Raw genomic sequence first — 144,179 nt, 5'->3', positions numbered from 1 at the left:
TTGGTAAGGTCACATTCAAACACAGGAAGGGTATACTCAGTCTTTATTTATTGCCAAAATAACTAAGTAAATAAACAAACCAGCTTAGGTAGTGCCCTATGGCTGCTTGAGTGGTGCCCTATGGCACCAGGCTTAAGCACTGATATGTCAGGTTACTTGTGGATTCTGAAGTGCCTCTGCTCATTGCACAGGCTCCGAGGTTGATGGGTAGATGGAAGCAAGAAGGGGAGGGTAATGTCCTTGAGAAACAGGAGGGGAATTGATGCAGTGTAGCAGGGAGCACCTCCTCTGAGCTACTTCCATCCCCCCATGTCATCCCTCAAAGCCTCCCCCTCCCTGACTCCTGCTGACTTTCCCTTCCTTTGCTAAAGGAGGAACTTTCAGCATCAGTTTCTAAAAAGAGAAAAATTAAGCTGCTATTAGTCTTCATTGATGTCCCCCACCCCAACTTTGAGCTTTTAGAGAAAAGAAATAAAATGGTCACACCTGAGCTTTAAGTCTTTTTATGCAATCAGGCTGCTTTATAAAATAAAGATAAAAAGGGAAGCCATTAATTTTACGTTTGTCATGTTTGTATTGCCGTGATAAAGTGAACCATCTAACTCAAAGAGGCTGGAGAATGAGCCCAGTGGAGCTGTCAAAGAGGCTTGGGGAAAAGGAGAAAAAATAGTTTTCCCATGCTGTTCCTTCTGTCTGGAACATTCTTCCCTCACCTCTTAAGATTTCAATTATCACTTCTTCAGGGAAGCGTTCCCAGTGGTGCGCTCCCTATTCCCTTCAAGGTCACAGTTCCCTATCACCTGTTTTCAGAGTCCATATCATTCTCCTTGGTGTCACCTGTCACTTCTTACTGGTGAGATTTTTTTGGATTAAAGTCTAGCTCCCACATTAGACTGGAAGTTTCACAAGGGCAGGGAATTCCCTACACACACACACACACACACACAGGATCCCCAGTGTTTGGTGTAACTCTTGGCACACACTAGGTGCTCAGTAATGATTTGAGTAAACAAATCAATAAACAAATGACTCATCAAACAACAACCTACTTAAGAGAATATTTTACACTGTTTCTTCTTTCAAGAGAATCAGCATAGCATATGAGTGCAGCCCTGGAGTAAGATTATTTGGGTTCAAATTTCAACTTTGCCATTTACTAGTTGTTTTAACTTTGGTAAAATCACTTAGGGGTTCTGTCTCAGTTTCCTTACCTGTAAAATGGGGAGAATAATTGTAATTTTGTCATAGTGTTGTTGTGAGGACTCGATGAGTTAATATATGTAAACTATGTGTTTGGTGTACTTACCACATTCAATCAAATGTGAGCTATTATTTTATTAAAGACCTTGCTTCAGACCACACTGAGCAATTGCCTATAGCTGCTCTTTACACAAATTATGCCTTCTGACATGAATGACGCTACATTTTGATTCATACTCAGAGGATTCATTCCTCACTCCCCCCACATCATCTTTTTCATTCCATTACTTGATTTGATGTCACTGAGGCAGGCAGTGAAGCGGTCCTTTGCTTTTCAAGGAGGAATAAACATGAGAGCAAAACATAAATCCAGCAAGCTGCCTAGGCTGCCGAGGTTGCAAAAGTGTAAAATGAAATAAGTACCTAGTGCGTTTCACTTTGAAGTGACGGGAAAATAAGTGGTCGGTCAACCACTAATTACTCAGCAGATCACCAATGATGGACTCTAGCTTCCACAACATTGCCTCGGAGCCAGCTAGGTGCTTGCAGTTCAGTACATCAGCCATTATATTAGTCAATGAAGAGGAATGCAGTGAAGCAAGGGATTTCCATTGATTTGGTACAGAGATTATGCATGAGGTTACAAGGCTTTGAAACAAACAAGTGATGATTAGGAGGAAGTTGTGCCCTCTAATCCGGCCACCCATGAGCAACCATGGTGGGTATCCTGCCCATGAACCTTGAAAAATCCTTATCTCCTTGATCCTTTTTGCACTATTGATGAAAAAGGCTGTCATTTGTTTTCTTGTGCTCAGGTGGGATCTAGAGATTTGGGGATCTAGAGATTTTCTGCTTTCCCTACATGTAGTGGCTTCGACTTTTGTTTTGAGGGGAGTCCTATGGCTCTCAGGTCAGGTTCTAGAATGAGACAACCCCTGGGTTTGATTTCTAATGTCCTTACTCAGATGCTCTGGAACTTTGGTTATATCACCTAACCTTTCTGTTCCATTTTTCTCTTTAGAAAAATGATCCCAATCTGAAAGGCTGTGAAAATTAAACAAATAATTACATGTAAAGCATCAGTACACTGTATCACAGAGAGCAAATGATCAACAAATTTCCTCTATTATTAGTGGTAATATTTACTTCCTCCTTTTGATATTTTTTTGGATAACTTATTAACTCCATGGTCATCACTGTGTTAAAAGCTTTACATGAATTATCTTATTTAGTCCTCTCAGTCATGCCTGCAAGATAGGTATTTTTCTCTCTTGTACAGGTGAGAAAAGGATAAGTTACTTGTCCAGGGTCATGAAACCTATGAGTAGAGGCTCAGCTTTTCACTTCTGCATGAGAAAGAAGAGAAGAGACTCTAGAGAATATGGCTAGTACGTCTGCTGCCTCTGTCTTCACGACAGAAGAAAGGAGGCTGTAGAGAAAAAAGAAAGCCAGCAAGTCTCTGAGGAAGATGTTGCCTATATCCTTCCTCTCGGCAGACTGATAAAGAAGACCAAAACGGAGATCTGACCAATCAAGTGTCTCTCTGGGACATTTCCCTTATCCAGGGCTCAGGGGTAGGAAAGAGAGAGAGAGAGTGTGTGTGTGTGTGTGTGTGTGTGTGTTTGCACATGTGTGCACACCCATGTCAGATCCACAAACATGAAGACCCTAATCGGTCAGTCCACTCAGTTAAGCAAGGAATATAGCATACTGGGCTTTGGCTAGGTGAGAAAGGGAGGGTGGAGAATTTGACTGAGGCATGTGGATGCAAATTAGCATTGATAATTGACCAGTCAGCATCATCCTGCCACATTCCCTCTGAGCCACAACATTTCAAGCAAATAAATCATTGAAATCTAAGCAATCAGGCAGCTTTATGGAGGTATTTCCCTTCTTCAGGGCTCAGGGGTTTGGGGAGAGGGTTTGTGTGTATCTGTGTGTTTGTGCTCCTATTAGACATACCAACACAAGACCCTAGGCAGTCAGTGCCCCAATTAAGCTAAAAATGCAGCATACTGGGTTTTGGCTAGGTGAGAAAAGGAGTACTGAGAATTTGATTGGTCCATGTCAATGAAAATTACACATTTATGGGATTCTGGATAAAGATCATGGACCAGAAAGATCATTGAGCTGAGCTCTCCTAGAATGACTGGGTAAAAAGAGAGAACCCAGCATTACCTGGCTAGGGGACCTTACCCAGAGTCATAGCTCAGGGAGCACAGTGAGGAGGTGGTCAGCTGCATACAGTGTATGATCTGGAGCGATGGAAAGCTGATGAATTAGGCAAGTTATTGCAATGACTGGGATTGGCTGCCACCACATAGGGGTCAGGGATGTGTGGAAGCCCTTCTGGAGTTTTCAGTAGTTAGGGGAAGCTGTGTGTTGAGTAGAAAGCTTGGAAGAGTGGGTGGACTTGAACAGTATACAGGAACCAGATTCAAATGGTAGTTAGAATGGATTTGCCATAGGTTTGGTGACTGGGGAGGCAGCCATACTGTGAAGGTCTCAAAGGCCAGAGGCCTGCCCTTGTGGGAAGGTCATGAGGGAGCACAGGGAGCACCTCCCATGAGAAGGTCTTAGCAGGGGCCTAAAGCATGGCTGTCTTAATTCCACCTGTTAGGATCAGAACCACTCTTGCAACAGGCTGAGAGACTACCACACCCCACAGCAACTGGAGTCAGGGTGCACTGTGAGACCTGTACCTGAAGGATTCTTGTGAGCTTTAAAATCCCAACCCAGCAGGGTCTGAATGTTGAGGAAACAATCAGGGGATCATAGAGGTTGCTGGCTGTGCTGTCTCCTAAAAAAAACCCACAGCGCCACCTGGTGTCCTAGTGAAATATAGCAATATACTGGCATTAACAGCAAAAACTTCTGTTTGAAACAAAGGAGGCCATAAGAACCAAAAAGGAAGACAAGGTGAACAAGAAGAAAGAACACGTGAGGAGGAAGCAACAAAAAAATCCAGGCAATGTGAAGAACCAAAACAAAGGAACTCCCCCAAAAGACCATAAGGGAGCAACTGCAAAAGACTCTACCTATAAAGAATTTATAGCACTGCAAGCCTTCCTCAAGAAAACGGAAAGGGAGAAAGTTAATAACTTAATGGGACATCTCAAGCAACTGGAGAAGGAAGAACATTCCAACCCCAAACCGAGCAGAAGAAAAGAAATAACCAAAATCAGAGCAGAATTAAATGAAATTGAAAACAAAAGAATTATACAACAGATCAATAAATCCAAAAGTTGGTTTTTTGAAAAGGTCATTAAAATAGATAAACCTTTGTCCAACCTAACCAGGAAAAAAAGAGTAAAATCTCTAATTTCATCAATCAGAAATAGTAAAGATGAAATAACAACAGACCCCTCAGAAATTCAAAAAATCCTTAACGAATATTACAAGAAACTTTACTCTCAGAAATATGAAAATCTAAAAGAAATTGACCAATACTTGGAAGTACACCACCTACCAAGACTTAGCCAGAATCAAGTGGAAATATTGAACAGGCCTAAATCAAGTTCTGAAATAGCATCAACTATACAAAATCTCCCTAAAAAGAAAAGCCCAGGACCAGATGGCTTTACATCAGAATTCTACCAAACCTTTAAAGAAGAACTAGCACCTCTATTACTAAACCTCTTCCAGAATATAGAAAAAGAACGAATACTACCCAACACATTCTACAAAGCAAACATCACGTTGATCCCTAAACCAGGGAAAGACCCAACAAGAAAAGAAAATTATAGACCAATATCACTAATGAATATTGATGCAAAAATACTCAATAAGATCCTAACAAACAGAATCCAACAACACATCAAAAAAATTATACACCATGACCAAGTGGGATTTATCACAGTCTCTCAAGGCTGGTTCAATATATGTAAATCTATAAATGTAATTCAGCACATAAACAAACTAAAAAATAAAGACCATATGATTCTCTCAATTGATGCAGAAAAAGCTTTTGATAATATCTAGCATCCCTTCATGATCAGAACACTTAAGAAAATTGGTATAGAAGGGACAATTCTTAAACTAATAGAGGCCATCTACAGCAAGCCCACAGCCAATATCGTATTGAATATAGTTAAATTGAAATCATTTCCACTCAGATCAGGAACCAGGCAAGGTTGCCCATTGTCTCCATTGCTCTTTAACATTGTAATGGAAGTTTGAGCCATTGCAATTAGGGAAGAAAAGGCGATCAAGGGTATCCAGATAGGGTCAGAAGAGATTAAACTTTCACTCTTTACAGATGACATGATCATATATCTGGAAAAGACTAGGGATTCTACTACAAAACTTTTAGAAGTGATCAAGGAATACAGCAATGTTTCAGGCTACAAAATCAACACCCATAAATCTGTAGTCTTTATATACCAACAATAGCCAAGCCGAAAAAACAGTCAAGGACTCTATTCATTTCACAGTAGTGCCAAAGAAGATGAAATTTTGGGGAGTTTATCTAACAAAGGATGTGAAAGATCTCTATAAAGAGAACTATGAAACTTTGAGAAAAGAAATAGCTGAAGATGTTAACAAATGGAAAAACATACCATGCTCATGGCTGGGAAGAATCAACATCGTTAAAATGTCTATACTACCCAAAGCAATATATAATTTTAATGCAATTCCTATAAAAGCTCCATTGCCATATTTTAAAGATTTTGAAAAAATAATACTTCGTTTTATAACGAAGGAAAAATCCTCAAATAGCCAAAACATTACTCAGAAATAAAAACAAAGCAGGAGGAATCATGCTGCCAGACCTGAGACTGTACTATAAATCGATAGTGATCAAAACAGCATGGTACTGGCACAAAAACAGAGAAGTAGATGTCTGGAACAAAATAGAGAACCAAGAGATGAATCCAGCTACTTACCGTTATTTGATCTTTGACAAGCCAATTAAAAACATTCAGTGGGGAAAAGATTCACTAGTTAACAAATGGTGCTGGGTAAACTGGCTGGCAACCTGTAGAAGATTGAAACTGGACCCACACCTTTCACCATTAACTAAGACAGACTCTCACTGGATAAAAGATTTAAACTTAAGACCTGAAACTATAAAAATATTTGAAGAAAGTGCAGGGAAAACTCTTGAAGGAATCGGCCTGGGTGAATATTTTATGAGGAGGACTCCCCAGGCAATTGAAGCAGTATCAAGAATACATTACTGGGACCTGATCAAACTAAAAAGCTTCTGCACAGCCAAGAACATAGTAAGTAAAGCAAGCAGACAGCCCTCAGAATGGGAGAAAATATTTGAAGGTTATACCTCTGATAAAGGTTTAATAACCAGAATCCACAGAGAACTCAAACATATTAGCAAGAAAAGAACAAGTGATCCCATCTCAGGGTGGGCAAGGGACTTGAAGAGAAACTTCTCTAAAGAAGACAGATGCACGATCTACAGACACATGAAAAAAAGCTTATCATCCTTAATCATCAGAGGAATGCAAATCAAAACTACTTTGAGACATCAACCTAACCCCAATAAGAGTAGCCCACATAACAAAATCCCAAAACCAGAGATGTTGGCGTGGATGTGGAGAAAAGGGCACACTTCTGCACTGCTGGTGGGAATGCACACTAATACGTTCCTTCTGGAAAGATGTTTGGAGAATATTTAGAGGTCTAAAAATAGACCTGCCATTCGATCCTATAATTCCTTTACTAGGTATATACCCAGAAGACCAAAAATCACAATATAACAAAGACATCTGTACCAGAATATTTATTGCAGCCCAATTCATAATTGCTAAGTCATGGAAGAAGCCCAACTGCCCATCGACCCATGAATGGACTAGCAAACTGTGGTACATGTCTACCATGGAATATTATGCAGCCTTAAAGAAAGATGGAGACTTTACCTCTTTCATGTTTACATGGATGGAGCTGGAGCATATTCTTCTTAGCAAAGTATCTCAAGAATGCAAGAAAAAGTATTCAATGTACTCAACTGTACTATGAAGCTAGTTTACAGCTTTCATATGAAGGCTATAACCCAACTATAGCACAAGAATATGGGGAAAGGGCCAAGGGAGGGGAAGGGAGGGGGGAAGTCAAGGTGGAGGGAGGGTAATGGGTGGGGCCACACCTATGGTGCATCTTAGAATGGGTGCAGGCGAAACCTACTAAATGCAGAATACAAATGTCTACATACAATAACTAAGAAAATGCCATGAAGGCTACGTTGAACAGTTTGATGAGAATATTCCAGATTGTATATGAAACCAGCACATTGTACCCCTTGATTGCACAAATGAACACAGCTATGATTTAATAATAAAAAAATAAATTAACTAATTTTAGAAAAAGAATTAATGGACCTGACAGAAAGGGGATTTAAAATATGGATGTTAAAGACAATAAAAGCATTGAACATGAAAATGGAAAGACAGAACCAAAAGTTGGATGAGAGATGTGTAGAATATAGAAATGATATAGTGGAGCTTAAGGAAATGAAGGAGACAATCAGGGAATGTAAATAGAAAGTAGAAAGTATCAAAAATAGGTTATACTATGGAAAAGAAAGAACCTCAGAGCAGAGGGTAAAGTTTTTGAGTTAACCCAGGTAGTTAAAGAGGCAGAAAAGAAGAGAGAGAAAGCAGAATAGGCACTTAGAGAACTACAAACTCCATGAAGCATTCAAATATATAAATAATAGGGATTCCTGAAGGGGAATAAGATTGTCCTAAAGGAATGGAAGCCCTACTGGAGACTATCATAAATGAAAACTTCTCAAGTTTTACTGAAGGCCCCGACATACTCCTTTCAGATGGATATCACACACTAGGTCATCTCAATTTAAACAGAGCCTCTCCAAGACACGTTGTTATGAACCTGTCCAAAGTCAAGATGAAAGAAAAAAATTCAGCAAGCAGCTAGGAATAAGCTACAACTGACATACAGAGGCAGAGCCATTAGGATGATGGCAGACTTTTCAACTGAAACCTTCCAAGCCAGAAGAGCATGGTCATCCAGCTTCAACATTCTTGAGCAAAGCAATTTCCAGCCCAGAATTCTGTATCCTGCTAAACTAAGCTTCCAAACAAGAAATCAAATCTTTTGTGGATATACAAGCCCTGAGGAAATTCACTACAACCAGGCCAGCTCTACAGGAAATATGTAGGCCTATTCTCAGCACTGACTATGACAGTGGACCACCAGCAAAGTAAACACCTAGAAACCAGAAACTAGAAACTAAGTGTCAAAACTTAGCTTCCACAATGGTGCAATGATAAACTACACAATGGACTTTCACAAAATAAGATGACTAGAACTCCACCACACTTATCAATTCTCTCAATAAATGTCAGTGGACTGAATTCACCACTAAAGAGGCACTGCCTGGCTGATTGGATAAAAAAAAAAAAAAAGCACAAGCCATTCATCCTATCTCCAGGAGACACACCTAGCTTTGAAGGGCAAATCAAGACTCAGGGTTAAGGGATGGAAAACATTATTTCAAGCAAATGGAAATCAGAAGAAAGGAAGGGTTACAATCTTATTTTCAGATACAAGCGGATTTAAAGCAACTGAATTTAAGAAAGACAAAGATGGACACTTTATACTGGTCAAAGAAACAATACAAACAAGAAGACATTTCAATTTTAAATATCTTTGTAACCAGCTTAAATGCTCCCAGATTTACAAAACGAACTTTGATGAGTCTGAGCAATATGGTATTCCATAACATCACAATAGTCAGGAACTTTAACACCCCTCTGACAGAACTGGACAGATCCTCTAAACAGAAACTGAACAAAGATGCAAAGGACTTAAATGTGACCCTAGAACAAATGGGATTAATAGTCATATACAGAACACACCATCCCAAAGCTAAGGAATATACATTTTTCTCATCGGCCCATGGTACGTACTCAAAAATCAACCACATCCTACGATACAAATCAAACCTCAGCATAATTAAAAGAATAGAAATTATACCTTGTATCTTCTTAGACCACAAGGCAATAAAGGTGGAATTCAACTCCAACAAAAACGTTCATTCCCACACAAAGACTTGGAAATTAAACAACCTTATGCTGAATGATAGTTGGGTTCGGGAAGAGATAAAAGAGGAAATCATTAAATTCCTCAAACATAACAAGAATGAAGATGCAAGATACCAAAACCAGTGGAATATAGCAAAAGCAGTCTTAAGAGGGAAATTTATCCCATTAGATGCCTACATTCAAAAAACAGAGATTGTACATCAACAAACTCATGAACCATCTTATGGAATTGGGAAAAGAAGAACAATCTAATCCTAAAACCAGCAGAAGGAAAGATATAACCAAAGTTTAATCACAGATTAATAAAATTGAAAACAAAAGAATCATCCAGAAAATTAATGATACAAAAAGTTGGTTTTTCAAAATAATAAAAACAAATCAATGAACCTTTGGCCAGATTAACTAGAAACAGAAAAGTAAAATCTCTAATAACTTCAATCTGAAACAATAAAGGAGAAATAACAACAGATGCCACAGAGATATAAGAAATCTGTATCTCTGAGTTGTACAAGAAACTCTATGCCCAGAAATTTAACAATGTAGAGGATATGGATCAATACCTGGAATCACACCCTCTCCCTAGACTCATCAAGAAGAAATAGATCTCTTTAACAGACCAATTTCAAGAATGAAATTAAAGAAACAATAAAAAATCTCCCAACCAAAAAAAAAAGCCCTGGTTCAGATGGCTTCACACCTATCAAACCTTCAAAGAAGAGTTTCTACCCGTACTGCAGTCATTATTCCAAAAAATTGAGAAGGAAGGAGTCTTCCCCAACATACTCTATGAAGCAAACATCACCTTGATCCCCAAACCAGGAAAAGACCCAGCTAAAAAAGAGAATTTCAGACAAATCTCATTAATGAATATAAATGCAAAAGTTCTCAACAAAATCCTAGCCAATAGATTACAGTTACACACTAGAAAATATCATTCATCACAATCAAGTAAGTTTAATCCCAGGGATGCAAACCTGGTTTAACATACACAAGTCCATAAATGTAATTCACCAAATCAACAGAAGCAAAAACAAAGACCATATGATCCTTTCAATAGATACAGAAAAAGCATTTGATGAAATCCAGCATCATTTTCTAATTAGAACATTTAAGAATATAGGCATAGGTGACACATTTCTTAATCTTATCAAAGCATTCTATGACAAACCCACAGCAAATACTTTACTGAATGGAGTAAAACTAAAAGCTTTTTCACTTAGAACTAGAACCAGACAAGGTTGTCTTCTATTGCCACTACTATTCAACATAGTGCTAGAAGTTCTAGCCAATATAATCAAGCAAGGGAAGGAAATAAAGGGCATGCAAATGGGTGCAGAGGATGTCAAACTCTCTCTTTGCTGAGGATATGATCTTATACTTAGAGAACCCAAAAGACTCAACCACAAGACTCCTGGAAGAAGTGACTAAAAAAAAAATACAGCAAAGTCTCTGGATATAAAATCAATGTCCACAAATCAGTAGTCTTTATATATGTCAATAACAGCCAAGATGAGAAGCTAATTAAGGGAGGGCAGAGACCAGAGGGTGGACTGAAGCCAGCTTTCCACAGAGGCTCCTGTCCAGAAGGAGAGTGAAAGGACAGAAATTTAACAAGTAACCTGGTGGATTAGAGCTTCACCAAGAGAGAAGTTTGAAGAATGCACATCAACCCCACTGAGGCGAGTGTGACCCCAAGGATACAAACAAAAGGTACAAAATCCATCAACAAGCGGATGGGAGTCCCCTCCCCCATGACAACGGCTCAGAGTGCCCCACAAACAAACGAGCAGAGTTCAAAGGTTCTCCCACTACACTCCATGGGGGAGACCCTCTAAAAAACTGGACCTACCTCCCCTACTAGGGTGCCATGGCGTTCTCCTGACAGGCATAAAACTGTATAAAACTGTATATATTCTCTACCTACAATATAGGCATAGGTGACACATTTCTTAATCTTAAAGACTCCTTCCTTCTCAATTTTTTGGAATAATGTCTGCAGTATGGGTAGAAACTCTTCTTTGAAGGTTTAATAAAATTGAAAACAAAAGAATCATCCAGAAAATTAATAATACAAAAAGTTGGTTTTTCAAAAAAAATAAAAACAAATCAATGAACCTTTGGCCAGATTAACTAGAAACAGAAAAGTAAAATCTCTAATAACTTCAATCTGAAACAATAAAGGAAAAATAACAACAGATGCCACAGAGATATAAGAAACTCTTATATGAATATAAATGCAAATATTCAAAATTCTGAGCTCCCAGCACTCCCCTCCACTCTCACTCTGAGGTCTGGAGGCCTGTCCCCCAGGAGTTCAGATTCTTGGGTGATTTCTTGAGGGGTGTGGACAGGGCCTGGACTGCAGCTGGTCTAGTGCTGATTCTGTGGCATGGGAGTGAGAAGAGGACAGTCAGCTGAGACAGAACCACGTCAGAGCAGCGGTGCCCCAAGGCACAGAGCAGCAGATGTTTTTCGCAACAATAGGGCTCACCCCCAGATATTCCGAAGTCACATCCCCTGTCTCTCTGGGCAACCAGAGGAGTCCGGGCATCTTCTCAGGTGGCAACCACCTCGGAACAGATCTGGAATGGAAACGCAGGCTCAGGGAATTTAGCGGGGACAGAAACAAATTCCGCAAAGTTGTTCTATTTGGTCAGTAACATCAATCAGGGGCGGGGCTGGAACTGAGTGAACACCCCCCCAGCCTCCATCAAGTGCCCAAGGTTGTCAGGCCTCACCTCCCCTTGCTGGATAGAGGCAGAGAGAATCGGCCTGGCTGAGCAAATATAGATATCCTTGTGATTCAGGCAGATGCAAACCCCTGCAGTATCTGCTCGTTGGAGGCAACTGGGTCACAGCCCTGCAGGGCTATCAGTGACTGGGTGTGACAGAGGTGCAAGGTGGGGAAGGAGGCATCAACCTTCCCAGACTAATCTACTTGCTGGGTGGGTCCTCCTGACTTCACGAAACACCGCAGCAAGTCATACTTGAGTTGTCAGCATACCCCTGCGATCTAGTTGCCAGAGACCTTTTAAACTCTCCCACCTGAGACAGGTGCTGACTGAGAAAATTGATTTGGACCTTTTGAACTGAGCCAATCGCCCGAGGACTATCCAAGTGGTGCCCTGGGTGTGTGGTTGTAGGAAGGTTTGATTTTTCTTTTCCAATTGTTGCCTGTGGGGGGCAGGGTGACTTAATTGCTGGTATTTCTCCACAGCTGAGACTTCAACCCAGAGTAACTGTTTCACTAGGGTCAGACAGAGACCAGCTAAAAACAAGAGAGAACCACTTAGCCCCACCACACCAAACAGGTCCCCAGTTTCTCAGGCCATACCACTGAACTAGTTCACAAAAAAGCTACAGGGGAAAACTCAAACGGTGTAATATAATCATGGGGCAGAATCAGTGGAAAAACTCTGGTAACATGAATAACCAGAATAGAACAACCTCCCCAAGGAAAGATATGGCAGATGTAACTGAAGATCCCATTCATAAACAGCTGGCCGAGATGTCGGAAATCAAATTTAGAATTTGGATTGCAAACAAGATTAATAGGATGGAGGAAAATTTGGAATTAGAAATTCAAGGAGAAATTCAAAAGTTGTCTCAAGAATTTAACGAATTTAAAGACAAAACCACCAAAGATTTTGACACACTGAAGCAAGAATTTGCAGACCTCAAAGATTTGAAAAATACAGTAGAATCACTCAGTAACAGAGTGGAGCAAGCAGAAGAAAGGATTTCTGACATTAAAGATAAAGCCTCTTAGAAGTGATCAAGGAATACAGCAGCATCTCAGGTTACAAAATCAACATTCATAAATCAGTAGCCTTTATATATACCAACAATAGTCAAGCTGAAAAAACAGTTAAGAACTCTATTCCATTCACAGTAGTACCAAAGAAGATGAAATATTTAGGAGTTTATCTAACAAAGGACGTGAAAGATCTCTATAAAGAGAACTATGGGGGCGGCGCCTGTGGCTCAGTGAGTAGGGCACCGGCCCCATATGCCGAGGGTGGCGGATTCAAACCCAGCCCCGGCCAAACTGCAACAACAACAACAACAAAAAAAAAATAGCCGGGCGTTGTGGCGGGCGCCTGTAGTCCCAGCTGCTCGGGAGGCTGAGGCAAGAGAATCGCGTAAGCCCAAGAGTTAGAGGTTGCTGTGAGCTGTGTGACGCCACGGCACTCTACCGAGGGCGGTACAGTGAGACTCTGTCTCTACAAAAAAAAAAAAAAAGAGAGAACTATGAAAATCTAAGAAAAGAAATAGCTGAAAATGTTAACAAATGGAAAAACATACCGTGCTCATGGCTGGGAAGAATCAAAATTGTTAAAATGTCTATACTACCCCAAGCAATATCACTTTTAATGCCCTATTAAAGCTCTACTGTCATACTTTAAAGATCTTGAAAAAATAATACTTCATTTTATACGGAACCAGAAAAAACCTTGAATAGCCAAGACATTACTCAGAAATAAAAACGAAGCAGGAGGAATCACGCTACCAGACCTCAGACTATACTATAAATCGATAGTGATCAAAACAGCATGGTACTGGCACAAAAACAGAGGTAGATGTCTGGAACAGAATAGAGAACCAAGAGATGAACCCAGCTACTGACCGTTATTTGATCTTTGACAAGCCAATTAAAAACATTCAGTGGGGAAAAGATTCCCTATTTAACAAACGGTGCTGGTGAACTGGCTGGCAACCTGTAGAAGACAGAAACCGGACCACACCTTTCACCATTAACTAAGATAGACTCTCACTGGATTAAAGATTTAAACTTAAGACCTGAAACTATAAAAATACTAGAAGAGAGTGCAAGGAAAACCCTTGAAGAAATCGGTCTGGACGAGTATTTTATGAGGAGGACCCCCCGGGGCAATTGAAGCTGCTTCAAAAATACACTACTGGGACCTGATCAAACTAAAAAGCTTCTGCACAGCCAAGAACACAGTAAGTAAAGCAAGCAGACATCCCTCAGAATGGGAGAAGATATTTTCAGGTTATGTCTCCGACAAAGTTTTAATAACCATAATCCACAGAGAACTCAAATGTATAAGCAAGAAAAGAACAAGTGATCCCATCGCAGGCTGGGCAAGGGACTTGAAGAGAAACTTCTCTGAAGAAGACAGGTGCACAGCCTACAGACACATGAAAAAATGCTCATCATCCTTAATCATCAGAGAAATGCAAATCAAAACTACTTTGAGATATCATCTAACTCCAGTAAGATTAGCCTATATCACAAAATCCCAAGACCAGAGATGTTGGCGTGGATGTGGAGAAAAAGGAACAGTTCTACACTGCTGGTAGGAATGCAAAGTAATACATTCCTTTCGGAAAGATGTTTGGAGAACACTTAGAGATCTAAAAATAGATTTTCCATTCAATCCTATAATTCCTCTACTAGATATATACCCAGAAGATCAAAAATCACATTATAACAAAGATATTTGTACCAGAATGTTTATTCCAGCCCTATTCATAATTGCTAAGTCATGGAAAAAGGCCAAGTGCCCATCGAGACACAAATGGATTAATAAATTGTGGTATATGTACACCATGGAATATTATGCAGCCTTAAAGAAAGATGGAGACTTTACCTCTTTCATGTTTACATGGATGGAGCTGGAACATATTCTTCTTAGTAAAGTATCTCAAGAATGGAAGAAAAAGTATCCAATGTACTCAGCCCTACTATGAAACTAATTTATGGCTTTCATATGAAAGCTATAATCCAGTTATAACCTAAGAATATGGGGAAGGGGGAGAGGGAGGGGAGGGAGAGGGGACGATGGGCAGAGGGAGGGTGATTCGTGGGATTACAAGGGTACATGGGTGCATCTTAAAAGGGTAAATGTGAAACTTAGTAAATGTAGAATATAAATGTCTTAACACAATACCTAAGAAAATGCCAGGAAGGCTATGTTAACCAGTGTGATGAAAATGTGTCAAATGGTCTATAATACCAGTGTATGGTGCCCCATGATTGCATTAATGTACACAGCTATGATTTAATAACAAAAAAGTAAATAAATAAATAAAGTTAAAAAAAAAAGAAAGCTATAACCCAGTTATAACCTAAGAATCTGGGTAAGGGGGAGAGGGAGGGGAGGGTGGGGGAAGATAGGCAGAGAGAGGGTGATTGGTGGGATTACACCTGTGGTGCATCTTAGAAGGGTACATGTGAAACTTAGTAAGTGTAGAATATAAGTGTCTTAACACAATAACTAAGAAAATGCCAGGAAGGCTATGTTAACCAGTGTGATGAAAAATGTGTCATATGGTCTATAAAACCAGTGTATGGTGCCCCATGATCGCATTAATGTACACAGCTATGATTTAATTAAAAAAAAAAAAAGAAGCTAATAAAGAACACAATTCCCTTCACAGTAGCTTCAAAAAATTTGAAATACCTAGGAATATACATAACAAAAGAGGTGAATGACCTCTACAAAGAAAGTTACAAAACCCTAAGAAAAGAAATAGCAGAAGATATTAACAAATGTAATAACACCATGCTCATGGCTGGGAAGAACCAACACTGTGAAAATGTCTCTGCTACCCAAAGCAATCTACAGATTCAATGCAGTCCCCATTAAAATACCATCAGCACACTTTCAAGAAATGGAAAAAACAATTCTTTGTTTTGTACGGAACCAGAAGAAACCCCATATAGCCAAGGCAATTCTTAGTACTAAAAACAAAACCAGGGGTATCACCCTACCAGACTTTCTGCTATGCTACAAGGCTACAGTGATCAAAACAGCATGGTATTGGCAAAGAAATAAAGATATTGACTTTTGGAATTGAATAGAAAACCATGAGATGAAACTAACATCTTACAGCCACCTGATCTTTGATAAACCAAACAAGAACATACACTGGGGGAAAGAATCCCTATTCAATAAATGGTGTTGGAAGAACTGGATAACTGCATATAAAAGACTGGAACTGGACCTGCACCTCTCACCACTTACAAAAATTGATTCAAGATAGATAAAATATTTAAATCTAAGGCATGAAACAATAAAAATCCTCAAAGAAAATGTGGGGAAAATGTTTGAAGATATCAGCCTGGAGTAGTATTGTATGAAGAAGACTTCAGCAGCAATTGCAACAGCAGCAAAAATAAATAAATGGGACTTAATTAAACTGAAAAACTTCCATACAGCTAAGGAAACCACAACCAAAGCAAACAGACAACCTTCAGAATGGGAAAAGATATTTGCATATTCATAATCAGACAAAAATTTGATAACTAGGATCTATAGAGAACTCAAACTAATGAATAAAAAGAGACCCAACAATCCCATATATCTCTGGGCAAGAGAGATGAGTAGAACCTTCTCTAAAGAAGACAGATGTATGCCTAACATATGAAAAAATGCTCATAGTCACTAATCATCAGAGAAATGCAAATCAAAATCACCCTGAGATATTACTGAACCCCAGTGAGAATGGCCCACATCACAAAGTCTCAAAGCTGCAGATGCTGGCATGGATGTGGAGAGAAGGGAACACTTTTACACTGCTGGTGGGACTGCAAACTAATACAACCTTTTTGGAAGGAAGTATGGAAAATCCTCAAAGGACTCAAATTAGACCTCCCATTTGATCCCGCAATCCCATTACTAAGCATCTACCTGGAAGAAAAAAAATCCTTTTATCATAAGGTCATTTGTACTAGACTGTTTATTGCAGCTCAATTTACAATCGCCAAAATGTGGAAACAGCCTAAATGCCCACCAAACCAGGAGTCAATTAACAAGTTGTGGTATATGTATACCATGGAATACTATTTAGCCACTAAAAAAGATGGAGACTTTTCATCTTTTGTATTAACCTGGATTGAGGCAAAATATATTCTTCTTAGTAAAGCATCACAAGAATAGAGAAGCAAGAATCCAATGTACTCTATTCTAATATGAAGGCAGCAGATGGGCTAATACAAGGAGGAGTAGGGAATGAACAAATGGGGAGAGGGGTGGAGGGTGGGATATGAGGGGTCAGCGTGTATGGCACACCCCTTAGGAGCAGGACACAATTATAAGAGGGAATTTATGTAACAAATGCAATCAATGTAACCTAATTCTTTGTACCCTCATTGAATCCCAAACGATAAAAAAATTATTAAAAAATTAGGCATTTACAATTGACCAATCAGCAGCATCCTGCCACATTCCCTCCCAGCCACCCCCTTTCATGCAAAGAAGGCACTGAAATCTGACCAATCACTTGGCCTTCTGGGGGCTTTTCTCTTCCCCAGGGCTCAGGGGGTTAGTGAGAGGGTTTGTGTGTGTATGTCTTTGTGCCCTTGTTAGGTTCACCAACACAAAGACCCTAGACCAGGCGTCCTCAAACTTTTTAAACAGGGGGCCAATTCACTGTCCCCCAGATGGTTGGAGGGCCGGACTATAGTTAAAAAAAAAAGACTATGAACAAATTCCTATGCACATTGCACATATCTTATTTTGAAGTAAAAATGGGAACAAATACAATTCACACCGCTTCCTGTGGCCCACAGGCCGCAATTTGAGGACGCCTGCCCTAGACAGTCAATATCTCCAGTTAATGAAAGAAAGCAGCATCCAGGATTTTTGGTGGGCAAAAAAAAGGAGAATGAGAATTTGATTAGCCCATGTCAATGGAAATTAGGCATTGAAAATTGACCAATGAGCATCACCCTGCACATTCCCTTGAGCCACCCCCTCTCATGCAAAGGAGGCATTGAAATCTGACCAATCAGGCAGATTTCAGGGGCATTTGGCTTTTCCAGGGCTCAGTGGTTTGGGGAGAGGGTGTGTGTGTGTGTTCGTGTTAGGCCCACCAACACAAATACCCTACCAGGGTCCTCAAACTACGGCCTGTGGGCCACATGCAGTGGCATGATTGTATTTGTTCCCGTTTTGTTTTTTTACTTCAAAATAAGACATGTGCAGTGTGCATAGGAATTTGTTCATAGTTTTGTTTTTTTTTTAAACTATAGTCTGGCCCTCCAATGGTCTGAGGGACAGTGAACTGGCCCCCTGTTTAAAAAGTTTGAGGACCCCTGCTAGGCAGTTAGTCCCCCCAGTTAAGCAAAGGATGCAGCATGCCAGGGTTTTGGCTGCACTGGAAAGGGAGTACTGAGAATTTGATTTCCCCATGTCAATGCAAATTAAGCTTTGAAAATTGACCCATGAGCATCATCTTGTTACACTCCCTCTGAGCCACCCCCTTTCATGCAAAGGAGGTATTGAAGTCTGACCAATCAGGTGTCTTTTCCTGGGCATCTCCTTTCTGCAGGGCTCAGGGAGTTGGGAGAGGATGTGTGTGCATGCATGTGCGTGCGCGCTCCCATGTTAGGCCCACCAACACAAAGACCCTAAGCAGTCAGTCCCCCTGTTAAGCAAAGAATGCAGCATGCCACTAGGCTTCTCTAACACTTAACCATGTTGCCACTATGATAATTAGTCCCTACAGTACACAGCTACCCCTTTCCTCCTTGACTCTGTAGTAAATCAAATAAATTTTTTGGATAGACAGTATAGCCCCATTATTATAGCAGGGCCTCTGGATTCAGACTGCTGTGGTTCAAATCTGATCGCCTTTTGAGTGATCTTGAAAACATTCAACTCTCTCAGCCAGTAGTTTCCCAAGTGTGGTCTGATGATCCAAAGAGGTCCATGAGGTCCAATCAATTTTCACAATAACAGTAAGACATTATTTGCCTGTTTTACTTCCATTTTCTGATGGTTGTACACCCACATCTTCCAGAGGCTCCATGATGAGTGATGTTGTCATCATTCCAATGGCTAATGGAATGGTGCTTGTGTGTTCCTGGATTTTAAAAACTTCCCAAGGCAGAGCTTGAGCTTGCTATCCCTGGTTTGCAGGGCCAGAGCTCTACACTGAGATACAGTGCCCAGCTTTCAGTTTTATTTCTAATATGCTAAATATTGAGATATCTACATCTACATGTATTTTTTTATATATGTGATTGCACATATATAAAAACTTCTAGGGATCCTCCAAGATTTTGACAATTGTAAAGTGGTCTAGGGATCAAGAAGTTTGAGAATCACTTCTCTAGACTTTAGTTTGTTGTACGGATTAGGACTAATAGCATTAATCTTATAAAATTATTGGGAAGATAATGCACATATAGCTTCTTTCCTGGGGCCTGGCTTTTAGCAGGTGCTCAGTAAATGGTAATAATTTTCCATGCCATTATTGATCTACCTTTTTCTGCCTTTGCTGAGAATCTATAGCTAACCTCCTTGTTAACTATAAATTGGAGTGCATCTGTTGTTTATTTCCTAAGAAAAGCACATACATTATCAGTCATTTGTGTGGCCATCACAGAGCTGTGTGCAGTGGCAAAAACGCGTAACAGCTTTCAATCTGTTTGGAGAAACAGGACTCATATGTGAAACAACATCAAAGCATGTAAGATGGAATGTAGCTATTAAATCGAGTAGCGTATATGTCCAAACTACATGGAGCGAGACACTTCTTTCTGCACTTACATTCTGTAGGAGTTTGGAGAATAGGGAGCTGGAAGCCAGAGATCCAAGGTGGTTTGGCTGGATGCCACGTGTCCCAGAGATGTCCTGACCATACCCAGTAAAAGTGTGTGCCTTCTTGGGGAGTACATAAGGTATGTGCCAAGCCCTTAATACTACTTTGGAAATGGGATGTTGCTTGGTATCGAGGTGTGCTTTGGTGTACTTTAACAAAACAGAAACCAAATTCCTAGATCTTAAGTCCTGTTATCAGAAAATGCAGAGATTTGGAGTCAGCTGACCTGATTTCAAATCCTGATTGTGTACTTCAGTAGTTGTGGGAGCTGGGGCATGTTCAAACACCATATGGAGTCTCATGATCCTGATGTGGAAAATAGGGTTGGTACTAATACCTGCCCTGCCTAGAGTTGTAGGCAATGGCACTTTGCACACTCTAAAGCACTAAATGTATGTGCAATGGTGTCACCAAATGGTCTTTTGCCTCTTTTGCCTATTACATCTCTACCTCCGTGGTGTTCTGAGACTGGTGGCATCTGCTCCAGAGAGGAAGCAGGCCTGGAATAGCCTGGGTATTTACGGAGGGGATTGGCAGAATACGAGTTGTGAAACTCAGTGGTCTGCTCCAGATCATCCTGTTGAGTTCCTCACTCTCATGAACACTAAATTTACTTTCCCCATTTTTTAAAAATAGCTTTGTAAATTTGCTCTATTATGTTTCTCTTCACTTTATGTTGGGGGGAGGAATTTTTAAGAATAATTCCATACAAAGAGCTATTCTTTAACTCAGAACGATCCTGCCGGGCTTATAGCTCACCTCTCACTTGTCAGGCACAGGGCAGGAGAATAACTTGCTCAGAATTAACAATCTTCTCTAAACCCATTAAAGAAACTAAAGAATAGCACTGCTGTTCACAGGCATGAGGATTATTTTATGTGGATTGGGTGCTTCCAATAAGCTAGTGACTAGTGGAAGAGTAGCACTCACAATGAGCTCAGGTGTGACCTAAGGACAATGAAACCGGTAAGTTTAACACTTGGTTACCTGTATGGTTTGGAGCCTCCTCCCCTTACTGTGTTACCTTAGGCAGCTTACTCCACCTCTCTGAGATTCTGTTTCTGCATCTGTTACAGAGGGATTGTGAGTACCTATTGATCCTACTGGGTTGATGCCAGAATTGAAGGAGGTAATGTGTGTAGGATTACCTCCTAGCCTGACATAGACTCAGCATTCAGCAAGTGTTACTTAGCTATTATGACTTTGAATATGCTAGAAGCTGTTCATGGTGTAAAGCAAGCCCTGACCTCTGAGCGCTTGTACTCAAAATGAGAAAAAAGATACACAGATAAACAATCTGAGCGTGGGCAGAAGGGCCAGAGAGGTTGCATTCAGTCCGACACCTATTACTCACTCACGTGGTTTCACTGACTCCACCTTCCTTTCCACTCCCTCCCACCCAAATCGTTGACCTTACTGCAGAACAAGGCGTTCCTTTAACTGCTTAGAAACCACTTTCTCTTTGGTTTTCTTCCCCTAAGTGGGGTGAGGGGGAAGGAAAAGAGAGAGGGAATAAACACCAGCTGGGATGAGAATATGAAGAAAAGACAGGTTCTTTTTTTTCCCCATTAAAAAAAAAAAAAGAGCGGGGTAGTGAGGACAGGGAGAAAAATGTGTTCTTAATGCGGAAGGGATGTCGCGAAGCGCGCGCGGGCGGTTTCACCCAAGCGCAGCTTCTTCCAATCATCTCGGAGCAGGCAACGCTCTGGCCCCAGCCAATCATTTATTTACACCACCAGGAGGTGCAGACGCCAGCGGCAAGTGTCAAAACAATTAATAACAACTCCCGGAAATGAAGAGTCGCTCCCTAATTCTGCCAGCCTTTTAAGACCCTGCTCCTCATAAAGCCCCTAGCCAGAGCAGTAGGGTGGGTGCCCCCTGAACACATCCTATATTGATCTGCAGCCACACTCGAAAGCCCGGGTGAAGGTTTGTTTGCCTTTTCAGGGGACTCATCTTCAACCTCCCTTGGAGTTATCTGGCACTCCAGCAAAACTGTATCTTTGCTTTTAAGTCTTTGAGCTTTTCTGTTCAGAGAATTGCAGAGACAGACTTGGGGGACTTCAAAGTGGTGGGAACTGCTGCTGTTCGTTGAAGATAAATTCGAAATACAGATGAATTCTAGAATTGAAAAAATGTTACATTTATATGAATTGAAATGTTAAGAATTCATTTATTCTTCGTAAACCCCTATGAAGTATATACTACCGTTACCCCCATTTTTAGATAAAGATAGAGAGGCACAAAGAAGTTAGGTGATTTGCTCAAGTAAGTGGCAGATTAGAATTTGAACCCAGGCAGGCCGGTTCTGGCCACATGCTCTCAACCATTACACACTCTGCTTAGCTCCCTCCTGTTCAGTTCAAGAGAAACGACTTTTCTTCTCTTGACCCTACAGCAAAATTTGTTGTTATAGCATATAAATATCCTTTCTACAACTACCATGTTTCCCCGAAAATAAGACAGTGTCTTATTTTAAGGTGTGCTCCCAAAGATGCGCTGGGTCTTATTTTCAGGGGACGTCTTATCTTTCCTGTAAGTAGGTCGTATTTTCCGAGGATGTCTTATTTTGGGGAAAACGGGGTATGTGTGTTGCTATTTATTTCCCATTTAGGTCAAGAATCTCTTGATGCTTTGAACACCTTCCCACCTGACTTGGAGCAACTGTGCATGTACTCTCAAATACTTAAAATATTTTTCTTTTTGATTTTGGTAAGTTGAAATTGTTTTCTTTAGAGCTTGGATGTCTTATAAGTGCAGTATAACCTGAATTACAACTGAAATCAGAGGCGATGCACTCAGTTTTAAGGGTATGCCATTCTAGCTTTGGAGAAAAGGGAAGGTATTGCCTAAAAATTCTGCATCTGAGCTCTCTGGACCACATATAGAAACATAAGAGATTAGGTAAGCACCTGAATCTTGGAATTTTCAACCTCCTGGCAAACACTTCTTTCTTCTTCATTCTCTCCCTCAATCCTGCCCAGAGAAGGCTGGGCTTTGGGGTGTAGGAACTTGAGCTGGTTATCAGGTTGGCACTCAGTCAGAGCCTGCTAGTGGATTTATTGCTACAATCTGCTACAGAAGAACTTTTGAAACCCCCAGCGCAAAATCGATCATGCTCCAGATTCTGGGGAAAGACCCAATCTCCTCATAAGGTTTAGATAGAAGGTCAGAGTTCTTGACAAAACCGACATTGGACAGTGTTCAGGAAGTTCTTATCACCTCTGGGATGGAAGAATCATGGTCCCCAGGGAAGATAGTACATACTTATTTCGTGTTTTGACTTTCATTACGGACAGAAGCAACAGCAACAGCAGAGGACCTGTGACAACCTCAGACCAATTGTGCATTTAATTGAACTTCACCTGATGGAGTGACACTTTGTTTCCCAGGCAAATTTAGTTGCTATTAACAGGGAGGTAGTTATGGTTAAATAGACTCTCATTCCAACAGGGCACTAGGGGAGCTTTTTAATATTTATGTGACAATAATTGATCTCTTACTACTGTCAAGTACTGCTGAAGACTTATCAGCTTGCTGTTTCAGCACCATATGTTATAGCCAAGATGCGCTCCATGTGTCCTTCCTGTGCCTTGGGGAGAGAACATTTGCAGTAGATCAGAATAGAAAATGGTATGGGCTTCAGAAAAGCTCCTTGCTCTTACATTTCTCCTCAATGACCAGCTATGTAAGTTCTGACTAGAAAGTAGTGAGACTGCCTCCCCAAACCATTCCTGACATGAAATCTCTCTCGGTCCTTAATCGGTCTCTTTCCCAGGTTTGGACCAAGAACTCAGCAACCTGATTAAAGCGGATTCCTTGTCAATTCACCCTCTATTTCATGCAACTTATTTTAAATAGGCCATTCTGTGAAATCTGAAAACCCGCCCACAATTAAAATGCTAGCATCTATACCATTTGGTTTTTCTTAATGAGCCATGTGCAGGTTTTGCTTGTCTTGCTTCAGCAATAACAAAGTTTAGCACATACATACCATAAATCTCCCAGGAACCTAAGGAGTGGGCTTTTGAATTTTTACTTCAGCCAGATTTTCATTAGGACTATTGTGCAAAAGCGAATGAGCTACTTGGGAGTTGCGCTGTTTGAAACTGTGAGGGTCCCTTTAAGTAAACTGTATCTGGGAATCATAAGGTAGGTCAAGGAGCCAGAAACATTAATGTAAGCATCCCACAGCCAGATGCACAGGGAGACTGGCTCAACAGCTCTTGTTGCCACTGAGCTGGGGTTGCCATAATCCTTAGGTTCTCTGGAGAGTCACAGTTCCAGAAGATGAGGTTAAATAAGGCAAATATGCTACGTGCCTATGGTAAATTTATATTTTAGAAGTATCTTGACATGGTGGGCTTTAAAGGAATGGACAATCACAAGTCTTTCTTTCCATAGACACATTCTATCTTTGAAATCAAGCAAATAATGAGCTAATATTATAAAATCTAAACACAAGAGAAATGTTGAAAAACTCGGTATGCCAATCATACTAGAATGCTATTTTCCTGACATCAGAGGGCCATGTTTTCTGGATGGAGAATCTCCCTTTCTGTTCGTTTATTTGCTTGCATTTTGGGGGAGTGGAGGAGGATGTTTTCAAAGCTAATTGAGAGAGATTTGAAGGATACCGACATTTAATCCTTTCTAAGAGCTACTGATAAGTGCCTGAGAGAAATTTTCTTATTAAAATCCTCTGGAAATTCCAGAAACAGGTTGAATGTTGTGGTCATCAAGGGCCCTGGGTCAATGATGCCTCAGACAACTTTTCAAATATTTAAAAAATTCAATCCACAGCACCTAATACATCCATAATCCAAATGGATTAGTTTCTAGGGCTCTTCTGAATAGTCTCTATTTTCTCTCTGCTTCCTTTTATTTCTTGATTTGTTAAGCTTTTTTAATTAAAGGAAATGAACCTTTAAACAGATAGTATTTATTAACATATTTTACCCTTTTTCTAGGCAGTTTCCCATTCATAACCTAACTGGATCCTCATAACATTCCTGGGATTGCAATTGATCATTCCCTTTGCCCTGAGGAGGAAATTTCATGACACTTATGCTGATGCTCAGGCTTTGAGGTCTTTCTGTTTTCAAAGAGCAGATATTAATAACTTGAATTTGGTATGATTTTATTTTAATATCCCATCCCAGTTGCTGTTCACTTTTGATGCACTCCTGAATACATCCTATCTTCTATCTATGCAGTTAGAGTTGCTATTGGCATGGAGAAATTTGTGAAGAAATTACTCTTAAACACTTTCCTTAGAAAAAGTTCAAACCTATTAAAAAAATTGCTGACAGGTCTGTTAAGTCACAGAGTAATCCCAAGGAAGGCCATGACTCAAGTTCAGAATCTCTCACTTAGTGATGTACCTGTTTTTTTTGTTTTTTGGGGGGGTGTTATTTTATTTTTATTATTTTTTTTATTGTTAAGGATTCATTGAACCCCCATCGAACCTGGTACAAAGAACCAGATTACACTGCTTGCATTTTTTAGGTAAAGTTCCTCTTATAATTATGTCCCACCCCCAAGAGGTGTCACACACTGTGACCCCCCAACCTCCTCTCTCCTTCCCTCTTTCCGCTCTCCCATTCCCCCACCTACTGCTATGTACTAGCATCAATTGTCCTTATATCAGAATTAAGTCCATTGGATTCTTGCTTCTCCATTCTTGTGACACTTTACTAGGAAGAATATGTTTCAACTCCATCCAGGTTAATACAAAAGATAGTTATGTACCTGTTCCTATCAAGATTATAGGAACTGTGAAACTGGATCTTTTTGAAAGAAGATGACCTCGACCAAGGGTCAGCAAATTTTTGTCTACCAAACAAGTATTTTAGAATTTGCAGACCATATGGTCTCTGTTGCTATTATTCTGCTCTGCCATAGTAGCCTGAAAGCAACCTCACATCTAACATGTAAATGAGTGGACATGGCTATGTTCCAATAAAACTTTATTTATAGACACTGAAATTTGAATTTCATATATTTTATGTGCTATGAATTATTATTCTTTTGATATTTTTCCAACCAATTAAAAATATAAAAATCATTCTTAACATTGTGGTTTGTACAAAAACAGGTGGCTAGCTAGATTTGGTTCAAGGGTTATCTTCTGCCAACTTCCACCGTAGACCAGTAGTTCTCAGCTCCGGCTGCCTATCAGGGTCACCGGGGGAGCCTTGAAGAAATATTGATGTTGGACTCTGTTTGCTGTGATTCTGACTCAGTTGGCCTAGGGTTGTAGTTGAGCATTAGCACGTTTTAAAGCTCCTCAGGTGATTCTAATGTGCAGCCATGGCTGAGAAGAGATGCTGCTAGTGCAGTGTTCTTTAGCTCCAGGTTCAGCCCAGATCTTTTGTAAATCATGGAGCCTCAAACTCTTAAGGGTCTCAACATACTCCATGGGAGAAAGCTGATATCCCAAATAGGTTTCTGGATCATTGTGGGTCTTGTTTGTTTGTTTGTTTGTTTGTTTGTTTGTTTGTTTTGAGACAGAGTCTCACTTTCTCACCCTTAGTAGAGTGCCATGGGGTCATAGCTCACAGCAACCTCAAAGTCTTGGGTTTAAGTGATCCTCTTGCCTCAGCTTCCCCAGGAGCTGGGACTATAGGTGCTTGCCACAATGCCCAACTATTTTTAGATATGGGGTCTCTTGCTCTTGCTCAGGCTGGTTTCAAGCTCCTAAAGTCAGGAAATCCACCCACCTTGGCTTCCCAGTGGATCATTTTTAATAGCGTTTAACTTAGACTTCTTCAAGAGGCAGTGTGGGGAAAAAATACAAAAATATTTATTTCCTGTGAGTAGGTGTCTATGTCTATAAGTGCATAAAATGAGTTTTGGAAGCCTCCACATCAAATGTAACCAAGGTTACCTCTAGGGAGGAGACTAGGTCTGGAGGGTTGGGGGTGAGGTCAAGAGGGACCTGATTTTGGCCCACCTTGAATCATGACTCAGACACTTACTACCCTGTTTCCCTGAAAATAAGACCTACTTACAGGAAAGATAAGACATCCCCTGAAAATAAGACCTAGCGCATCTTTGGGAGCACACCTTAAAATAAGACACTGTCTTATTTTTGGGGAAACAGGGTACCTTTATGACCTTACTTTTCAGTGCCTCCGTTTCCTCATCAGTAAAATGAGGAAAATAGTAAGACCTACCTCATCGGGTGTAGCTGAGATTTAAGTGAGCTATATGCATATGAAAAATTAGAATTGTATATTAAAATGAGTCAATGCTCATTAAAAAGTGGTTTGGAAAATATAAAGTATTATATTGGTAATGATCAACCTTTTTTTCTGCTTCTATACTATTTAAGTGGGTAACTAGACTCTTTGAAGACCATGATTATCACACAGCAGGAGAACTCATCTATAGTTTGAAAATAACCCTCCAGAAATCTGATACGCATTCCAAGTAGGGATGACCCTCAGTTTAGATGAATGCAATTATGTTTTCATTCATTGTCAAATAGAAATCAACCTTCTTTCAGAGTTATTCAGTGTTCAGTTCCCAGGAAACAGAAACAAAATGATGTAATTATGAGACTTTCTTTATACTGTAAAAAAAATCCCCACAACTAACATTATCTTACTTCTTTTTTTTTTTTTTTTTTTTGTAGAGACAGAGTCTCACTGTACCACCCTCAGGTAGAGTGCCGTGGCGTCACACGGTTCACAGCAACCTCTAACTCTTAGCCTTATGCAATTCTCTTGCCTCAGCCTCTGGAGCAGCTGGGACCACAGGCGCCCACCACAACGCCCTGCTATTTTTCTGTTGCAGTTTGGCCAGGGCTGGGTCCGAACCCGCCACCCTCGGCATATGGGGCCGGCGCCCTACTCACTGAGCCACAGGCACCGCCCACATTATCTTACTTCTTTAATATACAAATACAGCTTCAGAGAAAGATTAACCAAAAGGAACCAAAAGGAATATTGAACCACAGTATCACCTCTTATAACCAGCAGGCAGTCTGTAAAATACAAGGAATCCCTATTTTGAAGCACTATGAATTATGTGGTATCTGTCAGGGATCATCCACAGAATGAAAAAATGAACAATCTGAGTATCTTTGACTTTCTTTTGATAGGCAGCATATTTACCTTCTAAATTATTACCTACTGAAATGAATATTAAAATGAGTTTTTCATTTTGATGGTGGGAGAAACTAGGAATACATTTGGTACGATGAGAACCTTGTCTAAAAGGAAAACATTGGTCAAGCATATAATTAAAAATTATCTATATATGAATGTGGGGGAGTGAGAGAGGATATAGATATGTGGGTCTGACCAACAAAGTAATAGCTTTACCAGAGAATTCAGAAGACAAAATAAGAGGGCTGTGTTTTAGTAAAAGAACATTTGCTTGAATATCAGAAGACCTAGCCTCTGGTCCCACCTATGGCTGACTTTGGATTCATCAGTTAACCTCTCTGGGCCTCATTTTTTTTATTTTTTTTTTTTTTGAGACCGTTTTACTCTGTGCCATGGGTAGAGTGCCATGGTGTCACAGCCCACAGGAACTTCAAACTCTTGGGCTCAAGCAATCCTCTTGCCTCAGATTTTTCGTTTTCAGTAGAGACAGGGTCTCATTCTTGCTCAAGCTGGTCTTGAACTCCTGAGCTCAAGCAATCTAATATCCCTCCACCCTCTACCCCCCCCTTCAACCCCCACTCCACACCACCCCTGGCCTTGGCCTCCCAGAGCTCTGGGTGATAGGCTTACAGGCATGTGCCACGCTCCTGCCCTCTGGGCCTCATTTTCCTTTCCATGATTTGATAAGGCTGGATTCAGTGAGTTCAAAGGTCTCCTTGGCCTGAATATTCTATTAATTGTTAATAGCAGAGTTTTGCCTGGGGCCTTCCTCTGAGACGATCATCTATGCTATGTACATCTATGCTATGTACGGTTGAAACAAAGCTCTCTGATGAACCCTCACCCATTTGTGGAGCTAAATTAAATTTTGAGATGTCAGTTTCCATTGAAGACTCTAGATTGCCTGCTAAACAAAGGCCTTTTGATGCACTGTCTGCATTAGTTGGTGACAGTAAGCCTTGGTAATGTTTTCTAATATAACAGTACATTGAACTTTTTTCTTTGGAATTAACAGAGCAGCACTATCAACTGTCATGGAAGATACACATGAAGGTGACTGAAACTCTTGCACAAATCTGTACGTTTGTGAAGGAATGTCCAGGGGAACCATACCCTTGCATTCTTCTTAACTTCCTTTGAACTTCCTGCTGTTGCTGTTATTATTTTTATAAAATCTGGTTCAGTTCTGGCTGCTGCATGCTGGACTGTGATGGCTGAGACAAGTCAGGGGACCTCTGGCTGGGCATGGTTTCCTTCTACACACCTCTATTGTCAGTCTACTCTGGGGCCTAAAGTTCCTCAGTGGTGGTGGTGACTCTCTTTAACTACAATGGAGAGAGGTGGTGACAGCTGATATTTGGTAACATTCTCCACTAATGGCTCTGTTCTTTTTTTCTTTGAGACAGAGTCTCAAGATGTTGCCCTAGGTCGAGTGCGGTGGCATCACAGCTCACAGCAACCTCAAACTCTCGGGCTTAAGTGATTCTCTTGCCTCAGCCTCCCAAGTAACTGGGACTACAGGCGCCCGCCACAATACCTGGCTAATAATGGCTCTGTGTTTCTCTTATTAGGGATTAAATCTTCACCAGCTTGAACCAGGGATTTGCTTTGCTTTACTTTAAGCTTTTATTAAAACAAACAACTAATTCCATGAATTTGCAAAAGAAAGGCTAATGAGTAAGTGAGCAAAAATAGTGACCACTAATTTAGTGCAGAGCAAAAGTAACAAGTATCACTTTACTTTATGTAGCATATCTATGTCATCATTTTATTCCACACTTTGCACCAATCGTGTGAACAAGCAATAGTGCCTCCATCTTATTAGAACACTAATAAGTTCAGTGACTTGCCCAAGGGCAGTTAGTTAATGACTGAACTGACACTCTAATCCTAGTCTTTGAGTTCCAAGCCTGGTGCTTGATTAGAATGGCTGCAGTAATACTTCCTACTCTGGTAGGAAGCCACAGGGACATCCTACTGTTGGAAAGAGGATGGCGGGCATGGTCTGCCCAGGTTCAGGCAATAAGGAAGTATACTGCAGAGTATTAAAAAACAATAATAAAACCAAGTCTAAGTTAGCCTGATTTTTATTGTCATGATGCCTCAACAATTCTAAACAATACCAGTAATAAAATAATTCTCCATGCTCGGACAAACCGCTCCCCTCTTCCTCCTGGGAGGCAAGGCTCATCAGGTGGTCCCTCTAGTGCCTATTTCTGGCCTCCTCTTCACCCCACCCTCAAATGGAGCCAGAGATGCCTCATAAACCAGAAGGGAAGACAGGAAACCAGTCAGCAGGCTGTGGACTGAAAAAGCCCCTCCTCGGTAGGGTACTGAATCAATTAGCAAGTGTTTATTGAACACTAATTCCATACTCAGCACTGGGCTAAGAGCTTAAAGGAAAGAGCAGTCAAGCATGGTCCCTGCTTCAAGGAGCTTATAGCTACCTTGATGAGATAAGACTGAGGAGGAAGCAACTATAGCTCAAAGCTGCCATAGCAAATAATTAAGCACGCAATAGAGCAGATTATACATTTTGCAAGAGCTCACTCATTCACTCAAGAGTGGATCTTGATTTGGGTTCAAATCCTTTCTCCATCATTCTGGAGCTCTGTGATGTTGGGCAAGTGATTTAGTTTCTTACCCTGTATTTCAGTTTCCTCATATGTAAAAACTGAGGTGATAACAGAATTATAATACTAGCATTAGTATTCCTTGAGAATTAAATGAGACAGGGAGTGCTTAGTAGATTTTAGCTATTATTCTAGGCATTAACCAAATATTCAGTTTGAATCTACTGTTTACCACAGCACTGTGCTAGCTGGAGATAGGGCCAGTCCACAAAGAGTTTCTGTGACTTATTCACTCTCACCTACAGTTGCAAGGCAGTTTAGTATAATGGCTTAGAGCACAGGCTCTAAAAAATAAAATAAAATAAGAGCACAGGCTCTGATACCAGATCACCTAGGCTTCAATCCAATCTCTGTCATTTTCTGTTTATGTGATTGTAGGCAAGTTACTTAAATCTCTGTGCACTTCATTTCTTTCATCTGTAAAACAAGGATGATAATAGTACATATCTTATTGAATCATTGTGAAGATTAAATGAATGAATAGACACTAAGTACTTAGAATAGTATCTGAAACATAGTAAGCATAAATTTTAGCAATTATTACTACAGTTTGCTCTCTCACCGGAACTAATGGAAATAACATTAATTTGGAGATTGGTAAGAGGTCCCTGAATCAATTACTGAAATAGTTGAAACTTGAAATGATGTTAACCTTTTGGTTGCACTCTGCGTACAGTAAAACCTTGTTTATCCAGAATGGGGCAGTCTGCTGAGCTTAATCTTCTAGTTAATTAACCAAGGGTTGACTAGGACACCCTATTGATTTCAATCCTTTTGGCTGGAAATCTTTCTTAAATGTCCATAGCTATTTTCCCACTTAAGTAAATAGATTTTAGTGGCTGACCCCCAAACCTGTGATAGAGGCAAAGGATCTCAAAGGCCCAGGTGATAGGTTTAATGTTAGCTAGTCTATCTGTGACTGCGGAGATCCTGGTGGCTCCTGATGCCAGCAGAATTCTTGGGATTTCTAGTTTTCTCTTTGAGCTTTGCAAGGACTAGATTTCATGGTTTTTGTAATCTGCAGTGCAGGACCAAGTTAATGGCTTTATAATTTTTCATGATCCTAAAGGAGGAACTCAGTTTAAGTTTTCTCTGCCTCTAAAGGCAAGGGCCAGGCATCTGCGTGTTGCTTGTGTGGGGCATAAAATGACTTTTTGGCAAAGGCTGAGTCTCTTTAGGCGGCAGCAGCAGCAGCAATAAGAACCCTCTGTACAAGCAAAAGGTATCTCTCTCACAAAGAGTTCAGAATGGTCCTTTTGCTCCCTACATATCTCCTACCTGCCTTACCAGCCTGCCACAAGGCCTATAAGTCCCACCTCTAGCAGAGCAATGCTGTCCAACAAAATTTCTGCAATGACAGAAATGTTCTATATCTATACTGTCCAATATAGTAGCCACTAGGCACATGTGGCTATTGAACACTTGAAAAACTGAATTTTTAACTGTATTTATTTCATTTTTTATTAAATCATAAACTAAATTAAATTAATCACAGGTAGCATTGAGTTGCTACCATATCAGATGGCATAGTTCTAAATGCTTTAAGTAAATGTTTAATCACTTTTCTCCCTAAAGTTATCAAAAGACCCTATTAAATTCCAGGTATGACCCTTGGAGGAAGAGTATTAATTTATTTTCCTCTGTTCATAACTGATTGTTGTAAGCATTGGTTTATTTGTTTTTTCATGTAGGACAGCGGTTCTCAACCTGTGGGTCACGACCCACAGGAACTGTATTAATAAAGGGCCGCGGCATTAGGAAGGTTAAGAACCGCTGATGTAGGAGGACCCAAGAAGAGATCAGTATGGAGCATTGAGAAGTGACGACAATGAGCATTTTTTTTTTGACCGGGGCCGGGTTTGAACCCACCACCAACAGTATATGGGGCCGGCGCCCTATTCCTTTGAGCCACAGGTGCCACCCGGCAATGAGCATTTTAAGGAAGAAGAGAATCCAGGCTTGGAGAACTCACAAAGAGGACAGGCAAGAGGGTGCCACTGAAAGGCACCCTCATGTTACAACCCTCAAGTTGTAACCTCATGTTAGGTACTAAAAGAGCGGTGGCAAGAGTAGAAGCAAATTTGTCTTAATTTATGCTGTTTAGGGCTGGTGCAGATTTAAGGGCGGTAGAATGGGAGCAGAGATGGGAGCTTGGGAGGTGAGCTGGTAGTCATGACTACCTCACTCATGAAATAACTTCCCGCCCTCACTCTGGCCTGTATATAGGGGAGTTGTTCAAAGGAGGCTGGTCCTGAAGTAGAAAGCCCAAGACTGCATCCCACAAGGGAAACTTCAGTGAGTCACCGACCAAGGGGCAGAAGGCATGAGGACAAGGAACAGTTTTATAAAAGCCTCAACCTTGAGAGACTTTTACTGACCCACCCGTGGAGGTAAAATCCAGCATCTTCTCTTCAGTGGCTGTCCTTAGTACTTAGATGAAATGCCAATCAGGAAACTACTGCTCCTCTCTGGGATCCCTGAGGCTTCCGCTGGCCAGGCTGCTCACAGACAAGTCAGCCTTTTCAGCACAGAAACAGATGAGTGATTTTCTTATTATTCGGAAGCGTGGTGCATCGAACATACGGTAGCTGCTCATGGTGAAACAATTGCCTTTTCAACTGTACTTGAAGCCGAATAAGCCGCTGCAGACAGCATTAGCAGTGCCCAGACTTTTGGATGGGGTCTTGTTTTACCAGAGACCATCAGTTTTTAGTGATTTAAATTTTCTCTGATCAAGTTTAAGTGGTTGGCATTATGGGACTTTCATGCTTTCAAGATTTTTCCTGGAAAATCCCTGGTTGTTGCTTTCAACAACCCCACAGTGAAAGTTAATAGTCAGCGTTGAGTGCTAATCACATTCCCCAAAGGGGGTGAGCACCAGGGTGTTGGGATCTGGAGCTAGTGAGTGGCAGTGTCTTCCTTGTCGGAACCAAGTGTTGAATGTTGAATGAAGGGCAGGGAAGTGCTTGGACTGTGTGTGAAAGAAAGAAGGGAGTTCTGTGGGTTAAGACACTCATCGTAACACAGGGAGCTGCTAGGAGCCTTCTTACTGGGAGGGGGCTTAGAATTCATCCTCAAAGTACACTTGCCCAGGGACAGTCACAGAATAAAGGTACTAGGAAGATAACCTACTTAGAGAACTAGCTGTGGACATAAGGGTTTTACTGAGTCTTAAACTGGAACATATGGATACACACATATCTAATATAGGATATAGATGGTTGGAAATTAGGCCTGTTCTGAAAATTCTCACCATCGTAGTGGATTTCTCTGTAATTACTCTTTCCTACCAAAAACAGAATTTCACTTAGGGAGCCCCCTGCTCTGTTTCGTTGTGAAGGTTAGGGCTTGGGGCTACTGCTCTCTGCCTTTCCATGTAATTCATAAGAACAAAGTAGCATCCACGTGCAGGCTTCTTTCTAAGATCGGCTATGATTTGCAGGGCACTGAGAAGAGTGACAAATGGAGGCATCTGGCCTGCTCACCCGATGCCACCTCAGCTCCCACCCGGGCCTCTCTTTCAACACCGCAGAGGCCTTCTGGACATGAACGTAGCCTGAAGCCTGCATGTCTAAGCTCCATCTAGCACTCTGCATCCCAAACAGCTGGCCTTTGACTACCCAGCAGGCTAGGGGATGCACACTTGTGGCACTGTCTGTCCCTGGAAGGATAGCCCTGAGGAAGAGGCCTGCAACACCCCCTCCACACATATACCCCCAGCAGGCTTCGTGTTGTTTGGGCAGAAATTTCTGAAGTTCATTTTTCTGGACTTTGGTCTAGAAGCTGAGGGTCTGTCCCCTCAGCTAAGGCATGTCCCCTTCACCCCGTGGCCCACTTTGTGGGGACAGGTGTAGACAGAGGAGAGCCTGAGTGAGGTCCTCCAAAGTATGGACTTTAGGGCAGGGGTTCTTGCTTGGGTTAACCTGATACCAGTAGGCACAATGAAAAACTGTGGCTGACCACTGATTTACCGATTTGGGTTAGAACCTCTATCAATGATGAAGTGTTGTGAAAATAACTTTGAGGAGCTGCAAAAGGAATAGATGCCACGGACCAGCTGAGGTGATGACCACCTACTCCTGCTGCTTAGAGTGCAGCCATTCCTGTGCAGCTGGGTACTGTGGGAGTCATCAGGACAAGACTGGAGATGATAGCTGCCCCCTCACTGGCAGTTCTGCTGGGAGTAGGCAGTTTAAATGCAGTGAGGCAGGAATAGTTTTTGACAGCCTAAGGGGGCTGATGCCTGAGAAAGTACTGGAATCACAGTATAAAAGCTGAGCCTGACTATGGAGCTTGGTTCATGGAGCTCACCTGGGCACAGAGCAATTACTGGCATTACTAGTGGAAAGAGGTATCTCAAGAGTTGAGATTTTGGGCTGCGCCTGTGGCTCAAGGAGTAGGGTGCCGGCCCCATGTGCCCAGGGTGGTGGGTTCTAACCCAGTCCTGGCCAAAAAACTGCCAAAAAAAAAAAAAAAAGAGTTGAGATTTTGCTCTTATCTTCTGGAAGCACTGGGAGCCTAAGGTCTGTATCTGTGCACAGCCTGCAGGCCCTTTCTGGCTGTTCTGGTCATTTACTCTGGTGAAGAGTAAAGCTCGAGAATACTTACTTCTGGTCAGATGGTGGCCAGAGCATCTGTGCTTCCATCAATTCCTGTGCCCCGCTTCTATGTTACGCCTACATCAAGGCAGCCAGACAGCTCACCTGACCTAGCTTTCAAGCTCCCAAGGAAAACCTGTGGGCATTTCATTAGATAAAATGAGTGATAAGAGTGGGCTCCCATAGACTGTTCTAAGTAATTTACATGCACATCATTGCTGAATTCTCACAGCAGCCCTACAAAAGTTTTGTTATCATCCCCATTTCATGAATGAGCAAACTGAGGTAAGAAGAAGTTAAGTAATGTGCCCCAATTCACAAGCAGGAAGTGGCAGGGCCAGTATACAAACTAAAGTTTCCTTTATTCCAAAGTCCAGATCCCTAAATGCAACCAACTCTAACCCACTTGCTGATCTTGCCTTCATGTGAGCCCAGACTCTCTGCATAGAATGAACAATGAACTCTTCCCCACTTTTTACTTAGCAGCCAGGCTAGACATGAGCATTTAGTAAATTTTTACTGAATGCACAGTACTCTCTGCTGCTGGGGGATTATAGAGAGTAAGAGGGGTATGGGAGGACGTGCGCAGCAGACAATAGCCAGAGCTTAGTGAGCTAAATTAGTTATGTCCAGCCTTAATTCTCTTCCCTCTCCTTAACAGGGAGATGAATTAAGCTAACCTTACCCTCTGTGCTTAGCAAAATTCTTTTTCTGTCTCTTGTACCATTCGTGCCTTGCAAAGGGCTAGAGAACACAAAGCTGGGCCCACCCGAATGCAAGAGAAGAACACTGTTCAGAGGGCAGTGTAGGGAGAGGCTGGGTTTCAATCTCAGCTCTGTTACTTGCTAGCTCTGTGACCTTGAGAAATACACTTAATCTCTTTATGCTTCAGTTTCCACATGTCAAGTGGAGATCATAATGGTATCCATCTCAAGGGGTTGTTGTGAGGATCAAATGAAATATGCATGTAGCACTGACCAGGACATATAGTAAGCACTCAAGAATTGTTGGCTATTACTAAAATTAGCTCTGTTTAGAAACTTGATGACATCCATGCAACCTTCAAAAATCCTTATCTCAAAGCATTTTCCAAAAGCAAGAATGCATTGAAGATAAATAAAACCCAGTTAATCCGCATTGGAAGATACGTGCACACACACACATACACATGCATTGTTTGACTTAATTTTAATCAAAGGCCATGCAATTTGAAAGTTCTGAGTTTTGCTGTACCATGCAAAGTTACAAGAGGGAAAGGACATATATGAATTAAAAATGAATACCAGGTGGTTGCATGATAAATGCTGTTTGTTACCTTAAATATAAAGGGTACACTCTTTTTTAACAAACAAAATAACATTTTTTGAAAATCGTAAGAGTATTTGTTCAAACTGCAATTTAGTTTAAAAATGGTTCTCCTCAGATACCAATGATCAAGGTTTGAGGATAGATTCCGGATCCTAGATTCCATTTAAGTAAAGAATAGACTGTGTAGATCTACTGTGTAAGTGGTGAGGAGTAATGAGCCTACTCATTCATTAGAGACTTGAACATATTCCTGTGGTGAGTACTGATTACTCATCTGGCCTAAGCTCTCCTTCTTTCACTACAGTCATTAATGCTGTCAGAGAGCAATAGCCATTAAAAAACAACAACAACGGGCGGCGCCTGTGGCTCAGTGAGTAGGGCGCCGGCCCCATATGCCGAGGGTGGCGGGTTCAAACCCAGCCCCGGCCAAACTGCAACAAAAAAATAGGGCGTTGTGGCGGGCGCCTGTAGTCCCAGCTGCTTGGGAGGCTGAGGCAAGAGAATCGCGTAAGCCCAAGAGTTAGAGGTTGCTGTGAGCCGTGTGATGCCACGGCTCTCTACCGGAGGGCGGTACAGTGAGACTCTGTCTCTACAAAAAAAAAATAATAATAATAAAAATAAAAAATAAAAAAAAAAAAGATGTTACTTGTGTTTCCTAAAAAAAAAAAAAAAAAAAAAAAACAACAAAAAAAAAAAACTGACACAGTACTGGCTACACTTAGCACATTTAACTTTTATAACAAATCCATTTAATTTTCCAGAAGGAGAAACTGAGGAAATAAGAGATAAAATAACTTGCTCAACATCACACAGCTAATAATGAGCTGGCATTGAAACTCAGGCGACCTGGCTCCAGAGTTCATGCTCTTAAAATACTACACCATGTTGCCTCACTAAAGTGTAGGCTAAAGAGGATTGAGGGGAATACCTTATTAATCAGACTTACTTGCAATCCCTGAGTTGACTGTAGCTTGGACTCTCAGGAAATGTGGACTGGATATCTTCAGGTTTTCTCTGCCCCCGAGCCTCACATATGGATTCAAAAGAGAGAGCCCTATAATTTGGCTGTTATTTTCAGAGTGCAGGAGCCCAAGCAGTTTAGGAGTTGAGATTTTGAGGGGGAGAATAAATAGCACCCTCTCCCTATCCAAGTTCTGAAGCAATTGAGTTGTGAAGCAGGCAAAGAGTAAGAACATTAAAGATAAAGAGTAAAAGCAGTAAAGAGTACAAAACATTGTCTTTATTCCCAAGAAAGTCTGGCTTCATGAAGATAGTTTAATGTGAGATAGTTCTTAGTTTATAGTAACTATTAGAACTCATGCTTGTTCCTGCCTCCACTTCCTGGAAGCCCTACTTCTTTGCCAGCTGAAAGCCTACACCTTGTCAAAAGTGAATTCAGATAACCAAAGCAGGTGGCCCTCTGCCTTTCTCTTCCCTTCTAATGTGTATTGGCCTTTTCTTTCTCTGATCTCTTAAACTTATATCTGGACCAGATAATTTCATATGACTTCTTAATAATTAGCATGTATCATTCTATGGTTGTTTTGTGCTTGTCTTCCCAACTAGAATATAGATGGGCTTTCTAGGGACAGGAAGCCCCTCTTGCATTTCATTAAAATAAGATGAGGTGTCTGAATGCACATAGCACAGTGTCTGGTGCATAGCAGAAGCTCAAAATTAATTTTCTTCCTTCAATGCTTCCTCTCTGATCTCTTTTTCTTTCCCTCTCTTTCTCTTTCTGCTTTTCCTCCTTCATTTCCACTTAAAGCCTCTAGTGTAAAACTGAAGGCCCAGGAAGTACTAAATAAATATCTGTGGATTTAAATTTGGTGTGTTTTATGTGATTTGAGTACTAGCCAAGACTCTTTTTTTCTCTCAAACCTGGTGGTCCCTGTTTGTAAAATCCCTGCTGTTCAGTCCATCCAATGTGATTCCTTACTTCCCTTGTTGACTCTGGGGAAAGAACTAAGCAGCAATCAAGTTAGAGCCACGTGTTAGGTTAAATTGGACCCTAATAATGTCTGGTCCTAGTTAGGTTTCCTCTAAACCCCTTTGAGTTACTGCTGGACTGTAAATTATCCAAAGATGGATGCTGTGTTGTGTTTAATGCTGTGTCCCCAGTACCTGGCATGGGTCTCTTATCCACAGTAATTGTTCAGTATACCTTTTATAATCACCAATTAAATAAGAAGCTTTGCCCTATCAGAATCCCACTTGGCTTCCTTGTAGAAATTGACATGCAGATCTTAAAATTTATATGGAACTGCAAGGCACCCAGAATAGCTAAAAACAATCTTGAAAAATAAGAACAAAGTAGAGGACTCACACTTCCAAATTTCAAAACTCACTATAAACCTACAATAATCAAAGCTGTGTTATAAGCATACAAGCATAAGGATAGACATATAAATCAGTGAAATAGAACTGAGATTCCAGAAATAAACCTTCCATTTATGATCCATTCTTTTTTGACGAGATTGCCAAGACCATTCAATGAGGAGAAAGTATAGTTTCTTCAATAAGTGGTGCTGAGACAACTGGATATCTACATGCAAAAGAAAAGTCGGAGCTCTACTTCACATCATATACAAAAATTAACTCAAAACGAATCAAAGATAGAAATGTAAGAGGGAAAACTACAAAATCTTTAGAAGAAACCAGAGAGTTTTATTTTATGGCCTTGAATTTGGGAGTGGATTAATTCTTTGATTTGACACTGAAGATACAAGCAACAATAGAAAAAAATATATAAATTGGACTTCATTAAAATTAAATACTTTTGTGAATCAAGGGTCAAAGAATTCAAGGAAGTGAAGACAACTTACAAAATGTGAGAAAATGTTTGCAAATCATGTATCTGATAAGGGACTTGTATCTTGAATACACAAAGAACATTATAATTCAATAATAAAAGACAAATAACCCAATTAAAAATGGTCAAAGGATTTGAAAAACATGATTCCAAAGAAAATAAACAAATAGTCAATAAGTGCATAAAAGGATGCTTAACATCATTAGTCATAAAAGAAATGCTAGTTAAACCCCAAATGAGATAACAGTTCATAACTTGGGTGGCTATGATGAGACTAATAATAACAAGTGCTGCCAAGGACGTGGAGAAAATGCAGCCTCTTTAGAAAGAAGTATGGAGAATCCTCAAAGAATTCAAATTAGATTTCCCATTTGATTCTGCAATCCCACTACTAGGCATCTACCCAGAAGAAAAAAAAAATCATTCTATCATAAGGACATTACATTAGATTGTTTATCACAGCTCAATTTACAATCACCAAGATGAGGAAACAACCTAAGTGCCTATCAACTTAGGAATGGATTAACAAATTTGTATATGTATACTAAGGAATACTATTCAGCCATAGGAAATATGGTGACTTCATATCTTTTGTATTAACCCAGATGGAGTTGAAACGCATTCCTCTCAGTAAAGTATCACAAAAATGGAAAGGCAAATATCCAATGTATTCAACACTAATACGAAGCCAGTAGATGATCTAATTCACACCCACATAGGAGAAAAACTCATTTCAATTCAATTTGGGGGAATGGGGAATGAGGGAGGGAAAAGGCAGGAGATTCGTGTGCTCCCACTAAATGGGCACAATGTAGGGGTGTATTGGCATGCCTTTGGGGTATGGGACACAACTACAAATTCAAATATTGTGACTTGGTTGTTTGTACCCTCACATTAACCTGAAATTAAAAAAAGAAGAAAAAAAAAAGAATGTGGAGAAAATGAAATTCTTATTATACTAACAGGAATGTAAACTGGTGCAACCAATTTGGAAAGGAGTCTGGAAGTTCTTCAGAAGTTAATCATAGAGTTACCAGCTGGGCATGGTGGCTCATGCCTGTAATCCTAGCATGCTGGGAGGCCAAGGTGGGAGGATCCTCTGAGCTCTAGAGTTCTAGACCATTCTGAGCAAGAGACCCTGTCTCTACTAAAAGTAGGCATGGTAGTGAGCACCTGTAATCCCAGCTACTAGGGAAGCTGAGGCAGGAGGATAAGTTGAACCCCAGAGTTTGAGGTTGCTGTGAGCTAGGCTAACCTCACAGCACTCTAATCTGGGCAACTGAGTGAAACTCAATTTCAAAAAGACAGAACAAAAGGAAAAACATAGAGTTACCATTTGAACCAGTAATGCCACTCCTAGTAATATATCCAGGAAAGTTGAAAGAACAACATGTCCAAAATTTGTATACACATGTTCCCATTAGCATTATTCATAATAGCCAATAGGTGGAAATAATACAAATTATAAATGTTCATCAACTGATAAAAAGTGGTGCATATCCATACAGTGGGCTTTTATTTGGCCATAAAAATGAAATACTGATTTATGTTTACAGTGTAGATGAACCTTGAAACATTATAGTGAAAGAAGTTAGGTATGAAATACCACATATTATATGATTCTATTTATGTGAAATGTCTAGAATAGGCTAATCTATATAGACAGAAAGTAGATTAATGTTTTTTTTTTTTTCCTAGGGAAAGGGTAGGGATTGGGATTTGGAGAAGGATGTGATAGATAAAGTGTGCGGGAATTTCTTTGTTTTATTTTATTGGCATTGTTTTATTTAATTCTCACAAAAACCAAATGAATAAATGTCTTTATTATTCACAAAGTCCAGTTAAGGAACAGAAACAAGGAAGGTTCAGTAACTTGCCCAAGGGTTGCACAGAAAGTGTGAGCCAGGGCTGGGATTGTTTCAGGCCAGGATTTCTTTTGGAGATGATGAAAATACTCTAAGTGTAATGATTGTAGATGGAGACTTTACCTCTTTCATGTTTACATGGATGGAGCTGGAACATATTCTTCTTAGCAAAGTATCTCAAGAATGGAAGAAAAAGTATCCAGTATACTCAGCCCTACTATGAAACCAATTTATAAGCACCCACACTTTCATATGAAAGCTATAACCCAGCTATAGCCCAGGACGAATGGGGAATGAGGAAAGAGAGGGGAGGGGAAAGGATGGGTGGAGAGAGGGTAATTGGTGGGACCACACCTATGGGTACAAGTTAAATCTATTAAGTATAGAATATAAATGTCTTAACACAATAACTAAGAAAATGCGGTGAAGGCTATGTTAACCAGTTTGATGAAAGTATTTCAAATTGTATATAAAACCAGCACATTGTACCCCATAATTGCATTAATGTACACAACTATTATTTAATAAAAAAATAAAACTCTGAATACACTAAAAGTTATTGAATCATACACTTTCAATGAGTGAATTGTATGTTATGTGAATTTTATGTCAATAAATGTGTTAGCAAACAAACCCCAAAGTATATGCTTAATAAATAATTAGTGTTATTCTTCCAATGACAAAAATCAGAAACCCTGGGGATAGGTTCCTAGCTTCAGTAATTGTTAAAAGCTCCCCAAGGGATTCTAATATGCAGTCATGGCTGGGAAGCTCGTTGCTAAGTGAATGAATGACTATATTCTGTGTAAACACTGATTGATTGAATGAATCAGTGAATGGAGGGATGATGGTAGTTGACATTGCTACTTCTGCCTGGCTGGGAACCATGGGCAATCAAGTGTTCGGAGCAGAGGAGGAGGTGACAATTTTATCTGGAAGACTAATTGTTGCTCAGGTTCCATAAGGATGGGGAGGGTGGGAACCTGCCAGCCCTTTCACAACCTACCTACCTGCACCCTGACTTGCAAGTAATTCAGCAAGTGGGCTGCATTGAAGAGCCAGAGCATACATCAAGGGATTAAAGCTCTTTTCAAGGAAGAAGCTCTGTCAACACAAAGCACAATATTATTGCATTTTTCTAAAGCTGTATGAATTTCCACATACCATCTGCCTGTTATTTTTACAAGTTCCTGCCTAAAGTAGGTTTGCATTTATGCTGTCAGAATTTGAAGGTCTAATTATGATATTGCTCCTCAGAATTATTATTGTATTGTCTTCCTAGTGGTTATTTTTTTTTATTTCATGTTTTATTTTTCTCCCAGGAAAGCCTTCAGGAGTGAATGAAACGCATGTAAGAGAGGGCACTCAATTGCCATCCATAGAGAGCTTAAGGTAGTTAGACTCTCAAAGTTAATGAGCTAATATATTGCTAATCGACCCAGCTTACAATATAATTTAATAGAGATAATTGAAAATATTGAGCAGAATCAAGCATGTTGCATTTGGGACCATTTCTGTCCTGCATTCACTTTCATTAAATAGAAGTGTGCTTGCTTCCTTACTCTTTTACGTGTATTAGCTATACTTAATAATGGTAAACATCTTGGAACAGGTGTATAGAACTTTTCATCCAGAGATCTCCAAGCACACATCACCTCTGTTGAGTGGTTACAGTTCTTAGTTTGCAGCACATCGTTACAAAAAAAAAAACATTGTTAATTTTACAGTGCCAGGTGTGGTGATGCCTTCCTGTATTCCCAGCTACTCAGGAGGATCCCTTGAAGCCAGAAGTTCAAGACTAGCCTGGACAACATAGTGAGATTTGTTCTCTTTTTAAAAATCATAGAACAGTTGAACCTTGCACAATCAGAGCAAAGAAACCAGGCAGATTTCCTGATCCTTGATTCAGTGTGACCCTTTTGGGAGGAACTGAAAGGCATGGGCAACATTCTGTACCCTGGCAGAGGCCCTATAGATAGTACTGCTCACCTCCAATGCCAGGCAGGAACCTTACTGCCTCATGTGGTGCCTGGCATGACCTGAGTTCCTCCTTTCTACAGGTAGCTCCTTGTTATTTTTGGTCTGTGGTTTATTAGCTGAAATCCTTTGACATCATCTGTCATTGGGTTCCTCACTTTGCTGTTAGGCCTTGAGTTCTAACACCTATCTACGATCTCATGGCTCCTGTTGTGTCAATGCATTTTCTTGTAATGTTCATGGTATATTTTGCATCACTTAGGTTAAAGCTGAGACCTGCAGAGTGCAGTGATCTTACCTATTTTACCAAAATTCATTCTCTCTCTTTCTCCCTCTCTCACATGCACAAGTTTTCCTTTCTTTTCTAAATTTTTTACCCTTTAGAGAGGTACACTACGTTCTTAATGGCAACATAAAAAAAAACTATTTCTAGCTTATTAAAATCTACACAATCATACTTGAAGTTCTTGGTTAACATTAACTAGAAGTTAGTGTTCAATGCTATATACATAGGCAATGTGACTGCCAAATTCAAAGAAGAACCTTAAGGACAGTGGTGGGAAACAGAATGAATGCATAGTAGGTATTCAACAAATGCTTGACTAATGGATTAATTCATTTCACACAAAGCTCCAATTTGGTAATTATAGCCTTGGAGATGTAAAGCAAAATGAAGCAAAAGCAACAGGGTTCCTCTCAATGGCATGTTTTACATGTAATTTGAGGTTCAGAGAAAAAAGCAAATTGGAATTATCCTGAAGGATGATAGAACACTTTTTGCAGCAATCGCAAAGATTTACTTTGGACAGTTCTTTTTAGTGTGCATCAGAATCACATAGATATTAAAACACAGATTGCTGGGCTCTGTTCCTGGAGTTTCTGATTCACTAGGTTCAGAATGGTGCCCACCACTTTCTAACAATTTCCAAGTTGATACTGATGCTGCTGGTTTATGGGTGGATCAACCAGGCTAGCTTGCATGGGCCTTAGGGAATTACCCAGATGTGGGACTTTTAGTGCTAAAACCAGATTACTGGTCACACTGCTGGCTCAAGACCAGACTTTGAATACTATTATTAATCTTGGACGTTGTATGGTAACAAGTAGGGCAGCCTATATATTCAGACAATACCAATATCCCATGCTATCCAAGCTCTAGAAAGACACCATGTAACGGTTAATTTTACATATGAACTTGACTAGGCCAAGATGTGCTTAGATTAAACATTATTTTTGATTGTCTGTGAGGGTGTTTCCAGATGAGATTAGCATTTAAACCCATGGACTTACTAGATTACCCTCCCCAATTTAGGTGAGCATTATCCACTCAGTTGAGGGCTTAAATATGGGGTCTGACAATTAAGTTCATGAATTCATCCTAGAAGAAAGTGCTTCATTGCTCAATATCACTATGATCACCTTTGAAGTAGTCCCTTTGGGAAGCTATACACCAATGCCAGTGCCTAGTCCAACCTTCAGAGCAATTTTGGAACTTTTTGTCCAGAATGGCCGTCTGAGCATTCTTTGTGTGAGGTATGAAAATTAAGTTCAAGAACTTACCACCTTGCACTTACACTGGCAGCACTGTACAAACAATTTAATAAGGTTTCATAACGTTAGTATTACCAGTGTCTTATAGCTGTGTTAGTGTTGACGTGTGGCAGTATCTTGCTCAGTGGCATTTGTTATTGTTGTTGTGTGTTTTGTGTGCCTTATGACAACAGCTCTGATGGCCAGTCCATGTAGAACAAAAGGTGGAGGAATGTGCCCTTTTTTGCTTCCTGTATGCCTGCTAGAATTAGGACATGCATCTTTTCCTGCCCTTGGATTGGAATTTATGCCATTGGCTCCCCTAGTTCTTTAGCTTTCAGACTCAGGCTAGAATTATACCAGTGGCTTTCCTGCATCTCTAGCTTGGAGACCGTAGATCATGGGACTTCTCTGTCTTTATAATCACATGAACTAATTTCTCATAGTAAATATCTTTTTTTTTTTTTTTTATTGTTGGGGATTCATTGAGGGTACAATAAGCCAGGTTACACTGATTGCAATTGTTAGGTAAAGTCTTCTTGCAATCATGTCTTGCCCCCATAAAGTGTGACACACACCAAGGCCCCACCCACCTCCCTCCTTCCCTCTTTCTGTTCCCCCCCCATAACCTTAATTGTCATTAATTGTCCTCATATCAAAATTGAGTACATAGGATTCATCCTTCTAAATTCTTGTGATGCTTTACTAAGAATAATGTCTTCCACGTCCATCCAGGTTAATACGAAGGATGTAAAGTCTCCATTTTTTTTAATGGCTGAATAGTATTCCATGGTATACATATACCACAGCTTGTTAATCCATTCCTGGGTTGGTGGGCATTTAGGCTGTTTCCACATTTTGGCGATTGTAAATTGAGCTGCAATAAACAGTCTAGTACAAGTGTCCTTATGATAAAAGGATTTCTTTCCTTCTGGGTAGATGCCCAGTAATGGGATTGCAGGATCAAATGGGAGGTCTAGCTTGAGTGCTTTGAGGTTTCTCCATACTTCCTTCCAGAAAGGTTGTACTAGTTTGCAGTCCCACCAGCAGTGTAAAAGTGTTCCCTTCTCTCCACATCCACGCCAGCATCTGCAGTTTTGAGATTTTATGATGTGGGCCATTCTCACTGGGGTTAGATGATATCTCAGGGTTGTTTTGATTTGCATTTCTCTAATATATAGAGATGATGAACATTTTTTCATGTGTTTGTTAGCCATTCGTCTGTCATCTTTAGAGAAAGTTCTATTCATGTCTCTTGCCCATTGATATATGGGATTGTTGGCTTTTTTCATGTGGATTAATTTGAGTTCTCTATAGATCCTAGTTATCAAGCTTTTGTCTGATTGAAAATATGCAAATATCCTTTCCCATTGTGTAGGTTGTCTCTTTGCTTTGGTTATTGTCTCCTTAGCCGTACAGAAGCTTTTCAGTTTAATGAAGTCCCATTTGTTTATTTTTGTTGTTGTTGCAATTGCCATGGCAGTCTTCTTCATGAAGTCTTTCCCCAGGCCAATATCTTCCAGTGTTTTTCCTATGCTTTCTTGGAGGATTTTTATTGTTTCATGCCTTAAATTTAAGTCCTTTATCCATCTTGAATCAATTTTTGTGAGTGGGGAAAGGTGTGGGTCCAGTTTCAGTCTTTCACATGTAGAGATCCAGTTCTCCCAACACCATTTATTGAATAGGGAGTCTTTCCCCCAAGGTATGTTCTTGTTTGGTTTATCGAACATTAGGTGGTTGTAAGATGTTAGTTTCATTTCTTGGTTTTCAATTCGATTCCAAGTGTCTATGTCTCTGTTTTTGTGCCAGTACCATGCTGTCTTGAGCACTATGGCTTTGTAGTACAGACTAAAATCTGGTATGCTGATGCCCCCAGCTTTATTTTTGTTACAGAGAACTGCCCTTAGCTATACGGGTTTTTTTCCGGTTCCATACAAAACGCAGAATCATTTTTTCCAAATCTTGAAAGTACGATGTTGGTATTTTGATAGGAATGGCATTGAATAGGTAGATTGCTTTGGGAAGTATAGACATTTTAACAATGTTGATTCTTCCCATCCATGAGCATGGTATGTTCTTCCATTTGTTAATATCCTCTGCTATTTCCTTTCTGAGGATTTCATAGTTTTCTTTATAGAGGTCCTTCACCTCCTTCGTTAGGTATATTCCTAGGTATTTCATTTTCTTTGAAACTATGGTGAAGGGAGTTGTGTCCTTAATTAGCTTCTCATCTTGACTGTTATTGGTGTACACAAAGGCTACTGACTTGTGGACATTGATTTTATATCCTGAAACATTACTGTATTTTTTGATGACTTCTAGGAGTCTTGTGGTTGAGTCTTTGGGGTTCTCTAAGTATAAGATCATGTCATCAGCAAAGAGGGAGAGTTTGACCTCCTCTGCTCCCATTTGGATTCCATTTATTTCCTTGTTTTGCCTCATTGTATTGGCTAGAACTTCCAGCACTACGTTGAATAGTAAAGGTGACAGAGGACAACCTTGTCTGGTTCCAGTTCTAAGAGGAAAAGCTTTCAGTTTTACTCCATTCAGTAAAATATTGGCTGTAGGTTTGTCATAGATAGCTTCAATCAGTTTTAGAAATGTGCCACCTATGCCTATACTCTTCAGTGTTCTAATTAGAAAAGGATGCTGGATTTTATCAAATGCTTTTTCTGCATCTATTGAGAGGATCATGTGATCTTTATTTTTGCCTCTGTTAATATGGTGGATAACGTTTATAGACTTGCGTATGTTAAACCAGCCTTGCATCCCTGGGATGAAGCCTACTTGATCATGATGAATGACTTTTTTGATGATAAGCTGTAATCTATTGGCTAGGATTTTGTTGAGAATTTTTCCATCTATATTCATGAGTGAGATTGGTCTGAAATTCTCCTTTTTGTTTGGGTCTTTTCCTGGGTTTGGTATCAGGGTGATGTTTGCTTCATAGAATGTGTTGGGAAAGATTCCTTCTTCCTCAATTTTTTGGAATAATTTCTGCAGTACAGGAATAAGCTCTTCCTTGAAGGTTTGATAGAATTCTGGAGTGAAGCCATCTGGACCAGGGGATTTTTTGGTTGGAAGATTTTTTATTGTTTCTTTGATCTCAGTGCTTGAAATTGGTCTGTTCAGGAGCTCTATTTCTTCCTGGCTGAGTCTAGGGAGAGGGTGTAATTCCAAATATTGATCCATTTCCTTCAAATTGTCAAATTTCTGGGCGTAGAGTTTCTGGTAGTATTGAGAGATGCTCTCTTGTATCTCTGTGGGATCAGTTGTTATTTCCCCTTTATCATTTCTGATTGAGGTTACTAGAGATTTTACTTTTCTATTCCTCGTTAGTCTGGCCAATGGTTTATCTATTTTATTTATTTTTTCAAAAAACCAACTCCTTGTTTCATTAATTTTCTGAATGATTCTTTTGTTTTCAATTTCATTGATCTCTGATTTGATTTTGGATATTTCTTTTCTTCTACTGAGTTTAGGCTTAGATTGTTCTTCTTTTTCCAATTCCATAAGATGGCTTGTGAGATTATTGATGCGCTCTCTTTCTGTTTTTCGAGTGTAGGCATCTAAAGCGATGAATTTTCCTCTCAAAACTGCTTTTGCAGTATCCCACAGGTTTTGGTAGCTTGTGTCTTCATTGTTGTTATGCTCAAGGATGTTAATGATTTCCTGTTTTATTTCTTCCTTCACCCATCTGTTATTCAACAGAAGATTGTTTAGTTTCCATGCCTTTGGGTGGGGTCGAGCATTTTTGTTAGAGTTGAGTTCCACCTTTAGTGCCTTATGGTCTGAGAAGATACAAGGTAAAATTTCAATTCTTTTGATTCTGTTGATATTTGTTTTATGTCCCAGGATATGATCAATTTTGGAGAATGTTCCATGGGGTGATGAGAAGAATGTATATTCTTTATCTTTGGGATGGAGTGTTCTATATGCGTCTATCAAGAACAGTTGTTCTAGGGTCTCATTTAAGTCTCTTGTATCCTTGTTTAATTTCTGTTTAGAGGATCTGTCCAGCTCTGTAAGAGGAGTGTTAAGCTCCCCTATTATTATGGTATTATCAGATATCATATTGCTCAGACTGAGTAAGGTCTGTTTCAAGAATCTGGGAGCATTTAAATTGGGTGCATAAATATTTAGAATTGAAACATCTTCTTGTTGTATTTTTCCCTTGACCAATATAAAGTGACCATCTTTGTCTTTTTTGACTTTAGTTGCTTTAAATCCACATGTATCTGAAAATAAGATTGCAACTCCTCTTTTCTTCTGAATTCCATTTGCCTGAAAAATTGTCTTCCAACCCTTGACTCGGAGCTTTAATTTGTCTTTTAGAAGCCAGGTGTGTTTCTTGCAGACAGCAAATGGATGGCTTGTGTTTTTTAATCCAGTCAACCAATCTATGTCTCTTCAGTGGGGAATTCAAGCCATTAACATTTATTGAGATAATTGATAAGTGTGGTAGTATTCTATTCGTCTTATTTTGTGAGAGTCCATTGCTTAGTTTTATTTTATGCATCAGTGTGGAGGTTTGGTTCTGTCCTTTAATTTCTGAGTTCTTACTTTGCTGCTGATCCATTGTGGTGGTCGGTGTGCAGAACAGGTTGAAGTATTTCCTGTAGATCTGGTCTTGTTGTGGCGAATTTCCTCAATGTTTGTATATCCGTAAATGATTTGATTTCTCCGTCAATTTTGAAGCTTAGCTTAGCAGGGTACAGAATTCTGGGCTGGAAATTGTTCTGTTTAAGTAGATTAAAGGTAGATGACCATTGTCTTCTTGCTTGAAAAGTTTCATTAGAGAAGTCTGCGGCCCATCTGATGGATTTGCCCCTGTAGGTCAACTGGCGCTTACTCCTGGCAGCTTGCAGAATCTTTTCTTTTGTCTTGACTTTGGACAGGTTCATCACAATGTGTCTTGGAGAAGCTCGGTTAGAGTTGAGGCAACCGGGGGTCCGATAGCCCTCTGAAAGCAGTGTGTCAGAATCTTTGGTGATATTTGGGAAATTTTCTTTTATAATATTCTCTAGTATGCCTTCCATTCCTCTGGGGCATTCTTCTTCCCCTCCTGGAATTCCTATAACTCGTATGTTGGAACGCTTCATAAAGTCCCATAATTCTGACAGTGATCATTCTGCTTTATCTCTCTTCTTTTCTGCCTCTTTTACTATCTGAGTTATCTCAAAAACTTTGTCTTCTACCTCTGAAATTCTTTCTTCTGCATGGTCTAACCTGTTGCTGATACTTTCCATTGCATCTTTAAGTTCCCTGATTGACTGTTTCATTTCCTTCATCTGCTATATCCTTTTTATATTCTTCATATCGTTCATCTCTGATTTGATTCTGTTTTTGGATTTCCTTTTGGTTATTTTCCACTTTATTAGCAGTTTCCTTCATTGTTTCCATCATTTCTTTCATTGTTTTCAACATGTGTATTCTAAATTCCCTTTCTGTCATTCCTAACATTTCTGTATAGGTGGAATCCTCTGCAGTAGCTACCTCGTGGTCCCTTGGCGGGGTTGTTCTGGACTGGTTCTTCATGTTGCCTGGAGTTTTCTGCTGATTCTTCCTCATGAGTGATTTCTTTTATCTGTTTCCTTGCCCTAATTTTCCTTTCACTTCCTCTTGCTCTTTAAGTTCTCGTGCCTGTGGAAGTTGCAGGCAGGTTTAGATGGATTGAACACATGCGACCACTTGCCGGTTTTCCACTGTTTTAGTCCTCCTCTTGGGGTCCAGAAGTCTCTCGCTGACTCCCTGTATCCTCTCAGGGGTGATTATAGGCAGATCCCACCAGCCAGAGGTGCCTGGAGTCCTATATCCCCAGACTCACGGTGCCCAGATGCAAGCCTGTCCACAGATTTTTAACAACATATTTAAAACTTCTACTAGTTTCAAAGGTCAATCATTGGCTTTATTGTAACTTTTATAAAATATATTCCTTCCTACCATAAGATTTCGCTAGTGATTATTATGTGTTTGATACTGTTGCAACTACTTCCCCCTCTTCCTGTCTCTCATCAAATAGCTTGGAACCCACTTCCAGACTTTCACAGGCCACAGGCCTCTCTCTAGACGGTCTGTTCTCCCAAAGGCAGACTGCATCATTGCTGTGCATACTCTAGGCCAAAAGTGGCTATTGTGGAGTGTGTAGATGGATCTTTCACACTCAGAAGAGGGCAGCAGTCCATATACATATAAGAAAGGATGATGCAGTATGGATCCAGGAGTGAGAAGATAAGGGGTGTGGGCTGGAAAAATTTCATAAAGAGCTCTGAGTCCAGGCATTCTCCCAATCTGGACTTCCAGGTCATTAAGAAGGTGTATGCTATAGTTTGGATGTTTGACCCTCCAAACCTCATGTCCAAATTTGATCCCCAATATTGGAGGTGGGACCAAGTGGGAACTGTTGAGTCATGGGCGGGGTATAGAATGCCTCATGAATGCCTTGGTATAGTTCTTTCAGTAATGAATAAATTCTCATAATGAGTGAGTTCTTGCTCTATTAATTCCCAGGAGAGCTGTTTGCCAAGAAGGAGCCTGGCATCTTCCTTCTCTTTCTTGCTTTCTCTTTTGCCATGTGATCTGCACACACTGACTTCCCTTCACCTTCTGCTGTGAGTGGAAGCATCCTGAAGCCCTCACCAGAAGCAGATGCTGGTGCCATGCTTCTTGTACAGGCTGTAGAATTGTGGGCCTAATAAATCTCTTTTCTTTATAAATTACCCAGCCTCAGATGGTCATTTATGGCAACACAAATGGACTAAGGCAGTGTATTTATCAAAGTAGAAGGATAGAACACATTTCATTCAACAATTTATTAGACTTCTTTGGGCATATGGTATGTGGGCCTCCATTTGTACTCTTCTTCCCAGTTGTCCACAAATGTTAGGGGCAGGCTTATTTAAGGCTATGGGTACATAGGTATAGCCAAAAGGTTTGAATAGGCTACCAGTGAGGTGTGGTGGTAGTGGTTGGTAGAGGTAAAGGAAGAAGAAAAAGGAGGACACATACCTGGCTGGGACTAAATCATCACTGCTTCTCAAAGACATGTCTAGGAAATTCCAGTAAAATGAATCGTTTAATACATAAGCTCTTGAACCAGACACTCTGGGTTTTAATCTTGGTTCTGCAACATAGTAGCTGCATAACCGCAGGTAAGTCACTTAACTCCTAGGTTTTTCAGTTTTCTCATCTGTAAAATGTAGACTATATTAATCTATCTTCTATGCTACTAAGATGCTTAAAACAGTGCCTGGAAAATTGTATGTACCATGTAAGTTTTAGCTTTTTTATTATTTTCAAGTGAGTCTAACTAAAGGACATGCAAATATCTTGAGGAAAATTCCAGCAAGGGCATCTTTATTCATTTGGACTTTATTTCAGTTCCCACGATGATATGAGCACCCCAAAAGATGATCAGAATGAAGAGAGGTATTCCTAAAGTGGACTGAGAGGAAGTGTTGGATTAAGGCATGCCTGACATTTGTTTTTGGCCTCCTAGAGTAGAAGGCAGGCCTAGGTGATGTTTTCTTTTGGACGAGTGTTTGTGATGAGATTCCCCCAGGGAGTTGGTGAGCATCATCTTGGAAGGCTGGGTAGTCACCAGCAATTGTCTTCAAATCCTGACATCACTTCCTACTATCCTAGGAATCTTCAGAATCTGCTTGGCAGAGGCTGTGACAGTAGCCACATTCAAATAATGTGTATTGAAATACACATTAAGCCACTATGTCACTTAAGCCACATAGTAATTTCTATGGTCCAGAGCCCCTAGGCAGTAGTGATTTCAACCACAGCAAACTTTCAAGTTGGAATACTTTCTTCTAGGCACCTTTTAGACCTGAGTTTGCAGATTCCTGACTCAGCTAGCTGCAGCAGTAAGGAACAAATGGAAGGGTTTATGAATACCTGTAAGCATCCTTAAGGGTTTCTAGAAATACTCTGTGAAAGGTTGAATTTCCTACATTAAAACAGGTGGGAGCTCAGAGCTATTGTGATTTTGGAATAGGCTTAATGTGACCTCATTTGTATCCACTAGATAGCTTGTGGATACAAATGGTTAGACTTGAGACTTTGGACACTTAGGTATGTGTGTATATGGAAATGGGATAGGAGGTTTGTAGAAGTAGTCCTGGATTCAACTAAGTGAAAGTAGGGATGCAGTAGAGGGGAAGGATGTTTAAAAATTATTCACATGGCTGCATGCAGTGGCTCATGCCTGTAATCCTACCACTCTGGGAGTCCAAGGCGGGTAGATTGCCTGAGCTCAGGAGTTCAAGACCAGCCTAAGCCAGAGTGAGACCCTGTCTCTAAAACAGGCTTTGTGGCAGGCACCTGTATTCCCAGAAACTTGGGAGGCTGAGGCAAGAGGATCACTTGAGCCCAAGAGTTTGAGGTTGCTGTGAGCTATGACCCCACGGCACTCTACCCAGGTGACAAAGTGAGACTCTGTCTCAAAAAAACAAAAAGTATTCAGAGATAGACTCAATGTTTTCAGAGATAGATATCATGTTTGTTTTGTTATAGAATATAAGAGAAAAGGAGATGTCAAAGATGATTCCCCAGGGAAGAGAGATTTCATGAGTGATAGAAAAGATCAACAAAGTCATTCTCATTATGAGGTCAAGTTAGAGAATAAATAAGTAATGTCTTCTGAATAGGAAAATTAGGAGGCCAGTGGGGCTTTGTTTGCAATCCCCCCACCTCCAATTCATATGTTCCTTGATGCTGTACCTTGTGTACTCTTGGCCTTCTTGGAAGAATTATAACTTGAGACTGATTCTTGCTCTGACTTTTCTTGAAACCACCTTTCTCCAACTAGAATTTCTTAGCAGTGACTCCTATTCCCTTAGATCTATCCTAGGTGACAGAGTTGCCAATATTTGCTTAACTGGTTCATGTTAGTGGGATCATATATGTCTCTCCCAGGAATACTGGTATTTTAAAGGGTGACCTTAGGGATAATCATTTAACCTAAAGAAATGAATCTCTAATAGTAGAAGTTTCTGGTTACATGGCATAGGGGGAAGAAGCTTGTAGACAAGATATTTAACTCTTTTACAAAAGGAGAAACAAAAACTCTGAAATCTTAACAGATTTGTCTAAAGTCATACTGAGAAAGAAATGAGATCATTTGCTATTCTTTTATCTCAGACCATTGCTTTTTCATTCTCCCTAGTTTCTTTGTCCCTGATATATCCCCCACTATCCAGCACTGCCTATCTACCAAGCCCCAGCACCAACCCTTTGGGCTATTGATATGGTTTTACTTTGGACCCCAGGCTTCGTCTGTTTGTCTGGGTCTTCTGTGGCCTCTTCCATGGGGTGGGTTACCATAGTCAGACTTCAGCCTCTTCTCAAGCCTGCTCTGACTTGTTGCCAGGAAACTAATTTGAAGATGAATTACAAAATGTGATAATCACCTATGAAAACAAATGGGGTAAAGATGGAACAAATGACAGTTGACATGTGTTTACTCCTGTCTGAGGTTCTTGTTTTAGGTGACAAAAATTACATATAATGTTAGGTAGACTGTCAGATTGTGGATAGAAACATTAACTTTAAAAGGATCTTATAGGGGTGGCGCCTGTGGCTCAGAGGAGTGGGGCGCTGGCCTCATATGCCAGAGGTGGTGGGTTCAAACCCAACCCCGGCCAAATACTGCAAAAAAAAAAAAGGATCTTATAGTAACAGGAAAGATAATTAGGATTTGGGAAAGTGGCCAAAGAGTGAGAAAGGATATATGTAGCAGCAGATAATATGCTTATACATGGGCCTATAGCTTAGTAGCTAGAGTGCCAGCCACATACACTGGAGCTAGTGGGTTTGAACCCAGCCTGGGCCTGCCAAACAACAATGACAACTACAACAACAACAAAAAATAGCTGGGTATTATGGCGGGTGCCTGTAGTCCCAGCTACTTGGGAGACTGAGGCAAGAGAATTGCTTAAGCCCAAGAGTTAGAGGTTGCTGTGAACTGAGACACCCCGGCACTCTACTGAGGGTGACAAAATAAAAAGATATATATATACATATATATATATGGTTATAATGGGGAGGGCTGGCTTTTTCAAGGTAAATTTCGCAACCAGGTGTGGTGCCTCATGCTGTAATCCCAGCACTCTAGGAAGGCAATGCAGGAGGATAGCATGAGGCCAAGTGTTTGAGACTAGCTGGAGCAACGTAGCAAGACCCCGTCTCTACAAAAAAGTGAAAAAAAAATGGCTTAGCATGCCTGTAGCTTGTAGTTCTAGCTACTCGGAAGGCTGATGTAGGAAGATTACTTGAGCACAGGGATTCTAGGAGACAGTGAGCCATGATCATGCTACTGCACTCTAGGTTGGGTGACAGAGCTTTAAACATAATAACAAGAGCAGCTACTGTGTGCTAAGCAGTTTCCATGCATTATATCTCATTTTGTTCTTGCAATACCTGTAAAGCAGGTACTATTATTATCTCCACTTTACAGGAGAGATAATGGAGGCTTAGAGAGGTAAATTAACTCACGTAGTTAATAAAGTGTGGATCTGGGACTGGCCCATATGCCAAACTTGTCTCCAGAGACCATGATTTAACATTTACTATAGGCCAGGCACTATTCTCAGAACTTTACATGTACTGCACCATTTAAGCATCACAACAGGGCTATGAGATAGCTGCTGTGATTATCCTAAATTTATGGATGAGGAAACACAGACATATGAAAGGTAAAAACCTCGCCTATTTAATAAATGGCTAAGTCAGTGTTCTTATCCACTATGCCATAAACACAAGCCCACTTTAAGACTAAAGAAAAATTCCAAAACAAAGAAATGGTACAAGACGTAAGATGAGGAGTGGATTGATGAGAGGCCAGATGTAAGTCATAACTAACAGGGGAAGATGGTCTTGACCTCTTTTAATCATGGCATGAGCTCTATCACCCAGCTTTAGGATGGATCCTTATAGCACCTTTTGAAGAAGATGACTGATTTTGATGGTTCACTAATATCAGCTATAAGGTCATAGTAAAGTTTATGGCTTTGTCCATAATCTTGAAACAAAATGGCAGTGATGAGAGTTCAGGAAACATTAGTCCTATAAGTCTCTATATCAGGTCAGATGAATAAATTCACAAACTCATCCTAGGAAAAGTGATACATACCTCATTGCTGAATATCACTACAGTCACCTTCGAAGTTGTCCTCTTGGCCATCTGGTGACCATAGTGATATTCAGCAGTGAGATACGGTAGCACTTTTTCTAGGATGAATTTGTAAACTTAATTTTCTGACCTCATATACTATGGGTCCAACCACTTTTCCCATCTCACCTATGACTGACTGCCTTTCACATTCTGGTCTAGTCCAGACAGACTTTTTTCTGTGCTTTGAATAATACAAGTTCATACTTGTCTATTTGCCCAGTGCCTAGGAACATGGCATATAGTTGGCACTTAACAAATGTTTGATATAAATAGGAGAGATGGGATACTGGGCACAGGTAGAGGAATTTATCTTAGCTAGAAATGTTAGTTCTTTTATCATAACACAAGTAAAGCAGGGTAATAACACCCAAATTAGCAAACAGTTTAATAGGGTTTACTATGTGCCAGGCTCTGTTCTAACATTAAATTTTACAACCCTATTAATTAGGTATTACTATTATCCCTGCTTCATAAAAAATAAAAAGCACAGAAAGCCTATGTAATTTGACAAAATTCCCACAGTTAGTAAGTGGTAGAGCTGGCTCTTAACTAAAAGGACTCACACAGGTGTAGATTGGCCTTTATGTTTATAATCAGGAAAAGGAGAGCATTTATGTCTAATGGCTTCAATTTTCTCTGTGATCTGTGCAGAGAGAGGGAGGAGGATGGGGTCCAGAGGTAGAGAGAGGGGGGGAATGGAGAAATTTGAAGTAGTCTGTGGAGAGTGGGAAATGGAATGGACCAAAGACACGTAGGGGGTCTGACAATTAAATTCATGAACTCATCCTAGAAAAAGAGTGCTACATACCTCATTGCTGAATATGACTACAGTCACCTTCAAAGTACTGTCTTGGGAAGCTATGCACCAATGGCAGGTCCCAGTCCCCACTTCAAAGCAATTTTGGAACTCTTCTTGAATGACCATCAGAGCTATCATTGTATAGCACACAAAAACTTGTAACAACAATAATAAATGCCACTCAGCAAGACACTGCCTCATATCAACATGAACACAGCTGTGAGACGCTGATTACCAAGGTTATGTAACCATACCAAGTTGTTTGTACAGTGTTGCCAACATAAGTGCATGGTGGCAAGCTCGAGAACTTGATTGTCAGACCATATGAGGATTGCATGTGGTGTTAAAAACATATATGAAGTCGGCAATCATGAGCACATACGGTCCCAGTCTTCCCGTTGTGTAACTTTTTCTAGCAGTTACTGATCATTCTGCTGCAGGCATGGTGAAAGTGGACAATAGCATTCATCCAGACTTTGCCAGATGGATAAATGGATAAAATGAAATGACGGACAGGGAGGGGAGCTTAGGGTATTGACAAAAGTTATTGAAAGGACTGAGGGAGGTATCTAAAATGGATAAAAAGTAAGGTGAAGAAAAATTAGTTGATGGATTGGGAGAAAGTGAAGAAGCTGATGTACTAGAGAGCTTAATGAAGTCAGAGAATGGTTGTAGCAAAAGTAGTTGAACAAGCAGAAAGTGGAAAGAGAAGAGTTAGTGATATGAAAGGTGAAACCGATTCAGGTGTCTTCAGGATGGGTGATTAAAATGGGGCTCAGGGAGAGGGAAAGCCAATGGAAATAAGGAGGTCAAAGAACTAAGAAACCAGGAATTTGGAAGAAACATCTGTACTGATATTGATGTCAAGAATGATGACAGGGCTTGGGGCAGAGAGGATGATGCCAAGGTCTGATAAATAAAGGAATTGTTGACAGCTATAGAAAGAGGGGCAGAGGCTGGTACAGTCAGGAGAAGTGAGCCAAAAGGGCTCAAGAGTAAAGAGGACTAGAAATGGCAATGCAAAGCAAGGATGACACCTAGCCAACTTCCTGGCCCCCCGGTACTCAAGGTGTGATCATTAGCCACCCTTTAAGAGTGTTGTAGGGGAAGCAGCGTCCCATTCCGTGATGTATTTCAGTTCCTATATACCGACACGTCTCCTCCTTGTTCTTCTCTCCCCTGATTATTTTCATATATTTATCAGAGTGTGTGTACATGGGACGTGTGTATGCACACGTGCACACATACCCATTAGCATAAAATAAGACTAACTCAGTCACTGATTATTTTTCAGAAAAATTCTAGTTCAGGTGATAGACTCTCACCTTGCTAAGAAAGGGTCTTTTCGGATGCTGTGCAACAACTCCCACTGAAACTGGAGCAGGTTTAGGTGGAGAAAGTTTTCAAAAATATTCCCCTGTAAAAGGTCTGGAGGTTCTACAGCTCTCCTGTCCCAGCTTGGAGACGGAGGCTGGATGACTGGGAGCTGAAGTTGGCCTGCTGTGTGTGTTTCGCACAAAGTAGTGCCTTGAGGGACCAATCAGTGGCAGCCTTTACTGTAATTGCTTCAAATAAGTTCTTGGAGAGGTAAATGCCTGAGAAGTTGGAGTTCTCCTGGCTCAATGGTGGGAAATGAAATTCTCTTATCTTTGGAAAGACCATCATGGTCTTTCTCTTATCTTTGGAAAGACCCCCTCTCTCACCCATCCTTTCCAGTGTGATGGGTGAGAGAGGGGGGAGGAAGAAAGAAAAAAAAACCTCACTAACTCACTTTCTTTTTAAGCAGCAGCCCTGCTCTATTTAGTTTACTTCACATTGAACAAGCACGGGGTCTTGAATACTGATCTCATCTCCTTCAATCCTTCAGTCGTCATTTGGACTTTCATGGCTGAATTAGTTCTGGAGATTTGGTGATAAACTTGCCTGGGAAACTGAGGGAAGAGTCACTGTGCTAAACCCAGGACAAGCAGGGAGCTAGGACACTGTGTGGCTGTTAGGTCTTTTATCTATTCTCAGGATCTTCTCTCCTCTAAGGGATTTTGGGTTGAACTCAGAAGCAGGATATTTTTACCCATTTTGAAACAGATGGCATCAAAAAAGCCCTGTCAAACTATAAAAGCACTGTTTATTTTTGATTATCAATAATGCTCATCAGAGGCCAGATGCAGTGGCTCCCGCCTCAGCACTCTTAGAGGCCAATAGGGGCAGATTGCCTGAGCTCAGGAGTTCAAGACCAGCCTGAGCAAAGCAAGACCCCCATCTGTACTAAAGGTAGAAAAACTACCCAGGCCTTGTGATGGGTACCTATAGTCCCAGCTACTCAAGAGGCTGAGACAAGAGGATCACTTGAGCCCAAGAGGTTTTTCTTTGTTTTTTATTTTTTTGAGACAGAGTCTTACTCAGTTGCCCTGGACAGAGTGCCATGGGAGCCCAGAGTTTGAGGTCGCTGTGAGCTATGACACCACAGCACTCTACCCAGGGTGACTGAGACTCTGTCTCAAAATAATAATAATAATAATATATTATACCCATAAGAGACAACTTGACCCTTGACCCAGCCTAAGTTGTAGCCCATGCTGAGATACTGTCACTATAGGGTTTACTACTTGGCAGTGTGAAGTAAAGATTAAGGCAGGTTAACCTACGATTATTCTGGATACAAGTCCTGGCTCTACAATTTACCAGCCATGTGACCTCAGGAAGAATATACGGTCTCTTCTAAGCTACATTTTTCTCTTCTGTAACATTGGAATGATAACAGTTTTATGGATGTATATTAGTTAGCAATAGTACCTTAGTAAACCTTAGTAAATGTTTAATCAATATCAGCTGTTCTTAATAATTTATTCCAGTTTTTAAAATTTTTATAAGCATATTAATTTAATCATCAGTAGAGACCACTAAGATTTTTTTTATAAGACCGTTAGAATTGGGTTATCCTCTAGTCCTGTTTTTAAGTCACAATAAAGAAATGTACTGATGTTAAATGAAAAGGGACACAAAGAAAGGGGCTTTAGTGAAGGTGGGAGGGAAGCCTGGCCTGCTGAACCAAGAAGTCGGGAGGGCCCATAAGAACGTGGATATGGTGGCAGGATCTCACCTATTGTACACAAGGCAAAGGTACATTTCAAAACAAGAGTATATTATAAATGTCTTAACACAAAAATAAGTAAGATGGTGGTTATGTTAATTAGTTTGATTTAAGCATTCCACATTGTTTATCAAATCACCATATTGTACCCCATAAATGTATACAGTTATGATTTAATAAAAATTAAGTAACAAAAAAAGAAAAGAATGTGGGTATGAGGTAACCAAGGTAACCAATGACCAATGGAAAGAGACAATCAATGACCAATAGAAAAAGGCGATACTGCCCGGAGGTACAGAGAGACCAATGAAAGACTTGTAACCAATTTCAAATCAGAGAGTATTTATACCCCTGCAGGCCTTTGCTTCTCCATATCTCTCACCTTCTCTCACCATGTCATCATGAGTGGAACCTACTCAACTCTCTTTGGAAGTGCTCTAAACTTTCTCTTTGTTCTTCCTAAATAAAATTTCTCTTTGATACACTAAAACTTGCACAGGTTACTTTGCTCTCTATTCACGCTGCCTATACTGCTCCTGTTTTATTTCCAGTTTCCATTCATTATTTTCAATTGCTGCCATGCTTCAGTTGAACTTTCTAGCTCAGCTGAGTAATCGAACCAGGTCAACTGGGTTTGGGGAACTGGGTTTGGTGAGCTGGGACCCTTGACCCCCCACCTCAAATATGTGTATTTTTAGTAAGAGTTCTACAAGAATTCTTCAGTCTGGAATTGAACATAAAGGATCATGTCGCAATTCACCTGTTTTTTCCATAATGTTATCTAATAGATATCTGATATGATCTAGTTTGTATAATTAGGAAGCCTACAAAAAACCAGGGGTGCCAATCTTCTAGAATTTCTAATGGAAAACTGCATACATTTTATTATCAAGCAGTTAAATGTATCCCTAAAAGTAAATTGTAGCTCTGAAGGAGCACTAGGAGAATTGGAGAAGGAGATTATTCAGACAGGACATGAATTCCCACTCTGTTCAGAATGATCAGTGGCCCTTTCTTGAGGTGAGTACGTGCAATAACTATGGGCCTCTTGGACAAATGTGGAGCAAGTACAAGATGTGCCTGACCCCCACCTTATCTCTGCCTCATCTGCGTTTCTTTTTTACATATCACTTAGTCATTAAGAAACCAAAACCAAAACTAAAACCAAAAGCTCGTAATAGCTTTTGGTTGAGACTTCATCAGAAGGATTGAGTGCAAAAGGGAGTATCAAAACATCACCTTCCACAGTCCAGTACCATCACTGAGCTGAGGACCAGAAGATATAATCAGTTAAATGATGAGGTCAGTCTTCAGTCCTCTTCCCCTTTCCTTCTCTCACTTTTCTCCTAGATGCCTAATGTCTATTCAGGGCCTTTATTCCTCAGGTTTTCCCTGGCCCTCCCCCATGGTGCTCCTTCTGTGTTGCCCTCACTAAAAGTGCCTCATAGCCCACCTTTGTCCTTCATGCCCCCTCCCCAGTCATTTCTGTCCTATAGCTAGCTGATATGGTACAGCATGGCCCATGCTGTGTTGGTAGCTGATCATTTGGAAATTTTACTTTTTATTTTTAAAAGAAGGTAATCACATTGTAGAAGTTGAGGAATACAAGAAGTAAAGGAAATGCTGAGAGCAGATGATGGATGACTTTACCCTGATCTGAGGGCACAGGGAGAGTCTGCCTGGGAAAGACACATTTTGAGCAGAAATCTGAAAGATGAGTAGGGGGGATTTGGATGAAGAGGAATAAAGAAGGGCATTCCAGGCAGGAGGCTTGATCAAAGGCCCAGAGATAGGAAGAAGCTTTATGCTAATGAGGAACTCAAAGGCCAGTGTGAATGGAACATATAAATGAGGCTAGGGAAGTAGGCACAAATGATTTGGGCCTTATAGGCAATGGTAAGGATTTTGGACTTTATCCTAAAAAAGATTTGACAAGTCATTAAAAGATTTTGAGCAGCACAGTAATATGATCAGGTTTGTGTTTTGAATGGAGGACTACACCTTTCTTGGATTCAGCCAAAATTGGGTCTATTTTACCTGACCTGCTTTAGTTTTCTTTCTATTTGTATGTGATCCTTCTCTCTAAAGGCGATACAGAGATGGTATACTAATTAAGGGCAATCCAAGAGATAGGTGTTTGATTATGAAAATGTACCTCTTTAAATCTCCTGTGTTTTCCTGTTGTGGTCATCCCCTTACCCTTTTAAAATCACTATCCTTAGAGAAAGTGACACACCAAGCGAGTCTTCTAAATCAGATCATAAAGGCTCTTGGATCAAGCCCTCATGCTATGGACTAGGTGACAGCTTCTGAATCACTAAAATACCTCCCAAGTGTTTCTAAGCTTGAGCAGGTGGCCATTGGATTGCCACCTAAATTCAATGCCCAAAACACTCCTTATCAATACTCTTGCTTTTGGCTTTGGGGCTGAATAACACATCAATATTGGTAATGGAATGATTTACTGTTCTTTAGGGTGCTTACATTTCATGGAGGCAGGCTAAATGGAATTAATTGTGGGCTAATTAAAGTGCTCCCTGCTTCTCTCTCAAGTTCCCCCTTGGGCATTGGCTGCAATGAGTTGTACAAATCTCAGAAACCTGTAAATTATGACTTAGCTTAAAGAAAAATGAATCACTTTGCTAATACTTATTGAACACTTAAAACAGATGTTTAAATCTCTACAAGTTTTAGATAATTAAAATTATAAATCTGTGCTCTGTGAACAGGAACATGAGTAGGGATCAGAGGTATAAATAGTACCATGCTGAGGTGATTCATCTTGTGGCTTCAGGTTTATTACTGTAACTAGGGCTGGCCCTGGGAAAAATAGCAAAGCAAGAAATTTGTTTTTGTTGCTTCTTCACCTCCCACTATTCCAGACCTCCTGAGCTGCCCTCTGGCTGCCCAGTACCTCCTACTATAGGACCATCCAATGCTAGTTCTTCCCTGTGACATCAAAGGTTTGTCTGTCCTGTATTTCATTCCCTGAAGGCTTTGCTGAATGTTAAGAGTAATGGAGCTGCAGTAACAGTAAAACTCCCATATCCCAGTGGCTTGACAGAGGGGTTGATTTTTCATGGCTGTAAAGCCAAACTGGGTGCTTCTGATATGCTGCCCCTGCCCTGAATCCACCTCTAGGGACTCATGCTGCTTTCATCTTGTGGCTCTATCATCTTCAGTGTGTCTATCCCAAGGTTGCCATGATCATCTGCATCAAGCTGGCAAAAGAAGAAAGGACTTGGAGGGTCATGTCTACGAGGCCCTAATGAGCCGGGACTGAAAGTATATGAGCTTATACTCTATGGCCACACCTGATGGCAAGGGAGTCTGGGAAATATACTTTAGCTGTGCATCTAGGATGGTGAGGAAATGGGATTGATGGAAAGCTAATTGGCTTCTGCCACTCTTGGTGACTAAAGAAAATCTGCTAAACAAGTTTTCAGTAAGGGGTTAGTGGCTTGCCCACTCCTTTGATATTTTGATTTCAAATGGGGCTGTGGGGTGGTGGTGGAAGGTATATTGTTGGAAAACTGGTTGGTGTGGTGAATGGAGGATCACTTTTATTTCATCCTTTTAGTTACATGTCAAGTGTCATCTGTTCAAATGTCTCTAAACAGTTGATATGACACATGACGGAATGAATACATTTGATGTCATATAGAGAGCTCTCTTTCTTTTTTTTATTAATATTAAATCATAGCTGTGTACATTAATGCGATCATGGGGCACCATACACTGGTTTCATAAACAGTTTGACACATTTTCATCACACTGGTTAACATAGCCTTCCTGGCATTTTCTTAGTTATTGTGTTAAGACAATTATATTCTACATTTACTAAGTTTCACATGTACCCTTGTAAGATGCACCGCAGGTGTAATCCCACCAATTACCCTCCTTCTGCCCATCCTCCCCCCCTCCCCTCCTTCTCCCCCTACCCCATATTCTTTAAGAAGACAGGCACACGGCCTACAGACATATGAAAAAATGCTCATCATCTTTAATCATCAGAGAAATGCAAATCAAAACTACCTTGAGATACCATCTAACTCCAGTAAGATTAGCCCATATCACAAAATCCCAAGACCAGAGACGTTGGCTTGTATGTGGAGAAAAGGGAACACTTCTACACTGCTGGTGGGAATGCAAATTAATACGTTCCTTTTGGAGAGCTCTCTTTCTTGGTCTTCCTTGCTGTCTTGATCTTTTGGGTGTGTCCTCTCTGTCTTTGTGTCACACGCACACAGGATAATGATGGTGATGATGATGATTGCAAAATTAATGAGTGGCTTTTCTTAGGACATTTTCCTCTTGAATTCAATTGAGATTTCTGCTGAGGACCTGCTGTGATCATGATTCCAGTATTGTTTACTACTGAAGCAGTTGTTAGAATGTTCTCTCACCAGGTTATTAATCTTTTCTAATAAGCAATTGGTGGCTTAAGTTGTTTGTAAAGCTGAGAGTCTTCTAACATTTTACATTCACTAAGCAATTTGAAAATAGAATAAGTAATCTAGTGAAATTACATTTTTATATGATGAGTGGGGATCAAGGACATTTGAAAAATGTAAACCGACAATCTATCTAGAGGATTTTACAACAGAATCTGTACTATTTTTCTTGGGCAATAGTGAGAAATTAATATACTTCTGTCCCTTTGTTTTTTTATCAATTTATTGGGATACTGAAAACCTTAATAAAAATAAAATATACTTAGAAGTTTTATTCAAGTCTTCGTTCTTAAACAGTCAGTTGGTTTCATTTAAATTGCATTTATTTCACTACCCAGAAACTGGCTCTGAGCTTTAAACTATCTTTGCTGTGGGCTAAGTACAGTTTTTGTCCTATACCAATGTCATAATGTACAGATGCAGTGATGACTATTGCCAAGTCACTTGAGGATTAAAAGAAGTTCTTAAAGCAATTGGAGACACATTTTTAGGAGCAAAATTGTAATAATTCTATTGTTGAGCTGGTGAAATTTTAAGACCTTGACTCACTGGAGTTGTTAAGGATGATTTTGAAGCTGTTGCCCATCTTTGATAAAGTAGGTTTTATAACTTCCCAATTAAAAGCCTTCGTGGCAGGCGGCGCCTGTGGCTCAGTCAGTAGGGCGCCGGCCCCATATACCGAGGGTGGCAGGTTCAAACCCGGCCCCGGCCAAACTGCAACCAAAAAATAGCCGGGCGTTGTGGCGGGCGCCTGTAGTCCCAGCTACTTGGGAGGCTGAGGCAAGAGAATCGCTTAAGCCCAGGAGTTGGAGGTTGCTGTGAGCTGTGTGAGGCCATGGCACTCTACCGAGGGCCATAAAGTGAGACTCTGTCTCTACAAAAAAAAAAAAAAAAGCCTTCATGGCATGTCAGTTCCATTCTCTTATCTGGCTTTTTCCTTCTTTCCACATGTTGAAAGTCTAGGCTATGAGAAGTTTCCTCCTATAGTGCTATATCTGGTTTCAGTGCTCCTGATGATCTCCTTTCTTTGAATCTCCAGGTTAATCCTATTCTAGACATACATGGTAGCAGTGAAATCTTTTTCCCTTTCACCTCACCCCTCCACACAAACTCAACTCCACTCCCCACTTCACCCTTCAACCAGTATCTGAAACTTAATTTTTTTCAGATAGTAACATCTCTCCCAGCATCTTGCACCAGCAGGAACTTTGTAATATTAATTTGCTAATTCCTGTGCACAGATTACATGTAGCCTCTGCCTTCATGAAGCTTGTGTTCATTGACAGACAGCATCCTGACTACATAAACCCATTGAAAATGACTCCTTAGAATTTTTTTTTAATTTGAGAATTTTTTTTCTTTTTTTTATTATTAAATCATAGCTGTGTACATTAGTGCAGTCAAGGGGTACAATGTGCTGGTTTCATATACAATCTGAAATATTTTTATCAAACTGTTTAACATAGCCTTCATGGCATTTTCATAATTATTATATGAAGACATTTGTATTCTGCACTTATTGGTGGGGCTGTACCTACGGTGCATCTTAGAATGGGTACAGGCGAGACTCCTTAGAATTTTTAAATGTAGTTTGGGCACAGCGGCTCATGCCTATAATCCTAGCACTCTGGAAGGCCAAGGCGAATGGATTGCTTGAGCTCAGGAGTTCAAGACCAGCCTGAGCATGAGCAAGACCCCATCTCTAAAACTAGCTGGGTCTTGTGACGGGTCTTGTGACAGGTCCTGTAGTCCCAGGTACTCGGAAGGTTGAGGCAAGAGGATCGCTTGAGCCCAAAGAGTTTGAGGTTGCCGTGAGCTATGATGCCATAGCGTCATTCTATCTAGGGTGACAGACTGAGACCTTGTCTCAAAAAAACAAAAGAATTTTTCAGTGTAAAAGCCCCTCCAGTGATATTAACATTGTGTCTTTTAGTAATTATAGTGTAGTCATTATGTGGGCTCTGGGGTTGAACAAGTCTGTGTTCACATATAGGTCAACTAGTTGCTAGGTGTGTGACTTTGGGCAAGTTATTTAATTTCTCAGTTTCCTCTTTTGTAAAAATCGACAATGGCCCCTGCCTCATGGGTCATTGTGTGAATGAAATTAGATAACAGATAATTAGATAATATAAGTTAGATAATGCAAAGTAGTACAGGGCCTGGCAAAAAATAAACACATCATAAATATAAACTACTGTTACTGCAGATGATACTTGTGAAATCCCTAATCAGACTTGCCCCTGACCAGGGGACTAAGAGATTGAAGAGATTTGCCCATGTCAAAGAGTTAAACATTCTTTCCCTCCCCTTACCCCTCACCTCCAGTTCAGACGAGTTCACAAAACAAATGGCATATTGCCTCATAGCAATCATCATTCCATGATTTCAGAATGGGGAGGGACTAGCAGGGGTCATCTCTGGAAACAGCTGAGTGTCCTGGTGAAAAAGGAATTGATTGATTTCCTCCTTCTAAGAGGCTGAAGTACCAGCTGGGTGCCAGGACCCGCCTCAAGGCTTGATATGGGACTTACAAGGTTTTGTTTCCAAAGTGACAAGATAGGGGAGTTTGTACATATTGAGCACTAAAAATTAAAACCAAAGAAGCTGAAGCTTATATTTTGAGCATAAAAGGTAGAAGTAGAATCAGAAACAGGAGATGAAAGCAGAGGCTCATACCAGGCAGAATTTGTTTAGAGCAGAGGAGCAAGAGAACAGGAACAAAAATAGAGGCAAGGTGAGGGAGCGAATTGAACACTAGAAATAGGGCCAGAGTACCTATAGTTTATTTTTTTGTTGTTGTTCTCTCCTTTTTCTTTTTAACCCTCTGCAGGAAGCTATGGTCTATTTTTATGAGCTCATTGCCACACAGTGCATGGGTTAGTGACCTGGTCTGTCTGGCTGCACAGCATTTGCTCAGTTTTGCCACAACTGTCGCCTCTGTAAAGACACTTGGTTTTCTTCATAGTCCTGGCAAAGATTCTATTTTCAAAAAAAGTACAAAGGGATAGTTGAAGGACAAGTATGACTTTGTCAATGACATCAAAATCTCATAGGTTATGGATGTCCTCCAACTTTTCGACTTCTTAGTTTCTTTTTCTTTTCTTTTCTTTTTTTTTTTTTTTTTTTTTGAGACAGGGTCTTGCTTTGTCAACTGGACTAGAGTGCAATGGCATCATCAGAGCTCACTAAGCGTACTACAATCTCAAACTCCTGGGCTCAAGCAATCCTTTTGCCTTACTCTCCCAAGTATCTGCGGCTACAGGGGTGTGCCATTATACTTGGCTCATTTTTTTTTTTTAGAGATAGGGTCTTGCTATGTTGCCCAGTCTGGTTTTGAACTCCTGGCCTCAAGCAATCCTCCCTCCTCAGCCTCTCAAAGTACTAGGATTACAGGTATGAGCCACCACACCCAGCCCAACTCCCTAGTTTCTATCAATGTCCAGCATTGGAGCTACAATTTTGTGAATTATTTTCAAATTATACATTCTTTTCTTGAGAGGAACAAATTCTTTAAGCTTATTAATCAGGGTCCAAAATAGTTTTTCCTTCTGTTTATTCTCTTCACCTTTTTTCTGAATGTGATTGGTGGTGGTGGTGGTTGGGGAGGAGAGAACACTTCTGGTAGTGACAGGGAGAAATGACCCAGTTCTTATTCCCTCTAACTCTGCCTTTCATGATTTTCTGGGCTCTCATCATGTCCCCATATCTTTACCTTTCCAGTTTGAAAAGTCCTCTTTATCTAGTGCATTTTATTTGGCAGCTACCTATTCCATCGATCAATGTATAATCAACCTCCAATACATTTTGAGCTTCTATTATGTGGCCAGTGTGGCACTAGACACTGTGGGGGAAATGATACATGTGGAAGGAAAAAAAAATCATCACCTCAGCCTACAGAAATCCTAAGATTCTTTTGGTGATTACTTGAAGATGGAAAAAATCTATAGAAAAGTTGTAAATCTTGTAATCAGGGATAGAGATTGCAAGCCTTCTAGGTCAGTGATCTCATACATTGATGTGCTTTGGAATCACCTGAGATTCCTTAATTCTTGAATTCCAGAGAGCCTGATTGTGCGAGTTGAAGGTGGTGCCTGAGAATATGTCCTTTATCATGCTTTCTAAGTGATTCTGCTGCTGGGGGATGCTCTAAACCATGCTTTGGGAAGTGGTAGGCTAAAGTATCTGTGAAATGGGGAAGACATACAGGGGCTAGAGTGACCAGGGAAGGTCTTATTGGTGCCTGAAAAGGTAGAAAGAACTTGCAGAAGAGGAGGTGGGAGGAGATTCAGGGAAGGAGTACTAGTGGTGGGGATGAGAATGGGTTGCGTTGCAGAGACTGGCTAGTTATTCACCAAATCTGTTTTCTTTTCCTCCTAGACACACAGACTACATTTTCTAGCCTCCACACGGTAATCACATGGCCATTTAAAATGTGAATAAAAGTGTCACTTTCAGGCCTGTCTCATAAAATCCTCCCATGTGATCCTCGTATTTCTCTTTTCCCATCTACTGGTTAGATGCTGATGCTCAGGGTGACCCTTGGAATCATCATGGTGAAGCTGACAGAATTTCCACCAACGTGGGTGCCCAAATGACTATGACTCCCCCTTACTGAAAGGAACATCCATATTGAACTTCACTTGAGTAAGACTTCTGTTGTGATACACTACTGAGGTTTCAAGGTTTTTCTGTGAGAGCTTCTGGAATAACCTCATCATTGAGGGGACCGTGCTGATTCAAACAGAATTTCTGGGGTAGTCATCATTGTCCTTGTTCAGACTTTTTCAAGCTTGCCACTACTCAAAATTAATGCATGGGCCTAGACCTATATGCTTCCTTTGTCTTCCAGGCAAATTCCCTCATGAGTCATATCAACATTTTCAAGATTTTTTGCACATATTTCTATGTGATCTTTAATGATCAGGCTCCTAGCTTGGCATTCCTTTACTTCTAAATCCCTTTGCCAAGAAGTAAAGGAACTGAAAATAAAATTTCACTGCAACAGGGGCATTCAATTACTCTGGACCCTTTTAAGCCTTCTTGGATAAGGAAAAGGTATAGCTGAAAGCACATTAGCATGCATTGGGAAGGACTTAATTCATTTTACACCCACATCCTGCCTTTCCCCTGTTCCACACCTGCCTAACGGCTCCTGGGAAGTAGGTTGGCTGGCTGCAATTAAACTCAAGCGCCTCCTCAAGCACTTGGTAAAAAAACAGCTTTGGCATAATGATGCTTCTGCTCCTACTCTACAGAAGGAAGTAAAGAGAACTGAAAAGACAATAGCAATTGACTGAAAAACTTGGGAAGGTCTTACCATTTGAATTCTCATAATTAGTTAGTCACTGACTTGTTTTTGGCAATGACTGTCTTGTGTGTATTTTTTACAGAATATGTTGCTTTAATATTTATTAATTATTTTTTTACTATGAAACAGGGACCTTTCCGTGGGACATGCGTCACCTGGCTTTGTGCAATTCATAGAGCATCTTGCTTGGCAGCACCTTCTCACACTTTGCCATCTCCTTTTCCAGGATGGATGCAGAGCAGAACTGCTAACCTGCAGAAGGCTTGTGATCTGGACCTATCCTGCCATTGGATGCTGTTGAATGTGTGATCCGAAGGCCACTGTCCTACCCCAGAGTTTTCGCCTAACCTGAAGTATCTCTTCCTGGCCTGACAAGGTACCTGGTATTTCAATTATTGGAATAACTATTTGGGGACCACAGCATTATCTCCAGAAAGTTTCCAGTAAAAATGCGATGAATTACAAGGGCTAGAGTAACCACTAACATACATGAACTTGTTAGCATTGCATAAAAAAATAGGACCCAAATAGAATGGCATTCAGGGTGGGAAAAGATGAGCAAATGGGGCATTGTTTGCTTCAGTGAAATGTGTTGGTAGAGGGGAAAGGATTCTTCAGAATGTCTGGTACCAAGTGAAACCCCTGGACACTTGGGAAAAGTACATCTTGGAGCCCATCTCCAGGAGCCTTAGAAAGGGTACATTCTGTGAGAACTAGATATGATGGGGAGGCATAGGAATTAAAGAAAAGAATGGAATTTAGAAAGGCACAAAAAAGAATGAAGAATATAGAAGGAATGAAAAACTTAAAATGGAAGAGCAAGATTCTGAAAACTGAGATGTCAATAGATTAAGCCACTTCTTGGGAGAGAACCACCGGAGGTGGAAAACTAGGCCAAGCCACATCACTGCAAGAATAAAGGCATATATTTCCTGCCTCAATCACCCAGTTCTCCTTTGACCCATACATTATGCAAATAGTGTTATTCATTGATTATCTTCTTAGTATCTGTGTTGAGTGCGCTGAAGCCATCCTGCAGCCAGCCAGATTGCCACTAAAGCTCATACCATGAGTTTCACAGAGCAGGATGTGGCAATGCCTAGGTAAGTAATTCAGATGCATCGAGTGCAATCTTTCAATGAATATCTAAGACTGTAACCACTATCACATGTAGTCAGAGGTAAACACACATACCTGTCAATCACCATGAAATTTCTGACTTGCGTCTTCTTTCCAGAGTTCCTTCTGTTATCTCACAGCTACCATTGTTAGGGAGTACTGGCAACTCACAATGTTTACTGAGCATAGCAAATAAATTATGTTTCATTTTCAGTCCTCAGGCCTAATTATTGTGTTATTACTGTTGTTGAGATGTATATATACACAAATATATATGTTATTTTTAATTAAAAATAATAATATTACTATCAGAAGATGATGCCCAATATAGTGCTGTTCATTTCTGATGCATAGTAGGCATGATGTGTAGGATACTGTCATTTGTAGTAGACACGTTTTTCCAGTTTAGAGATAAGCTGAAAAGTGCACAAAAGTTTCCTGGTTTTTGAAGGTTGGAAACAGCTTAAGCAGTCAAGAATCCTGAAGACCTGTCCTTTGTCTTCACTTTAAGATTTACTTTTTTCTTCTATTATAGTCTTTGAATACTTTATTGACTCTTTGCCTTTGGCTCCACTCAAGCAATTGAAATTTTGCACCTGGGGCGGCGCCTGTGGCTCAGTGAGTAGGGCACCCGGCCCCATATGCGAGGGTGGCGGGTTCAAACCCGGCCCAGGCCAAACTGCAACAAAAAAATAGCCGGGCGTTGTGGCGGGCGCCTGTAGTCCCAGCTACTCGGGAGGCTGAGGCGGGAGAATCGCCTAAGCCCAGGAGTTGGAGGTTGCTGTGAGCGGTATGACGCCACGGCACTCTACCGAGGGCAATAAAGTGAAACTCTGTCTCTACAAAAAAAAAAAAGAAAGAAAGAAATTTTGCACCTGAATTAGCACAAGAGTTGTACCTGCAGTTTATTTCCCCTATTTTTTGCCAGGGTAAAAAAATGTTCTTGCCTGTCAGGGAATATAAGCAATATGCTCCTGTGTGAATACTTATTACTTGCTTGTTGGGAAAAGGTTACAGAAATTCCCCTTTGGGAAAAATGACATGAAGACTTTCTCTTCCCACCTAGTAAATTTCTTGCAAATCTGCCTATCTGGGTAGTGGAGCTGCAATTCCGTTTGGATGTTCACCTGGCATAAATGCACCAGGGAGGCAAATTCCCATTGTAGCAATATATTGCAAATATTTCCCTCTGAAATGAACATCAAATGTTTTCCTATTGTATAAGAGTGTTTGAAGCGGTGTTAAGCATTGGAATTTGATTTGAATAGTCCTGGTTTCTCAGTTCACTCTGGGCCACCTTCATGTTTCTGGGGACAATCAACATTCTTTTTGGACTCCAAGCTTGTGTTATTGGAAGCTTTAACTGAGTTGTGATGTTTGGGGAACAGGATTTGAGCTTGATCTGTCTAAAACTGAGTATTATTACCTTGCCTGTGAGATAACCTTGCCTAGAGATTCAGATATAAGGCAGACACAGCATCTGAGCAGAAGCATTGACATCCAGGGCATGTGGGGTGATTTTCCAGGTGGTAGCCAGGTTGGCACCTGCCCACCATTGCTTGAAAGAGCTGAGCCATGAACTGCTGCCCTAGAGATCATCAGCTCAGAGGCTTTCCCCCATTCAGCATTCACTAGAGAGTTATTGCTAGGTCACCAGCATTGCCTTTTTATTGTATTTTGCTATGTTGCTCACAGCTGACGTCATTGTGAGCTGCTAGCCCTTTCATGTAGATTTATTGATATGAACAGAACAACCAGTGGAGTGTTCACCAGTGAACAAAGCCCTTCAACAGTGGACACCCTGAGCTAAGCTGACCTGAACCAAGGACCGTAAGTGATCTCTTTAATATAGCATATGCCTTGACAGAATCAAATCAACAGTGGAAACATTAGAGCCTTGGACCCTGACAATAATAATAATAGCTAACAGTTATTGAGGGCTTACAGTGTGCCAGACCTCGGTAAAAGCAAGTAGACCTTATTCATGTAATCCTCACCACAGTACAGTGAGGTGGCTCTATTATTTTCCCCAATTTGTAGATGAGAAATCCAATGCACAGAGAGGTAAAGTCACTTGCTCAAGTTCAAATGGCTAGTAAAATGGCAGTACTGATTTTGGGAGTCTGGCTCTGATGTCAGAGCTCTTAACCAGTACAAGGTGCTGCTGTCAGCAAGGAAAGTCAGCCCGGTTTCCTATGTCAAGATTTTTTACTAATATTTAATTTTACCTGTTTGGAAATATGCCTGGGTTTTTAGTTCTTCAACCAGTTTAGAATCAGTGACAGTAGGTAGGGTACACAACTGATTTGCTCTGTGACCTTTGTAGTTCACTTGTCTTCCTAAGCCCTCATTTCCACTTCTAAAACTGTGGCGTTTGCCCCACCCACCTGCCTGAGTTGTGAAAAGGTGTGAAGTAAATGTTTTGAAAGTAAGTTCTTCGTTCAAAACCTGTTTCCACTGAATTTCCCTGTCTGAGGGTTGAGGAGTCTCAAATATTTAGCGATAGAGAAGGTAAAACACAGCACAGCCTCCACATTAAAAAAAATGAAGATTAATACAAGTTCAGGCTAGGGGAAGCAGGAAGGAAGCTTGACCTCTGCACACACCCAGGGGACCTGGCAGACTAGAAAGCATAATGGGCCAGTCATGGTGACTCACGCCTGTAATCCTAGCACTCTGGGAGGCCGAGGCGGGTGAATGGCCTGAGCTCATGGGTTCGAGACCAGCCTGAGCAAAAGTGAGACCCATCTTTAAAAAATAGCCAGCATTGTGACGGGCACCTATAGTCCCAGCTACTAGGGAGCTAGTAGAGAATGGCTTGAGCTCAAGAGTTTGAGGTTGCTGTGAGCTATGACACGAGGCGAGGGCACTCTACCAAGGGCTACAAAGGGAGACTTTGTCTTAAAAAGAACAAAAAAGAAAGCAGAATGGCAGGTCAGGGTCAGAGGAACAAAAAGGAAAGGCTGATTTGAGAGTAAGCTGGCTCTTTTCTTATTAATCTCAGTCTTTTGCCTTTTCCTGACAGAAGAGCATCCTTAGAAGGGAGAAGGAATAGGAGTGGAAATCAGGGTGTCTTGTGTATAAGACTGGGAAAGAATGCAACATTCAGCACGCAGAGAGCTGCAGATACTCAGAGGAGCTCCCATTCTGAGACAGCACACACAGGGGAGATCACATCGCTCCTCGATGCCAGAATTTTCCTACCAAGAAAATAGTCATGGTGTTTGGCTGCTGTGGGAAAGACTAGAATTACTCAGAGGGGCGGCATGGAATTAGAGCAATGAGCTATGTTAAAAGTGTTTTGTCCTACTGAAAAATCACAGTACATCCAAACAGTGGTCTTAAGCTAAGAGGCTCAATATTCATCCCAGGAAAAAAATGCTTTTTGACTTACTGGCTATGTTCATCATAGTTTCATAATCAAAGCAAGAGAACAATAGTAATGTTAACCATTCATTTCATGCCTATAACATGACAGGAAGTATTCTAGATGCTTTATATGTATTCTTTCTTTCTTATTTTTCTTTTCTTTTTTTTTTTTTTTTTTGAGACAGAGTCTCACTTTCTTGTTCCTGGTAGAGTGTTCTGATGTCATAGCTCACAGCAACCTCAAACTCCTGGGCTCAAGCAATCCCCTTGCCTCAGCCTCCTGAGTAGTTGGGACTACGGACGCCCACCACAACACCAGTTTTTGTTTTTGTTTTTTTCTTTTTAGAGATGGTGTCTCAAATTTGCTCAGGCTGGTCTCAAACTCGTGAGTTCTAGCGATCCACCTGCCTCGGCCTCGGAATGCCAGGATTACAGGTGTGAGCCACTGCCCTCAGCCTATATGTATTCTTTCTAACACAACAATCTTGTGAGTTCAAGAACTATTATTATCCCCATTTGCTAGATGAGAAACGTGACCCTCAAGTGTAGTGACTTACCCCTTTGTCACGTAGCTAGTTACAAACCTTCCTAAAGGCTTTCCATCTAAAGACAACCACTCATCCTCCATTCTCATACCCTGTTTGCTTTCCCCTTATAGCCATGACCATGAAGTATCTGAAACTAATTGGTTTGTATATTTGTTTTCTTGTTGATTGTCTTTCTCCCATGTGAAAATGGAATGCCATGAGGGCAGAGATTTTGTTAGAATAGTTCCAGGCATAAAGTAGGTGTCTGTTGTTCACAGTTGTTGAATGAATGAGGAAGTGATGGAGGTGGAATTCAATTCCATATCCAAGCATCTTCAGAGCCTCTGTTCTTGCAACTACACCATCTTGTTACTTTCTCTCCATGTGTAGATGCTCCATTTAAAAATTGAAAGTAACAGCTCTCTGTTTCAACCTGTGTTCACTCTCTCCTCTGCAATGACAGGAAGAGCAAGTAATGGGCTAACACTCTTTCTTGACTTAATTTAATTAAAAGAACCCAAACCAAACAACACCCTGTTTCCCATAAGAAAAGTTCTTCCAAGAAGGAAACAGGAATATAACAAATGGAAAGGCAAAGAATTAACTATAAGCCCCAGTGTAGGAAAGTTGAGCTGGGCATAGTGGCTCATGCCTATAATACCAGCACCGTGGGAGGCTGAGGCGGTAGGATTGCTCGAGCTCAGGAGTTCCAGACTTGTCTGAGTGAGAGTGAGACCCCCAACTCATTAAAAAAAATGAAAAACATTGAGCTAAGAGTATGCTTTAAATGTCTTTCTACAAAAATAAGTGAGGTGATGGTTATGTTAATTAGCTTGATTTAAGCATTCCACATTGTATATCAAATCATCATATTGTACCCCAGAATTGTATACAGTTATGATTTAATAAAAATTAAGTAAAAAAAAATGAAAAATCCCAGCCGGGCTCCATGGCTAGGTCCTGTAATCCCAGCACTGTGGGAGGCTGAGGTGGGAGGATTGCTTGAGCTCAGGAGTTCGAGACTTGTCTGAGCAAGAGTGAGATCCCGACTACTAAAAAAATGAAAAACCCGGCCAGGAGCCACAGCAAGCCCCTGTAATCCTAGTGGCTTTGGGAGATTGAGGCAGTAGGATGCCCACAGCCCAAGTCTGAGGTTGCAGCTATGATGCCACTGTACTCTGCTCAGGGCATAGGATCAGATTCTGTCTCAACAACAAAAAAAGGTGGGGAGGGGAAAGAAAGTTGAACTGTTTGTGGATTTTATGTTATTATTATTGTTATTCATGTGGGGACAGGGGAGGGATTTGGTTTTCTTCCTTATCAGTAGGTGGCAGCAGTTTTCTTAGGCTGGAGATGATCATTAACAGTTGAAAGGGAATCTAGCAAGCCTCGTCCAGGTGCTGATAAAAAAAAGACTTCTTAAAGCCAAAGTTCATAAGTTCACTTTTCTGGAAGTATGGTTAACTAATTGAAATATAAATTGAAAAAACACCATCTGTTGAACATAATGTCAGAGCAAGAGAATTTCTAACAACTATAGCCATCAACTCTGGTAACCATTTTGAAGAGTCTCATATGACTTACATAATTATATCTTAATCATATACAGCAGAAATGTGATAGATCGGGCATTCACAGTCTGCTTATGTTGCTTCCATTCTCTACCCCACCTTGTATAAAATTGCTTAGCTGGTTCACCTCATGGGTGTGCCTAAGCTACAGCATTCTTCCCTGGTGTGATTTTTCTCTTTTTGTGGAGGGTACTCAGCAGATGCAGGGACAGGTATGCTTGGGTCAAAGCAGACTGGAACTGGGGTTGAATCCTCTGATGGCATACTCCTGCCAAAGCAGCCTTCCTCTCAGTTTCACCAGAGGTGGTCAATGGTTGCTCATTTACTTTGTCTCCTTCACTGCTTCAAAAGCACTTTGAGGGCCTGGCGCAGTGGCTCACGCCTGTAATTCTAGCACTCTGGGAGGCCTGAGCACTTTGAGGCCTGGTGGATGGCCTGAGCTTACTGGTTCAAGACCAGCCTGAGCAAGAGTGAGACCCCCGTCTGTAAAAATAGCTGGGCATTGTGACAGGCCCCCACAGTCCCAGCTACTCGGGAGGCTGAGACAAGAAAATGCTTAAGCCCAAGAGTTTGAGGTTGCTGTGAGCTGTGACACCACGACACTCTACCAAGGGCAGCAAAGTGAGACTCTGTCTCAAAAAACAAACAAACATGCATCTTAGAATGGGTATAGGTAAAACTTACTAAATGCAGAATATAAATGTCTACATACAATAACTAAGAAAATACCATGAAGGCTATATTAAACAGTTTGATGAAAATATTTCAGATTGTATATGAAACCAGCACATTGTACCCCTTGATTGCACTAATGTACACAGCTATGATTTAATAAAAAAATAAAAATAAAACAAAACAAACAAAAACAACAAAAAAGCACTTTGAGAAAATGGGACGTCTTGGTTCATTTTCCTATTCCTAGCACTTAGTGCAGCGTTTGAGACTTAATAGGCACTCAATAAATGTTTGTTCCTTGGATTGTTTTGTTTTCTGAGATAGAGTCTCACTCTGTTGCCCATGCTAGAGTGTCCTGGCATCAGCCTAGCTCACAGCAACCTCCAACTCCTGAGCTCAAGTGATCCTCCTGACTCAGCCTCCCAAGTACCTGGGACTACAGGTACCCACCATAAGGCCTGGCCAATTTTTCTATTTTTAGTAGAGATGGGGTTTCACTCTTGCTCAGGCCAGTCTCAAACTCCTGAGCTCAAGGGATTCTCCTGCCTCAGCCTCCCAGAGTGCTAGGATTATACACATGAGCCACTGCTCCCAGCCTTTGTTCCCTGGATTTTTTTTTTGCATTTATTTATGTTTATTTTCTCTTTCCCCAGGAGGAAAGTATTTCCACCAGGGTCCTTATTGGTCTGTTTTATGATGTACCCCAGTATTCAGGCCAGAGCCTGGCATACACTGGGTGCTAGTAAAACATTTGCTGAAGGAATTCACAAATAGAGATCAGCCATCATTACTTTATCATCGTGATTGACATGAAAGGCCACTCCTCACCAAATGGGGTCCCCTCCAAAAGTGTTTGGAGCAGATGTCAACATTATTTCACTCTCAGATGACAAAACCCCCATCCTGAGGCCAGGGTTGGGGGGAGCTGGGAATGTGGTGAGAGTGAGGCCCCACCCCTCAGGCTCCTTAACAACCCCAACCCTCCACCCCAGCCAACCAGGAACCATCATGAGGCAGCTAAGGTTAAGTAGACTCTTGCTGCTTTGTTATAAATATAGTATGTGAATCCAAAACATGACTTTAAAATATTACTCTGTATTACAGAAAAGATGTTAAGGCTTTCTATTATTTACATTAAATAAGCAAGCACCTTTACAAAACAAAAAACAAAAACAAAAAATCCCCATACTTCCTTCTGACACAACCTGGCCAGAGGGGACACTATGTTCCCTTCCAAATAACCAAGACTCTTTGCAGGGACTCTGCCCTGTGAAAAGACGAATTATCAGCTCTGGCTAGAATCACATGGGCAGATGAGGAGGGGGTTAGCAGAAAAGGGTGTTCCAGAACTGGGCAGGAGATTCCAGCCTCTTCTGGCTGGCTGCCATCAGACCCTTGGGCTTTGCTATCCTTGGGTGGATAGGCTGGGTTGGAGGTGGTAGCCAGAGCTATCTATACACCTAGACCTCCAGGATCAGTTTGCAGGGCCATGGCTGAACAATGCTCCAGGGACACATAGTATGCCTGGGGGCTTCCTGGACCACTGGGGACAGATAAGGAGAGACAGACAGAGGCAACTCAGGGCTGCTTAGCAGGGCACAGGGCAGAGTGCAGAGTGGGTGAGCCTCCTCTCTATAGGAGGGACTGTGGCAGGAAGGGGCTCCCTTTTGTGCAAAGTCAGGCTTGGCAGGCAGAGCAGCTTAGGTGGCTGGGGAGGGGCCAAGGAAAGAAAATGAAAAAAGGAAATGATAAATCAGTGGCTCAAGTATTCTGTGTCAGGAGGCGTGGGCTGGGGTTGCCTGGGCCCAGCCCAATGTCCTCTCCACCTGGACGGGCTGGCTCAAAAAGGCTGGAATTTGACAGATGGCTTCAGTCTGGGAGTTATGGAAGGCTGGCGACCAAGTGACAGGCTCAAAGAAGTTACTTGATCTTCTGGGCCAATTTCATGTCATCTGCCTGAAGCTTCTCTCCCACGAGGCCCTGGATGATGTCCTCCAGACATCTCCAGAAGCCTGTCTTCTCCAGAGGGTATTTGAGCCAGTGTGTGGTGATGCAGAAGTAGGTCTTGTGGGGCAACACGTGATGAATGCAGGGGTGTTTACGAGGCAGAATGACATGCCAGACTTGCAGGAGAGTGACCCAGGATGGCAGCCAGAAGTATGTGTGCAAAGGCTTGTGGATCTGGTTGGCAAAGATGCTGAAGATGATCAAGCAGAAGACGAAGCACTCCCAGGGGTACATTGCTGCAGGGTTTCATGGCTCTGGGTGCAGACGTTGTAGGCCATGTTTAGCAGTGGCAGCAGCATCACCAGACAGTTGTCCCCATTAGTCTTGATGAAGTTGTGCTGCCTAAGAGCCATGGAGTCGATGTGATGCTCCTGGAATGGTTGAATGAAAGCCTTCCCCACTGTAGGCAGCTTCACAGAGCCCCATGCATTGGCACCCAGCGCACCAGGCCAGACAAGAAGTTGGCAATAGGAGCCCCTGCAACAATGCCCAGTATGAGGAGGGGTGTAAGCTCCCAGCCAGTCAGCAGCAGAAGGTGGACCAAGTCGTGGGCAGTGAGGCTGAAGCACAGACCACACAGTACCACTCCTGGAAGCTGTGCGCCCCAGCGCTGGCAATACGCCACCTTGTCCTCCTTGAGCTCTGGCTGCTGGCCCGGCCCGTCTTCAGTCCCTGCCGTGGCCACTCACCCGGCCAGCCCAGTGCAATCTGCTGATGGTGGCAGAATCACGGAGAGATCACACCACCCTGTTCCTTGGATTTTTGACGATATTGTCCTAAAGCTTGCACAGCAATGAGAATCTTCTTGGACTTTATAAATCTGGTTGAGTGTTTCTGATTCAGGGCTATTACTTGTAGGACATAGCTAAATAAAATGCCTAAGTATACAATCCTATGTACAGATCTGTGTAAATATAAAGTTTCACTGGGGCAACTCTGTTCTCATTTGTTGACCCCCGAGAGCCTTGATGGACACATGGCTAGACTCACATTCTCTTCATCAGCATCCGCTGAGATCAACTTTATGCTAGACTCTAGCAATGTAAGATAGAAATAGAGTTTCTGCCTTCTAAGATCTAGGCTGCAAAATTTGTTCATGAAATCATGAGGAACAATACAACATATCCAACTTACCACAGACTCCAGGTGCTCAGTGAAAAAGGATGAACAGAGAAAAATTCAGATAACAGTAAAAACTTTAGCCAAGATGTTCTGGTAAAGGGTATAAGCAATCTGGTTATTTGAAACCCCCCAGAAAATTGAAAATTTTCTCTTTTATTGAAATGTTTGTTCTTATAGAAACGTAGCAAAGCTGTACTAGGTGCTGAATGTTCACCTCTCTTAAACATATTCAGTGCATAAATTAGCCCCAAAGAGACTAAAAACCTAATGGTTGATTTTTAAAAAGAAATTCTTTGCTGAATCAGTTACTTTTTCATGTGCTAATAATAGGTGCAAGAACATACCGTGAATAGTTTCATAAAGTGATTGTGATTTTAGTTTTCATAGTTAATTTTAGCCGAAGCTGACTAAAAAGAAGTGAAAAGCTTCAAGATCAAAACCATGGGTTTGATGAAAAGCAATTGTTTGATTATTTATACAAACTACTTATGCAAAAATGATAATTCTGAAAGCAAATGGAACTGTATTTTTTCGAGATAACAGTTATTCTCATTTTATTTTCTTTCAAAAATTCCAATATGGAATGTAGAAATTGGCAAATAGAAGACAGAAAGTAAGTGTAATGCCACTTAGGGATTAAAAAATAAAAATTGGGATAAAGGGCATCAAAATGATAATAAAATCAGATAAGCTCCATCAACTTTAAGTGAATACATATTCTACGAAAGGCAAATAATGACCTAGTGATTTTCATTGCTACTCTTAAATTATACTTGGTGGTGATTAATGTCCAATGCATTTGCTATTGTAAGGAATTGACTTTATGCCCTCCCGGCACCCCCACACTTTTGCCACCATTGTTACCCCAGGGTCTTATCCAAGACACACTGATTTCTCTATCAGCGCTCTTCAGTCCTAGATGATTTACTACATCTCCAGCTGCTATGGCCAATTTCTATAGTTTATGGCCCATTTCATAAAGTCTTGTAAATCAGCCCTTATTTCCTTTTAATTATGTTTCTGGGCAGAATATATGTGCCAGCATTGCTTCAGATTTATACATGAGGCCAAGGACCAGACAACCTTAACACGGGAGAATTGTTTTAAATCCTATTAAGGTCTTTTCTGTATTAAAATGTCTGAGGTTAAAAAAAATAAATAAAATGGCCGAGGTTAAGAATAGCTGAGGTAAGTCTGACAATCAACTGTGTTCCTTTTCATTTAAGGACTAACACAAGACTCATTTATTCTAAGAAGACCTCTCTCATCAGTCCCTCCTCCAAACACACCTACAACTCTCCCTTCACTCACAGTCCCCAATATCCATGAATATTGTTCTACTTTTATTTGTATTTCTTGGCATGTAAGTAGAAGTCTAACTTTAACGATCTGTTTTATATACTTGTATTCTGCATTTTAGCTCAGTGGTTAATAGCTCAAGGTCTGGAGTCAGACTGTCAGGGTTGGTGCTAGATCTGCTATGTGTTAATGATGTGATCGGGGCAATTTACTTAGCCTATTCATGTCACTTTGCTTATCTGCAAAGTGGAGATGATAATAATAGCACCATCCTCACAGGATTGTAAGGAACAGAAAAGTTAGAATATGTAAAGTATTAAGAATATACTTGGTCCATAGTGTCATAAAAATGTTAGCAATTTTATTATACTATTATACTGTTGGATGTTTCTCATTTCTGAATTCTGTTTTTGTGAGACAGAGTATCACTTTGTCACCCTGGGTAGAGTACTGTGGCATCACAGCTCACAGCAACCTCAAACTCTTGAGCTCAAGTGATCCTCTTACCTCAGCTTCCCAAGTAGCTGGGACTACAGGCGCCCATCACAATATCCCATTATTTTTAGAGATGGGGGTCTCACTCTTGCTCAGGCTGGTCTCAAACTCCTAAACTCAAGCCATCCATCTGCCTCAGCCTCTTATGCCCGGCCTGAGAAATCTTTCTTAAAGAAGACTAATTTTAGAATTCAGAGAGGCTTAAAAATTGAGTCCTGAGAAGCAATGATGGCAGTTGAAGGAAAAAAATATACTTTGACAGAGGTAGACATGTCAGTTGTCCTCTGATGTCAGGGAAGAATTAGCTTTAATTTATGTTGCCTTAGTGTATGGAGCTAAGACCAATAGATGAAAATTACAGGATGGAAAATTTGAGTTCAATATAAAGAAATGCTTCCTAACCACCTAGGCTGCCCAATAGTGGAAGGAATTGCTTTCTCATGTAGTTTGGTTGGGCCCAAAGACTGCCAGCTGTCATTCACACTGAATAAATGCAAAATGTCACTTCTGTGGTGGGGAGCTCTAAGTTGCTTTCAGAGCCAACACCCAGCTAAGATCAGCTGCAGAGCCACTCTGGAAGAGGTAAGAAGTGAGCTCATTCTGTCTTTCATTTTGCGTTAAGTGGAGGAAATAAGAAGGGCAGAGGTTGTTAGTGCCATAATACTTGTCCAAGTGGCATGCTACAAGAACTCAAAGGAGAAAGACTGTGATATTTATCGTGGGCCTAGATCATTCAAAGTTCTGGATCTTAAAAATCCCTTAAGGCAGTAGTCACCAAGTTTAGATTTCACAAATTAATAAAATCCACTCCACCCCACCAAATGATTGTACTGACATAGGGTTGACATCATTTTATCTAGCCAAGTAGGGATATTAAAAAACCAAAACTCAGCCGAGCTCGGTGGCTCAGAGAACCACCTGAGCCCAAGAGTTTCAGGTTGCTGTGCACTATGACACCACAGCACTCTACTGACGGCAACAAAGTGAGACTCCGTCTCAAAACAAACAAACAAAAAAAACAGAAAGAAAAACCAGAACTCACATACCTTTGGCTTACATTACCATTTTACGAAAGAATCAATACTACAAAAGAAGGAAATAGAATATAATTTCACAAAAAAACTGAATATGTTTAGGTTTATGAAAAACTCTCATGGTCCACATTCTTCTCATTTCATCTTTATCAAATAAAATTTTCAGCATGATTTACAAACAGGTGCTTGGGAAACATTATTTTGCCTTTACCGATATTCTCTAACTGTTCCATGTGAGATTCCTAACCTCTATCGCTTTAGGGCTCATTCTAACTCTATTTTAGCAATAATTCCCCAAAGTAACATTTGATTCCACAGATTCCACAGAACACAAAGTGTAAGAAATACCTCCACTGGTACATAGGTCTCAACTTCATTTAGTCTTTGCTGAGGTTTGACATCATCTATAGGAATCTTATGAACACTTAACATTTAGTCAGTAAGCCTATGCTGTGATGTTTTCCAACTACCCTTAAAGACCCAGAGAATAATGTGGTGTAATGTTCCTATTTAAAAATGCTGAAACAGGGCTGGGTGCGGTGGCTCATGCCTATACGCCTAGCACTCTGGGAGGCTGACCCAGGTGGATTGCTTGAGTTCAGGAGTTCAAAACCAGCCTGAGCAAAAGTGAGACCCCTTCTCTAAAACTAGCAGGGCATTGTGCAGGTGCCTATAGTCCCAGCTATTTGGGAGGCTGAGGCAAGAGGACTACTTGAGCCCAAGAGTTTGAGGTTGCTGTGAGCTATGACTCCACAGCACTCTACCTAGGGCAACAGAGTGAGACTCTGTCTAAATAAATAAATAATAAATTAAAATGCTAAAAGACTAAGAATTATAGATACTATTAATAAAATAATTTAACCCATAGAGAATAGGGACTTAAGGTCCTTGATGTCTCCTAGAAGCCCTTTGAACCTGCCTGGCATAATGGATGAGGTCAAATATCATTTTTCTCCTAAGAATAATGTATTGAGGAAGGTCCTAGGTAAAAATATTCTAAATATCTACCCTGACAAGAGAAGGACTCCTATCATTTTTTAACCTTTAATTACATTTCAGAAACATTAATATACAATTGCTTTTAAGGTGAAATTTTTCTACATGTGAAATCACTTTTCTTAAGCAATCTGCTAATGGAATCACAGAACATTTTCTAGAAAGGAAAAAAAGAGTAATCTTTTGACTACACAGCATAGACAGTAAATTACCAATTGGATTAATGATTTCTATACTATACTGTTTTACTTTCAAATATTTGAGTTGTTATTTAAAAACCACATTATTCAGAAGCTCTTATGATGCATTGATAGCCCCAGTTTTGAGTGTAAGCAATGTAGGGTATTATACCCTAATGAAAATTCCATGCATTAGTAGGCTTCCTAATGAAAATTCCATGCATTAGTAGGCTTCCTAATGGGCATTTTTTTCAAAGTTTATCCACATGTTGCGAATTCCTAAAAGTCAACAAATATCTCCAGAACATTACAAAGCTGGGCTAATCCTGCTGAATCATTGCTTGGGGTACTGAGAACATCCTCAGACAGACCAATCCAACTCTGATTAATTAACAAGTTCTATTTATGACCTATAATTTGAGACTCCTCCAGGAATATTCCCCCTCCATATATCACTTCTCTCCTTTTCTGCCACTACCATCACCACCACCTTATTCAAGTCTGTCACTTGCACTATTGCAAGGGCCACTTAACTGGTCTCTCCAATTCCATTCTTGTCCCCACAAAATCTCCACTCACAGTGATCTTAAAACTTAAATCAAGCCAGGCGTTGTGGTGGGCATCTGCAGTCCCAGCTACTCAGGAAGCTGAGTCAAGGGCATCCCTTGAGCCCAAGAATTTGAGTCATTAGATTTAAGACAGAGTGAGACTCCATCTCAAAAGTCAGATCCTATTACTTACATAAAATTCTTCTTTTTTTTAATTTATTTATTTTTATTGTTAAATCATAGCTGTGTACATTAGTACAATCAAGGGGTACAATGTGCACATTTCATATACAATCTGAAATATTCTCATCAAACTGTTCAACATAGCCTTCATGGCATTTTCTTAGTCTGGAACATATTCTTCTTAGCAAAATTCTTCTTCTTAAATGTCTTCCCATTACACATAAATAAAATACAAACTCCCAACTATTGCCAGCTAGATCTTGCCTGATCTGGCCCCCTGCCTACCTGTACATTCATGCATTCCTTCAATCATTCAATGAATAGTTAAGTGAGGCTGAGTGAGGTGGCTCACACCCGTAATCCTAGCACTCTGAGATGCCAAGGCGGGTGGATTGCCTGAGCTCACAGGTTTGAGATCAGACTGAGGCAGAGCGAGATGCCATCTCTAAAAATATCCAGGCGTTGTCGTGGGCGCCTGTAGTCCCAGCTACTCAGGGGACTGAGGCAAGAGAATCACTTGAGCCCAAGAGTTTGAGGTTGTTATGAGCTATAATGCCACAGCATTCTACCCAGCATGACAAAGTGAGACTGTCTCTAAATAAATAAATAAAATAGTTAAGTGCTAAGCATGTGCAAGGTGAATGAAACAACTAAAAATCTCTGCCCTGATGGATTTGACAATCTTGTTGGCAATGAACAGGACACAAAGGTAAAATATATAGTAGGCTGTATAGTAGGTCAGATAGAGTAAGTGCTATAGAGAAAAATATGGAAGGAAAGAGGAATAGGGGAGGCAGTTAGAATCAGTCAAGGTTTTGACAGGGAAGAGATGAAACACTCGTATAGGATAATTTGAGAAATATTTTCTAAAGGGACTATTTACAAGGTGTAGGCAGGATACAGGTAAACCATAAAGGATACAGTACAGCAAGATTCAGTTACCTTCTCTAGGACATGGAGGGTCAAGAGGAGGGAGAGGTCACCACGATGAGGAGAGATTGAGGATTATATGGAGAAGCCTTCTAACAATGTGACCTTAGACCAAAGGATTCAGCCAACCCTACATGACCCTGCAGGGGGGGAGTTGGATGACTAAATACTCTTTCTTTCCTCCCTCCCACAGATCTCTCCCTGGTCTTTTTTTTTTTTTTTTTTTTTTTTTTTTTGAGACAGGGTCTCATTCTGTCACCCTGGGTAGAGTATTGTGACATCACAGCTCACAGCAACTTCAAACTCTTGGGCTTAAGCAATTCTCTTGCCTCAGCCTCCCAAGTAGCTGGGACTACAGGTGCCCACCACAACACCCAGCTATTTTTTTTGTTGCAGTTGTTGTTGTTTAGCAGGCCCGGGCCAGGTTCGAACCCGCCAGCCCCAGTGTATGTGGCCAGCGCCCTAACCACTGAGCTACGGACACCAAGCCTCCCTGGTCTTTCTTGTTGGCCAAACACAACAGGAAGCCAGAAGGGCTAGGGATCCTATTTACGTAGCTCAACTGATCAGCACTGGAGAGAAGAACAGAGAACAAGATAAAGAAGAGTGGAGAATCTGGAAGGCAAAAAGAAGGTATCAGTATAAGGTTGTGATTTTAAATTGGGTGGTCAGGGAAGGCCTCACTGAAAGCTGTCATCTCACATCAGTGTACCTCTCATTCTTTTGTCTAGCCACACTGGCTTCCTTTTATATATCAGACTTTGCTATGTTCCCTCCTGTCTGGGCTCAGGGCCTTTGCATATGCTGGTACCCCTATCTGAAATGTTTCTTTCTTCCCTTCCTCCTTAATCAATTTACTTAACCAAGTTATAGAGTTAATTGCTTAAGTAACTCCTATTCCATACATGGAAGCTCTGGTGTCCTTTCTTCAGGGAAGCCTGAAGACTGTTCAGATGTTCCTGTTCTGTGCCCCCTCTTCTATACTTCTCCTGCATAATATTAATATTTACCACAGCCTGTCATTCTATACTTATTTGACTAATGAGTATTTATGCTGCTCAGTCGACCTTATGGTACAAAAGGACAGGGAATATGTCTGTGTTCCCCTTCATTATATTCATAGTGTCTGGAACACAGTATGTAGTGAATAAATATTTAATGATCGAGTGATTAAAGATTAGTAAATAGGAAAAAGTCACATCGAGAGATCCCTTATCCTGAACTTCTCATTACTTCATATCTGTTGTCTTTCTCTTGACTGTGTATCCTTTGGTTATCAGAGTTCTAAATCCTCCATGAAAACTCTTCGGACTTGTCTAGTCTACACTAATCTCTTCTTTTTCTGGACTCTAATTGAGGTTATGTTGAGAATCTCACACTTTAGTACCAAGAACTGATAGTGTAAGATCTGTATACATCACAATAAAAATAGGAGAAAATATATGTACACAATGGTACACATATTGCAAAAACACAATTTAAAAAAAAAAGAGGCATAGTAACACATTAGACTTCTTGGCTACGGAGATAGAGGATGGAAATTGGGCTAAAAATAAATAAACAAACAAATAAATAAATAAATATGATGTCTAATTATGATGATATACCATGAACCAAGGAATATAATTATCTCAGTGATATGTACCTGAGAGAAAAATACATTGAACACACACACACATACATATCAAAGGCCACTAGGACTGGGGCTGGGGTATGTATATACTCGCTAGAAATTCTAATGCCACCTTCTCACCCCACATCTACTCTTGGTTGCCCAATACAACTTTAGAGCAATGTGGCTTCTTTTCTCTGCCCATAGTAACCACTTTAGAAATTTGTAAATGAGATGGACTAGTCAGGCTAAAAGATAGTCCACTTTCTTCTTGCCCAGCAGAATTCAACATAATAGAACATGGCATCTGCCCTTTCCATTGCAGCATTATCTGTGCCTCCTTAGATTATGCCCCCTTACCCCAGCACATCTATTTATAGTCAAGTCAAGATCTTTCTACTAGAAGTTGTGTTTGTGTCAGTCACACACTTTTGGTTGTGTGCTTGTTTCTGGTTTCTGCTTTCACAAACCCTTTTTATAGGGCAAAGCCAAATGGCTTAGTTATCTAGGTCCTTTTCATTGCTGTTGCCTTGCCCCTCCCTGTTTTCTCTTCCTGTATTCTTCTTGGAGTCTACCTATTGGATTGAATTTTCATTTTTCCACCTTTCTCTGCTCCTGATACCTATGACTTCCCGGCACTAATCTACTTACTGGACTTCTGACTCTGAACACTCTGTGCCTTATATTGCCTTTTTAACCTGACTCCAGCTGCCTTAGTTGGTTCTGACTTAATTGCTTTGCTCTAACCTTTGATTTCTGGATCCCCACCATTACCCCAATTCTGGAATGCCCACACCAGTCTTCACCTTGCCCCTGAGCCCCAGGTCCTTCCCCAGAACTGCCTCTTTTGCCAATTCCCTTTCTTCTGTTTCAGGCTCACCTCAGCTCTCCTGATCCTAGCTCCCACTTTTGTATCCATGACCCACTGCCATGTATAATCCTCAAAAATGACATTCTAGAAGATCTCCCTCCTCCTCCACACACTAGCAACAACAACCAAGGACAGAAGTTTAGATTTTGAAACAATGTCAGTAAAAAAAAAGTAGTACCCTTCTATGAGCTGTTGTGAAGAGGACGCAGGAGGTGGCCTTTTAGCCTAGATGAACAATATTGCTACTCACCAAATGGGAAATAATCACAATAATTACTAACAAGGGGTTTTTATGAGTGCTTAGTGTGCAGGGGGCAGAAGCCCTTGCTATCACGTGGGAGCCAGAGAGAACAAGGGATTGGGCTGAAAAAGAAGGCTTTAAAGGGTCATGCCACACTTACAATTCCCATTCTGAGCTTGGTCAAGGAGAAAGAAAGCTGTATTGATTTTCATAAAGTAAATTACATTTTTTCCATTGTAGGGGCAATGAGGTGGGGGGACCGGGTGGTGAATAAAAGGGAAATCAATTAGTTAGGAATTTTAGAGAGTTAGTAGAATATGTCAATTTGAAGTCCTCCAGATTGCATGTTCTTTTTTCCATGATATGAAAGATTTATACAGTTCCAGAACTCACATTAGCATTAATGAGGATTTCACATGTAAATTCTAAGCAAATCTAAAGAACTGTTAATGCCTTACACCTGGATGGTGCTCTGAGCCGTCCTTTTTTTCCCCTTTAGCTTTATATAATGCAATGGATATTAAAAAGCACAAATTTGGAAATTGCCCATCCAAATGACACAAGTTAAAACAAAGACAAGGTGTTTACAAGAACTTCCTTGGTTCTAAGACAGAAGTGGCACTAACACCAGCCTTGTTATTAGCTGCTGTTCAGTGAGAAGGTGTTATGTAAATCCAAGGTAAAGTCTTGTCATTTCCTATTATTATCACTGTATGTTGTTGAATTTGTTAAATTATACTGATTATTGGTCTGATGTTTTGGAGGACATTATGGCAGTTATCTGCTTCTGGAGATGAAAGAGAAAGGTTGTCAGCTGCCTGTCTTACTTCTTAGTCCATGTGGAGAAAGAATGATCTATTTTAATATGAGTCCATCAAAAATGTTTTTTTACTTCCTTGGGAATGAAGAGTAGTGGAAAATATGAATCATGGGTAAAAGTCATAAGAAGACAGATTTCAGATCAATATAAGGAAAAGTTTTTAAAACATTAGATCTGGGGTGGCACCTGTGGCTCAGTGAGTGGGGCATCGGCCCCATATACCAAGGTTGGCAGGTTCAAGTCCAGCCCTGGCCAAACTGCAACAAAAAATAGCCAGGCATTGTGGCAGGTACCTGTAGTCCCTGCTACTCGGTAGGCTGAGGCAAGAGAATCACCTAAGCCCAGGAGTTGGAGGTTGCTGTGAGCTGTGACGCTACAGCACTCTACTGAGGTCAATAAAGTGAGACTCTGTGTCTAAAAAAAAAAAAAAAAAAAAAAGATCTGCCTCTAAATAGACCAGGATCCTTTGGTAGGAATCCTGGAGATTCTGTATGAGCTAATCATGATAACTTGCAGGGTCCCATTTAGCACTGAAGGGGTTTTGTTGTACAACATTTCAAAGGATTTGTCTGAAGGGACAAAATCACCTTTTTTACAAAATTTTAGGAGGTGATAAAAATAAAATGTCAAGAACCTCAGAATCATGATGTCCCTTTCACTTTAAAATGTATTCTATTTTAAAATAATTACAGGTTCACAGAAAATTTCAAAAAACAAAAGTACCAGAGAAATGTCATGTCCTCTTCACCCAATTTTCCCCAATGGTTACATCTTCCAAAATTATAGGATAATATCATAACCAGGTAATTGACACAACAGTTGTTTTTATTACAAAATAGCATCCTTCTCTTGAAGAATCTAAGGTTTCCAGAGAGTATTTTCTTCATTTTTTATGTATATATAATTAATATATAGTCGCATGAATGGTAACTACTTCAGAATTCAGCATGTGGGTAAAAGAAATGCGCTTGCCAACCAATATGCTCTGTTTTTCTACCAATGTCATTTTATTCCGACCCCGTAACAATCCATGTAGAATGAAGTTTAATGACTTGGTCATGATCACAAGACTAGTATGAAAGGTTGCAGAGCAAGAATTCAAACCCAGCTCTGACTGAACACTCCAGTTTTTTGGAAGCCACTTCTGCTGATTTATGAATAACATGATGGTTAATAGCTTCCTTTAGACAAATCCTAGGTGTTAAGCTGGAGGTGGGAAACACCTCCCCCAAATTGATACAACTAGTGGTAAGAGTTTAAATCAATCCCAGACCTTGAGAAAACACTTTTAAAAATTCCCTTTGTTTATTAGAAAATATAAGGTTTGCCAGATGCAGAAGTGGTCTTGTTATATACAGTGGTGGCTTATATTGGGTGTTGCCTATTTGTTGGAAGAATGATATTAAAAGTATTTTTAAAACTTTAATTTTGAAATATTATAATTATAGCTTCACGTGCAGTTATAAGAAATAATATAGTAAGATCTTGTGTACACTTTACTCAATTTCCCCTGAAGATGCCTTATAAAACTATAGTACAATAGAACTACATGTATAATACTATAGTATAATATACAGTATAACCAGAAAATTAACACTGATACAACCCAATGATCTTATTTGAATTTCACTAGTTTGAATTTCACTAATTTGCACTCATTTCTGTGTATTTATGTGTTATTAGTTCTATGTAATTTTATAACATGCATAGATTTTGTGAACACCACCAAAATCAAGCTATAGAATAGTTCCATCACCACGGGGATCTTGTTGCTACCCTTTCATTGTCACATCCTGTGTTTCCCCTTGCCTAACTCCTGGCAACCACTAATCTGTCTTCCATTTCTATAACTTGTTACTTCAAGAATGTTATATCAATTGAACCATACATTACATCCATCATCTTTTCAGATTGGCTTTTTCACTCAGCACAATTCCTTAGAGATTCACCCAAGTTGTGTATAAGTATTCGTTCCTTTTATTGGTGAGGAACATGCCGTGATATGGATATACCACACTCTGTTTCAACATTCACCTATTTAAGGATATCTAGGCTGTTTCCCATTTTTGGTTATTACAAATAAAGCTGCTATAAACATTCATGTTCAGGTTTCTATGTGAATATAAGTCTTCCCTTCTCTGGGATAAATCCCAGGAGTGCATATAATTAGTCACACGGTAGTTGCATATTTAATTTTGTAAGACTTCATCATATGTCGGTCACTATGAAAGTTGTGTTGTTTTTTTAAATTTTTTTTTTATTAAATCATAGCTGTGTACATTAATGTGATCATGGGGCACCATACACTAGTTTTATAGACCGTTTGACACATTTTCATCACACTGGTTAACATAGCCTTCCTGGCATTTTCTTAGTTATTGTGTTAAGACATTTATATTCTACAATTACTAAGTTTCACATGTATCGTTGTAAGATGTACCCATGTACCCTTCTAATCCCACCAATCACCCTCCCTTCACCCATTCTCCCCCCTCCCTCCCCTCCCTCCATTCCCTCTCCTCCATCCCCATATTCTTAGGTTATAACTGGGTTATGGCTTTCATATGAAAGCTATAAATTAGTTTCATAGTAGGGCTGAGTACATTGGATACTTTTTCTTCCATTCTTGAGATACTTTACTAAGAAGAATATGTTCCAGCCCCATCCATGTGAACATGAAAAAGGTAAAGTCTCCATCTTTCTTTAAGGCTGTATAATATTCCATGGTGTACATATACCAAAATTTATTAATCCATTTGTGCATCAATGGGCACTTGGGCTTTTTCCATGACTTAGCAATTATGAATTGGGTTGCAATAAACATTCTGGTACAAATATCTTTGTTATAATGTGATTTTTGATTTTCTGGGTATATTCCTAGTAGAGGAATTATAGGATTCAATGGCAGATCTATTTTTAGATCTCTAAGCATTCTCCAAACATCTTTCCAAAAAGAGTGTATTAATTTGCATTCCCACCAGCAGTGTAGAAGTGTTCCCTTTTCTCCACATCCACGCCAACATATCTGGTGTTGGGATTTTGTGATATGGGCTAATCTTACTGGAGTTAGATGATATCTCAAAGTAGTTTTGATTTGCATTTCTCTGATGATTAAGGATGATGAGCATTTTTTCATGTGTCTGTAGGCCGTGCACCTGTCTTCTTCAGAGAAGTTTCTCTTCAAGTTCCTTGCCCAGCCTGCAATGGGATCACTTGTTCTTTTCTTGCTTATACATTTGAGTTCTCTGTGGATTCTGGTTATTAAACCTTGTCAGAGACATAACCTGCAAATATCTTCTCCCATTCTGAGGGCTGTTTGCTTGCTTTACTTACTGTGTTCTTGGCTGATCAGAAGCTTTTCAGTTTGATCAAGTCCCAGTAGTGTATTTTTGAAGCTGCTTCAATTGCCCCGGGGGGTCCTCCTCATAAAATACTCGCCCAGACCGATTTCTTCAAGGGTTTTCCCTGCACGCTCTTCTAGTATTTTTATAGTTTCATGTCTTAAGTTTAAATCTTTAATTCAGTGAGAGTCCAGCTTAGTTAATGGTGAAAGGTGTGGGTCCATTTTCAGTCTTCTACAGGTTGCCAGCCAGTTCACCCAGCACCATTTGTTAAATATGGAATCTTTTCCCCACTGAATGTTTTTAATTTGCTTGTCAAAGATCAAATAATGGTAAGTAGCTGGGTTCATCTCTTGGTTCTCTATTCTGTTCCAGACATCTACCACTCCGTTTTTGTGTCAGTACCATGCTGTTTTGATCACTATTGATTTATAGTATAGTCTGAGGTCCAGTAGCGTGATTCCTCCTGCTTTGTTTTTATTTCTGAGTAATGTCTTGCCTATTTGAGTTTTTTTCTGGTTCCATATAAAACGAAGTATTGTTTTTTCAAGATCTTTAAAGTATGACAGTAGAGCTTTAATAGGGATTGTATTAAAATTGTATATTGCTTTGGGTAGTATGGACATTTTAACAATGTTGATTCTTCCCAGCCATGAGCATGGTATGTTTTTCCATTTGCTAACAACTTCAGCTATTTCTTTTCTTAGAGTTTCATAGTTCTCTTTATAGAGATCTTTCACGTCCTTTGTTAGATAAACTCCCAAGTATTTCATCTTCTTTGGCACTACTGTGAATGGAATAGAGTCCTTAACTGTTTTTTCAGCTTGACTATTGTTGGTATATATAAAGGCTACTGATTTATGAATGTTGATTTTGTAACCTGAGACGCTGCTGTATTTATTGATCATTTCTAAGAGTTTTGTAGTAGAATCCCTGGTGTTTTCCAGATACACAATCATATCATCTGCAAAGAGTGAAAGTTTGATCCCTTCTGACCCTATATGGATACCCTTGATCGCCTTTTCTTCCCTAATTGTGATGGCTAAAACTTCCATTACAATGTTAAAGAGCAGTGGAGACAAAGGGCAGCCTTGTCTGGTTCCTGATCTGAGTGGAAATGATTTCAATTAACTCCATTAAATATGATATTGGCTGTGGGTTTGCTGTAGATGCCCTCTATTAGTTAAAGAAATGTCCCTTCTATACCAATTTTCTTAAGTATTCTGATCATGAAGGGATGCTGGATATTATCAAAAGCTTTTTCTGCATCAAATGAGAGAATCATATGGTCTTTGTTTTTTAATTTGTTTATGTGCTGAATTATACTTATAGATTTACGTATATTGAATCAGCCTTGAGACCCTGGGATAAAACCACTTGGTCATGATGTATAATTTGTTTGATGTGTTGCTGGATTCTGTTTGTTAGGATCTGGTTGAATATTTTTGCATCTATATTCATTAGTGATATTGGTCTATAATTTTCTTTTCTTGTTGGATCTTTTCCTGGTTTGGGGATCAGGGTGATGTTTGCTTCATAGAATGTGTTGGGTAGTCTTCCTTCTTTTTCTATATTTTGGAACAGGTTGAGTAATATAGGTACTAGTTCCTCTTTAAAGGTTTGGTAGAATTCTGACATGATGCCATCTGGTCTCGGGCTTTTCTTTTTAGGGAGATTTTGTATGGTTGATGCTATTTCAGAACTTGATATAGGCCTGTTCAACATTTTCACTGATTCTGGCTACGTCTTGGAAGGTGACGTGCTTCTAAGTATTGGTCAATTTCCTTCAGATTTTCATATTTCTGAGAATAAAGTTTCTTGTAATATTCATTAAGGAGTTTTTGGAATTTCTGAGGAGTCTGTTGTTATTTCATCTTTGTCGTTTCTGATTCATGAGATTAGAGATTTTACCCTTTTTGTTCCTGGTTAGGTTAGCCAAAGGTTTATCTATTTTATTGACTTTTTCAAAAAACCAACTTTTTGATTTATTGATCTGTTATATAATTCTTTTGTTTTCAATACCATTTAATTCTGCTCTAATTTTTGTTATTTCTTTTCTTCTACTGGGTTTGGGGTTGGAATGTTCTTCCTTTTCTAGTTGCTTGAGATGTCCCATTAAGTTGTTACTTTCTCTCTTTCCGTTCTCTTGAGGAAGGCTTGCAGTGCTATAAATTTCCCTCTTAGGACTGCCTTTGTGGTATCCCAGAGGTTCTGATAATTTGTGTCTTTATTGTCATTTTGTTCCAAAAATTTTGCAATTTCCTTCTTAATCTCATCTATGACACAGCCATCTTTCAACATAAAGTTATTTAACTTCCATGTTTTTGTATGAGTATGCAGATTCCTGTTGTTTACTGAGTTCAATGTTTATTCCATGGTGGTCCCAGAAGATGCAAAGAATAATTTCTATTCCTTTAAATTTACTGATGTTAGACTTGTGACCTAAGATGAGATTGATTTTGGAGTATGTTCCGTGGGCTGATGAGAAGTATGTGTATTCAGTTTTGTTGGGATGAAATGTTCTGTAGATGTCTGCTAAATCCAAATGTTAGATGGTTATTTCTTTGCTCAGCTTCTTATTGGAGGATCTATCCAGCACTGCCAAAGGAGTGTTGAAATCTCCGACTATTATGGAGCTGCAGGAAATCAAGTTGCTCATGTCTGTTAGAGTTTCCCTTATAAATTGAGGCGCATTCGGGTTGGGTGCATAAATATTAACAATTGAAATCTCATCAAATTGAGTATTACCCTTAACAAATATGAAGTAACCATTCTTATCCTTCCTTACTTTTCTTGGTTTAAAGCCTATTGTGTCTGCAAATAGAATTGCAACACCTGCTTTTTTCTGATTACCATCCTGAAATATGGATGACCATCCTTTCACCCTGAGTCTATATTTATCTTTTAAGGTAAGATGTGACTCTTTTATGCACCAGATATCTGGCCTGAGTTTTTGTATCCATTCAGCTAACCTGTGCCTCTTTAGAGGACAGTTTAAGCCATTCACATTAATGGAGAATATTGATAAGTCTGGTAAAATTTTGGATATTGAGTTTTTTGAAAGTCCAGTGGACATTTAAATGCTTTCACCACTGTGACAGTTAGAGTTTGATCAAAAGTTTCTGAGTGAGTTTACTTTTGTGGTAGAGGATTGGGCTGGTCATTATGGAGGATAGGTCTGAGAATATCCTGAAGAGCTGGTTTGGTTATGGCAAATTTCTTCAACATATGAATGTCATTAAAGTATTTAATTTCTGCATCATAAATGAAACTCAGTTTAGCTGGATACAGGATCCAGGGTTGAAATTTATTTTGTTTTAGGAGATTAAAAGTTGATGACCACCCTCTTCTGGCTTGAAAAGTTTCAACAGAGAGATCTGCAGTCATTCTAATATTCTTCCCTTTGTAGGTAATGGATTTCTTACATCTGGCTGCTTTCAAAATTTTCTCCTTCATATTAACTTTAGTGAAGTTAATTATGATATGCCTAGGAGATGTCATATTCAGATTGAGTTGTCCTGGGGTTCTGAAACTGTCTGCTATCTGAATTTAAGAATCCCTCAGCCTGTCTGGAAAATTCTCTTTCATAATTTCATGGAGAAGGGCCTCTGTGCCTTGCGAGTCACCGTCATCACTTTCAGGGATTCCTATGTGGTGGATATTAGCCTACTTTGAATTATCCTAGAGTTCTCTGAGAGAATGATCCGTTTTTGCTCTCCATTTCTCTTCCTCTTTGAGAGTTTGGGAGTGTTCAAAGGCTTTGTCTTCAATGTCAGAAATCCTTTCTTCTGCTTGTTCCACTCTGTTACTGAGGGATTCTACTGTATTTTTCAGATCTTTGAGGGCTGCAAATTCTTGCTTCAGTGTATCAAAATCTTTGGTGGTTTTGTCTTTAAATTCGTTAAATTCTTGAGACAAGTTTTGAATTTCTCCTTGAATTTCTAATTCCGATTTTTGAATTGCTCCTCAAATTTCTAATTCCAAATTTTCCCCCATTCTATTAATCTTGTTTGCAGTCCAAATTCTGAATTCGATTTCTGACATCTCAGCCAGCTGTTTATGAATGAGGTCTTCAGTTACATCTGCCATATCTTTTCTTGGGAGGGGTTGATCTATTCTGGTTATTCATGTTACCAGAGTTTTTCCACTGATTCTGCCCCATGATTATTTTACACCATTTGACTTTTCCCCTGGAGCTTTGTCGAGGACCCATACAGTGCTACAGCCTGAGAAACTGGGAGCCTGCTTGGTGTGGTGAGGCTAAGTGGTTCTGTCTTGTTTTCAGCTGGTCTCTGTCTGACCCTAGTGAAACAGTTACTCTGGGTTGAGGTATCAGCTGTGGAGAAATACCAGCAATTAAGTCACCCCGCCCCCCAGAGGCAACAATTGGAAAAGGAAAATCAAACCTTCCTACAACCACACACCCAGGGCACCACTTGTATAGTCTTCAGGCGATTGGCTCAGTTCAAAAGGTCCAAATCAGTTGTCTCAGTCAGCACCTGTCTCAGGTGGGAAAGTTTAAAAGGTCTCTGGCAACTGGATCGCAGGTGTCTGGTGACAACTCAAATATGACTTGCTCCGGTGCTCCGTGAAGTCAGGAGGACCCACTCAGCAAATAGTTTAGTCTGGGAAGGTTGATGCCTCCTTCCCCACCTTGCACCTCTGTCACACCCAGTCACTGAGAGCTCCACAGGGCTGTGACCTAGTTGCCTCCAATGAGCAGATACTCCAGGGGTTTGCACTTGCCTGAATCACAAGGAAATCTATATCTGCTCAGCCAGGCCGCTGCTCTCTGCCTCTATTCAGTTGTGGGAAGTGAGGCCTGACAACCTCAGGCGCTTGATGGAGGCTGGGGGGTGTTCGCTCAGTTCCAGCCCTGCTCCTGATTGAAGTTACTGACAGAACAGAACAACTTTGCGGGAATTTGTTTCTGTCCCTGCTAAATTCCCCTCCAAAAGGTAAGCTGTCTTGAGTTCCCAGAACCTGCGCCTCAGGCCCTGTCTTTGCTCCTGAAGGTTTGTATTCGCAGCATGGTTAGCTGTCAGTTCTAGCCTCCTGCCTTCCTTTGTCTATAGGCTGATGAGCCCCTGAGGGCCGGGTGCGTCTTCAGCTCAATAAAGTGGTCCTCTGGGTCAGCCCCACCCTGGGAATTTCCCGGCTCTGCATGTACATTTTCTAGTCCCCCACTCCACCCAGGCCAGTACCGCCTCAGGAAAACCCTTTACTCACGAGGCCTGCGTTTGTGTCCCAGATCTGTTCCGCGGTGGTTGGCACCTGAGAAGATGCCTGGCCTCCTCTGGTTGCCCAGAGAGACAGGGGGTGTGGCTTTGGAATATCTGGGGGTGAGCCCTATTAATAGTTGCCAAAAACAGCTGCTGCTCTGTGCCTCGGGGCACCGCCGCTCCAGCATGGTTCCCTCTCAGCCAACCATCCTCTCCTCACTCCCGTGCCGCAGAATCAGCACTTGACCAGCTGCAGTCCAGGCTCTGTCCACACCCCTCAAGTAATCACCCGAGAATCTGGACTCCTGGGGCACAGGACTCCAGACCTCAGAGTGAGAATGGAGCGGAGTGCTGGGAGCTCAGAATTGTAGGTAGAGAATATATACAGTTTTATCCCTGGCAGGAGAATGCCATGGCACCCTAGTAGGGGAGGTAGGTCCAGTTTTTAGAGGGTCTCCCCTGTGGAGTGTAGTGGGAGGACCTTTGAACTCTGCTCATTTGTTTGTGGGACACTCCGAGCCATTCTCATGGGGGAGGGGACTCCCATCCACTTGGTGATGGATTTTGTACCTTTTGTTTGTATCCTCGAGGTCGCAGCTCGCCTCAGCAGGGTTGATGTGCGTTCTTCAATCTTCTCTCTTGGTGAAGCTCTAATCCACCAGGTTACTTGCTAAATTTCTGTCCTTTAACTCTCCTTCTGGACGGGAGCCTCTGTGGAAAGCTGGCTTCAGTCAGTCATCTTGTCTCTACCCTCCACTATGAAAGTTTTGAAACAGACTGTTATAGTCCATTATTTCACTTCCAAAAAACACAGTCAACAGCGTCCTTTCTGATTCACCCATGCAAGTTTCAACTTTCTCAACTTATCAGTATTGCTGGGAAGGCTTCATTTGTTTCCATCTGCATGAATTTTATGTTTCTCAATTTTTGTGTATCTCAAAACTTTCATAAGGACCCACTTATTCTTTCAGGATAGCTGTACCAATTACATTATCAGTTTTTTACTGAGTAGTTATTAATTTTATGCTAACCACATTGCAGGTCCTGTGTTAAGTACATGCATCATCTCTTCTGATCTTCAAAAACACTTGCATTTTAACATTGAGGAAATTGAGGGCCAAAGAAGTTAAGTAATGTTTTTGAGGTCATACAGCCAAAAGCAGCAGAACAAGACTTGAACCTAGGTCAATCTGATTCCGGAGCCTGTACCTACACTGACACTATGCTACCTACTCCTTTGGGAAAGGGCTCCAAGTAAAGCTGATGGCAAGCTTTCCAATATATCATACGGCAAATAAATAATACAACAAATTCCTTAATTGGTTCCACATTCAGGCTAACAAAAATCTAGTTTGACAACTGAAAAAAACTGAGAAGTTAGTTTCTAAGTTTGTAGGACATGCTGATTCTGCTTTGGTTGACTTGAAATTGATATTCCTCATGGTTTGGGGGCAGCATAGCATGACCACAGCACACATGTAATCAGAGCACCTGAGCTCATTTGTACTAGATGTGTCATTTGTACTAGATGTGTGGCCTTGAGCAAGTCGCTTAACCTCACTGAGACTCAGTTATGCTCCTGTCTATAAAATGGAGCTAATAACACCTTTCTTATGTGGATTTTTGGAAGGATCAGATAAGCCAATAGATGTGAATATACTTTATAAGCCCTAAAGTGCTGTATAATTATAAAGGCTTATTATTATTATCTAAGATAGTTGCAGCAAGACTGTGGATATAGTGCACAGAACAACTTGGACATGCAAAGAAAATCAACTTATACAATTGTGCCTATCTCTAATTTGGCCTTTCTCTTAAGTCCAGAAAGATGGGTGGGTACCAAAACCATGAATATCCAATTTAGTTCAAAACTTAATCTGATTTAGTGATTTCAACAAAGAATTAGCAAACTTTTTCTGCAGAGAACTAGATAATAAATATTTTAAGCTTTGTGAGCCCTATGATCTCAATTGCAGATACAGTCAGTCATCCCTTGGTATCCGTGGGAGATTGGTTCCTGGATCCCCCTGGGATACCAAAATCCACAAATGCTCAAGACCCTTAAATAAAATAGCCTATCACCCATATACTTTAAGTCATCTCTAAATTACTTATAATACCTAATACAATGCCTAAATATCATTTTGTTTGTGTGGATTCAATGTAGTACTCAGCATGCAGCAAATTCAAGTTTTGTTTTTTGGTACTTTATGGAATTATTTTGTCCTGAACAGTTTCAGTCAGGGGTTTGTTGAATCCATGGATGCAGAACCCACAGGATATGGGGGGCTGACTATACTCATCTCTGAGAGCTAAAGCAGCCACAGACAGTGTGTAAATGACTAGGGGTAGCTAAATTATAATATAATTTTACTTACAAAAATACTTGACATATTTGGCCCATGGGCTGTAGTTTGCTAACTTCCAATTTAAATGATCTTTTTATTTATTAATTTAAAAAATTTTTATTCTGGACTGGGCGTGGTGGCTCACACCTATAATCCTAGCACTCTGGGTGGCTGAGGTGGGTGGATAGCTTGAGCTCATGGGTTCGAGATCAACCTGAGCAACAAACGAGACCCCGTCTCTACTAAAAATAGAAAAACTGAGGCAAGAGGATTGCTTGAGCCCAAGAGTTGGAGATTGCTGTGAGCTATGACACCACAGTACTCTGCCCAGGGTGACAGTTTGAGATTCTGTCTCAAAAAAAATAAAATAGAATAACATTTTTATTCTGTTTCATCCATGTTCAGAACAAACGATCCTTTTAGATACAGTTTTCAGTTTCTCTTGGATAAAAATGCCATCTCACATAAACATCCCCTACTTCTTTTATAAGCTAGTGTCTGAGCATATGGGAAGAGTGCTGTGGAACCTGTTGGTGTTAAGGGGAAGATGGGCATTATTGGATCCATGTAGCCTTTGTACTGTCCTCTGACTATTTTGGTGGCTAGCTAATGTCCCTTGTCACCTGTTTGCTGCTTGCTCTATTGGAATTTATAGCTGCAGTTTACAGTTTCATCAACCGTGATTTGATTTCCTTTTCTTGGTTTGGCCAGAGCCCTGTAATGTGGCCTGGTTGCTCCTGCTTCCTCTCAGCTCGCATTGCTAAAAGACTCTGGGTACATGCCAGGTCTTCCATCTCATCCACTGGCCTATGTCTATAGTGGGCTTATTTCTTTGCCACAGTGGTTCTCATGACAGACCCACTGGCTCTCACCTCAGTGTCCAGGCCTTATGGAAACTAAGGGCAGTCAGAAAAAGCTAAACTCTGTTTTTTTTCTGCCTTATCAAAGGGATGTTGATGTAGTTGGCCTTATACCAGCAGTTAGAGGGAAGTCTATGAGGCAGCCTCCTCCCATAGTTTCAAGTGGGGAATACTGTCACCCTCACTCATTTTACCATGATTCTCCCTGTAGATTCATCTCCCTTTCCTACCTTTCTCTCTTCCTTCTTCCTCCCATAGTTCCAACCTACCCTAGATAGTATCCTGCTTCTACCACATAGTTGGCCTACCTGTCACAGGGAAATGGATAATTGGAGGGAGAACATGAGATCAATCCTTAAAACTTAGCCCCTGATTTTGCTAAAGGAGGCGATAAAGAAACTTGGGTACACACATGTATTTTTTAGGCATAAATTACATGTCATTTGTGTATGTATGGAAACATTCAGACAGTAATAAAAATTTCATCAATTCGGCTCAGTACCTGTGGCTCAAGCAGCTAAGGCGCCAGCCACATACACCTGAGCTGGTGGGTTCGAATCCAGCCTGGGCCCACCAAACAACAATGATGGCTGCAACCAAAAAATAGCAGGGCGTTGTGGTGGTCGCCTGTAGTCCCAGCTACTTGGAAGGTGGAGACAGGAGAATCACTTGAGCCCAGGATCTGGAGATTGCTGTGAGCTGTGATGCCACAACACTCTACCCAGGGCAACAGCTTGAGGCTCTGTCTCAAAAAAAAAAAAAAAAAATTCATCAATTACACTACTGATATTGTCTTAAGACAATAACCTAACTTGTGAAACTGCTGCCCTACTGCAAGATCCTATTTTACACATCAAAAGTGAATACCTTCCTGTCTTTCTTTGTTCATTTCTTCTCTCTCTGTTATAATCTCATATCATGCTAATCTCTCTGCTATTCACCCCCTGCCTTCTTCCCAAATGGCTACCTCAGGCAAACCAAGCTGTAAGTTAAGTACTTTAAAAAGGCAAAAGAGAAAAATACAATAATAATTCTGAAATTATGTGTTCTTTCAGTTGATTTTTTAACCTCTTGTCAGAGTTCATCTATGAGGGCAGTAAAATATAGTGATTAAAAGCACAGATTTTAAAGTCATAGGTATTTGGTTTCAAGTCTTGGTATCACTACTTACTGGCTTTGTGATCTCCGGAAAGTTGTTTAACTCCTTAATGCCTCAGGTTCCAAAACTAAAAAACAAAGATAATAATAGTAATTAGTGAGGATGAAATTAGATAGAACATGTAAAGTGCTTAGCAACTGTAAATAATCAATAAGTGGTTGCTATTTATTTATTTATTTTTGTTTTGGTTGCTATTTATTTTTATTGTTTGTAACAGTGGTCTACTCACTAAACAAATAAGCTAGACTCTGCATCTGAGTCACCACCACAAGATCTGGCCTTGGCATGTCAATCCAAATTCATTTCTTCTAGGAGAAATGTGTGAGAAGACCTGCAAGTCCCAATTGGCATGTACAACTTGGTAGCAGGGAGAAAGGAGAAAAAGGGGGTTTCTCTTTTTTTTCTCTCCCTTCAAAAAGTCACTTTATCTGTTAGGAAGGTAGAAAGGGCAAACTGGAAGCAGAAAAAGAAAGGAAGAGGAGGCAATACAGGATGGCTTTCCCTCAGAAACTGGGGAGTTCCAATGAAGCTTTCCCAGCCAGCATAGTTATACACTTCTCTTCCCAAAACACCCACCCTGTGTCCTGGTACCACAGCAATTAGAGAAGGCCACTGTGATTTTTTGCTCAAAGATCAAAGCAAACTGGAGTCTGTAGACCACATGAAGTCCAGGCAGGATGGTTGCGCACAGCCATTCTGTGAAAATACATCAGGGAATACAAGCGGAGGGGGTGTTTCATGTTGCTTTGCAAATAACTGTTTGCTCAGGGAGAGGCTTGAGACATGTCAGAAATGAAGAAAATCATTTTGATTTCATCTGTTGCATTACCCGTGCGTGTCTCTTAAAAGGTGAGGGAGCAATTGGCTTTAAAGGATTGGGCTATCATTAAATTTTGTTACTTACGTGCTGCTTTGCTTCTGTCTACGAAACTGAGCACTATTTTACAATAAGCAAAAAATAATGACTGCATTTTATTTTCTTTTTGCTTGCATCCTGCACCCTTATTTTCATTAAAATGTCTCTGGATCCTGTGAAGTGAGGCTTCCCTCTCTCATTCCCTGCAGTAAAGGAAAAACAAATAAGAGCTAAAAGAAATGGAAGGTGAAATGTCAGTACCTGAGGTATTCCAGTCTAACCTGAGGCAGAGGCCAGCTCCTGAACATAGAAGGTAATAAGGCATACTCCAGAGTGTGTTTTCATAATGGGGTGGCTTGCAAGCCACACTGACAGCGGGCTGTACTCTCATAGCTGTACTTATTTATAGCTCCCTCCACCCAAATGCTACAGAACAAGTATTCTGACAAGTTGGAATGCTAATAGATTACGCAAAAAGCAAATCAATAAATACTCATTCCAAAATGTCTATCTTCCCCCAATAACTAGGTAGGAAATGGAAGAATGGGGGTTCTTTTCCACATCTAATGAGGCTTAGGAATCAGGAGGGCAAGTAGGGATAAAATAACATGCCTTTTGACCTGATCAGAAGGATAGGAAGGATTCAGTTAGATTTAGATGCTCCCTCCCCCAACATCTGATTTTTGCACAAATCTATTCCTCTTGTCAATGCCTTTAGGCCCTCTAATTCCCATGATCAGGCGGTCTTTGAAACCAGCTCTTTGTCATGGCTGTTTTTTTTTAAGACAGTCTCACTCTGTCTGCCTGGGTAGAGTGCCATGGCCTCGTAGCTCACGGGGAGGAGGGGTCATCACAGCTCAACCTCAAACTCCTGGGCTCAAGCAATCCTCATACTCACCTCTCCCGAGTAGATGGGACTACAGGTGCCTGCCACAATGCCCAGCTATGGTCTTTAAATTTAGAGAGTGCTGTGTGCTCCAACCAAGAACAGAGCAACTGTGTCCTGACTCTTTAAACATGGCCCTGACAGGTCTATCCTTCCTCCCTGATTTTTCACTTAGAAAAAGCTATTCACTGTATAGACAGATGGGGCCACACCAGATACTCCAGGGTTTCTAATAATTAGGGACAGCTGTTTCAGGTACATACAGTTTGCAGATGGCAAAGGAACACAGATTATGCTAATTTTCTCCCACAAAAATATTTTTAAAGCTTGTAGCACAGCAGACTCTTCTGCTGTGCTCCTGAAACAATGATAATGCAAAGAGTAATGGGCCTGGCTGGTGTCTCTCCCTCCCTCCCTCCCCATCCCCTTCTAGGACTACAATCTTGGAAAATTTTGTAAAATAGCCCAGAAGGCAAACACCTAAGTGGAGGAAGCAATCTGCTTGTTTATTCTGGTTCCTGTTAACTAGCACCATGTTTTATGAGCTTTCAGCACAAAAACATGGTATAGCACCCAAAATGATGCCAACCTAGCTGACTATGAAGTGTACTTTTCAGCTACATCTTTCTGTTCAACCTGGCACAACATAATGGTCTCTAGACAGAAGTCCTGAAGACTGAGCTCTAATCTTAGCTCAATCCCCTAAATTATGGTGTGACCTAAGGCAAAGCAGTCACTGGGTTTCTATTTATTCATCTGTCAAATGGGGGTGAGGTGAGCTCAAGAGGTATTATTGAGGATACAGTTAGTTAATACAAGGGCTTTAAAACAAATGTGTAAATTTTTATATGAAAGCATTGCATAACTCAGACATTTTTCAGTGCCTTCTTCAGCACTGGAGAGAGTTTCTTTCTTTTTATTTTATTTTATTTTTTTTTGGCTTTTTTATTTTATTTCGTTGCTTATTTTTTATTTCTTTACTTTTTTTTGTTGTTGTTGTTGTTGAGACAGGGTCCCACCCTATGCCCCTGAGCAGAGTGCAGTGGGAGTGGTAGCTCACCACAACCTCAGACTCGGGCTACGGGCACCCCGCTGCCTCAGCCTCCAGAAGCCGCTGGGATTACAGGCGCTCGCCGGCGCCCGGCTGGGTTTTTCCATTTTTTTTCACGAGTCGGGGTCTAACTGTCGCTCAGGCGAGTCTCGAACTCCTGAGCTCAAGCGATTCTCCCTCCTCAGCCTCCCACAGTGCTGGAGAGTTTATTTCTTAAACAATTTTTTTTTAACTAGGTATATTTCAAAAAATCCTAAAATGCCATTTGTAGGACCAAGTTTTACCCTGATTACTCCATTAGTTTGCTAGCCCTGAGTATGTTGCCTGCACTATGCAAAGTGAAACTTTACCCCCAGATGTCCGTATAAGCATTATTCTTGTCTCTTTCCTACTTATTTTGCCTTTTTATTTTAGAACAATGCTTCTTGGCTGGGCATGGTGGCTCACACTAGCACTCTGGGAGGCCCAGGTAGGTGGATTGCTTTAGCTCAGGAGTTCAAGACCAGCCTGAGCAATAGCAAGGCCTCGTCTCTACTAAAAGTAGAAAAAAACAGCAGGGCATGGGAGTGGACATCTAGAGTCACATCCAAGCTACTTGGAGGCTGAGGCAAGAGGATCACTTGAGCCCGGGAGTTTGAGGTTGCTGTGAGCTACGACACAACAGCACTTTATCCAGGGCACAGAATGATACTCCATCTTGAAAAAAAAAAAAAAAAGGAAAGAAAAAGAAAGGCTCAGCACCTATAGCTCTGCGGCTAGGGCACCAGCCACATATACTGGAGGTGGCAGGTTCGAACCCAGCCCGGGCCTGCCAAACAATGACAACTACAACCAAAAACCAGCTGGGCATTGTGGCAGGTGCCTGTAGTCCCAGCTACTTGGGAGACTGAGGCAGGAGAATCGCTTAAGCCCAAGAATTTAAGGTTGCTCTGAGCTGTGACGTCATGGCACTCTACCAAGTGCTACATGGTGAGACTCTTTCTCAAGAAAAAAAAAAAGAACAGTGCTTCTCAAAGTGTGGTTGTCCCTTACACCACCTGCACCACTTGTTAAAGTGAGAATTTCTAGGCCAGTGCCCTGACATTCACATGAAGTAGGTCTGGTGAGGGGTCCTGGAATCTGAATTTTCACACTGAAGTTTGAGGCCTGCAGCATTAAGCTTGCTAGGGCAGAGGTGAACCCGTAAACTAAATTTTTCTTTATTTCTCATAGTCTGAAGAGCACTGTTCAGCAAACTGGACAGGCTAATTAGTATATGCTATTTCATATTTCACCCCTGTATTATTTACAACAGGTAAAAGTTACCACATCCTGTGCAAACTTGCTTAGTTGTAGCAGAGGGATGAGATGAAACTGTACAGTCCTTTTCTGCAGAGTGGCAAATGCAAACAGATGTCTTCTTTTTCTCTCTTGCTCTGTGCCCTGGGAGCCATTTTTGAACTATGAGATCAGAGTCAGGCAGGCGGGTTTGCATCCACAATGGTTCTCAAAAGTGGTCCCTGGACCAGCAACATTACCATCACCTGGGAATTTGTTAGAAATGCAAACTCTCAGCACCCTGCCCCCACTAGACCTACTGAATCAGAAAGTGAAATGGGCTCAACAATTTGTGTTTTAACAAGCCCTTTAGGGGATTCTTAGGTATGTTGAAGTCTGAAAACCACTGCTTTAAAGCGTTTTCTATCCCCAGACTGTATTCTCTCTAAACCTTGAGGTAGCTAGAACAGCTGGAAAATAGGGGCATCAAAATGTAGAAGAATTACTTAATTGTAAAGATCTTATTTCATGGGCTTGTGCTTGAGGGAGATCAGATCTTTAAATAGCAATCCTCCTCATAAAAATTACTACACGTACACCACACACACCCGCACACAAGAATAACACATGACCACATATGTATATATGGAGGCATATATGTGTATGTGTACTACGTATGCATATATCTATATGCATGCATATATACAATTAATATAATTCTTAGAAAACAATAGAAAAAGAGTAAAAACATTTAGGCAGTAAGAAAAATCTAAGCAAAAGCTATCAATAAAAATGCAGGCAAGGGAACAAACTCAAAATATATACCAATCAGCAGGACCAGATGATATGCATTTTGGGGTCTTGAGGGACTTCACTAATGATTTCACTAAACCACTAACAACTGGAAAACCTGACAAAACCCACTTGGGTATGCGCCACATTTTGCCTCGTCAGCATCCTGTATAATGGTAGTGTTCCACCAGGTACATTCACTAGGCCCTTTCTGCCCACCTCCCTACCCCAAAAGAAAAGATTCCATTTCTAGCTGTAGATGATACCAGAGATAACAGAATATACTTTTTTTTTTTTAAGTTCTTTTTATAAATGGAGCATCCCCAGCATTACCCGCAGTACTCCAGATCCTGGTGTTTAACACATGAAAAATACTGCTCCAGAGGCCCATGGGGCTTGTATGGTCTTCAGCTGCTTGTGCTGGGATCTACTACTCTAACAGGCATCCTGAAACTGCGGCCTGTGGGCCACTTGAAGAGGTGTGAATTGTATTTGTTCCCATTTTGTCTTTTACTTCAAAATAAGATATGTGCAGTGTGCATAGGAATTTGTTCATAGTTCTTTTTTTTAAACTATAGTCTGGCCCTCCAACGGTCTGAGGGACAGTGAATTGGCCCCCTGTTTAAAAAGTTTGAGGATGCCTAGTCTAGTACCAGGACTGGAGAGGTTAAGGCAGGAGCTTTTCCACACATAGGGAGTTTGGGATCAAGCATATTCCATTCCGATGATGTTTTCTCTTCTTTCATGGTGCTGAGACTAAAGATGGAGAGGCTGAAGTGACAGTACAGATATTTAGCTGGAGACATGAGCTCCTCAGGGATAAATGAAGGCCTCTGGCTCCTGTTGCTTTTGGAGATCAAAGAATCAGTCTGGCCGGGCACAGTGGCTCATGCCTGTAATCCTAACACTCTGGGAGGCTGAGGCGGGTGGATTGCTTGAGCTCATGAGTTTGAGACCAGCCTGAGCAAGTGTGAGACCCCCGTCTCTAAAAAATAGCCAGGCATTGTGGTGGGCACCTGTAGTCCCAGCTACTCGGGAGGCTGAGGCAAGCGGATCGCTTGAGCCTGGGAGTTTGCGGTTGCTGTGAAATATGATGCCACTGCACTCTACCCAGGGCACCAAAGTGAAACTCTCTCTCTTTCAAAAAAAAAGAATCAGGCTGATTTGGTCACTTAGTTAGATTCAAGGATTAGGAAGGTAAGAAACAAATTGAAACTATTTCTTCTCCAAACCAGCTAGTAGTTATAGGCTATACTCTTGCCCCTCACCTTGGGCCATATCTTTATTGCCAGCCGGTCACTTCAGAAGTTACTGAGTACCAGGGTAGTTGCTTCTGTGTAATCCCATATTGGGGGAAAAGAACTCCAAATGCATTTTCTTCACAGATAGTACAAACATATTGTGGTGATGAATGATTCTAGTGGATTCTGGATAGGGATTTGGTATGTTAAAGTTCTTTTCCTGGATAGATTTTCATATTCTTAACCAGCTTTTCTTAAATTTAAATGAAATCTAAGCCTTTTCCTCAGCTTATTATGATATGCTATTTCAGCCTCTTAAATTAACCCTAGAGAGTGGGCGGCGTCTGTGGCTCAAGGAGTAGGGTGCCGGTCCCATATGCTGTAGGTGGTGGGTTCAAACCCAGCCCCGGCCAAAAACCACAAAAAAAAATAAATAAAATAAATAAATTAACCCTAGAGAAAGGGGAAACAAAGCCTTATATAGGTTGTCATACATCAGGGGTAGTGGAAATTAGTGGAAAGATTACTGATTTAAGTAGGTAGGGGAACTGCGGTATTATCCTAGGACTACTATTATCTACTGTGATCAACTTGGAAACAATTTTTCCCTTACTGGCTTCAGTTTCCTTGTGTGTAAAGAATAGGCATTGGGGCTCAGCGCCTGTGGCTCAAGCGTCTAAGGCGCCAGCCACACACACCTGAGCTGGCGGGTTCGAATCCAGCCTGGGCCCGCCAAACAACAATGATGGCTGCAACAAGAAATAGCCAGGTGTTGTGGCGGGTGCCTGTAGTACCAGCTACTTGGGAGGCAGAGGCAGAAGAATCACTTGAGCCCAGGAGTTTGAGGTTGCTGTGAGCTGTGATGTCACAGCACTCTACCCAGGGCGACAGCTTGAGGCTCTGTCTCAAAAAAAAAAAAGAATAGGCATTGGATGATATGACCTCTAATACCCACATCCGTCTCTAACATTCTGTGATTTGTGCATAGTAGAGCTTTAACCCATAGGACGTTATCTGTTGTCTTGACTCCTTAAAAATAACACTTCAAGTTCATGGTGGTCAAAGTTGTCATTTTGCTGAGGTGTAAAACTTAATTTCCTATTTGAGGCTGGACTGTGGAAAGAGTCACCTAGCCTTAAAAAAGATGGAGACTTTACCTCTTTCGTGTTTACATGGATGGAGCTGGAACATATTCTTCTTAGCAAAGTATCTCAAGAATGGAAGAAAAAGTATCCAATGTACTCAGCCCTACTATGAAACCAATTTATAAATACCCACAATTTCATATGAAAGCTATAACCCAACTATAGCCCAAGAAGAAGGAGAAAGAGGAAAGAGAGGGGAGGCGACAGGGGAGGATGGGTGGAGGGAGGGTAATTGGTGGGACCACACCTACAGTGCATTTTACAAGGGTACAAGTTAAATCTACTAAGTGTAGAATATAAATGTCTTAACACAATCACTAAGAAAATGCAGTGAAGGCTATGTTAACCAGTTTGATGGAAGTATTTCAAATGGTATATAAAACCAGCCCATTGTGGCTCAGCGCCTGTGGCTCAAGCAGCTAAGGTGCCAGCCACATACACCTGAGCTGGAGGGTTCGAATCCAGCCCGAGCCCACCAAACAACAATGATGGCTGCAACCAAAAAAAAAATAGCCAGGCGTTGTGGTGGGCGCCTGTATTTCCAGCTACTTGGGAGGCCGAGGCAGGGGAATCTCTTGAGCCCAGGAGTTGGAGGTTGCTGTGAGCTGTGATGCCACAACACTCTACCCAGGGCAACAGCTTGAGACTCTGTCTCAAAAACAACAAAAAAACAAAACAAACAAAAAAAGCAGCACATTGTACGCCATAATTGCATTAATGTACACAGCTATGATTTAATAAAAGAAATTATTACCCAAATGTGATACCCTAGATCAGTGATTTTCAACTGGTTTGCTGCAGCACACTGGTGTGCTATGAAAATTTTTAAAGATCATTAAATTATTTTCAAAAGAAAAAAATAAAGAATTTTCCTGTGTATTTTTGTAGGGCTTTGTAGGCAACAAATATTTGGGATAATTTATTTTATAGACAGGCCAATATATAAGGAGCAATAATATCTTCATGTACCATATTCAACCCTTCTCATAATAAATAATCACATCCTGGAACACCTACATATCAAGTTGTGCAAACCGTACTGTGCACACACTCATAAGTATTTGCACCTTGGCACACATGCTTGTGTGTGCACATGCCCATGCCTCTACATATATGCCCCAAATAGAGGTTCTTAAGCCAAAATTCTTTCCATGGCTATCTGATAGTTCATGGTAGTGCTGTCTCCATCACTCCCCTCTACTTCAAATGTTGAAGAATAAGTTAATGATCCTAGAGGCAAATGTATACTTCCTATAATATACACTACTATAATGAAGCACAGAATGCAAACTTGAGAAGAAACTACTCTTGAATTTTCATGTAGTTAATCTCAAAAGACAGTCAAGGGTAATGGTCAAGAGTACACACTCTGGAGTTAGACAACCTAAACTCAAATCCTGGCTATGCCATTTCCTATTAGCTTTGGGATCTTGAGGAAATCAACCTCCTTAAACTTCAGTTTCTTCAATTGTAACATGGAGGTAACACTAACATCTATCTCACAGGATTATTGCGAGGATCAAATAAGCTTTTGTTTTTAATGCGGGATTGGTCCGCAGTTACCTAGAAATGGAAGTTATCCCTGTCATCACTAGCATCTTTTGATTTTTCAAGCATCTTCAGCTTCCTCAGTCAGACCCAGGTTTTCATCTGATCACTCTGTCACCTCTGTTGTGCTTAGAAAAGGACAGGGGGACTGTTCATTATTTCCCCCTTCCGATAATCCTGTCACCATGTGCCCCCCTCCCATTTCTCTGAAAAAAGATCTATTGCTGTTTAAGGCACAATTAACGATCCGAGTAAAGGAATGCATTAAATGCTTATCAGATATCAACATCTTGATCAAATAGTCAGCTCAGATCAAATAGGAAGCAGGGTTCTGTAAAAATGGAATAGAGGGAGGAAAATGTGATATGATTTAGGAGATAAGGAGGAAATGGTTCAGACCAGGGTGCTTCCTAGATGGGACTTTTAGAAGGCAGCATGAAAGAAGTGGCAGAGGCAAGCAGTGGATGCTGGAGTATGTCAAAAGGGAAGCACTGTGAGTACAGAAAGGTTAGGCGAGAGCCAAAGACAACCCAATTCAGTTCACAATTTGGCTGAGGACCTTGAGAGTATATGTGTGTGCGCATGCGTGGGTGGTGTGTATGTCCATTGAAAAAAATAGCATGTTAGTCCTCTTTGCTGAAAAATATAACACAAAAGTGCATCATTTATACAGTAATATTGGGAAAAAATTCCCCTTAAACCTCAAAGCTTGGATGTTTCCCACAACTGAATGCTGGACACTTCCTACTGGTGCTTTCCACAGCTATTCCTCTCTTTTGCTGGTGGTAAGCACCACGTAGGCATTTCTTAAAATGTCTAGCCATCTTACCTTCAGTAAGAGTGACTCTATGTCCCTTACAAAAGCATTTTTACTGGGAGCAAACAATATGTGGGATGAAACTATTCCCCCCCCCTTTTTTATTTTTGGACACAGAGTCTCACTTTGTCACCCTTGGTAGAGTGCCGCAGCATCACAACTCACAACAACCTCAAACTCTTGGGCTCAAGTGATCCTCTTGCTTCAGTTTTTCATTTTTAGTAGAGACAGGGCAGGGAGTCTCACCCTTGCTCAGGCTGGTCTCAAACTCCTGAGCTCAGGCAATCCACCCGCCTTGGCCTCCCAGAATGCTGGGATTATAGGCATGAGCCACACTGCCTGGCCAATAGTCCCTTTCTTAATGAGGAAGGGGTTTCCATATCATTCTTGTACATCTGTCTGGCTTCCTTTAGCCTTACTCAGTGTGACCTTGGCTTTCAGAATTAGAGGCATCAGGTGCTAAGTAAATTCCTGTCTCCATTCCAGTACAGAAGAGTCCCTACTAGCTATGAATATCACATCCCATACACTCAGCCTTCAAGGTCAGACACTAAATTTGATGTGGAAAAAAAACCATATTAAATGTAGGATCTTCATATAGATCTGAATTTGCCTCTCACTCTCTATTCTACTCTGTACTATTGCTTTAAAACAATTTCTGAAAAAAAAAAAACAAAAAACAATTTCTGACAGGAGGCCAGTCTAGAAAAATAATATCAAGTGTATAAACAAACCCCAAATCCCTCATTAAGCTATTAACACTGTAATCGAGCTCATTATTTTTCACCTTCCAATTATTGACTTTTTTAATTAAAGAATATGCTCAAAGCTGAACTGCACCCAGCACTTTCTACAGAACTTCAAGCCAATTTTGCTATATTAAAATTTCACCTTGAGCCAAAAAGTTTGGAAAATCCAAAGTGGCTTTGAAAGAATTTTTACTCCTTCTGTTGTGTGTTTTTTTCTAGGTTCATATAAGAAACATGTACGTGACTAGATATGATTGGCTGTACTGATGACCAAAAAGTTATCAGAGCTCAAAGTCACCTCCTCTTAATTTAGGGACCTCAGACTACCTTTGAGTCGTTCGCCACCTTAAAATTGGATAGCAAAAGGCAGTGAAACATGGTCAACAAGTGTGTGATTTTTTTCAAAGCCAGACCCCTTAGTGATTGTGACACACTCTGATTTTGAGAATCCCCAACTATGGGAGACATTTTTTTCAAAATCTTGAAAAAGTAGGGCGGCGCCTGTGGCTCAGCGGGTAGGGCGCCGGTCCCACATGCCGGAGGTGGCGGGTTCAAACCCAGCCCTGGCCAAATTAAAAAAAAAAAAAAAAAAAAAAAAAAAATTCTCAAAATCTTGAAAAAGTCACCTCAGTGATTTTTTTTTGTGTGTGGAATGATGAAAATATTAAATGTGGATGGAAATGATTAATATTTACTCAGTGGAAGAGATACATATTTAAACCTTAAGGCATATGTAAAAAAATGCTTTATCTGCATATTGAATGACTCAGAGGGCTTTCAAGAGGTTATTAATAAGATTCTCAATTTCAGCAGTTGAACGTTCAAGTTATCAAAAGGCAGATGATGATGATGATGATAAATGAAACAATAGTTCATACCTGGCCTCTACCCTCGTGGGATTTAAAGCAAAGCAAGGAATGCTGGCATTAAGTGAATTGTACGTATGTTTGATTAGGGTTGGAAAGGGAAAGCACAGAATGCTATGGAAACATCTGGCATGGGGTCCTGATCTCATGCAAAGGATACTGGGGAAGGTCTACCTGAGGAAGAGATCTTTAACCCGAGCCCTGAAAAATAAGAGGGGATAAGCAAAGGTGATGGGAGAAGTGTTGCAGGCAGATGAAATGGCATGTTCAAAGGCACACAAGAGAAGCGAAAAGTTCAGTAGAAAAGTGGCTTGAGTGAGCAAGGCAAAGAGCATGTGCTCTGACGATAATAACTACCTTTCCAACTCATTATGCATCTCCTTGAAATGTTCTTCCACCAGAACATGGCTGCTTACCTCCTTCTCATCATTTAGAACTCACCTCCAATATTATCTTCATAGCAAGGTTTTCTTGACCAATTCAACTGAGTCTATCACTCTATTTACCACTGTCTTCCCTATACTCATCAGTATCTGAAACTATCTTTTTATTTATATCTTTTCTTCTTTATTACCTGTCTTCCTTCACTAGAATATAAGCTCATCGAAGGCAGGCACCTTGTCCACCTCACTCACTGCTGTGGCTTCACTGCATAGAACAATGCTTGGCAGAGAAAAAGTATAGTTCATATTTGTGGTTTTGCTTAAAATATTTTTCAACATACAAAATGCTGTACATAATGAACGCCTACAACTTGATGAGTTTGGAGGTAAGTACACACCTGTGAAACCATCACCATAATCTATGCCATACACCTATCCAACCCTTCCAAGAGGTTCCTCCCATCCTCTTATTTATTATACTATTATTTTGGTGATGGTAATGCTTAACATAAGATATACTTTCTTAGAAATTTTTAAGTATATAATTCAGTGTTGTTAATTATAGGCACTATGCTGTACTGTAGATATGTAAGACTTGTTTATCTTACATAAAGAAAACTTTGTACCCTTGACTAATAACAATTGGTATTTGTTAACTGAATGACCAATTCCAGTGGTATTGGCCAAGCAGGGGTGTGCAAACCACAGCCCCGTGACTTTAAATATGCCCTCAAAGACTTTAGATATGACCAAAAAGCAAATGTAAAGAGAAAAAAAATACTACCTGGAATTGAGTGATTTCATAATTAGAATTGTAACTATGTACTTTGCAAGGCCTAAAAAAAATTTTTTTTTGAGACAGAGTCTCACTACATTGCCCTCAGTAGAGTGCTGTGGTGTCACAGCTCACAGCAACCTCTAACTCTTGGGCTTAAGCGATTCTCTTGCCTCAGCCTCCCAAGTAGCTGGGACTACAGGTGTCCGCCACAATGCCCGGCTATTTTTGTTGTTGTTGTTGCAGTTGTCATTATTGTTTAGCTAGCCTGGGCTGAGTTTGAACCCGCCAGCCTGGGTGTATGTGGCCAGCACCCTATCCATTGAGCTACGGGTGCTGCCAAGGCCTAAAATTATATAGCCAAATAGAGATACATGAGAAAATTTTTAATTAGCAGTTAGAACAATACAGTAGAACTTCCAAGGGACTGTAACAAACTGGTCAACATATGGAGGTGATCAACATAAGGAACTAGGCCTACTGTCCTGAATATATGTCTATGAAAATTAAACTAACCTTTTATAAACCTTGTGGTCTCCACTGTTTATCCTAGGCTTGCACACTTCTAAAAAAGCTTTCCTGGCTTGGCACCTGTGGCTCAAGCCACTAAGGCACGAGCCACATACACCTGAGATGGTGAGTTCAAATCCAACCTGGACCCACCAAACAATGACAACTGCAACCAAAAAACAGCCGGGCATTGTGGCAAGTGCCTGTAGTCCCAGCTACTTGGGAGGCAGAGGCAGGAGAATTGCTTGAGCCCAGGAGGTTGAGGTTGCTGTGAGCGGTGATGCCAAAGTACTCTACCCAGGGCAACAGCTTGAGGCTCTGTCTCAAAAAAAAAAAAAAAAAGCTTTCTTTCTCACAACTCTAATCCTAGCACTCTGGGAGGCCAAGGTGGGAGGATTGCTTAAGCTCAGTAATTAAGACGAGCCTGAGCAAGACCAAGACCTTGTCTCTACTAAAATTAGAAAAATAGCTAGGTGTTCTAGCGAGTGCCTGTAGGGAGGCTGAGGCAAGAGGATTGCTTGAACTTAGGAGTTTGAGGTTGCTGTGAGCTAGATTAATGTCAAGGCACTCTAGCCCTGGGGAACAGTGTGAGACTGTCTCACAAAAAAAAAAGAAGAAGAAGAAGAAGCCGCTTTCTAAGCTTTCATGTCTGCCAATTCTCTAAAATCTCACCAAATCTGGCATGTTGATGGTTTTCTGGTCTCTTTCTTCTTCCAGTCTGGCATGCCATTCTCCCTTAGCCAGTGATTTCTATCCAGGTAACTGATTACACGTGGACATTTTTAGCAAGACCAGGAAAACATAGCTTTGCTCAGTCACCAGCTCCCACCTTCTCCTCTTCATTTATCTAAGAGCCATCATGGTCCTTTGACCTTTTTTTCTTACCTTGTGCAATTGGGAAATGTTTTCCTGTTAGCTTTTAAGTCTCATATTATTTCTTTTTACTCCTCCTTAGGGATCTAGCCTGATTTTAGCTTTTTGTGGCTTTCCTATTTTCCTTTCAGGTCACTGTATTGCTCTGGGCTTTAGCCAGCTTGGCATCCGGTTACCTTTTGAAAACAGCCCTGAAATTTGATATCAGAGTGAAATTACTTCACTGTGTTGTGCATCTTTTATGTCCCATTAAAACTAATTTCTAAATAACTTCTTCGATGGCTACATAGGAGCTTGGTTAGTACACAGAAATATTCTTTCTGTTTTCCTTATGAACATTTTAGAGCCAGCATTTTAAGAGGGCAGAGAAATGAGGCATGCTTACATTGTCCTGTCTCAACACAGACTGCCATAACAAAATATCATGACAGGGTGGCTTAAACAACAGACATTTATTTTCTTACATGTTGGGAGGCTGGAAGTCCAAGATCGAGGTGCCAGCATGGTCAGTTTTGGTGTGAGCTCACTTCCTGGCTTGCAGATGGCCTTATTCTTGCTGTGTCTTCACGTGGCAGGGAGAGAGCCAGCTAGCTCTCTTGTGTCTCTCCTTATAATGGCATTAATCCCCCATGAAGGCTCCACTCTCATCACTTCGGTCTAAACCTAATTATCTGCCAAAGACCTTATCTCCAAATACCATCACCTTGGGGTGAGGGCTTTGGCATATGAATTTAGGGAAAACACAGTTTAGTCCATAGCAAGTCCCATATCTTTCTTAGGGATAAATGGAAAATAATAAAATCAATCTTCCTCTTTTGAATGAAATAATAGTAGGGTGACCAGAAATCCACATGTTACTTAGTTACCACTTAGAGGCAGTATGATAATATTGTCATTATAAACAAACACTCCAGAGCCCAATTACACGGGTTTATCTCCCACCAAGGATTTCCTAGCTGTGAATCTTCAGGCAAATTATTCAATGACTTTGTGCCTCTGTTTCTTCATGTGCAAAATTAGTAAAATAATAGTACTATCTTGTAGGTTCATGTGGGTATTAAATGAGTTAAATATGAATTTATTAGTACAGTATCTGGTACATAGTAAATTGGTTAATAATTGTTATCATCACTAACATAACCACTGCAGTTGTTTAATGTGCTCTCTGTTCTAACCTCACATTAATTCTGGTTCTGTTTCTGACTTGGATGCTACATGTATAATGTCATCCATCCTCTCCTACCCCCCCATCTTTTTATTTTTGTTTTTGTTTGTTTGTTTGTTTATTTGTTTGTTTCGAGACAGAGTGTCACTTTGTTGCCTTTGGTAGAGTGCCTTGGCATCACAGCACACAGCAACCTCAAACTCTTGGACTCAAGCGATTCTCTTGTCTCAGCCTCCCAAGTAGCTGGAACTACAGGTACCCACCACAACACCCAGCTATTTTTAGAGGCAAGGTCTCACGCTGGCTTGGGCTAGTCTTGAACCTGTGAGCTCAGGCAATCCACTGGCCTCTGCCTCCCGGAGTGCTAAGATTATAGGCATGAGCCACCACACCCAGCCTTTCTCCCCCAAATCTTAACTGAACAGCTGAGATTAAAATAGTTTTCTCCTTTTTTCCTTTGCAAGGGCACTTGTGTAGGCCTGGCTGAAGTTCTGGGCAATAAGCAAGTATCTTGAGCCTGGAATTGAAATCAGCATGGAGGGTTAGGAGGGTTACCCCAAAAGGTCAGAAGTAGGAAGAGGCAAAGATGAATGTCTCAGGTGAAAACCTGGGAAACACAATTCTGTCTTCTGATAGGCAAGTGGAGGCCCATAAGTGAAAAACAAATAAGAGGTTTAGAAGCTGTTCAACACTGGAGAGCGGCTAAGTTCAAGAGTCCATGATGGGACATATAGCCACAGGGGATTCCACAATCATTTCTGTGAATTGGACTGAAAAGTTTAAGGATAGTTCTTATTGATATTTGCTTTCTAAGTGGGCTGGTATTTTTGAAAGCCCCAAAATCAAGGTGAAAAAAAGCAGACATTGAGTTTCTCTAAGGATGATGCCAGTTGCAGCAGTGGCCATCCTCACTTACGATCTGGTACTGCTTATTTATCAGGCATTAGAAGAATTAAATACAAACCCAAGTTTCCTTAAATAAGCAGGCATTGGCCATTTGAAGAGACCCGTTCCTACCCTGTTTCCCCGAAAATAAGACATCCTCCGAAAATAAGACCTACTTACAGGAAAGATAAGACGTCCCCTGAAAATAAGACCTAGTGCATCTTTGGGAGCACACCTTAAAATAAGACACTGTCTTATTTTCTGGGAAACAGGGTAAAAAATTCAGAATTGTACATTTCTTTCTTTTTTTTTTTTTTTTCTCTGTTAAGGAAGGTATATATATTTATTTTCATAGATTCTATTTTTTATTTTATTTTTTTTTTTTACTTTATTTTTTTTTTTTTTTTGGGCCAGGGCTGGGTTTGAACCCACCACCTCCAGCATATGGGACCGGCGCCCTACTCCTTGAGCCACAGGCGCCGCCCAATTGTACATTTCTTAAGCTCTACTTAAGTCAATGTATATATGGCTTGAGACCATTGTTTTCCAGGGAAACATATCTATGTAACCATTTTCAAATCAAGTTCCCATTCAGCTTGTTGGAAATAACCCTTCATTTTAAATATTTAAACATCAAAACACAGAGGCCCCCTTCCGCCCTTTTCAATTAGAAAATAAGTGATAAATCTTGCATTAGAAACTATCTCTTGATTAGAACCACAGATTTATCTCTATTTAAGGAAATTGGACATATAGTATTGAGAAAAATATTTTGCTAAGCAAAGCTATGTAGGAGATGGGGAATGGTATACCAATAGAAGACACCTCCCGACAGAACCTTAATATATTGACAACACTAATAAACCACTTATACCAAAGAGAAGACCTACAGAAGTGAGTGGGTTTCCAAAGAGGCTGACCTTCAAAGTTTGAACTTTCCCTGTTACTTTTCACAGGGTATCATCTCTGTCAAAAATACTCCTTAGCAAGGCATGTGATCACTAAGTCAAACAAAGCACAGTATTATTTCAGTGTAGCTTATCGTGGTTTCAAAGTATACTCACATAGTTGGTTAGTTACAGGGCATGGATCTCATTACTTAAACCAATCTGACACCATTCAAACTCACTAGTAAGTATTGTTTAGTTGGCTGACTCACTCTTACAACTTTCTCTGTCCTCCCTTGATGATTCCCTCCTTACTTTTATTTTAGGCCAAACTTACAGCTACTTCCTTCTCGGGTGCCACTGATCCTGATGAAGTAAGCTCCATTTTTGCTCCCATCTCTTAGTGCAAGATCAAAACTGCTCTCTATACAGCCATCTAAAGTCCAGCTGAGTGATGCTTCACTAGTGCCTAACTCTGTCAGGGACTCTTCCTAACAAGCCCTCATACCTGTGCACATGTTGCCCAGTTAGCTGTTCCCTCTATTTCAGCCCTCAGACTTTCACACCCATCTCAGTGGTAGTTTCCTGTAATCATTTGTAATATCTATTCACTCATTTTCTTATTCTTTCTCCCCTTTACAGTCTTACGGCTTTCATCTGGCTTTCTGGCATCACCCTCCTCCACAGACTAACACATATCTAGGTAAAGGGTCGTATCTGGGGAAATAATATGGTTAGTGGTTATGAAACCAAGCTGTAAAATTAAACCATTCATTCATTCAATAAATGCTTTTTTTTTTGAGATAGAGTCTCACTTTGTCACCCTCAGTAGAGTGCTGTGGTGTCACAGCTCACAGCAACCTCAAACTCTTGGGCTTAAGCATTCCTCTTGCCTCTACCTCCCGAGTAGCTGGGGCTACAGGCACCTGCCACAACACCTGGCTATTTTTTTGAGACAGGATCTTACTCTTGCTCAAGCTGGTCTCAAACCCATGAGCTCAGGGCAATCCACTAACCTCAGCCTCCCAAATTCTGGGATTACAGGCATGAACCACCTCACCCAGTCCAATAAATGCTTTTTTATGGAGAACTGTAACTATTTTTACATTTATTTTTAATAACCATCAATTAGGTAATTTGTATAGTTTTTATTGTGATTTAATTGTAGGTTTATGGGCAGTTGAAGGAATAATGCACAGAGATTCCATCTGCCTTTTACCCAATTTCCCTTAGTGGTAAATCTTGAGAAATTGTAGTACAATATCACAACCAAGATATTGACATTGATACCATCAAGTTACAGAGCAGTTCCATCACAACAAGAATACCTTGCATTGTCTTTTTTACAGCCACATCTTTCTCACTTTGGAGATGTATGGCCCTTTATAGTCACACAGTCTCCTGTCCTTGATCATGGGCAACCACTAATCTGTTCTATATTTTTATAATTTTGTGATTTCAAGAATGTTATATAAATGGACTCATGTAGTACATAACCTTTTGGGTTTGGTATTTTTACAACAGTTTTTCAGTAGTTCATTGATTTTTCTTGTTGAGTAATATTCCCTGATACAGAAGTACCACAGTTTGTTTAAACATTTATCTGTTGGAAAACATCTGGGTTGCCGGGCACAGTGGCTCATGCCTGTAATCCTAGCACTCTGGGAGGCCAAGGCAGGTGGATTGCCTGAGCTCACAGGTTTGAGACCCACCTAAGCAAGAGCAAGACCCCAAGACCCTGTCTCTAAAAATAGCTGGGCATTTTTGCCTGTGGTAGGCATCTGCAGTCCCAGCTACTTGGGAGGCTGAGGCAAGAGAATCATTTGAGCCCAGGAGTTTGAGGTTGCTATCAGTTGTGTATGAAACCATGGCACTCTACCCAGGGTGACAAAGTGAGACTGTCTCAAAAACAAACAAACAAACAAAAAAAAAAAAAACTACAAAGCATCTGGGTCGTTTCAAGGTTTTAGTTATACAAATAAAGCTGCTGTTATGGGCTGAATTGTGTTCCTTCAAAATTTATGTATTGAAATGTTGGGCAGCGCCTGTGGCTCAGTCAGTAAGGCGCTGGCCCCATATACCGAGGGTGGCGGGTTCAAACCCGGCCCCCGGCTGAACTGCAACCAAAAAATAGCCGGGCATTGTGGCGGGCGCCTGTAGTCCCAGCTACTCGGGAGGCTGAGGCAGGAGAATCGCTGAAGCCCAGGAGTTGGAGGTTGCTGTGAGCTGTGTGAGGCCACGGCACTCTACCGAGGGCCATAAAGTGAGACTCTGTCTCTACAAAAAAAAAAAAAAAAAATGAAATGTTAACCTCTAGTACATCAGAATATAACTGTATTTGGGGATCAGATCTTTAATAAGGTAATTAAGTTAAAAATGAGGTGATTGAGATGGGCCCTAATTCAATATAACTTATAAAAGGCAGAAGAAATACCAGGTGTGTATGTGTACAGAGGGACAGGGAACAACCATGTGAACAGGCAGTGAGATAGCAGCCATCTGCAAGCTGAGGAGAGAGGTCCTAGAAAAACTAATACTGCTAGCACCTTGATCTTGGACTTCCAGACTCCAGAACTGTAAAAACAAATTTCTATTTTTTAAGCTACCCCAATCTGTGGTATTTTATGTAAGGCAGGCTTAGCAAATTAATACAGTTCCTGTGTACATTTGTAGTCAGATCTTTGGGTAAACCTAACTTTTCATTCTCTGGGATAACTTTTTCAAAAGTGCAACATTGGCCAGGTGTGATGGCTCACTCCTATAATCCCAGCACTCTGGGAGGCCCAGGTGGGAGGATCCTTTGAGCTCAGGAGTTCAAAACCAGCTTGAGCAAGAATGAAAGGAAGGAAGGAAAGAAAGGAAAGGAGGAAAGGAGGGAAAGAAAGAAAAATTAGCCTGGTGTCATGGTGGGCACCTATAGTTCCAAGCTACTCAAGAGATCTAGGCAGGAGGATCACTTTAGTCCAAGAGTTTGAGGTTGCTGTGAGCTATGACGTCACAGCGCTCTAGCCTGGGTGACAAATGGAGACTCTGTCTCAAAAAAAAGAAAAGTACTATATTGCTCAATCATGTGGTAGTTTAGCGTTTAGTTTTATAAGAAATTGCAAGCAAACAGCCCTCAGAATGGGAGAAAATATTTGCAGGTTATGTCTCCGACAAAGGTTTAATAACCAGAATCCACAGAGAACTCAAACGTATAAGCAAGAAAAGAACAAGTGATCCCATCACAGGCTGGGCAAGGGACTTGAAGAGAAACTTCTCTGAAGAAGACAGGCGCGTGGCCTACAGACATATGAAAAAATGCTCATCATCTTTAATCATCAGAGAAATGCAAATCAAAACTACTTTGAGATATCATCTAACTCCAGTAAGATTAGCCCATATCACAAAATCCCAAGACCAGAGATGTTGGCATGGATGTGGAGAAAAGGGAGCACTTCTACACTGCTGGTGGGAATGCAAATTAATACATTCCTTTTAGAAAAAAAAAATACATTCCTTTTAGAAAGATGTTTGGAGAACACTTAGAGATCTAAAAATAGATCTGCCATTCAATCCTATAATTCTTCTACTAGGCATATACCCAGAAGACCAAAAATCACATCATAACAAAGATATTTGTACCAGAATGTTTATTGCAGCCCTATTCATAATTGCTAAGTCATGGAAAAAGCCCAAGTGCCCATCAATCCACGAATGTATTAATAAATTGTGGTATATATACACCATGGAATATTATGCAGCCTTAAAGAAAGATGGAGACTTTACCTCTTTCATGTTTACATGGATGGGGCTGGAACATATTCTTCTTAGTAAAGTATCTCAAGAATGGAAGAAAAAGTATCAAATGTACTCAGCCCTACTATAGCTTTCACATGAAAGCTATAACCCAGTTACAACCTAAGAATAGGGGGAAGGGGAAAGGGAGGGGAGGGAGGGGGAAGGTGGGCAGAGGGAGGGAGATTGGTGGGATTACACCTGTGGTGCATCTTACAAGGGTATATGTGAAACTTAGTAAATGTGGAATGCAAATTTCTTAGCACAATAACTAAGAAAAGCCAGGAAGGCTATGTTAATCAGCGTGATAAAAATGTGTCAAACAGTCTATGAAACCAGGGTATGGTGCCCCATGATCACATTAACGTACACAGCTATGATTTAATAAAAAAAATAAAATAAAATAAAAAGAAATTGACAAACTGCTTTTTAAAGTGACTGTACCAAGGCTAGGCATGGTGGCTTACACCTATAATCCTAGCACTCTGGGAAGCTGTGGCAGGTGGACTGCCTGAGCTCACAGGTTTGAGACCAACCTGAACCAAAGCAAGACCTCGGTTCTAAAAATAGCCTTGTGGCGGGCACCTGTAGTCCCAGCTACTCGGGAGGCTGAGGCAAGAGAATTGCTTGAGCCCAAGAGTTTGAGTTTGCTGCGAGCTATGATGCCATAGCACTCTACTGAGGGTGACAAAGTGAGACTCTGTCTCAATAAAAATAAATAAATAAAAATAAAGTGACTGTATATGGTATTAATCTAGTTTCTTAGCATCCTCACCAGGATTTGATACCCTATTTTTTTTTATGTTAGCCTTTCTTATACATGTGTAGGGATATCTCATTATCCAGGGTGGCCATAAAGTTTGTGTGCATTTTTAAAAATATTTACAATTATGGTCACCCTGTGTGTGTTCGTATCCCACTTCTTCACCTGGCTAGTTTTTCTATTTTTAGTAGAGATGGGGTCTCACTCTTGCTCAGGCTGGTCTCAAACTCCTGAGTTCAAGTGATCAACCTGCCTCAGCCTCCAAGAGTGCTAGGATTACAGGATTGAGCCAAACCAGGCCTCTTTATAGTTTCAATTTGCATTTCCATGATGGGTAATGATGTTGAACAGTTTTCAAGTGCATATTTGCCATCTCTGTATCCTCTTTGGTAAAATAACTGTTCATGTCTTTTGTTTGTTTTATTAAATGTTAAGTTTTGATAGTTCTTTAAATATTCTATATACTAGTTTTTCATGTATATGTACTTTTAAAATATTTTATCCCATTTTCTAGCTCATTTTTCATCACTTTAATATGGTCATTTGCAGAGTAAAAGTGTTTAATTTTGAATAGGTCCAATTTACCAAGTTTTCCTTTCACGGGTAATGCTTTAGGTACTAAGTGTAACAATTCTTTGCTTAGCCCTAGAACCTGAAGATTTTCTTCTAATTTTCTAAAAGTTTTATAGTTTTACATTTCACATTTAAGTCCATAATCCATTTTGAGCTAATTTTTTGTGTAAGGTGTGAGATTTAAGCCAAGTTTTATCTTTTTTGTTTTTGCTTATACATTCCTAATGATTCTAGCACCATTTGTTGAAAAGACTAGTCTGCCTCCATTGAATTGTTTGCACCTTTGTCAAAGACAGTTGGCAACGGGCGGTGCCTGTGCCTCAAGGAGTAGAGCGCCAGTCCCATATGCCGGAGGTGGTGGGTTCAAACCCAGCCCCGGCCAAAAAAAAACAGTTGGCAATATTTCTGTGGGTCTACCTTTGGATACTTCATTCTGTTCTTTTTTTCTGCATGCCTGTCTCTCCACTAATACCACACTGTCTTGATGACTGTAGCTGTATAATAAGTCTTAAAATTAGGTTCACTAATTCATCCTACTTTTTTTTTCAAAATTGCTATAGCTTTGGTAGTTCCTTTGTCTTTCTATATGAATTATAGAAAAATATTGTCTATATCTACACAAAATTTTGCTTGGAAATTATGTTAAACCTACAGATCAAGTTGAGAAAAATCAACACCTTTACTATGTTTAGTTTTCCAATCCATGAACATATGTCTTTCCATTTATGTATATCGTTGATATCTTTCAGCAGCAGTTTGTAATTTTGAGCATACAGATCCTGTACATGTTTTGTTAGATTTATACCTAAGTGTTTCATTTTTGTGGAGCAATTATAAAGGATTTGTGTTTTTCATTTTGATTTCCATATGTTCATTATAAGTATATAGAAACATGACAGAGTTTGTGTGGTGAACTTGTATCTTGCAACTTTATTAGTTCTAGGAGGGATTTCTTTTGTATTCTATAGAATTTTCTACATAGACAATCCTGGTCATCTTCCAATAAAGGACGTTTTCTTTCATTCTTTTCAATCTATATGACATTTATTTATTTATTTGTTGTCTTATTGAGTGGCTAGAATTTTTAGTGTTGCATTGAATAAGAGTGGTGAGGGCATACATCCTTACCTTGTCCCTGATATGTGGGGGAAACCTTTCAGTCTTTCACCATTAAGTATGATGCTGCATTTTTTATTGATGTTCTTTATCAAATTGAGGTGCTGATCCGGTATTCTTAGCTTTCAAAGAGTTTTCACCATGAATAGGTGTTGTATTTTGTCAAATACTTTTCTGCCTGGATTGATATGATCACACAATTTTTCTTCTTGGTTTGTGGATTATGTAAATTGATTTTCAAATGTTGAACCAGCATTACATACCTGTAGTAAATCTCACTTGGTCATAGTGTATAATTCATTTTATACATTGTTGGATTTGACTTGCTAATATTTTGTTGAGGGCTTTCGAATATCAATTCATGGAGGTACTAGTTTGTAGTTTTCCTTTCTTGCAATGACTTTGCCTGGTTTTGGTAGCAGGTTAATAGCTGCCTCAGAGAATGAGTTATGAAGTATTACCTCTATGTCTATTTTCCAGAAGAGACTGTGGAAAATTGTATGATTTCTTTATTAAATGTTTGGTAGAATTTACCATTTAGGCCTGGAGCTTTCTTTTGGAAGTTCATTAATTATTGATTCAATTTATTTATTAGATATTGACTTATTCAGATTATTTATTTCTTCTTATGTGTATTTTGGTAGTTTATATCTTTTAAGGAGTCGGTCCACTTTCTCTATGTTATCAAATTTCTAAGCAAAGAATTATTTATGAAAATCCCTTATTATGCATTTAATGGATGCTATTTCATTATTCATTTTCTGTTTGTTTCTCTTTTCTTAATTTCCAGTACATTAATTGAACATTTTAAAGGAATCCATCTCTATTTATTTATAGTTTTGGGTTCTGGGGGGTTTTTTTGAGACAGAGTCACACTTTGTTGCCCTGGGTAGAGTACCATGATGTCATAGCTCGCAACAACCTCAGACTCTTGGGCTCAAGCAATCCTCTTGCATCAGCCTCCCTAGTAGCTAGGACTATAGACATCTTCCACAACGCCTGGCTAGTTTTAGAGATGGGTCTCACTCTTGCTCAGGCTGGTATCAAACTCCCAAGCTCAAGCTATCTACCAGCCTCGGCCTCCCAGAATGCTAGGATTACAGGTGTGAGCCACCACACCCAGCCTTATTTATAGTTTTTTTTTTTTTTTTTTGCAGTTTTTGGCCAGGTCTGGGTTTGAACCCACCACCTCCGGCATATGGGGCCGGCGCCATACTCCTTTGAGCCACAGACGCCGCCCTTATTTATAGTTTTATAAAATACATCGTTTTGTATAACTTTCTTAGTGGTTGATTGTAGGTATTATGACACACATACCTAATAATCACAATTTACTGGTTTTGACATATTACCACTGAGTGATATGTAGAAAATTTACTTCTATTTAGATTTATCATTTCTACCTTTGAAATACTTTTTCACAATTATATAGAAAAGACAGAGTATTTAGTTATATAAAGAAAATACTTTCTCTATATATGTACATTGTGTACCATATCAGATGGTGTTATAATTTTTGCTTCAACCATCAAATGTGATCTAATAAATTCCCAAGAAGTAGGATAACCTATTAATTTATGGTTATTTTCACCCATTCAGATGTTCTTTCCTTTTTAAAGTGCCAAGCCTTCTTCTGTTATCATTTCCTTTCTGTTCAAAGGACTTTATTTAGCCATTCTTTAAGGGTAGGCTTACTAGTGACAAATTCTCTTAGTTTTCTTTTGTCTGGGAATGTATTTTCCTTTCATTCCTGAAAGATATTTTTGCTGTACATAGAATGTGTAGTTGAAAATTCCTTTCTGTCAGTACTTGAAAAATGTTATATCACTTTCTGGGGCGGCACATGTGGCTCAGTTGGTAAGGCGCCGGCCCCATATACCGAGGGTGGCGGGTTCAAACCCAGCCCTGGCTGAACTGCAACAACAACAAAAAAAATAGCCAGGCGTTGTCACTGGTGCCTGTAGTCCCAGCTATTTGGGAGGCTGAGGCAAGAGAATCACTTAAGCTCAGGAGTTGGAGGTTGCTGTGAGCTGTGACGCCACAGCACTCTACCGAGGGCGATAAAATGAGACTCTGTCTCTACAAAAAAAAGTGTTATATCACTTTCTTCTGGCTTCCCAGGTTTCTGGTAAAAAGCCCACTGTCATTCAAAAAAGGTGTTTTTTTTGGTAGGTAATGTGTCATTTCTTTCTGGCTATTTTCAAGATTCTTCTTTCATTTATAGAAGTTTGTTTATTATGTGTCTTGGAATGGACTATTTTAGATTAAACCTGTTTGGGATTACTTAGCTTCTTAAATCTATAGTTATGTGTTTTTTCCCAAATTCTGAAAGTTTTTTTTTTTTTTTTTTTTTTTTTTTGTAGAGACAGAGTCTCACTGTACCGCCCTCCGGCAGAGTGCCGTGGCGTCACACGGCTCACAGCAACCTCTAACTCTCAGGCTTACGCGATTCTCTTGCCTCAGCCTCCCGAGTAGCTGGGACTACAGGCGCCCGCCACAACACCCGGCTATTTTTTTGTTGCAGTTTGGCCGGGGCCGGGTTTGAACCCGCCACCCTTGGCATATGGGGCCGGCGCCCTACTCACTGAGCCACAGGCGCCGCCCATTCTGAAAGTTTTTAACCTTTGTTTGTTGAAATATGTTTTCTATGCCAGTCAGTCTCTCACTCCTCTCCTTCTGGAAGTCCAATGGTATGGACAGATCCCCTAAACTATTCAGTTTTTTCATTCTTTTTTCATTTCGTTGTTTAGATAGGGGAAATTCTATTGTTCTATCTCCAAGTTCACTGATTCTGTCATCCCCATTCTACTTTTGAGCCCATCAGTGAGTTTATAATTCGGCTTATATTTTTCACTTCTATAATTTTCATTTGGCTCTTTTTAATAACTTTCGTTTCTTTGCTTTCTATATTTTCATTCATTTCAGGTAATTCATAGCTGCTTTTTAAATCATTTTTATAATGCTTGCTTTAAAAACCTTGTCAGATATTTCAAATATCTGATTTATGTTTTTTTTTTTTTTTTTTTTTGCAGTTTTTTGGCCAGGGCTGGGCTTGAACCCGCCACCCCCAGTATATAGGGCTGGTGCCATACTCCTTGAGCCACAGGCACCGGCCAATATCTGATTTATCTTGATGCTAGAACTTATTAACTGTATATTCTCATTCATGTTACAATTTTCTTGGTGCTTGGTCTGATGGGTAATTTTCTAGTCTGTCCTAAATATTTTGGATTTTATGAGACTCTGGGTCTTATTTATTTTTTTAGCAAGCAGTCCCCTTTTGAAGTATAACGTGATGGTTGCTTGGGTGTGTATTTTCAGTTTTCTGCTTGGCCCCACTGATACCACCCAGCGAACATAGACTGCAAAATCACACTATCTCATTGCACAAGGCTGGAGTGGAAGATCAGTACCCTGCTTGGCTCTGCTGACACTTTCAGGTAACATGATACACTGACCAATACCATCTCATTGCCTCCAGGTCCCTGTTGGACCCCACTACTGCCAGTGTTTGGGAGAAGGAGACTGACTTACACTGGTCTGCTGCTGCAACAATGGGGAAAGAACCTCAGTCCCCACTGAGCCCTACTAGCACAGTGAAGGGAGAAGGGGAAGTGGAATGCTGACCAGCCCTGCATACACTGCCTCAGCTTCCCACTGGGTTCTTCTGACTCAGCTTCCCACTGGGTTCTTTTGACACCAGGGGAAGTAAAAAGTGGAGTGCCAACTGGCCCTGCTTCACACTGTCTCATTACTGATGCAGCCTCCAGAGATAGGGGAGAGAGAAGAGTGCTTACTAGTCTCAACTCTCACTGCCTCATTCAATTTCATTGATGTCAGGAGTGGGCGAAGGCTCGGCATACTACTGGATCCTGATGACACAACCCTGCCAGGAGAATCAGAGCATAGCCTGCTTCCCCTGGGTAGGGTATAGAAGATCAGCTCCCTGCTTAGCTTGCCAATACTACCAGGTAGGGGAAACAGAGACATGCCTGCTTTCCCAAGGTGAGGGATAGAAGATTACCTCCCCATTCTGCCCTCCTGATATTGCTATGCAAGGGAATCAGAGCCCTCCACCCTTACCATCAGGAGCTCATAGCCTAGTGGAAGACAGATAATGAAGAAGAAAATCAAACACGTACATAAACGTAACTGTGATTTGGGTTATGAAGGGAGAGCACAGGGTCCCAATGAGAAAGGACAGGCCTTTTTGAGGAAGTGACAGTTCAGACTCTGAAGGATGAGAAGGAGCTAGTAATGTGAAGGCAAAGAGAAGAGTATTCCAAGCAGTGGAAACAGCACAGTGAGATGGCACTGTGGCAAGAAAAGACTTGCGTATTCAGGGAAGTAAATGCAAGTGCAAAATGGAGAAAGTGAGGTGGCAAACTAGTGACAGAGTGAGGCTAGGGAGTTACCATGTACCTGACCATCCAGATTCACAAGGGCTGTGTCAAGGATTTAGGATTTTTGTCTTAAATGCAGGAAGAAGAAATTGAAGAGCTTTAAGAGGGGTAGGGTATGCTTTGAACGATTAACAAAAGATCACCCTGGATACTGTGAAAAGAGTAGATTGGAAGGGAAGGTGGTACAGGGAGATTGGTTAAGAGGCTGCAGGAGAAATCAAGATGAGAGATGATAGAAGCTGGTAACAGGGTGGTGGTGGTGGAGACAGAAGTGAGAAGATTTGAGATAAAAGACTTATCCTACTTGTTATCTGGGAGTGTGTTTCTAGAAATTAGAGTACTTAGCTGTATCAGCATTATATGAACCCATTATAACACAGTCCGTATGGAGAGAGAATCTATTTCTTACTATTGACACACAGGTTGGAGTTTATTGACTACTGAATTTACTTTGTATGTTTCTGCTAGTTCTATGGTAATGTGACAAGGCCTAGAAATGAAACCAAATCCATAAAAGATGGCACCTCTTCAAGATACAAACACACCTGTGTGTGCTTTATCCATTAATATAATCCCACATTAGTTTGTCTTTGGGAAACAATGAGGCTATTTTCTGGGTATCAAAGATCTGCGGTAAAAAGTGAAAAAAGAAAGCAGGATGATAAATCACTGCTTAGCTCAGAATAAGCCCTCAATAAATATAAGCTGATATTAGACTAAGTTTAATTCAATTTATTTTAGCAAAAATGCCTGTATTTTAAAGGATTAGTTTAAATGACAGGAGTAATTTACAAATCCATAAATATTTGGAGCAGGGTTTTTTCTTTGTCGTGTGGTTATTTATTTATTTTATAAAAACATGTTTGCATATATAATTAAAAGCTTGATAGATAAGCCAGGCATTAGAGAAATTTAAATTTAACATTTTATAAGCCAAACATCCATTGAAATTCAATCAAAATCAAACTATGCTCTTTAAGAAGCAAATGAGGATTGATCGAAAAAATTGCTTTTCTAAGAGCACATCTTTATCAGTCAAGATTCACTCGTAGGAAACAAAACCACTCTCACTTTCTAGGTATTTGATACAGGGAATGGGAACTTCCAAAAATATTAGCAGGGTTTAGAGCAATGAGTTCTGAACTGGGTCTCCAGAAATGAATCTCAGAATAACACTGCAAACTGGTATGTCAGAGGATATGCTACCTCTGCTCACACCGTGAAGACAGAAAATCAGGAATTCTTCCACTGGAATTGCTGAGTTCAAGAACACACAGACATGGCTGTGATTGAGGAATTGGAAGCCACCATTAGTACAGCTGGTGCCAGGGCAGCCATGGCTGAGTCCACATTCCACCACTGATACAGCTTCCTGTCAACACCAGCTAAGCTAATGGACACTGGGATGCTGGTGCAGGAAAACCCAAAGTCTTTAAGACTTTTCTTGCCTGCAACAACAATCTAGTCAGCAGGAAAGTGATCTGCAAATCACTTCTGCCTTCTAAATTTCATGAAAGTACATCTATTTGGTGGAACATAATTTGCATCCAGAAACATAACTATAAAGAAGTCTGAGAAATGTAAATTTTATTTTTCTAGGTTCTGAAGTACAGGAAGGCTTGCTAAGAGGAGGTGCAAGTGGGCGTTGAATGTAATTCACCAGATTCACCAGCTTTCTTGCTACTAAACATTATGTATATTTGTCTTTTCATACTTAAACGTCCAAGCAATGATAGTACAGTCATTCCTAATGTAATGCAACTCTTTCTGGTAAAAAGAAAACTACGGCCATCCTCTTCCCAAAAGGAAAAGATGCAGGGTCTCACCAAATCCATCTCTGCGTGATGTTCCTTCATCTAATGGTTTTGTCATAATCCTACCTTGATAACACTGTAACTTAAAGACTATTGTAAAATTAGAACTCTGGGAGGTCAAGGCAGGTGGATTGCAAGAGCTCACAGGTTCAAAACCAGCCTGAGCCACAGTGAGACCTTGTCTCTAAAAACAGCCAGGTGTTGTGGTGAGTGCCTATAGTCCCAGCTACTCAGGAGGCTGAGGCAAGAGAATTGCTTGAGCCCAAGAGTTTGAGGAGGTTGTGAGCTATGATGCCATGGCACTCTACGAGGGTGACAAAGTGAGACTCTACCTAAAAAAAAAAAAAAAAAAAAACACTATTGTAAAATTAATTACTACCATCATATTTTACATAAAATAGTTGGAGAAAGAGAAAGAGAAAAATATGTGTACATTCATGTGTGTGTGTGTGAGCAAGGTAGAAAATATGGGTACCTATTATAACTTTCATTTTGAAACTAGTTACAACACCATGGCCTTATGAGTGTTTATAAATTGCTTCTTTATCATTTTTGTGTTCTTTTCCTATCAGCCAACATCTCTGGATATCAGGGCCCTTTACTTCATAAAGTGACCAAAATTATTCCTGAGAGGCACTGATCTTCACAGTTCTGCTATTATTGGGTTGCTGTACTTTTTCATTAATTTTATCTCTTTTTTTTTTTTTTTACTGGATTCAAGAGCATACTCTTATCTTTGGTTCATATAACCTACCTTTATTTAGTTTTTGGTTATTTAATTAACTGTAGTTTTTCTAAAACAATGTAATAAGCATTCTTAACCCAACCACCCAGAACAAAAAATAGGACCTTGAAAATAACACGCACGTGTTACTCTCTTTTATCCCCTCATTTCTCTCCACGTGAACCAATCTATTTATCCTCTTCACGATTCCTTTGTTCCATTTTGATATACTTGTATTTTTATTTTTTTTTATTATTTTTTGAGACAGAACCTCAAGCTGTCGCCCTGAGTAGAGTGCTGTGGCATCACAGCTCACAGCAACCTCCAACTCCTGAGCTTAAGCAATTCTCCTGCCTCAGCCTCCCAAGTAGCTGGGACTACAGGCACCTGCCACAATGCCTGGCTATTTTTTGGTTGTACTTGTCATTGTTGTTTGGCAGGCCTGGGCTGGATTTGAACCTGCCAGCTTTGGTGTATGTGGCTGGCGCCTTAGCCGCTGAGTTAAAGGCACTGAGCCTGTATTTTATAATAATTTGTATTTTAGGGCGGCGCCTGTGGCTCAGTGAGTAGGATGCTGACCCCATATACCAAGGGTGGAGGGTTCAAACCCAGCCCTGGCCAAACTGCAAAAGTAGCCGGGTGTTGTGGCAGGCTCCTGTAGTCCCAGCTACTGGGAAGGCTGAGGCAAGAGAATCACTGAAGCCCAACAGCTGGAGAGGTTGCTGTGAGCTGTGATACCACAGCACTCTACCAAGGATGACAAAGTAAAACTCTGTCTCTAAAAAAAAATAAAATATAAAAAAAAAAATTTGTATTTTACTTTATAAAATGAGTATCGTGGTGTACATAATATATGGAATTTATTTTATTTTTTACTTAACATTATTTCGTTTAAAGTCAGACATACTGATGTGTGCTGCACATACATATTGAATGTGATAGTTCATTTTGACTGGTTTAACTTCATCCATTATGTGTCTATCCTACAGTCTTTTCATCCTCTCTCTCATTGATGGGCATTAGGGTTGTTTCCAAACTTTCTGCATTCTGAACTGTACTATGTGCATAAACATTATTGTCCTCATTTCCTGTCCTATATATGCAAGAGTTTATATTGTGTATATGCCTTAGAATGGAATTGCCTAGCCATAGTCTAAGCAACTGTTCAACTCTAGGAGGTATTGTCAAACTGTTTTTCAAGTGGTTGCAGAAATTTTTATTTTCTTGCCAGGCACCGTGGCTCACACCTGTAATCCTAACACTCTGGGAGGCTGGGGCCAGTGAATCCCTTGAGCTGAGGAGTTCAAAATCAGCCTGAGGGAGAGTGAGACCCATCTCTACTAAAATTAGAAAAACTAGCTGTGTGTTGTGGCCAGTGCCTGTAGTCCCAGCTACTAGGGAGGCTTAGGCAAAGGAATTACTCAAGAGTTTGAGGTTGCTGTGAGCTATGACACCACAGCACTCTATTCAGGGCAATTGAGTGAGACTCTGTCTCAAAAAAAAAATAAACGCTCGGCACCTGTGGCTCAAGTGGCTAAGTCGCCAGCCACATATACCTGAGCTGGCAGGTTCGAATCCAGCCCGGGCCCTCCAAACAACAATGTCGGCTGCAACCAAGGAATAGTCGGGCGTTGTGGTGGGCGCCTGTAGTCCCAGCTACTAGGGAGGCGGAGGCAGGAGACTTGCTTAAGCCCAGGAGTTGGAGGTGGCTGAGAGCTGTGATGCCACGGCACTCTCCCCAGGGCAATGGCTTGAGGCTCTGTCTCAAAAATAAAAATAAATTTTCATTTTCAGAAGGAATGTGCAACAGTGGATCCACATCATCTCTAACATTAGATATTATTAGACTTTTTAACTTTTTTGCTAACAAATGTGTATAAATTGATATCTGGTTGCAGTCTTAATTTGCTTTTCCACAATCACCATTGATGTTAAACTCTTTTTATGAATTTATTTTTTTAATTAAATCATAACTGTGTACATTATGCATTTATGGGCCATAATGTGCTGATATATACATTTTATGCATTTCCTGACCCTATGTGTCTCCTTTTTGTGAAATGTCTCATCCATTTTTTTCTACTGGGGTATTTATGTGCTTATTTTATGGTTGTATAGAACTTCTTTATAAATTTTTTTTATAGTGTTTCATTTTTTCACCCTCAATAGAATGCCTTGGTGTCATAACTCTCAGCAACCTCAAACTCTTGGGCTCAAGCAATCCTCTTGCCTCAGCCTCCCAAGTAGCTGGGACTATAGGTGTACCCCACAATGCCCAGCTATTTTTAGAGGCGGGATCTCGCTCTTGCTCAGGCTGGTCTCAAACTCGTGAGCTTAGACTATCCACCAGCCTCGGCATCCCAGAGTGCTGGGATTATAGGCATGAGCCACTGTACCCAGCCCTAGATTCTTGATACTAATTATATCTTGTTGTGTGTACTCTGAGTACAGTTTTACAGAATGTACCTTGCCTTTTTTATTACTTTCTTAATAGTATGTTATTAAATGAGTTTTAATATAGTCAAAACTATCAGAACAAGATGGCTGACTATGGTTAATTGGTGCTTGTCCCCCCCACCCATACACACAAAAAAGGGGAGAAAACCAACAAATAAACAACTATATTTCAACTGAAGTGATTAAGGATGTATGCTGGAAAGTACCAAGGGAGTTCCCTGTGGCACATGGAAGACTAGGATAGCACCATGAAGAAGGGAGTGAGGAATTCTGCCTCTCCCACAGAGTTTCCCATGCCAAAATCAGCTCAGAACCAGCGGGGATTTCTTACAAGAAAAGGTAATCTGGAGATCCCTAGTTGTCCCTATTGCCTCCCCAAATGCCAGCAATCTTTCCTGTAAGAGAGTACTCCAATCTTCATAGGCTCCAAATCCAGTTTTAAAAGTAGCTGAGAATTTGTACAGCTGCATTGCCTCAGACAGAGAGGGAACTCACCTTGAGTATCCTCTACCCCCATGACCTAACCTGCTATGTCATGGCATCATTTTGAAATCAGAGCCATTGCTAAGGGATGTCTTGCCCTGGGGGCCAAGAGCAACTGAGTCTGTCACTGAGAGCCAAGTGTCATTCCATTACCATGGCTGCCCAGTGCCAAGGCCTCAACGAACAACTGAGATCTTGGCGTTTGAACCTACATGGCACCTTCTCTCCTAGGGAACAGGCAAACTTGCACAGCCCACTGGCTGCCACATTCACGCTCACATGCACCACATACCTGGTTTGCCTGCCAAGTTTGCTTGTGCCCGTGACAGCCAGACAGCTGGTCCTGTGGTAGCCTTGCCCCATGACAGACTGCTATAGATCTGTCCAGCCCAGCCATACCGAGGCATATCTGTTCATGGGCCAACAGCTAGTCTGGGGGCAGTGCTCATGCTTGGTGTGAAAATCTGATTGGTGGTGGCTCCACCCCTTCTGACAGACTACCTCAGGGCTGCCTAGCACTGTAGCACCTGTGCCAGGTCCCATAACTAATCAGGCAGCAGCCCCACCTCCCATTCCTCAGACTATCACAGGCTACAAGGCCATGCTGCACCCGAGTAACATCTCATTTAGCTGTGGCCTTGCCTTCCCAGAAAGACATTTTCCACACTCTCCAGCCAGCTGCACCCATACATGTCTGGGCCCAGTCCGACAGCCAACTCAATGGCAGCCACTGCCACCCCACAGAACCCAACAGACCGTCTGTTGGCCCTCTGTGCCTGCAGGCACAAAACCTGACAACTAGCTCAATGACCTCAGTCCCAGCAAAACTGCCCCGCTGCCATCACAAACACCCATAGCCTGGGCCACTGCAGCATTTGCAGACATCAGTGATGAGGAGTACAGCAAAAGAAACTGCACGGAGAACACACTTCTAAGTCCACCAAGAAACAAAATCAATGCAACTTACCTAACCAACATCACAGGTCCCATTTAAAGGAAAAAGCTTCTCCCTATGAAAGCTATTTAATAAAGTTGAAAAAAGCAAATGCTCCACTAGATGTGCAAATATCAATGCAGGAATATAAGAAGCATAAGAAAAGCAAGGAAACAACACTCTCAAAGAAACACAATAAGTCTCTAGCAACAGACATCAAATAAAAGGACATTTATGAAATGCCTGAAAAAAATTCAAAATAATGATCTTTAAAAAACATGGTGTGGGGCAGCATCTGTGGCTCAGTGGGCAGGGCACCGGCCCCATATACCGAGGGTGGCGGGTTCAAACCCAGCCCTGGCCAAACTGCAACAAAAAAATAGCCGGGCGTTGTAGTGGGAGCCTGTAGTCCCAGCTACTTGGGAGGCTGAGGCAAGAGAATCACCTAAGCCCAGGAGTTGGAGGTTGCCGTGAGCAGTGTGACGCCACGGCACTCTACTGAGGGTGATAAAGTGAAACCCTGTCTCTACAAAAAAAAAAAAAAAAAAAGAAAGGTGTGATACAAGAGAACACAGAATTCAATGAAATTTTTAAAAACCTCATTATCAGGGGTGGCACCTGTGGCTCAAGGAGTAGGGCACTGGCCCCATATACTGGGGGTGGCAGGTTCAAGCCCAGCCCTACCAAAACTTCAAAAAAAACCCAGAAAACTCATTATCTAAATGAGGAATTCAGTTTAAAAGATAGATATCATAAAAAAAAAAAAAACATAAATCTTAGGGCTGAAGAATTCCTTCAATAACAAACTACATAAACCAGAAGAAAATATGTCAGAAATGGAAGACAGGTCTTTTGAAACAAAGCAGTTAGGGCTGGCGCAATGGCTCTTCCCTGTAATTCTATCACTCTCAAAGGCTGAGGTGAGTGGAGTGCTAGAGCTCAGGAGTTCAACACCAGCCTGAACAAGAGTGAGACCCCCATCTCTACTAAAAATAGTAAAACCTGCCTGTCATTTTGTCAGGCACCTGTAGTCCCAGCTACTTGGGAGGCTGAGGCAAGAGGATCATTTCAACCCAAGAGTTTGAGGTTGCTGTGAGCTATAATACCATGGCACTCTACCCAGGGTAACAAAGTAAGACTGTCTCAACAACAACAAAAAAAAAAAAAGAAAAGAAAAAGAAAAAGAAAGAAAGAAAGAAAGAAAGAAAAGAAAAGAAAAGAAAGGCAAGAAAGGAAAAGAAAAGAAAAAGGGAAAAAAATAAAGAAATAATCCAGTCAGAGGAAAAACTGAAATGAAAGAATTTTTTTTTTTTTTTTTTTTTTTTGTAGTTTTTGGCCAAGGCTGGGTTTGAACCCACCACCTCCGGCATATGGGACTGGCGCCCTACTCCTTGAGCCACAGGCGCCACCCCAAAATGAAAGAATTTTTTAAAAATCAAGAAAGCCTACAAAACTTATGGGACTTCATTAAGTGACCAAACTTTGCATTATAGGAATATGAAAGAAAGAGAGAAGCGGCTCAGTGCCTGTGGCTCAAGTGGCTAAGGGGCCAGCCACATACACCTGAGCTGGTGGGTTGAAATCCAGCTCGGGCTCACCAAAACAACAATGATGGCTACAACCCAAAAATAGCCCAGTGTTGTGGAATGTGCCTGTAGTCCCAGCTACTTGGGAGGCAGAGGCAGGAGAATCGCTTGAGCCCAGGAGTTGGAGGTTGCTGTGAGCTGTGATGCCACAGCACTCTACCCAGGTGACAGTTTGAGGCTCTGTCTCAAAAAAAAAGAAAAGAAAGAAAAGAAAAAGAAAGAGAGAAGCCACAGAGAAAGGCATAGGAAAGTTATTTAACAAAATAATAGCTGAAAACTTCCCATGCTTTGACAGAGATACTGACATCTAGATTCAGGAAGTTCAAAAGTTCTCAGATTCAATCCAAAAAGATCCATCTAGGATTTGATAAAATTCAATATCTCTTCATGATAAAATCCTCAACAAACTAGGCATTAAAAGAACATACCACAACATAGGAAAGACCGTGTATAAAAAGCCCACAGCTAACATCATATTGAATGGGAAAAAGCTGAACGCCTTTCCTCTAACAACTGGAGCAAGATAAGGATGCCCATTTTCATCACTCCTATTCAATATAGTACTGGAAGTCCTAGCCCAAGCAATTGAGCAAGAGAAAGAAATAAAAGGCATCCAAATTGGAAAATAGGATATCAAATTGTCCCTGCTTGCAGATGACATGATCTTACATAGAAAAAAAACCCTAAAGACTCTACCAAAAAACTGTGAGAATAAATAAATCCAGTAAAGTTGGTGCAGGATGCAAAATAAGTATATAAAATCCGTAGTACATCTATATGCTAATAGAGAGCTATCTGAAAAAAAAAAAAAATCTAGAAAACAATTTCATTTACAACTGCTAAAAAAAAAAAAGATACCTAGGAATATAGGAATAAACCTAACCAAGGAGGCAAAATATCTCTACCATGAAACTACAAAATACTGATAAAAGAAATTAAAGGTGAAAAAATAAATTGAAAATATATCTTGTGTTTATGGATTGGAAAAATTGATAGTATTAAAATAGCCATGCTATCCAAAGTGATTACAGCTTTACTGCAATCCTTATCAAAATATAAATGACATTCTTCACAGAAATAGAAAAAGATATTAAACTTCATGTGGAACCACAAAGACCCTGAATAGTCAAAGCAGTCTGCACAGAAAGAAGAAAGGTGGAAGACTGGGTCTCACACCTGTAGTCCTAGTACTTTGGGAGGCCAAAGCAGGTGTGTTGCTTGAGCTCAGAAGTTCAAGACAAACCTGAGCAAGAATGAGACACTGGTCTCAACTAAAAATAGAAAAAACTAACTGGACATAGTGGCAGGCACCTATGGTCCCAGCTACTTGGGAGCTGAGGCAAGAGGATCTCTAGAAACCAAAAGTTTGAAGTTGCTGTGAGCTATGATGCCATAGCCCTCTAGCCTCAGCAACAGAGTGAGACTGTCTAAAAAAAAAAAAGACTGGGCACGGTGGCTCATACCTGTAATCCTAACAATCTTGGAGGCTGAGGCAGGTGGATTGCATGAGCTTATGGGTTCAAGACCAGCCTGAGCAAAAGCAAGACCCCATTTCTAAAAATATCTAGGCACTGTGGTAGGCACCTATAGTCCCAGATGCTTGGGAGGCTGAGGCGAGAGAATCACTTGAATCCAAGAGTTTAAGATTGCAGTGAGCTATGATGTCATGGCACTCTACCAAGGGCAGCAAAGTGAGACTTCGTCTTAAAAAAGAAAAAAAAGAAAGAAAAGAAAGGAAAAAAGGTGAAGGCATCAAAATATGCTATGAAACTTTAGTTACCAAAACAGCATGTTATTGTATAAAAACATACACATACAGAGGTCCTCAAACTTTTTAAACAGGGGGCCAGTTCACTGTCCCTCAGACAGTTGGAGGGCCAGACTATCTGATTTCTTTTCTGAATGTATTTATTTTTGTTCATTCTTTGTGAGGTATTTGTTTTTGGTCTTTGTCTTGAACATTGTTATTGTTGTTGAATTTTAAGGCTTTTTCGTTTTATAAAGGCAAAGCGTAGAAACCTAATAAACACATGTATATGTAAAAGGGGGGGGGGAAAGTAAGTCACAGAAGACTAACTCATTCATTCAGCAAATATTTACTAGAGTTTTACCCTGAACAAGATTATCTGCTGAGTATTTTGGAATAACAGTAAAAAATCAGTTTTGAACCCTATACTCTAAAATTGTGTGATCTGATATAAAACATATGTTCAAAATAAGCTTTTTAAAGTGATGTCATCTTTACTGGGCCAATATTTACATTAAAGCAATGATGGAAAATACAAAAAATACAATAAAATTTAATTATAAAAAAACAACTATGAACAAATTTCTATGCACACTGCACATACCTTATTTGGAAGTAAAAAAACAAAACGGGAACAAATATAATCACACTACCTCATGTGGCCCACGGTGGTAGTTTGAGGACCCCTGAGTCCAATGGAAGAGAATAAGACTCCAAAAATAAATTCATGCATATACAGCCAAAAGATTTTTTTTTTTTTTTTTTTTTTTTTTTAATTTGGCCGGGGCTGGGTTTGAACCCGCCACCTCCGGCATATGGGACCGGCACCCTACCCGCTGAGCCACAGGCACTGCCCCAAAAGATTTTTTAACAAAGGTGCCAAGAATACACATTGAGGAAAAAAACATGTCCCCAATTAATGGGGCTAGGAAAATTGGATATTCATATGCAGAAAAATGAAACTAGACCTCCAACTCTCACCATACAAAAAAATCACCTCAAAATGGATTAAAGACTTAAATACAAAACTGAAAACTATGAAACTGGTAGAAGAAAACATCGGGGAAACACGTGATAACATTAAGCTGTGCAAAAGTTTTTTCTTTTTTTCTTCCCCCGCTCCCTTACCCTTCCTCGACCCTTTCCCCATAGTTTTGTGCTATAGTTGGGATATAGCCTTCATGTGAAAGTTATAAATTAGCTTCATAGTAGGGCTGAGTACATTGGATACTTTTTCTTCCATTCCTGAGATACTTTGCTAAGAAGAATATGTTCCAGCTCCATCCATGTACACATGAAAGAGGTAAAGTCTCCATCTTTCTTTAAGGCTGCATAATATTCCATGGTATACATGTACCACAATTTGCTAGTCCATTCGTGGGTCGATGGACACTTGGGCTTCTTCCATGACTTAGCAATTGTGAATTGGGCTGCAATAAACATTCTGGTACTGATGTCTTTGTTATGTTGTAATTTTTGGTCTTCTGGGTATAAACCTAGTAAAGGAATTATAGGATTGAATGGCAGGTCTATTTTTAGGTCTCTAAGTATTCTCCAAACATCCTTCCAGAAGGAACGTGTTAGTGTGCATTCCCACCAGCAGTGTAGAAGTGTGCCCTTTTCTCCATATCCACACCAACATCTCTGGTTTGGGGATTTTGTGATGTGGGCTACTCTTACTGGGGTTAGGTGATATCTCAAAGTAGTTTTGATTTGCATTTCTCTGATGATTAAGGATGATGAGCTTTTTTTCATGTGTTTGTAGATCGTGCGTCTGTCTTCTTTAGAAAAGTTTCTCTTCAAGTCCCTTGCCCACGCTGAGATGGGATCACTTGTTTTTTTCTTGCTAATATGTTTGAGTTCTCTGTGGATTCTGGTTATTAGACCTTTATCGGAGATATAACCTTCAAATATTTTCTACCATTCTGAGGACTGTCTGCTTGCTTTACTTATTATGTTCTTGGCTGTGCAGAAGCTTTTTAGTTTGATCAGTTCCCAGTAATGTATTTTTGATATTGCTTCAATTGCCTGGGGAGTCCCCATCATAAAATATTCACCCAGGCCAATTCCTTTAAGAGTTTTCCCTGCAGTTTCTTCAAATATTTTTATAGTTTCATGTCTTAAGTTTAAATCTTTTATCCAGTGAGAGTTTATCTTAGTTAATGGTGAAAGGTGTGGGTCCAGTTTCAATCTTCTACAGGTTGCCAGCCAGTTTACCCAGCACCATTTGTTAAATTGGGAGTCTTTTCCCCACTGAATGTTTTTAATTGGCTTGTCAAAGATCAAATAATGGTAAGTAGCTGGATTCATCTCTTGGTTCTCTATTCTGTTCCAGACATCTACTTCTCTGTTTTTGTGCCAGTACCATGCTGTTTTGATCACTATGGATTTATAGTACAGTCTCAGGTCTGGCAGCATGATTCCTCCTGCTGTTTTTATTGCTAAGTAATGTTTTGGCTATTTGAGTTTTTTTCTGATTCCATGTAAAATGAAGTATTATTTTGTTCAACATCTTTAAAGTATGACAATGGAGCTTTAATAGAATTGCATTAAAATTATATATTGCTTTGGGTAGTATAGACATTTTAACAATGTTGATTCTTCCCAGCCATGAGCATGGTATGTTTTTCCATTTGTTAACATCTTCAGCTATTTCTTTCTTAAAGTTTCATAGTTCTCTTTGTAGAGATCTTTCACGTCCTTTGTTAGGCATACTCCCAAATATTTCATCTTCTTTGGCACTACTGTGAAAGGAATAGAGTCCTTGACTGTTTGTGTGGCTTGGTTATTGTTGGTATATATAAAGGCTACAGATTTATGGGTGTTGATTTTGTAGCCTGAGACATTGCTGTATTCCTTGATCACTTCTAAAAGTTTTGTTGTAGAATCCCTAGTGTTTTCCAGATATACGATCATATCATCTGCGAAGAGTGAAAGTTTGATCTCTTCTGACCCTATGTGAATACCCTTGATCGCCTTTTCTTCCCTAATTGCAATGGCTAAAACTTCCATTACAATGTTAAAAAGCAATGGAGACAATGGGCAACCTTGCCTGGTTCCTGATCTAAGTGGAAATGATTTCAATTTAACTCCATTCAATACGGTAATGGCTGTGGGTTTGCTGTAGATAGCCTCTATTAGTTTAAGAAATGTCCCTTCTATACCAATTTTCTTAAGTGTTCTGATCATGAAGGGATGCTGGATATTATCAAAACTTTTTCTGCATCAATCGAAAGAATGATATGGTCCTTACTTTTTAGTTTGTTTATGTGCTGAATTACATTTATAGATTTACATATATTGAACCAGCCTTGAGAGACTGTAATAAATCCCACTTGGTCATGGTGTATAATTTTTTTGATGTGTTGCTGGATTCTGTTTGTTAGGATCTTATTGAGTATTTTAGCATCAATATTCATTAGCGATATTGGTCTATAATTTTCTTTTCTTGTTGGGTCTTTCCCTGGTTTGGGGATCAAGGTGATATTTGCTTCATAGAATGTGTTGGGTAATATTCCTTCTTTTTCTATATTTTGAAAGAGGTTTAGTAATATAGGTACTAGTTCTTCTTTAAAGGTTTGGTAGAATTCTGACGTAAAGCCATCTGGTCCTGGACTTTTCTTTTTAGGGAGATTTTGTATAGTTGATGCTATTTCAGAACTTGATATAGGCCTGTTCAACATTTCCACTTCATTCTGGCTAAGTTTTGGTAGGTGGCGTACTTCCAGGTATTGGTCAATGTCTTTCAGATTTTCATATTTCTGAGAGTAGAGTTTCTTGCAGTATTCGTTAAGGATTTTTTGAATTTCTGAGGGGTCTGTTGTTATTTCATCATTACCATTTCTGATTGATGAAATTAGAGATTTTACTCTTTTTTTCCTGGTTAGGTTAGCCAAAGGTTTGTCTATTTTATTGATCTTTTCAAAAAACCAACTTTTGGATTTATTGATCTGTTGTGTAATTCTTTCGTTTTCAATTTCATTTAATTCTGCTCTGATTTTGGTTATTTCTTTTCTTCTGTTGGGTTTGGGGTTGGAATGTTCTTCCTTCTCCAGTTGCTTGAGATGTCCCATTAAGTTATTAACTTCCTCTCTTTCCGTTTTCTTGAGGAAGGCTTGCAGTGCTATAAATTTCCCTCTTAGGACTGCCTTTGCAGTATCCCAGAGGTTCTGATAATTCGTGTCTTCATTGTAATTTTGTTCCAAAAATTTGGTGATTTCCTTCTTAATCTCATCTATAACCCATCTAACCTTCAGCATAAGGTTGTTTAGCTTCCATGTTTTTGTATGGGTATGCAGGTTCCTGTTGTTATTGAGTTCAACTTTATTCCATGATGGTCTGAGAATATGCAAGGAATCATTTCTATTTTTTTAAATTTGCTGAGGTTAGATTTGTGGCCTAGGATGTGGTCGATTTTGGAGTATGTTCCATGGGCTGATGAGAAGAATGTGTATTCAGTTTTGTTGGGATGAAATGTTCTGTAGATGTCTGTTAAGTCCAGATGTTGCATGGTTAAGTTTAAATCTAAAATTTATTTGCTTAGCTTCTTTTTGAAGGATCTGTCTAGCACTGCTAAAGGGGTGTTAAAATCTCCAACTACTATGCAACTGGAGGAAATCAAGTTGCTCATGTCTGTTAGAGTTTCTCTTATAAATTGAGGTGCGTTCTGGTTGGGTGCACAAATATTAGTAATTGAGATCTCATCATATTGAGTATTACCTTTAACAAATATGAAGTGTTCATCCTTATCCTTCCTATTTCAGTTGGTTTAAAGCCTATTGTGTCTGTGAATAGGATAGCAACGCCTGCTTTTTTCTGCTTTCCATTTGCTTGGAGTATAGATGACCATCCCTTCACCTTGAGTCTATATTTGTCTTTTAATGTAAGATGCAATTCTTGTATGCAGCAGATATCTGGCTTGAGTTTTTGTATCCAGTCAGCAAACCTGTGCCTCTTTAGAGGACAATTTAAACCATTCACATTAATGGAGAATATTGATAAGCCTTTCGAGAGTCCGGTGGACATTTTTAATCCTTTTGCGACTGTGGAAGTTGGAATTTGATCAGAATTTTCTGGGTGGGTTTACTTTTGTGGTGGAGGATTACGCTGGTCTTTAGG

At 40.5% G+C, this 144,179-nt stretch overlaps 1 pseudogene; it reads right to left on the bottom strand.

Moving 5' to 3' along the window:
• Window positions 1-78,651: 78,651 nt before the first annotated feature.
• On the bottom strand, window positions 78,652-135,157 carry LOC128577021 (plasmanylethanolamine desaturase-like; annotated as a pseudogene).
• Window positions 135,158-144,179: the final 9,022 nt, after the last annotated feature.

This window comes from Nycticebus coucang, chromosome X (assembly GCF_027406575.1).
Source record: "Nycticebus coucang isolate mNycCou1 chromosome X, mNycCou1.pri, whole genome shotgun sequence".
Classification (NCBI taxonomy): domain Eukaryota; kingdom Metazoa; phylum Chordata; class Mammalia; order Primates; family Lorisidae; genus Nycticebus; species Nycticebus coucang.
The sequence above is the reverse complement of the archived record's forward strand: the minus strand, read 5'-3'. Positions and strand labels throughout refer to the sequence as shown.